The 144,179-nt window shown below is 42.9% G+C and overlaps 7 protein-coding genes across 9 annotated transcripts in view; 2 read left to right on the forward strand and 5 right to left on the reverse strand.

Moving 5' to 3' along the window:
• The first annotated feature begins 11,163 nt into the window (after positions 1-11,163).
• Positions 11,164-23,493, forward strand: smox (spermine oxidase). The gene is made up of 7 exons (XM_037472717.2): positions 11,164-11,319; positions 14,697-14,931; positions 16,165-16,391; positions 19,314-19,487; positions 20,532-21,276; positions 22,229-22,389; positions 22,976-23,493. Exons 2-7 carry the CDS (start codon positions 14,724-14,726, stop codon positions 23,126-23,128), a joined length of 1,668 nt encoding a protein of 555 aa, XP_037328614.2. The 5' UTR covers positions 11,164-11,319; positions 14,697-14,723; the 3' UTR covers positions 23,129-23,493.
• A 3,632-nt stretch (positions 23,494-27,125) lies between these two features.
• fbxo41 (F-box protein 41) lies at positions 27,126-87,767 on the reverse strand. Of its 3 annotated transcripts, none has more exons than XM_062564388.1 (15): positions 87,423-87,767; positions 59,013-59,096; positions 51,318-52,152; positions 50,675-50,904; positions 41,002-41,209; positions 38,054-38,127; positions 36,357-36,745; positions 33,890-34,125; positions 33,691-33,806; positions 33,087-33,239; positions 32,849-32,944; positions 32,639-32,757; positions 32,185-32,343; positions 31,953-32,068; positions 27,126-30,774 (listed from the first exon to the last, which is right to left on the reverse strand). In XM_062564388.1, exons 3-15 carry the CDS (start codon positions 51,870-51,872, stop codon positions 30,712-30,714), a joined length of 2,514 nt encoding a protein of 837 aa, XP_062420372.1. In that variant the 5' UTR covers positions 51,873-52,152; positions 59,013-59,096; positions 87,423-87,767; the 3' UTR covers positions 27,126-30,711. The 3 variants fall into 3 exon arrangements, with proteins under 3 accessions (XP_062420372.1, XP_037328271.2, XP_037328272.2); XM_037472374.2 differs by lacking the exon at positions 87,423-87,767 and adding an exon at positions 59,325-59,394; XM_037472375.2 differs by lacking the exon at positions 87,423-87,767 and having other exon boundaries at positions 32,849-32,941; positions 59,013-59,139.
• Positions 74,315-77,119, reverse strand: LOC119218588 (early growth response protein 1-B). The gene is made up of 2 exons (XM_037473125.2): positions 76,673-77,119; positions 74,315-76,411 (listed from the first exon to the last, which is right to left on the reverse strand). The coding sequence occupies exons 1-2, from the start codon at positions 76,827-76,829 to the stop codon at positions 75,078-75,080; spliced, it is 1,491 nt and encodes a 496-aa protein (XP_037329022.2). The 5' UTR covers positions 76,830-77,119; the 3' UTR covers positions 74,315-75,077.
• Positions 87,768-91,081: 3,314 nt separating the features above from the next.
• mogs (mannosyl-oligosaccharide glucosidase) lies at positions 91,082-95,672 on the reverse strand. Its single transcript, XM_037472745.2, has 5 exons — positions 95,542-95,672; positions 94,649-95,012; positions 94,040-94,263; positions 93,751-93,944; positions 91,082-93,161 (listed from the first exon to the last, which is right to left on the reverse strand). Exons 2-5 carry the CDS (start codon positions 94,995-94,997, stop codon positions 91,400-91,402), a joined length of 2,529 nt encoding a protein of 842 aa, XP_037328642.2. The 5' UTR covers positions 94,998-95,012; positions 95,542-95,672; the 3' UTR covers positions 91,082-91,399.
• Positions 95,673-96,363: 691 nt separating this feature from the next.
• On the reverse strand, positions 96,364-108,121 carry pdcd4a (programmed cell death 4a). The gene is made up of 11 exons (XM_037472488.2): positions 107,664-108,121; positions 102,971-103,273; positions 102,495-102,592; positions 100,936-101,049; positions 100,604-100,825; positions 100,413-100,510; positions 99,804-99,918; positions 98,731-98,838; positions 98,017-98,127; positions 97,744-97,883; positions 96,364-97,485 (listed from the first exon to the last, which is right to left on the reverse strand). Exons 1-11 carry the CDS (start codon positions 107,707-107,709, stop codon positions 97,434-97,436), a joined length of 1,407 nt encoding a protein of 468 aa, XP_037328385.1. The 5' UTR covers positions 107,710-108,121; the 3' UTR covers positions 96,364-97,433.
• A 1,083-nt stretch (positions 108,122-109,204) lies between these two features.
• On the reverse strand, positions 109,205-120,321 carry LOC119218317 (proline-, glutamic acid- and leucine-rich protein 1-like). Its single transcript, XM_037472663.2, has 6 exons — positions 119,900-120,321; positions 117,205-117,249; positions 116,776-116,820; positions 116,163-116,310; positions 115,044-115,205; positions 109,205-114,383 (listed from the first exon to the last, which is right to left on the reverse strand). The coding sequence occupies exons 1-6, from the start codon at positions 119,948-119,950 to the stop codon at positions 113,293-113,295; spliced, it is 1,542 nt and encodes a 513-aa protein (XP_037328560.2). The 5' UTR covers positions 119,951-120,321; the 3' UTR covers positions 109,205-113,292.
• A 16,419-nt stretch (positions 120,322-136,740) lies between these two features.
• Positions 136,741-144,179, forward strand: part of mxd4 (MAX dimerization protein 4) — a 16,820-nt gene continuing 9,381 nt past the window's right edge. The window contains exons 1-3 of the mRNA XM_037471046.2: positions 136,741-136,962; positions 137,632-137,731; positions 140,739-140,768. Of these exons, the coding sequence (XP_037326943.2) occupies positions 136,899-136,962; positions 137,632-137,731; positions 140,739-140,768 (194 nt within the window). The 5' untranslated portion in view covers positions 136,741-136,898. The remainder of the gene's footprint in view (positions 136,963-137,631; positions 137,732-140,738; positions 140,769-144,179) is intronic.

The raw sequence follows: 144,179 nt of genomic DNA on the forward strand, positions 1-144,179 counted from the left end.
TCCTAAAAATCTGATCATCTGATTAATATGTTTGTGGTGAGAGGGAAGTCTGGAACCAGGCCACAATATCTATAACTCATTCCTGATACATTTTCAAATCACTGATCAAATTATATTTTTTTGAGTTTTTCCACTGTAACATTAACTCTGTCATGCTTTACATTGCAAACTATGTGGTGTTAGCAAGACTATGTGTTTTTAACAACCCCAATCAAAGCATTTTGTCATGGTGATCTGTGAGTTTGGTGCGACCCATTTGCTGAAACTCACCAGCGATTCCCAACGAACACAATTCAGCACTTCCTCCCAAGAAATATGAACACCGTATCCAGGAAGCCACACTTTGGCCACCCAGCCCGGCACTTTGTCTCCTTTGAAAGTAGTGGAGGAGCACGACGATTCCCCACTGCCCATCACTATGAGCGCATGTCAATGAGGTGCCAGTGACAGGATTGCATTGTGAGATGGGCACAGAGTGGGAGTGCCATGTGACACTCCTGAATGGGCTGCCGGGGGTCGGCCGGGGGGGAAGGATGGCAGCAATCACAAAGGCCTATTGAGGGTTGCAGACTAGGTACAAGACTGGCACTGGTCCTCCTTCCCGTCGATGGGATGGCAGGAGGAGGCTGCTGCTGCTGCTTTGGTACTGACTGAATGGAGGGATTATTTCTGAAGAATTGGAGAGAGGAGGTTTATTATCACCATCCTACGCTTCCTTTAGTGTGTTGATGGCCATTATGTCCACTTCTGCAAGTGCACTATTGTCTTGTGTGATTTACCGCCGGGTCTTGTTCATACATTTTCCTTCAGTGAAGTCAGATAAGGTCTTTAAGAAAATGTGTGACAGTGACAACATGAACATGGAAAACGACTCATGCAATCAATCTCAAAAGCAGCAAGAATCTCTTCAGGATATTTCTGAAATACAAACTGTGAAATACAGTTTTAAACAGTTGTTTTTATGTTAATTCAAAATATATACAAACTGTAAAATTAAAGACATTATCTGTAAGTTACCAACCTAACTGTTCATTTAACTCTTATGCTAATGACAGTAATACAGTATTATTACTGTTTTCTTCAATTACATACAAATGTATGCAAAATAACAATAATTATCTCTAATAAAATATCTAGCACAGTATATAACGGTTTATGTCCCTACTGACAATTGAATAATTTGAAGATAAATGGTATTAGTTTTATTTTAATGTTTCCCTATGAATTCAAACAGTAATTGGGGATTTCAGTTCATCTAACTTTTTTCATTTCATCAAACACAACACAGTCTTTTTTTTAAAGAGCACAAATCTACACTGTTCTTGATGTGTAAACTTCCATGCATGCTGCGCCTCTGACTTCACCCAATCAGTGATGTCACAGTGAGTAAAACCACATTGATGCCATTGAATCTGACAAAATGAGTCAAGTCAAAGGCAGGAAAACAATGCATTGCAATACTCCAGGCAGAAAGTAGAAGCACAAATGATATATTAAGCCTTTTTAGAGAAATAGCACAGGGTGACCGTGGTGCGGTGAGCAGAGGGTGCTCTACAAAGTGCAGGGTTGGCAGCGATACGTCTCCCGTGTCGTAGTGTGCCTGAGCAAGACACCTAACCTCTGAATACTCATCGGATAAAAGTGTCAGCTATATGGTATGCAATGTAATGTAACACGCTTTAAAGTTCAACGCTGTAGAGAGCAGTGCAGAAACGTTTTGCCATGTGTAATACAAGTTAAATCTGTAAGATAACTTCATTTGAATTGAGATATTTTTCTTTGATATTACGGTTTGTGTTTGGCAGCCATTGCTGTTCGTCATTTGACTGTTGTATTTTACAGTGTAACAGGACCACAACACAATCAGCAAAGTGTGGTTAGTGTAATAATAAACAAATAAAGAGAGTTCAGTTTAACACGACTTTATAATACAGTGCCATCTTCATTAGTATTATGACTCAAGCTTTTGTACAAGCAGCTGTTGGTCTGACAGAACAAGCTGTCAAACCTAAAACTCCTTCACTCATTTCCAGAAGTAAAAGATACCCTCTAACCATGGTTATTGCGTGTTAGCATAATGCATGCACTGTTCCAGCTCAGGAGAGAAAAATAAAGTGACAGTTGGAAGTTTTATTTGCTTTTGCATTTGCAGACACATCATTTGACCATTTGCTACCCTCTAGTGAGGATATTTGCGTATTACATCCTGATCCGATTACTTCAAACTCAAAAGAAATGATGATTTGAAGATGCAGCATGAAACAAAGAAAACAGTTAATTGGAATTAACTTAATTCATTCAATTGTCTTCATCTCTGTCGCAGATGTGTGCTGAGTCCTGTGTGTTTAACAACACGTACAAGTTAACTATGTGTTATATTTCCAAACATACGTCACACAAAGAGTGTATTTGTACTTCAACAGGTTTTTCTTCCACTTTTTACTTTTCATTTGTATTATCTCGGGTATTTCTAAAGATAAGCAAGCAGGGGGGGGGGGGATGATTTGGATCTTTCCATGTAGGCTGAGGCCTGTAGGGGGCATTTTAGGCTTGTGTCGAGTCTGGTGAAAAGGATTTTGACTTCTTAGCATTTCGTGTCTTACAGATGTAATGATTATGTTTCAGGTACTGCATTGTTTATAGGACTCTCCAAAGACAGACACAATAAATCAGTCAGATTCCTGTTGTTAAAGTTGTTACCGGGACAATATAAAAGCTACACATGTGCTTTGGTTTATTTTCGTGTTTTTTTAAACATTCCCTCAATGTGATTTACTATTCTTTATTTTCGTCTAATTCATTGTGTTTCAAGGAATTACCTCCGCTTGGATAACAAAGCACTGCAGTTTCATCTGCATTACCTGGTCGGTTACGTTTCATCACAGCTTTACCTTCAGCGGCTTCTTTAATTTGACGCTGTACCTAATCCAAATTGTTGTTTTTTTAAAACCCTGTACAACCCAGAACTTACTGAATACGATGCTTCACGATATATATGCTTTTATTCCTGAACTACTTTGGATGTACACTCACCGGCCACTTTATTAGGTACACCTGTCCAACTGCTCGTTAACACTTAATTTCTAAGCAGCCAATCACATGGCGGCAACTCAGTGCATTTAGGCATGTAGACATTGTCAAGACAATCTCCTGCAGTTCAAACCGAGCATCAGTATGGGGAAGAAAGGTGATTTGAGTGACTTTGGACGTGGCATGATTGTTGGTGCCAGAAGGGCTGGTCTGAGTATTTCAGAAACTGCTAATCTACTGGGATTTTCACGCACAACCATCTCTAGGGTTTACAGAGAATGGTCCGAAAAAGAAAAAACATCCAGTGAGCGGCAGTTCTGTGGGCGGAAATGCCTTGTTGATGCCAGAGGTCAGAGGAGAATGGCCAGACTGGTTCGAGCTGATAGAAGGGCAACAGTGACTCAAATAACCACCCGTTACAACCAAGGTGGGCATAAGAGCATCTCTGAACGCACAGTACGTCCAACTTTGAGGCAGATGGGCTACAGCAGCAGAAGACCACACCGGGTGCCACTCCTTTCAGCTAAGAACAGGAAACTGAGGCTACAATTTGCACAAGCTCATCAAAATTGGACAATAGAAGATTGGAAAAACGTTGCCTGGTCTGATGAGTCTCGATTTCTGCTGCGACATTCGGATGGTAGGGTCAGAATTTGGAGTCTACAACATGAAAGCATGGATCCATCCTGCCTTGTATCAACGGTTCAGGCTGGTGGTGGTGGTGTCATGGTGTGGGGAATATTTTCTTGGCACTCTTTGGGCCCCTTGGTACCAATTGAGCATCGTTGCAACGCCACAGCCTACCTGAGTATTGTTGCTGACCATGTCCATCCCTTAATGACCACAATGTACCCAACTTCTGATGGCTACTTTCAGCAGGATAATGTGCCATGTCATAAAGCTGGAATCATCTCAGACTGGTTTTTTTGAAAATGGTAATGAGTTCGCTGTACTCAAATGGCCTCCACAATTACCAGATCTCAATCCAATAGAGCATCTTTGGGATGTGGTGGAACGGGAGATTTGCATCATGGATGTGCAGCCGACAAATCTGCGGCAACTGTGTGATGCCATCATGTCAATATGGACCAAACTCCCTGAGGAATGCTTCCAGCACCTTGTTGAATCTATGCCACGAAGAATTGAGGCAGTTCTGAAGGCAAAAGGGGGTCCAACCCGTTACTAGCATGGGGTACCTAATAAAGTGGCCGGTGAGTGTATTTTTCAATTCATGCATCCATGTCATTCAAGACTAACATGGTTTCTGACTAACCTGTTAGGAGTCAACATCCCCTTTCACAGATAATACAGAAAGACAATCAGCATCGCCTGCAGCCTGTGTGACATTTAGAATCGGCACGTTGTGCGACTGCAGTGTATGTCTTCTAAGAGGAGAGATCCACTGTCACATAACTCGCCCGGTTCTCCCAGGGACAGACACACATAGCGGTGACGAGGCGTCGTATCCTGTGACAAATACAGGCGAGCTGGTGTGTCTACTGACCCCTCATGGAGTAAAGTATGGAGAAGTGCTGCAGCCAGCCATATATTTCTGTATTATAACGATTGTTTGCAAAACAATGAACAAAATAACTAATCATGTATTCTTTAAATAGTACTGCTATTTTTTTACATGTTGTCATGGTAACTTTATTTGTAAAGGAGACTGAATTCTTTTACATTGTTCATTCTGTACACATGACATCCATTGCAGTCTTTCCATCCTGGGAGAGGGATCCCTCCTCTGACTCTGTTCTCCCTGAGGTTTTTTTCGGGACAGAGGATGTTGCATCTGTACGGACTGTAAAGCTCTCTGAGGCAAATTTGTAATTTGCGATTTTGGTATGGACAAAAAATAAATAATTGAATCAAAAGTCGATTCTTTTAGAAATATTTGTCATTTCTTGTCAGTTATAATAATATTAGTTTTTGTAAGATCCCCTGACAATTATTTGCACCTAGGCCTCAGGAATCAAATGACTGTGTTTTAAAAGTGATCAGATTGTTTTGGTTCCCTGTCTTCCATGTTGTTTTTGGTTGCAAAAGGTAAATGTTTTCAGCACAAAAACTTGTGCAAAACCTTCTCAACCCCAAACAGCAAAGACAGACATAAATGGTGACTGGTGACCAGTCACCATTTAGCAAATAAAGAGCCACATATAACCATAACATTGCAAACGGAGCAACATTGCACAACGACAAATGAATGGTCATGTTGATCTGGGTCTCCTGGATGAGTAAATCTGCAACTCTCTTAATACTGCCGTAGAATAGATAACTACATTTGATCAGTGTGTCATTGTTAACAAACAATGATTGAAAGAAGTACCCTTAGTTACAGGTCATAGAATGATTTAATTTAGGCGTGGTCTTTATTCCCGTTCCTGGACTTCTAAAATAACCTCCAAAGGTCAGGTCAGGGGTTATCACTCCCATTCATGTCCTCACTGCAGGACCACCGGATGAGACACAAGGCCCTGGACAATAATGTAACTATCATGCGTCATTTTTTTGTTCTTCAGGCCAAAGATAAGGCAGGAAGCTATTTTTATTTTCCTGCCTCTCCCTTTTCATGTCTATCTTTGTCTGCTTCTAATCTCTTAAGAACTCAACATTCACTTCATTGCCTATTTGTCTTTTGCTGAGAAGTGAGAGGAGACGTTCCTCAGTGAATTGAAGAAATCAAGATTTTCCAACAAGTGTGGGGGAGTAAAGTAGACTTAAATCAGTGAAAGTCACTTCAAGTTTTCAATATCAACAAAATAATAAATATCATATTCATGCATGTGGTAAACTGCTTATACTACATTCTTTACCGTAAAAATATTGACTTTTGTCATCCCGGTCATGTTGCCAGGCAACCAGTGGTAACTCCAGTCATTGCAACTGCAGCGGTAATTCACAGAATGCACATAATCCTGTCACATTATTTCATAACACATAACATGTCGCAGCCACACTCTTTATTTTGTAGGGAATAAACATGTTTCATGAAACTTCTCCTTTAAAACATATTCCTTTGAATCTTGCCTTAATCTCCTGTACTCTCCTCTTTTCGGCTCAGCTGTTGGTAATTAGCTCCTCACAGGCCATTCCAATAAGAGCTGAATAACTTGTGGTAGATACAGTATACTCTATATGTATTATTCTATGTATAACAATTACTGTTTATTTAGGAAAAGAAAGTTTGACGAGGAGACAGTAACCATCTCCGTTCTCATCCACATGGAGAATTTGAACAATAACATTTTGTCATTGAGTTGATTTAGTTGTGAAAATACCAAGTGGGATAAAAACATTTGGAAAGATGTAACAGGAAGTTCAAAAAGTCACCAATTTAGTTTACAGTGAAACCTTTTAAAGCCTAAATAAACAATACAAGAACAAACTGTAATAATGAAAAATACAAAAAAAAGAGATATAAAAAGGAGTGAGGAAATCTTCTACATAAATCGTTATGCACGTTCTTACCCTAATCCAGCCTAGAGATAAGCTTCTTTGTCCTTTGAACCATTCTGTGTGTAAGGCAGCTTACTATTTAACATGTGTGGTTGACAGAAACTTGAGGAGGAGCAGGAGGAGGAGGAGGAGGAGGAGGAGGGGGGGGCCTTCACACTCAGTGAGGGAGCAAGGATTTGGACGGAAACTCTTTGGGACAAGGCTCCTTGTTACACTACAACAACAGAAAACTCAGACCTCTGGCCAAGACCTGTTACGCAACCGGTGTTGTCATAGTGTACACAAGAAGAGGTTAAACCGAGTGAGGGGAAAAAGAGAAGAAAAAGTTGTAAATGGAAATTGCATGTTGCTCTATTTAACATTTTTAAATTCAATACTTGTGTTTGTCTCATCTTTTTTTTAAATCTTGTTTTCGCATTTTATTTTTTAAGTTTGAAGTCAATTGGCCGTAGAGATGAAGCCAAATCTGGCCAAAAGTTTCACACACACATCTCTGTGTGAAACTGAACTTCTTTTCCTTTCCCCCCACCAACGGCGGCCCGGGGAAGAAGTTCAGTCTTGTCAAGGTTCATTTTCAGGTGCAGTACAGAAAAGGCGGGATTAGTTGGGTGTCATCAGCATAGTTATGGTAGGATGACAGAGCAGAGATAGTTGGTGTACCCAGGACAGAGCCTTGGGGAACCCCAGCAGTGACATGAGCGATAGCTTAAAGCTGAAACCCATTCTCAACCACGTTGCCTTCAGGAAACGTAGGCCCCGCGGGAACTATGAATCAGCACTTTCTTTATTTATTACCGGGATAAAACAGGTCCTTTCACACAGGGATGTGTGTGAAGCTATGCACTTGGAGAATGTTTAATTTCACACAATCCCTGTTATTTTTCTGGGAATTTGTAGAATTTAGGGCACCTGAGAGTAGGGATTGAAAGCAATCTTCCCAGCGTAATTTAATTCACTCAGCAGAGGAGAGCCCCTTGAACTTCAGTAGAAAGACATTCACAAATGAAATAGAATGAAAATAAATTTGAATAATCTAAATGTTTTAGATCCTTCCTCTTTTGGTTTCTGCGTGGCACTGGTTTCGTTGTTAGTCCTCATTGTGCAAGTTAAAATCAGCCAGAGACTGCATCCACTCATGGAGTTAATGAATAAGTTTACTTTAATGTTCTGCAATGAACTAGAGTCCCTGAAGCTTCGTAGTTGATGTCCAACTCACAGAGGACATTAAACAAAAATCCTGCACTCCGATTGGTCCTTTGCACCCACTTCACTCCTTCATGGTGGTGGAGGTAATGAGTCACTCGGTAGCATTCATGCAGGATGCCTGTTGCCGGGGGAATGGTAGAAGATCACGAAAGGCAGTGGTGGTAACCAGCTGACTGACCCCTCTTCACCGAGTTCCGGTGCATGCTCCAACTGACCCATCAATGAAAAGCCACTTTCTTTCCCCTTTTCTGGTGCATGGCTGTGCAGGAGGGCGAAAGGGAGGTGGGAAAACGATGGACAATACCGTAACCCAACACTGCCCAGACTCACAATGTGAGGTCTCTGTGGCCCGCTGGACCAACAAACAGAGAGGCCTTTCTGCTGCTCCAATCCCACGCCAGCATTCCTCTGAGCTTTAATTATGCAGAAAACACATGTACATTCACGTGCTAATCACGTCAATTCTGCCGCGACAGCCTGCAAAGTAATGGAGATCGCAAGGGAGCAGAGATGAAAGTGTGCCGATGCATAGAAGGGACATTACTGTGATTTTTTTAAATCAATGCTGTAGGGACCCACATCCTTTCCTGCTGGGCACCTACTATTTTTGTTCAATGAGCACATTATGTCTCAAAATATAATCCTATCAATACAAATATACGATTGATATTTAAGACACTAATGTATAGAATTTCCAACTTACGGTTTTTATCAAATCACTTTTGGGGCAATATGTTTATATCTTTCAATACTCTGAAACTGTCCATTTTCTCATTTTATTTCAACCCGTTTTTTAACTTGTTAATTCACTTGTTCGTAAAGCCTTTTTTTCGTCGTTGTACCACCCAAATACATTAGCTTTGACTTAACAGCCTTAAGAATAACTCACAAATTAAGATAGGATACAATCCACAAACATGAGTGTGGAAATCTAATAGGATATATGTCATTGATACATGTACCCAAGTGGCTTTATTTATCTGTTTTCCACAGTTAGTTACCTCAATTAAGCTCTTTGCACAAGATTGAATAGTTTAAGTACTATGTGTGTCCTTAGTCTATGAGGATAAACCTACAGATAGGGCATTATTGTCTATTAGGGCCTGTTGGAACTGTGGTGTTCAGTGTCTCGCTCAAAGACACTCTGACATGCAAACAGTTGGAGGCGGTGATTAAACGAGATCTGTAGGGAGGCACTGCAGTCTGTAACAGCAGAGATTAGAGAACTGGATAATGTTGTCCAAAGCACAACAATAACATGTGGGGATAGTAGTAAGTGTGTCAACAACCTCATTGCAAAGAGTGAGATCTGTGCCAAAATCCCAAGCCATTTAAGCAATAAACATCCTTCTCCTATTAAAGAATGAACATTTAGAAGCATTAGAACCAGTTAGTGTGTTTCTATTAAATGGTAAATAGATTTATACAGCGCTTTTCTAGTCTTGTGACTACTCAAAGCGCTTTAACACTACATGACATCATTCACCCATTCACACCTATTCATACACTGATGAAAGGACCTACCATACACAGTGGCACCTGCCCATCCCATCCCGGTATCTAACATCTACAGGAGCAATGCTGGGCTTAAGTGTCTTGCCCAAGGACACATTGACATGCGGATTAGTCGGGCCTGGGATCAAAGTCTGGACAAAACATTTTTTCTAAAGAATGATTTAATTGGTTCCAACCGTTTTGTCTGTCACTTGACAGATATGTATGACATATTCTATCCAGCAGAAAAGTACAGAAGATTTTCAAAGCTCCTTGAAACCTGAGTGGTAGATTTTGTAATGTTAAAAAATGTGGCGCTTTAAATGATTTGAGTCCAAATATGTTTCCCTTTGCCCTAAATCGTTATAGTTTGTGTAAATTGTATGTCATAGGAGGCGCAGTAAATTATGATTTAGAGACTTCTCCAAACAGCCATGAACACATTCAAATTATATTTTAAATTACCAACTCCTCATTGTCGTCAATGGCTTTTACTGGTCATAGCGGCCAAAACTTTCATTTACAACAGCAGTAACAATACCAAATCTCAAAATACATTTGTATAATATAATGCTTTATTTTCAAATTGCAACATAATTATTTATGTCAAGAATTTATTTTCCCGCGTTTTGTTTATTATTCAAACAATTGTTTGCTAGGCTTCCGTCTTGTAACACAGCATTGAACAGGATGGGAGGCGACCTGCAAGATGAACCGGCAATTATACGGACAAGCGCTTATGACATCCGAGAGGTGAGTGCACCACTGAACCATCTTCCTGTTGATTTATGGGTTTGGACCTCTAGACAAAACAGCCGGAGGTGGGCTTTTGGAGAAGCTAAAGGGTCAACCCACCAAAGCAAACAGAGCTTGCTTCCTGAGGGATTTCCTGCTCCACAACATGAAACAAATCCTCCTCATGCAGCATCATCAATTTTAAATACTGGGTCATGTCAATGAGAAAACATCAAACACTTTTTTATTCCAACACCCATCTCAACAATCCTGATCATAATGCTGGCTGATTGACATTATCTTTATTCTTTTTCATCTTCATATGATTTGGCTATTTAATTAGTTATGCATTATAGGATTGACATGTGGTAGATTTGCCTTTAAATTACAGTTTACTGCACTGACTTCAGAAAATGGTAAAGACCATGCATGAACTTTTTAACATCTTAAGCATACAGTTTTTAGCCATGTGTTGTTTCAGGCCTTTTTATGAGCCGTTTATAAATGGATTGTTTTAACCTCAGAAATGTATTATCTTATAATCACTAAGGTAAAGTATGTTTACTTAAGTTACTTTACAGCGCAAAACATTTCGGAGGGAAATATTGTACATTTTATCCTACTGCTTGTATTTGGCATGCAGCTTTCATTACTCATTGCCACATCGTCACAATTTTAGGCCCAAATTATGATCATCCTATAATATATCATGTCTATCTATAGATTGAACATACAATTGCCATGCATAATCCTCAATTTGCAACATTAATATTTTATTCTCATCAGTAATAAAAATAATACAATTTGACCCTCTGAAATGGGCAATTTTTCTGCCTTATTTGTTATAGCTGAAAAACACATTGCTCCAAAACCGTCTGTACTCTCATTTATAAAACAAGTCGAAATGCAGGAATTTTTAAAATTGCATTAAACGCTAGTTTTATTTACACTTGAGCATAATGGAAATTGTGTTTCATATTGCAGGCTTTTGCCACATGACGTCTCATTTTGCACACGAGCCTGATAAAGAAAAACGCAAATAAACAAAACGGGCTTCCCTACTGACACAACTGTTATCATCATCATCATCATCATCTTCAGCGATGTTTTTTTTTTAAATCTAAGCCCGAGCCTTCGTTTCTTACTCGTCTGTGTCCTTGCGTGTGTGCGCGCGCGTGAGTGCGCGCGGCAGCAGGCTGCGGGTGGAGGGGCAGGCCCGTGTCTGTGTCGTCATCGCTGCTCATATTTATTTAACGAGAAGGCAGCGGCCAACGGGGCGAAACTGGCTGCTTCTGGTTTCCAGGCATAAATACAAAGCGGAGCCGGTCTCAGGGACAACGGGCACGAAAAGGGACGCGGAGCACTCCGAGGGTTTAAAGCTGAAGACCACGAGAGGTAAGAGACCAGCTGCTCCACGACTAACAAGACACACACACACACACACACACACACACACACACAAATGAGTCTGGACAAAGATGAGAGTGTGGGTAAACGTAGGCTACATGTCACCGGGGGTACCGGGAGTACCGGGAGGGGGGGGGGGGCTTATTTACCGGAACGGTAATGAGCGCGGAGTTGTGAGCGCGCACGTACGTTGTGTTAAATGTCACCAGGCTGACCGTTTTGTGTTGAGACAACAGAAGACACGGCGACACAAACACACGCAACCTTGTTCAAACAAAGTGACCACAGGCCACATGAATTATTCGCTACACTGATGTGCTGCATGACTCACTGCTCGCAATAACGTGCATTCGTGTGTTTTGCTCTACTTCACGCCGTGTTTAAGGCTCCATTTGGTGCACATCACACGGAGACTTTTCCCAGGGACGAAAACTGGGAGAAACTCTCTGAACTCGGTCGCTTTGTTTCTAACTGCTGCCACTTTGGCATCACAGCTGATACGTGGCAGCTCCGGCCAGGCAGCTACGGGTGACACCAAACTCTGCCGTTCTCACGCAACATCTGTTTGTCCGTTACAACGTGTTATTGTTCCTATTGTATTGCACTTTGGAACCAGTTTTAAATGAGCCAAATGTTATAAAGGGATTTTAAATTCAAACTAATGGTCAACAGTGTTCTAATTTGTTATATGGCAGCGTTAATACTAATACTAGATCAAGAAAGCTCAGGTTAGGTCAAAAGGAATGCGTGTTCCTTGCTCACTGTATATAAAGCCTTCACTTATAAAATGTCAATCAGTGAATAGGAATGCGCACATAAGTGAGTGGTCAAACCATACAAGCAGATTTTGTCCCCATTCACCCTTATCAATGACTCCCAGATTTATATTCGTTATAAATGCTGTATTAATTCCCAATAGCGCAGTTATTTACAATGTAGTACTATTCATACCATGGGGCCCACATCTTTTTTTCGTTTAAAATGTATTTATTAAATGGACAGAAGAACACTAAAATTGTTTGTTCAATTATGCCATCATCTCTCTTTTTGGAGATAATGTTTCTTTTATCATTGCGTGACATGGGGAACATACAAAGGGTGCACAGTAGCGCAGCAGTGGAGCGTGTGTGTGTGTGTGTGTGTGTGTGTGTGTGTGTGTGTGTGGTGCCATTAATACGTCATCCCAGCTTTGGAAAACCAGAACTGTGAGAGAAATATGAAACGTTAAGTGTATTTATGTAGAGACGGTCAAATGCTTGTTAAGCTGCTAATACTGATATATGACTGACAAAAGAAAATGCAGATGTGTGACACAGCTAGAGAGAGCAATGCACACAATTGCATGAAGAGAGGGGAGCAGTGGAGGTGGAAGATGGGAGTCATTATTTCAAGATACTCAAGGCTGCCGCTGCTCTTGAAAAGGCCACCAGCAGATGCGCTGTGGTACATTGCCATTTCTAGGTCAGCAGTAGCCCCCCCCTCCTTTTTCACTCCATCCCACCGCGAGCCACCTATCTACTCGGGGCCGGCCCACACATTAATCTCCAGTCGGGTGTAAAGTATTGAGGCGGCATGTGGCGAGAGTTTAAACCAGCCGTGGAATAATTAAGAGCAACGAGGGATGGATGTGCAATCTGTTACAGTGTAATGGGATGATTGTCAATTAATTAGACCTGTAATTCATTTAGAAACGTGGGTACTTATTTATTCTTAGAATAACGGAGGTTGTTTTTTTTTTTACTGAAATGGGCTTTATTTTATGGGTCGAGCGAAGCATCAACAGATTAAGAGTGAATACTAAATCTTTAAGCTGTAATATGGAGTTGTTGATGCAAATGTGGCAAAGCTTCAATGATGTCTTTCAGTATGACAGTCAGTCCTGAAGGGTTAAAGGCTAATCCTTAAAAACATCCATGAGGAAAAATGAGTCAAAAAATGGAAACATCTGTATGAAACATAAAACAACTGCCCTCTGACTTTGATAAAATTGATTAACAAATTGTTTGTGGACTACATAATTAGGTAAAAAAAAAATATATAAAATATAAATTTCATTGAATAACCAGTCAACCAAGACTCTGGTGGACTGTAAAACACAAAGTTATTGAGCTTCACAGAAATCCGTGTTTGTGTCGTCTTCAGTTTGACCTCACAATCTGCTTCTTACGACACGCCGCCCCCCCCCCCCCCCCCCCCTCTCAGCCCTGGCTTGTGGTTTTCTCTTTTTCTCCCTTTGTCAGCTCTTTTGGCTCCTCTTTCACAGTTGCCAAGATGGACAACATGCTTACAACACATTTTCAGTTAAATCAAGGTATCTGGGTCGGTACACACACACACAAAGGAAGATAGAAGACTCATCTGTCACACAAACATACGTTGAATGGAACAGTGGATTCTCTCCGCAGTGTGATCTCAACCTGTCAGTGTTGCTGTGGTAACAAAGCGAGGGCATTGCAAATGTATGTAAATGTGTGTGTGTATTGACTGGAAAAAAAGTGACCCATTTCGTATCAAACGCGCGACAGCTACAACGACGTACACCCGACATGACGGCCCGCTACTTCTTAATGTTTCTGGAAACAGTGTATTTGGCTGGGACTCGCACTGTGTTACTCTCACACACAGCTGTCCATACATTCACTCCAAACAACCTTGTGGGCTGGAAAAACAAGGTCGCTTGTGTCCTCACTCTGAATGTTTTCATCCTTGAGCAATTTCAGTAGAATTTGAGACACTAGGGTTGTTTCTCCATGTAAAAGGGACATTTTATTTAGCCTTATGCTCTTTTTTTTTACAGCAGGTAGACAGAATATTGTACACATTTTACAGAAAAATTCATTAAAACACACTACTTTTGTTAGCCACAAAGACAGGGCTCTATGATCTCAAGATCATTCAAAGATCAGTTCAGCTAAATGATGATAGTATCAGTAATGCAAAGTCTTTCTGCCTCCACCCTACTATCATTGAGGTAAGAGGAATTGAGTTTGTATTGCTATTAACAAATAGATATTGTTGGCACAAAACAATTGATTTAATGGACAAGGTGGATCTAACATCCTACTTGGTATAATTACATACACACAATTTGTGTGTATGTAGTAGTACATATGTACGTAGATTTTTTGTTTCAGTAATGAATGATCTTGACAAACTGCATCAAACCGAGCGAAGCAGTGATCAGTTGCTAAATATAACCACCAAGGTTATGACATGATGCGTGTATTGGAGGAGACATCCTGCAACACAGCATGTGCAAACCCCAAAAGACGCTTTGTTTCTTTGACACAATGATGAATCTGTGGTGCAACTAAATGTTACAATGATGCCATTTTTTAAACTGGCTCTCTTTCATTTGACCACAGACTCCATCGAAAAGGATCTTGGACGGCATGCAAAGTTGTGAAATTTCGTCAGACAGCACTGATGATCCTCTTAGTAGCGGCCTACGCACTCATCGGCAGCCTCGAATAGTAGTGATTGGTGCTGGCTTGGCCGGCCTTGCTGCGACTAAGATCCTCCTGAAAAACGGCTTCACAGATGTCACCGTCCTAGAGGCGTCAGACCACGTCGGCGGGAGAGTTCAGAGTGTTCAGCTCGGTGAGAGTCTCTGTCTAATTCTTGTTCACTTTGTATCTAAGGAAACTGTGCCCCATGCAGCTCATTCATTTAGTACCATGTACCTCAGGTTTTTATTTGTTATTTTAGTTCAGATGTCCCACAATTCATCAAGCAAATCCTGTTAAAAATAACCCATATATAACGGGATTACAATCCGAAGGAAAAGTTTTAAGTACCAGCTCGACATTTTGTATATTCTCATTTGCAGAGGGTTAGATGAGAGGATTTGAACCTTAGTGACCAAATAAAGCCAATGGATGGCTAGCCTAGCATAAAGACTGTAAGCATGATGAAATATTTTGTTACCTTTCCGATTAAGCCGGGCTACCTGTTTCCAGTCTTTAGGCTAAGGTGCATACACTGACAGTAATTTAGTGCACAAAGTCCATCAATCTGTGGAATTATAGTTGGAATGTACATATCACTGTAATGCCAAGAAGTGAACTGTCCAATAGCTTGCTTAGAAGAAAAACACATCTCTCCCAAGTAACAATTCTCTACTAGATCCCCACAAAAAAGAATTTGGGTTAGATGATATCACTGCATATAATTATTTCAAGTGTACTCTAATCAGCCAGCCATTTATCCATTGACTCTTTGTTCCCTTAAATAACCTGAAAGAATGCACTTATCGGATGCATGTCTAGTTGCAAAAGAAAAAAAGGGTGGTTTCAACTTCATCTGCTTGAGCGACGCTGGAACATTTTATCAACAAGTCAACTCAACCGCCGTGCTTACACAACAAGTTTCACAAGTCTTTCTACTGGAAAAAAGTAGGGAACAACATGTGCTCGCGGCACCAGATGATTGTATGCACATAAAAGGAATCAGACGCAAAGTAACATCCTGCACTCTTAAATATCAAGTCCAATTTGAGGCACACAGATAATTGCATCTGTTATGTATTAGCTTGGTTATGTACCGCAACTGTATGTTATTACAAAAGCATTCAGACATGAATGTCTTTCCCCATGGAGCGTTTTTTAACATATAAATGACTATAAACAACACAACGTGTGTGATGCCATCATCCTCAGGAAGAATATGTAATTAATGGTATTCCAGTGGGACAAAGCAACTGCCATACGTTAATTGAGTTTAACTCTTTCCTGATCTGTCCATTTATGTAAAACTCAGGTTGCGATTGTGGCGCGACAAAGTATATAGCGCAAAGAGATCTCATCCTTTTGTCTTTCCATTCTTTCTTTATAGGAAAAGCAACTTTGGAGCTTGGAGCCACCTGGATCCATGGAGCCAATGGCAACCCGGTGTACCACCTGGCAGAGGACAACGGGCTGCTGGAGCACACCACAGACGGGGAGAGGAGCGTGGGACGCATCAGCCTGTACACTAAAAACGGCGTGGCTCACTACCAGACCAACGTCGGGAAGAGGATCCCCAAAGACCTGGTGGAAGAGTTCAGTGACCAGTACAACGAAGTAAGAGGAAGCATGTGCACAGAGGCACGAATGAACCAGAGAATTCACTTATAAATGCACAAACGAATTCATGCATGCATGCATGGACAATAGCACAGGCAATCTCACTGTTCAGCCTGCTTGACATCAAAATACGTTTATGTAAGCCCCTATAAATACTTACTAATTACACTGAATATGAGGAAATGTTTAGCCAGAAAAACACAGATGCATATGATTAAAAAGACAATATGTAAAATACATAGTAGAGATTTCAATGGTTCATAAGAAACGTACGTCACGTGGCTAGCAGCAGCTGCTACCAAGGCTGTGAAATAAAAGTATAATATATATAAATCACAGTAAATGAACAGAATAACAATCAATATTTATTTTTCCAAGATAATTAGGCTGTCAATTTAACAATGTTAAAGGGAAATAAAAGCCACTGTTAACATCCTTCATTAACAGAAATATCTTCAGCCATCTTGAGGTTAAACAGTAAAACATCTACCTAGGCATGCTGAACAAAAAGTGGCCATTTGTGTTGGTCCAGTTCTCTGCTACTCTTACAGAACCATTATGGTACCTTAAGTAGGTCGCCTCTGGAGGAGCTGTTTGGGGGATTTTATCTTCATGAACCCGCGGTGGATCTTTTTTTCCTTTAGGACCTCAGGTGCAAAAATGAGCCACTCACTCTTTAACACTATTATGAATCTTCTTAATTGAAGGTCACACCTCAAACCCTAACACCTTTACAGACACATCAGCAGCATCTTTACGACAGTAGATACATATTTATGCCTCGTCTACATTTTACAGCCTTGCATATTCACCTTATCCACCTTCCTCTTTCTGAGTTTTTTTTGTTCTTAGAGTTAAAAAACTTGCTACTTTTGGATATACAGTATGCATAAACTCAACTTGACAAGGCATCAAGTCTCAGAGCCTTTCAGGATGCGTTTTCAATGGCTAGTGTAATGAAAAGAGACACAAACGAGACCATGGCTTCAGGTTCACCTCGGTTTTGTAACTCTTTGTGACGTCCCTTCAGCCCGACTGACATGCGTCAGAGTGATGAGGACCAGGGTTATGGTCAACATCACACATAGAAGAGTGAACCATCTCCTGACCTGATCACTCTGCCTGCTTGATAACTACAATTATTTTATTTTCTACTATAGATATATTTTATATTACTATATTCCCAGAGGTAAATCAAAATGTCATAGCAGCAACAATTTAGAACAAACACAGATTTAAATATATGTTACATATTAAGTCGGTCAAATGAACAATAAGTAATTCAACTGATTAGGACCCGGCAGGAACGATTTCCATCTCCTTTACACAACAGGGTTGAATTACTAATCCGTTGAAGTATTTGATTAATCCTTTGGTCTACAAAACATCAGATAACAGAATGTACCAGAAATTATGAGGGGCCGTTTAGGACTTAACTACTGAGACACTCTCACACACACTACTGAGACACTCTCACACACACTACTGAGACACTCTCACACACACTATTGAGACACTCTCATACACACTATTGAGACACTCTCACACACACTACTGAGACACTCTCATACACACTATTGAGACACTCAGACAGCATCTCACTATACAACATGAGAGCATCTCACGATACAATGTGAGAGAATCTCAGTATACAGTGTGAGAGCATCTCAGTATACAGTGTGAGAGAATCTCAGTATACAGTGTGAGAGAATCTCAGTACAGGCTGCTGTCTGCGGCGTGAGATGAGGCTGACCGCCCGGTGCTGGGGGCATCAGATGGTCCCGTTAACTACGCCTCACGTCTCCGACATCCTCCATGGAATTTTTTACGATGGCTGAATGCTAACAAACCGACCGCAGAAATGTTGCTTAAACACCTAATTTCTCGCCTGAAAACGTCCTAGAATGACATTCCGTCCCTTGAATATGGTAGTATTTATAAACTTGGACGGGCAAGCTCGGACTTCAAGGCATATGAAGGAAGGGCGTATGATTGGCGCATTGCGCTGTTCAAAATCAGCGCTCTTTGCTTCCGCCTTCCGGTGTAACTGAGATGCCTTCCGGTGTAACTGAGATTCTCTCACACTGTATACTGAGATGCTCTCACACTGTATACTGAGATGCTCTCACACTGTATACTGAGATGCTCTCACACTGTATACTGAGATGCTCTCACACTGTATACTGAGATTCTCTCACATTGTATAGTGAGATGCTCTCATGTTGTATAGTGAGATGCTGTCTGAGTGTCTCAATAGTGTGTATGAGAGTGTCTCAGTAGTGTGTGTGAGAGTGTCTCAATAGTGTGTATGAGAGTGTCTCAATAGTGTGTGTGAGAGTGTCTCAGTAGTGTGTGTGAGAGTGTCTCAATAGTGTGTGTGAGAGTGTCTCAGTAGTGTGTGTGAGAGTGTCTCAGTAGTGTGTGTGAGTGTGTCTCAGTAGTGTGTGTGAGTGTTGAGTGTCTCAGTAGAGTGTGTGAGAGTGTCTCAGTAGTGTGTGTGAGAGTGTCTCAGTAGTGTGTGTGAGAGTGTCTCAGTAGTTAAGTCCTAAACGGCCCCTCATAAAAAAATACCAGTCTGACTAACAACCCAAAAAAAAACGTTTACCAAACAATAAATTGAGCACTCACAGTACTTCTGAAGGATTTTTTTTTTATTTACCTAAAGGGAACAAGGACATTCACACTGTGAATGTTTGAATTTCACCAGGAAAGTCTCACTTTCCAGGAAATGGCAAATTATCCCCTGTGTGCAGCATCTCAGTGTGTCAGCGAGTCTCTTTTCCTACTTTCTTCTTTGTGTTTTTTCTCACACTGCTCCTGTAGCTGCTAGCATAACTTTAATTAATTAAATGTGCTGTGGGATTCCTTGCTTGACATGCTTTCTTGTTCTCTTCCTCCTAATTACTCTCCCTGCTCCAGGTGTACGAGCTGACTCAGGAGTTCTTCCAGAATGGGAAGCCCGTCTGCGCTGAGAGCCAGAACAGCGTCGGCATCTTCACGCGAGACGTGTTGCGCAAGAAGATTATGTTGGATGCCGATGATTCTGAGAGCACCAAGAAGCTCAAACTGTCCATGCTTCAACAATACCTCAAGGTGTGTGTGTGGTTTTTGCACGATATATTGCTGGCATACATTTGAGAAAATGAAACAAGCAAATGTTTATCTTTCTTTCTCTGACCATTTGGAGGGTCTGTAAGTGTTTTAACTATACTGTTTAGCATATATTCAGCTCGATTAGTACCTCAACAGGGGTGATAACAAAATAAATACCAGAAATAAGGTAATCAGCACAAACGTTGTCAATAGAAAATGTTAAGTAAAGCCGTCATCATGCAAAAGAAAAGTGGCATGTAGTTAAAATTTATTCATTTACTGTGGATCTGCTAATTTATTAATCATTCAATCATTTTGGCACTAAATGATGAAACTCACCCTCTGCATAGTGAAGAAAACTAAGTAATTGTGTGAAGCAGCCAAACACAATGTTTCCTTTCTCATTCAAGGTCTTATTTATCTTTTATAACAGATGTTATACAAACATCCAAGAACTAAACCTGCACCTCTCCAACGCTATTGTGTGCATGAAAACACCTTGAATTGAAATATTCACATGGGTGCTACGTCAGTGTTACACCTTTGAGTGCTCCTCCAGAAGCTTCTGCCCACACACAAAGACACAACAACCCGAGCACGTCGGGAACTGCAGCAGAGAAGAGGCAGATGTTTGCGTCTCACCGGACACCAGCTAACCGCTAGCACTATGAAAGGATCCATGTGTTTACTGAAGTGATTCAATTGTTGATGAATTCACTGAGAATGGAAATTTGTCACAAAAACAGCATGAAACCGACTTTAGACAGAATTATTAATAATTCAGCAGCTCGATGAAGGGTGCAGCTAACGATAGTTTCAAGAGGTTCATATTCAGATGGGAGGAGGATTTTTGTTCCATGACGTCCTGCTTGTTCACGCTCACTAGTCTTTCTTCCCCATTGGTGTTTTGTGCACACCTGCAAGTTGCATTGTTGCCAAACCATGGCGTAATTCTCTATCTAACGCCGTTTTCTACGATTGCCCGGTAGCACATCCGTATGATCTCGCTGCTCACTGCTCGCATTCTCTGTGTTGATATTTCAGGTGGAGAGTTGTGAAAGCAGCTCTCCCAGTATGGATGAGGTGTCTCTGAGTGAGTTTGGCGAGTGGACGGAGATCCCCGGTGCGCATTATGTCATTCCTGAAGGTTTCATGAAGGTCGTGGAGCTCCTGGCCCAGGACATCCCCTCTCGCACCGTCTGCCTTAGCAAACCGGTCCGCAGCCTCCACTGGAACTACTCGGCCAAGCATCAGGAGGTGATCCCCAACAGCAGCAACAGCCAGCGGGACAACAACCACAACGACAACAACCACGGCTGCAGACCTCGCGAGGACCCGGCGAGCCTCGGCCCCCCCATTTACGTGGAGTGCGAGGACGAGGAGTGGATCCCGGCCGACCACGTGATCGTCACAGCCTCTCTGGGCGTCCTGAAGCAGAACCACGAGGCCATGTTCTCCCCATCTCTGCCCAAGGACAAAGTGCTCGCCATCGAGAAGCTGGGCATCAGCACCACCGATAAGATATTCCTGGAGTTTGAAGAGCCCTTCTGGAGCCCCGAGTGCAACAGCATCCAGTTTGTGTGGGAGGATGAGGCTCAGCTCGAACAGCTGGCCTACCCCGAGGAGCTGTGGTACAAGAAGATCTGCAGCTTTGACGTCCTCTACCCGCCCGAGCGCTACGGCTACATGCTGAGCGGCTGGATCTGCGGGCAGGAGGCGCTGTACATGGAGCGCTGCGATGACGAAACAGTGGCCGAGACCTGCACTGAGCTGCTGAGGCGCTTCACAGGTCAGGACACGTGCACGCAAGGAAACAGAGCTGTGTATGGTGGGCCAATGTTAGACCAGATAAGCTTCTGTGGGAAGGCCTTCTGTAATGTAATCCTCATTTCACCGCTACATTATTCAAATATCCATTAGGAAAGAAAAGACAGCTTTTATGAAAGAAAAGCCTGTGGATTTCTATGTCAAAAAAAGGACGAGATCAACATGTGCTTTCAAACCGTCTTCCAGTTACTCTATCGCTAACAATCAATAGTGTACAGCTAACACAAAAGCCGGGGGGGAGGCTGACACTGAGCTCGGTGACTCAAAGGTTGGGTGTTTGCGTTTCCGGCTCAAAGGACATGACACTATCTGTGATGTCAGTAGCTTTCTTTATGACATAGGACGGTCAGAGAATACAGCTGGATGACTCACGTGCGGTGAGTCACTACGAACCAGTTGTTACAACTGCATGAGCAACACTGAGCTGAAGGGTTGATCGGGAAGTCTTTGCTCTCACTCAGTGTGTCGTTTGTCTTGTGACACAAATGTCACTGAACGTCACTGAACTTCCCTAATGTCGCGCCACAAGTTCCCTAAAAACGCAGCAGTGGAAAAGGTTGCAGCCCGCCAATGTACAGGTTTCTCAACACGAACGCAGGTTTACTCATTGTTTCCGAGTAGATTTGTAATAATGTTAATACTGTACGAACGAGTACGACTATTCCTCAGAACAGTGATTTCCTCAGAAATGGGTCACAGTGTGAAGTTGAAGGCAGTGACTGTGACTTCATGAAAAGAAGACGGTAAATCAACATGCACACATTCCTCGCTTAGGAATTCACGAGTTGATCAGTTGGCAGATTAAACATCCCACTGAGAGGCCTGGACTCACTGCCGCCACATTCTTAATCTGAAATGCTTTGGCTCTGTGATTCACCGGAATTCACAAAGTTCTTCCGTCCGTCTGTCCACAGGGAACCCTGACATTCCTAAGCCCTGGCGTGTCCTGCGCTCCTCCTGGGGCAGTAACCCCTTCATTCGAGGCTCCTACTCCTTCACCAGGGTGGGATCCAGCGGTGAGGACTGTGAAAGGCTGGCCACGCCGCTGCCTTATGCCAACAGCACCAAGGCTCCGGTAAGGCAAGAAGACAACCTCATGATGAAGTGTGCGTTAGACTGTCAGAAAGTGGCCGGACTCAATGCATGGATGTTGTTGGTTTGTAGTGTCGGTCTCTTTTAAAAATACTTTTACAAGTTGGCTGCATCAAAAGAACATTGCATTCTTACCACCCTTAATAAAGCAGTATTTTAAACTGGTGAACATATGGTCAATGTCATCAGTACCGTGCAGCACATGCAGAAAGTGCAGCTGGTATCAGGGGGGATGTGAAGGCGGTTTCCTGGCCAGCAGTCCAGGCCATGAAACCTGAGGGGTTCTGGGTTAGGGGGGGGGGGGGGGAAGGGGCCGGGGGCGCTGTGTGCTCACTTGACACTGTTGTAGGAATGTTAAAGGAACGGTATGAGCCCTCTGCTGAAGCCGTTTAACCCTGTCAAACTGTAAGGCCTTAAGGAGAGTTACTGAGGCCTCCTACTAGAGTGCAAGTGATGAAAATAGAAAATAGTGCTGGGAAAGAGGCCAAAAGAAATTTAACGGCTCTTGTTCTGAATCTGCTTCTCTCCTCTCAAATATTTGATGTCTTTCTCCCCTCCTCCTTCCTCAGCCTCTACAGGTCCTGTTTGCTGGAGAGGCCACCCACAGAAAATACTATTCCACCACACATGGTGCTTTGCTGTCGGGACAGAGGGAGGCCACTCGCCTAATAGAGATGTACCAGGACTTGCACAGAGCTGAAACCACAAAAAATGTAAAATAAAACACACCTCTGACTAGTGAAAAACATGACTTTTGAGTTCTACTTATCTTCACGATTAAGTTACACTTACAAACATAGCTTTGGCATTATTTCATTAATGAGTATTTTTTCTATTGTACTGTAGATTCTAATCATGCTACATTTTTATTTGACATGTGCTGTTCAAAAGGTTGCCAATGGTGCGGTCATTTCATGACTTTATTTTGTCAGTAAATTGTTTTTAATCATCAATTTCATGTTCATAATAACAGCATCCTTAATTTAACTCTGTTTTTTTAAGTGCCTTCTATACGTAATGTTATTTTAAAAATGATAAATTAAAAATGATAATGTTTTAACAAAATAAAAGTTCATCATCTAACAAGCCCAGTTGAGTCTTCTTAATTCATTAAGATATTAAACACACTAAGGGTCCACCTGAATATTTTCCAGGAAAGTACAACCACAGGAAAGAGCTTTTAAACTTCACGACTATGAGAACAAGGCAGAGTGACAGAGCGAGTGCACATGGAAAGAAAAGGCTGCAAAGCCAGAATTCTGTGCCAATGTGACAGCTGGCGTAATTCAACCAGTCCTCCTCAGTTTAAAATGAAATTATTTGAAATTTAACCGAGATCCACTCCAGTTAGCTCATGAAAACCATCAGCGGTGGAAGAAGCATTCAGATTCCTTACTCCATTACAAATAAAAGTCCTTTATGGTGTTGAATTAATGTCAGTATAATGACAGATTCCTTACTTGTTTTTAAGACATTTAGAACTCAGTAATAGGCTAAATGTTGCACTTTGCAAAATTACCTCAAACAATCAGATGATGTAGTAAAAAGTACAATATTTCATCCAACATGTTTCCAAGGGGCGGACAACTAACCCAAAATGCCGAAAATACTGAAAACAGTTTTGACTAATGACCAATTAGATTCAAAACCAAATAAGGGCCAAGAACACTGAGCTGATGCATTTGCTGGAACACCAAATTGATGCCAACTACAAACATCAAGTGGGATCAGATGGTGGAGGAGGAACAAAAAGCCCAAATAGAGAATGACATGCATCCAAAAACGGACCGTGCCAATTTTTAGAGACGTGCCAATAGCGTTTTTCAACTGATAGACAACCGGTGCTATAAAAACAGACTTTTATCTCTTGCTTCAAATGTTCAGGTCAAAAAGTTAAAGAAAAAAGAATTGTAAATAGCACCCACAGCTGTTTCCACTATTTGGCCTGATTAGAACTCTGTGCAGGTGTGTGCACAATGTGTTACAGTCTCCTGATGTGTTTTTTTGTTGTTGCAACTGTTATGCTATGCAGCTACATTACAGACACCAAACAAAAAGGGAAAAATGTACTCATGGTTGGCAAATGGTCACTTGCTGTATAAGTCTTCACTACATACTGACTTTAAGCAGGTTTTCAGTATGGAGTGTCTGACAGGTCACAAAATGAATTAACTCTAACCAGTGTTCATACTAAATAAGGCTTATTCTTAAGTGGGCTGGGAACAGCTTGTTAATTCCAATGAGTAAACAGCATATATAAATATATATATGTATGTATATATATAATTAACACGCAGCATGGCTCACCTTTATCAAGGTTGGTAGTTACGTTGTCACGTTGCTAAACTCTGTCCAGCTTCAATGTGAGCAGAGGGTCAAATCAACCACAAGTGAAAGCACCTGTGTGGACATGCAAGCGGATGTGAGAAGGACGAGGTTTTAAAATCAGTATTCTGCTTAAGTTGTTGATCAAATCAGTTAATTAGAATAATTAGAATTCTAGACCTTCGTACAACAACCTGAATGACTTTAGGTCTTCTTTATAAAGAAAGAAGCCATTGACACAGTGACACAGTTCAAAAGGCTAATAAAGGTGTCCCTGTTTTTAGGTGCTATATACACTCACCGGCCACTTTATTAGGTACACCTGTCCAACTGCTCGTTAACACTTAATTTCTAAGCAGCCAATCACATGGCGGCAACTCAGTGCATTTAGGCATGTAGACATTGTCAAGACAATCTCCTGCAGTTCAAACCGAGCATCAGTATGGGGAAGAAAGGTGATTTGAGTGACTTTGAACGTGGCATGATTGTTGGTGCCAGAAGGGCTGGTCTGAGTATTTCAGAAACTGCTAATCTACTGGGATTTTCACGCACAACCATCTCTAGGGTTTACAGAGAATGGTCCGAAAAAGAAAAAACATCCAGTGAGCGGCAGTTCTGTGGGCGGAAATGCCTCGTTGATGCCAGAGGTCAGAGGAGAATGGCCAGACTGGTTTGAGCTGATAGAAGGGCAACAGTGACTCAAATAACCACCCGTTACAACCAAGGTGGGCATAAGAGCATCTCTGAACGCACAGTACATCCAACTTTGAGGCAGATGGGCTACAGCAGCAGAAGACCACACCGGGTGCCACTCCTTTCAGCTAAGAACAGGAAACTGAGGCTACAATTTGCACAAGCTCATTGAAATTGAACAATAGAAGATTGGAAAAACGTTGCCTGGTCTGATGAGTCTCGATTTCTGCTGCGACATTCGGATGGTAGGGTCAGAATTTGGCGTCTACAACATGAAAGCATGGATCCATCCTGCCTTGTATCAACGGTTCAGGCTGGTGGTGGTGGTGTCATGGTGTGGGGAATATTTTCTTGGCACTCTTTGGGCCCCTTGGTACCAATTGAGCATCGTTGCAACGCCACAGCCTACCTGAGTATTGTTGCTGACCATGTCCATCCCTTTATGACCACAATGTACCCAACTTCTGATGGCTACTTTCAGCAGGATAAAGCGCCATGTCATAAAGCTGGAATCATCTCAGACTGGTTTCTTGAACATGACAATGAGTTCGCTGTACTCAAATGGCCTCCACAATCACCAGATCTCAATCCAATAGAGCATCTTTGGGATGTGGTGGAACGGGAGATTCGCATCATGGATGTGCAGCCGACAAATCTGCGGCAACTGTGTGATGCCATCATGTCAATATGGACCAAACTCCCTGAGGAATGCTTCCAGCACCTTGTTGAATCTATGCCACGAAGAATTGAGGCAGTTCTGAAGGCAAAAGGGGGTCCAACCCGTTACTAGCATGGGGTACCTAATAAAGTGGCCGGTGAGTGTATTTTAAATGTGCAAGATGTAACAGGAGCTGCATCTCTTTCTGACACCTTCAGGGCAGAGACGGCAACAAAATTTCCCCTGACAGCAAATCCCAGCTCATGTTACGTTTCCCGACAGATTAGCAAATATGCCAGGAAATGTCTTGTTTTCTTTTGGATAATACACTTGAAACCCCCTCCCTCGAGCTGATGTATAAAGTTCTAATGGGGAGCGTATTGAACAAAGAAGATCAAGTCCAACAGTTGCTCTTCAAAACCCTTTGCTAGAATGAATGATCAGTTTGTCTTTTTGAGCGGGTACGTGGCCAACTCATCTGTTGGCATTATCATTATTGGGGCATTACTGTAATGACAGCTGCAATAAAACTGATTAAAAAAAGAATAATTCCTGTGCTCAATAATTCCTAGAAGGCTTTCTAGGTCAAACCTAAGTGGACCCTCCTCCTTCATTCAGGCAGAAAATCTGACTTATCACTTTCATATAAGTACTTCTTTTGTGTAAACTAATTCCAATGGGAACTGTTAAGTCTGCGGATAACTCAATCATTGCAAGCAAACAAGAGAGTTTCTACTAAGAAATACTGCCAATATTCATTTTAATGTCAATGCTGTGAGCACCATAAAAACTCTCATATTCCGCCACATTGAAACATAGTAAATAGCACATAGTATTGACCATGTCTTCAAGGTGGATTGTATCAGAATGTCAGTTGAAAGATATAAGAAATTCAACAGAAAACACGTCTTTCAAGACACAATGTGATGGTTCTGGATTATACGAGTTATCAGTATTGGTGGTTAGTAATTCATTTGAATCTCTAATCGTCACCAACTCCTTTAAACATTATTGCAAAAAAAGTAAGCCAAAGTACAGAGCAATTACAATTTAAAGCAATTTTATTGATGGCAACAAATGAGTGTAAATGAGTAGTAAAACATTTCCCTCTATTGCAGTCATCGCAGAAGGCTGATCATCTTTTAGGAAAGTTCTTTTCAGCGATAGATTCCATTTTGTCACTGTAGCGACATGGATGAAGTTCATGGGTCGATGGCAGTTAGAAGGATAAAATAATTACAAAGACAAACTGCACACTTAATTGCCCAGATAAGTGTTGAGGTAATGTGTAAATTACTATTCAGATGGATGGGCAGAATACAATCATTCATTCATAAAATATGTACAGAAAGGTACATGAACACTCAGACACTGTTTTTCAATTGCACATTGGGATGCATAATACATAGAAGCACAAAACAGGAGGAATTGAAATTAATTTAAATAAAGATGAGGATGCGGAAGCACGTTGGTTTATTAGAGATGTTTCAGTTTGTAAATAAATCATTTACAAATGATTCTGCTTTATTTCTGGAGAGGTATAGGCCAGAATGTGATTGTGGCGTACCGGGCACCTCTAATCTGCAGTTTCAGACCACACAGGCTCTGTTACATCATCAGCAGGTCCATTTTCACAACAAAAAAAAGCTAAGCTCTACTGATGGTATGAGCATGAAATCTGCATTAAAATGCAAAACCAAAGCGGTGACAGCAACAAACACAAGGGCAGTGAGCGTAAGGTCGTACTGGCAACAAACCCAAAAAGCACGTGAATGTTGTTGAATGAGGTTCGCTCTTGACCACCTTGATGGATTAAGAGAAAAGAGGCTAAATGTTCATCTGAAAATCGCTGCATTTCCTAAATCTACCCCCCATTGAACCAGAGCATGTCCGTTTCATTCCCGCCGAGGGGAACCCGCTTCGGGCTCCACCAAAGGCCGACGGGTCGATTAAAGTGTTCAGGAAAAAAAGTGCATCAATTTTTTTCAAATATTGAGAAATAGCTGAACATTTAAAAACTTTTATAATAAACATCTGAAATTTCTTTTTTTTTTCTCACTAGTGCAACAACAGACTGGATCAACAAAAAAAGAAGCATTATTAACCTGCAGGCAATCAAAGCTGTTCAAACATCTAATAATTATCTTGTCACAGTAGCAGTTAACACTTAAGAAGGCAACTTAATGATTGATGCTCAAACACAAACATGCCAACATTATACACATCGCTCTTTTTATAGAAATAAATAGCTGAATAATACTTTATCCTCTTCTTAAATAATTTCCATCTCTATATGACTCTGATGCACATTTAATATAAAGTATCTAATACACAACTGCAAATTCAACACTACTGTAATACATAATATAATTCTCTATGTTTATCTTTCATTCAACTTTGGAGAGAAAATGCTTACAGCATGAAGACCGTAAATATTATATAACATCAAATGTTGGTCCTTTTTTTTTTTTTTTTTTTTACAAACAGTATGTACAGAGTAGCTGATAGCGAAGGCAGGATTGTCTAAAACTTCAAATCAACAAGTGCTTTGTTTTTTTCGCTATTGTGTATTACAACTTCCCTCCAATGACTCAGTACCAGTACGGGACAATAATATGCAGTACTGGAAGAACAAGAAGAAATGAACATCCAACAACTGTCCTCACACATTCACCCGGAACATCATCAGTACGATATGCAGCTACACAAGTCTCCATCAACACGTTGGGACAATGAAGCGGAGAACCCAAAACAGTTCAGGGCGCACCTCTGCTCGTCTGTGACCTGTCAGAAACGCCGGCTCGGGGAAAACGTTCGTTCTGAAGAGGTGGGTAAATATGTAGCGAGGTTGTGATGTTCTACGAGATGGAAGTTTCAAAACAGTGTGCATGTTATCTTGAAAGAAAACTGATTGTAAGTGTCTCATAGGAGCTCCAGTGATCTAGTATTGCACTTTTTATAATGTTCGGCGTCTCATGAGAGAATGAAAAAAAAAAAAAGAAAAGAAAAAAGGAAACCAATGCAGCAAAGGCAGAACAATCCTGACTGTTGGTCCCTAGTATGGGTCAAGCTTAAGAAATTCCCATTTATAGTATTTTCTATGGACCGTCAATCCATCTTTTCCCATTTCTTCAGACTACATACCTTCCAGCTTGTAATGCAGCTTGCTGTGCTATCAATTTGTAGTTTAAAAACCAAGAAGCGCCTGATAACATTCCAAGGATTATTTTCTCTGACTTGACAAAGCTCCTCCAGAGCCAGAAGACAGTGTTATTCCACATGAATAATAAACTGGTCTTGATGTGTTAAGCGCCCTGCAGCAGATAGGAGCGTACACTAAATGTCACCACAGTATTGCTACTCGTACTTCTTGAGAGTTACTGCGACACCAAATCAAATTCCTAATTTGAAGGTGATGCGGAGGAAGTGATCTGTTGGTTTTGAGTTCGGCAAAACAGTAAAAGGTGATCGCGTTCCCTGCTGCAAAGTGTCCAAAGTGTCAAATCACATGAACTGGCCGTTGGCTGTGTAAATGCTTGGAAAGACCAGCAGAGGGAGCCACATGGGGTCAGCTGAAAAACTATAAATAAGGAGGCCTCAGCAACAATGAGCATTGTGAATAGGGATGGCACCGTCACATGATATACAAACACTGCAACACCTGTTTACACCTGGAGGCCATGTTCATTAGGAAACATAACCAAGAGCTGCTTACTCACAATAATGTTAAGTTACATTGGATTTGAAGAGATTAACGTTCCGCACATGGCCCCTCTTCCCTCATTAATGGCACGATGGAGAAAACGCTGACTCGAATGAGGATAGACACGGTTACAAATGGCACCAGTCCTTTGAGAGAACCGAGGCCCGTATGGATCACCTTTGCAGTCTGGCTGATGAAAAGCATCAAAAACTGCATTCAGAGATACTAAAACTATCAAAACCACTTGAATGCAGGTTGTATAGGGAAGCAGGGGATGGCAGCGGTGGGTAAATGCATCTCTGCTGTGCACCTGGCTAAGTAGACTGTCAAGGTATGTGTGTTACAGTGTCTCTGCTCCCTCCACTCTGCCGAAAGCTGGTGCACAACGTGGAAAGTCGTCCAGTTTGAAAAGGATGGAATATATATATATATATATATATATATATGTCTCGTGTAAAGACTCCTAACCTTGAGTACTCAAAATGTCTTACTCCTGCCACAAGTAAGTACGGTGTTTGATGTGCTCCTGCCCGCCTGCCGTTGAAGTCGAGGGTAGTTTTGAAGAACATGTCAAGAATAAACACGGCGCCGTCACCCGGCTCCAGGCGTCTCAAGGAAGGGATCTGGCTCTGTGTGACAACACAATCCTTTTTTTTTTTTTTTAAAGAGGAATCTGACAGTTTTTGTCGTGTTATTTGAGTCTGTGAGCTCAGTGAAAGTCCAACAGGATCTTAGAGGGGTCGTTTATCAGTTATGGGAGCATTGAGCCTCGGTCCTGGTTCATCGTGGTGCTCTTCTGTTGTTTCTGTCTGTGTTGCAGACTTTTTCAACCCCCCTGTGGAGCGCGCTCAAAACAGCTGGGTCATTTTGATGAATCGAGCCAAGACGGCGCCTCTCCAAGACTTGAAGAATCTGCTCAAATGATGCTAGCAGAGACTGTCTGCTTTAACGTGGAGGATTTTGGAGAAGCCGGGTCTCTTTCTCAAAGCCTGAAAAAAAGGCGATGGAAAGGAATATAAGAATTCAATTTTATCAAAGACAACTGCATCATTCATTTGTTCCCTTTCATTGACAGAATTACAATTACAGGTTTTCCAAATGCTAAAACATAGGGATGCTGCAGGATAAGGAAGACAACTTCATCCTTTAAAAATAAAAAGAATGATTAAACACGAGAGATGAACTTTGCCGTCCTTCAGTAAAAGAGAAAGAGATAAAAAAAAGTAGCTTTTGTTGCTCTTACCTAACTGCTGTGAATAACTGTGCCACCTTGAGAGTGATATCCTAGAGGAACACACTGCAAACTGACTCATAAAAACAAAACATAAATAAAACCTGGGATTTCAGAGCTTTTTACATCTCTGTTTGTGTGTGGTCAGCTACATGCATGACCTCGAGCCTCTCGCAGTGAGCCTCTGCTCGAGTGAGGTAGCACCATCACATCTACAACCAATCATCACTGGGACTTCCAGTACTGAGTCATGGTTTAAACGGTGTGTAATGTGACCAGAAATAGATGCATCTTATCCTCTGCATTCAGTGCTGCAGAGCTACAGGGATATGATTGCTAAAAAAAACAATATAGCCTGAATTGAGAAGAATGTGCAGCAGAGGGTGCAGACCTCTAAGTCATCACTGCGCTCCATGGATGGCAGAGTGGTTACACGGTAAAAAAAAAAAAAAAAAACACTTTTTGGGAGCAAAAAACTTGCACACAAAATATATTCTGTTTATTTGCTCTTCAGGAGGAAACTAAAAGTTCAGCCAGATTGTGCAGAAGAATCACCACGGGTGTTAATTTCACTCATGGAAATGTGTGTGTGTGGAACAGCATGGACGCGCTGAGGCTGATGCTGAAGAAGAACACCTTCAAGCGCTTCGCGAGATACCCGTCTCCCTCACGTTGTATCAGAACGTCACCAATGTACAGAATCGAGCCGGGACAGGTCCGACAGGCCTAGGTGATGCGGGAACACAAGTCAAAGAACGGAACGTACCGACACGGAATTCAGATCTCAACATGATTAAGGATCCGTCGTCATTGGGAGGGGCCGCTTGCATGAAAGCATTGGGCGGCGCCGACAGGCAGGCGCGCGTGGAAGGGATCGGATGTTCCAAGCCCTCCCCAACCACCCTGTGTGTGTGTGAGCGGTGGGTGTGCCGTTACCTGAAGCTTGATGACCATCTCATCAAACAGTTTTCTAGCTTCGGGGCTGTTGGGGTCCTCAAAGTAGTCTTCTATACCAATCTGAACCACGACAGACTTCAGGTTGCGGCAAACACCTACGCGAGAGGAAGGATGATTTAGGCAGCGTTCATTATTTCCTGCTCAGGGTGAACGGTGTTTTATACAAGTTATTCATCTATTCCTAAATAACTGAAACAGTATTAAAACTCACTGTTGAAGTGGAGCAGCGCTTTGGGGGTGACTGGTGTGGAAGTTAGCACCAGCATCTCCAAACCCTTCAAGCCCTCTCTGCACACCTCTGCTGCCACCTCCTGGTTGATTTCACTCACGTGATCCAATTCAAGCACCTGGAGGCGCATGCAGTTCCTCGCTAGTGGGGGGCGTGGGAGGTTGGGAGAGATGGAGGAAAATGGTGGAGGGTTAAGATAAGAGTACAGTTGTGCATTAAGGCTATATGCAAATATGTGAAGATGTTTATGTGCAGATATGACAACAATGTTGTTTAATAATCTCTGCCCCCTTTCGGTTTCTGCACATGTGATCGAGGCCCCGTGACTTAACAAGCAATGCGAGACAATTTGAGCATGTTAGTAAGTGTCGAAGCTGAAGCGAGTGAATGGAATTAAACTACAAACTAAATGGTAGCTTTGTGAGCCACGCTTTACCAAGCGAGGCCAGCCCCTGAATGCCACATCCAGCTCCGCCGACGCCGAGGGCACGGAGGTGTGGCCAGCATCTTCCAATCGTCTGCAGGCATCGGTTGCTGAAACGCGCGGGTTGTTGACTAAAAGGGTAAAAAATAAAATCCACGCTCATTCATTTGGTGAGCACTGATATAGAATAGTATAGACAGAATAGACAGATAGAACCATTACCATGGATGTAGTGGCGCCACTTGCAGGGAGATGATGTCTCTACAACCTGCTCCGAGGGCCCAGATTACCTCCTGGCCAACTGGGTCTGTGGCACTTCTGGAACACAAAAAAAAGCATTACACAAAATACCGTGCTTCTATTACACACATGTCACACGTCACAAAAGTGATCATAGACTATTTCCCTCATTGAGGGTTGACCTGTAATACGCATGCAGGGATGGGGTCTACTGGTCTACCTGTAGGTTACAGCCTGCAGAGCTCGACAGTAGCAGCTGGCCAACCAAAGGGAGCGATCAGTCAGCAGGTTGGGGCAGTGGGAAATCTTCAGTATCAGAAGGTTGCTTCCTGTGGCCTTTAACAACGCCTCCAGGCCTTCCTCCAGACAGCCACTTAGATGGAAATGTGAGGGAAGGTCAACAGAAAAAGACAGACAAAGTAATTCTCCTGTCCTTCACAGCAGCACTTCCACCATATATCGCGTTCAAGAAAATGTTCCTCCAGTGTCTGCGGCCACACAGGAAGCAGCTTGTTTGTTTTTGTCGGAGTAGATTCAAGCTGCCGAGGTAGTCACCTTAACATCCCACAGTTAGAAACAAACATTTGAACTTTTTCCGCTCAAATTGAACGTCTTCCTTGAATTGAAAACTTATATTTCGCAGGGAGCTCAAATCCAAATCAAACATCAGCACGCTTTCATTTCGTCTTGTTGGCCTCCTCTGACCAATCACTGTTTGCAAAAGTTTGCAAAGCAGTTCACTTATCAAGGCAAAAGAAATCCACAATGTGATAATAAAAAAAAATCGGTGTGCAGTTGTAACCTCCTGTGTATGTGTGACTTACCGTGTGCTTTTAACATACTCGTCCTTGGTTTCCTTCTTGCCTCGCTGTCTTGGTTTGAGGTTTTGCAGGATGAGGGAGTGCGTCTGAGTGCACCACTGAGACAATGTGCTCAGGAACTAAAGCAGAAACACTGAAGATTTACACAATGCACAGCAGAGATGAGGCACAGCATGTTACCACAGATGTCCAACTTCTGCACCTTGGAGGAGATGCGAGCGTTCTCCAGCAGCACTCTGGTCCACACGGCTGGGTGACGAGCCACAAACTTCCAGTCGCGGCAGACCTCGGCAGCCCGCAGCAGGGTTTTAGTATCCAGGTAGGTGAAGATACAGAAGAGAGCCGCGCGCATCTTGAGGATCTCTGGACTGATCACCTCGTTGGATCTGGAGGGGCTCTTTTCATGGCGGCACGGCTTGTAGACCCCCTCAGAGCGACCTGTGGGAAGATAGCGGCTTTAACGCTACTGGGGGTCGTCCGTCCAAGATCCGACCATGGACGGCTTCGCTGGTAGAAAGTATGCATATTCACAAAATGAAAGACAAATCCAGTCTTCAGTTGGACCGCGTCGAAATATGTCAGTTCTATCAACCTCAGTCCCGTGTACCATGAAAGCAAAGCCATCCAACCATGTTATCTTAGGAATGTAGCTGCATCTCGTTCAGTTTGGCCAAATAATACACGGTTTTTACCTTTTGTACAACTGAAAGTCTTTCAACTGGAATTAAAATGAAGACCTTTTTCAGCTCTCACAGTCTGAAAACTAAGGAGAAAAAAGGTTTTGGCGATCAACCTGCAGCCAGCCTGGAACAAACAAACCTTTTATTTTTATTATTATAAATGGATGTAAATGTATATTAGAAAAAAAAGATACAAAACAAATAGAACTGCACGCTTGGAGAGATGTTCTCTAGTTTACATCCATTGCCGGAAAACCAATTTTCTAACAACCAAATAAACAATGTTTTAAAGCCATTCTGTCACATGGTGGCGCCAACATTCAACAAGAAACCCAATGAGATTACATAAGTTTTTCGTCTCTCTATTGCTACCTATTAGCTGATGCAATGTGTCCAATCGAAGTCCGTTTTTTCCTCCCAGCAAGTTGCTCCTAGATGACTCATTTCATCTTTGGCCTTGGAAGGCGTCTGCTCAAAAACCATCAGGGCTACGAACCAACACTTACACTTTCGCTCTCTTCTTCCTCTTTCCTTCCTTCTCTCTCCTTCTCTCTCTCTCCTTCTCTCTCTCTCCTTCTCTCCTTCTCTCTCTCTCTCTCTCTCTCTTTCTCTCTCTCTCACACACCGCCTACGCTCAAGGCTGCCAAATGCGCTAAAAAAGCTGATCTGTGTGCTACATGCTGAGAATAAGGCTGTGTGCTTGTAGATACGTACCATCTGATAAAAACCTGGCAGAGACCCTCCGAATCAAGAGAACGACGTCAGAGCAGTGGAACGCCAGCAACATGTTGAGTGTTACATGCGAAAAAAACAACCTTTGAATCCGGGGGGCAGTCATGGCAGTTCATACCGATTTGTCATGGGACTCTGGTGCTGGCCCAGTTTCGCTTCTTCCCAGACTGCACCAGTCCGCTTGATATTTAAGAAGAAACGCGACAGCAGGTGAAGGAAAACACGAGGGCAGCAGCAGCAGCAGCAGCAGCGAGTTTAAGGATTTTGGCAGCGCGGGATGTTAACAAAGAGCTGAACAATCTGTGGTGGAAATGGAGAAACGAGCGGGCGCGATTGGTGGTCTGACTTGCCGGTTCAAATGAAGTAAAGCTTAGTGTGAGAGGAAGAACTGAGATAATTCAACAGGCAAACATCGCTGTATCCAATACAAATATGTTCTTCAAAGCATTTGTGTAACTGCAGTGTATGCTGTATATTGGTTGTAAATTGAGTTGTTTCAATAAAATGTATTATGCCTTTCTCATTGGTAAGTATTCTTTTTATTCTTATTACACTGCTGGACGAATAAACTACGTTTTTTTAAATTTTCTAATTAATACGCATGCAGTTTGGACACATACAGTTTTCCGCAGTGAGCTCTCAAACAGCCTGGCTGGAGTCTAAGTTGTTGTCGTGCACCTACATGGCGTTTTGTCTGATTTCGTGAAGAATAATCATCACAATAAAATTATTTTTGTTTACTTACTGTATATATCGGTCATATAGAGGCATCTGCATTAGATTGAGACTTAAAAGTTTCTTGCAGTAGCTTTAAAAAGGCGACAACTGGCTTTGAAGCTAGTTAAGTTAATTAATTCAATAATTCATATGGGCCAAAATGCTGTAAATCACATTATGCTCTCTACCCTTAGACCTGAGCATTTTGATAAGAAAAAACACCCAAAATCTTTGTAAAAGTATTTGAGAAATTGTTTTTTTCATGAAATGTTTATATTGTTGTATCTACATACTAGATAATGAACCTCTTTCCTCAATGTTTTCATGCTGATGTCTGATCCACACCAACACAGAATGAGTTCTGGCCAGTGACCCAGCTCCAAAACCATCACAGCGGCTGCACGTGAGCCTGACCTAGATCCGCATAGTCACCGCTCGCTGGGGGACTCATTTTAAGGCCTTTAATTTTATGAATCCCGTCTTCCAAGTGTCTGGATGTATGATTGGAGAGAGAGAGAGAGAGAGAGAGAGTTTCGCTACCTGTGTTAGGCCGGTACCCCGTCCTGCCGTGGTGAGCGTAGGGAGGTGCAGATTGCTGGACTTCAGCCACAGCTCTCCTCTCCTGCTCCCACATCTCCACCTCCGACTCGGTGGTCCGGGAGCCCACGTCGGACACGTCTCCTTCCTCGCCTTCCGTGCTGTTCCTGTAAGGTCGCCGCTGCCAGTTCTGGATGGCCTGTTTGCGAAGACCCCAGCTCCTCGATCCTCCGCCGCCGCACCCCGGGGAGCGCTCGTAACCCGCCTCGCCCAGCCGGCACTGCATGTGGTAGTACTGAGACTCTAAACAGTCCTCCATGGGGTGCATCTCAACGCTGTCACTGTCGTAGCCGCCGGAGCCCTGTGAGACGGACTTGATCCGGCCCGATGCTCTGCAGGGAAAGAGCAGAAACTGTACATTGGATACTGGTCTTCTAAATATGGTTAATGGTTTAAAGAAATTGATGATCAATATGGAAATTTGGTTAAAAAAAAGACTCACATGAGAGAAGATGTATTTGCATTTGTATCTCAATTGCAATCTTCAACAATTTCTCAAGCTCAGGGTGCAACTAATCCCTTAAATGGCGAGCTATTTATAGAGAATATTGTGGTCATTGTGACATTGACTCTCTCTTCTGAGTCTCTTAATAATGGGAGGATGTATTTGGAGGTTGTTTTTTGTTAAATGCTTTAAGAAGCACCTCCGTACTCATGGGGGGTGAATGACAAAAAGGTTAATGAGATAGTTGTAAAGCAGTAACCTGATGAAAACTGCTTAGATGTTTTGTCAGCAATAAATCAGTAGCGAGATGTAATGAATTGATCCCAATTATGACAAGTTCAAGATTAGTAATTTCTAATTAAGGATATCAGAATGAAAATTAGAATCCAAGAGAAATTGTAAAAAGCCTCAATATTGATTGGAAAAAATTATATATGCCGTTTGAAATTGAATTAAAGCACAGAAGAAGTAAAAATACAAAAATATGTTGACATTTTAAAGAGGAAAATCCTCACACTTCTATCATAAATGCAACATACATTTAATTTATACAACTATATATACTGTATATGATTGTTGTCAATACATCACTAAAACTTATTATTATGAGATTATGAGATTATGAGCTTCATCACTGATTAATAGTCAGAAGACAGAAAGTCTTGTTGTTGTTTTTGTGCCACTGTATGTGTCGTGCTTTAAGGATTTAATGGGGAAGGCCTGACAGGTTCTCTGTGACGTCACGTTAGGAAACACATTCACATACCAACTGGCAATGACAGTTGTTGTTAGTCAGAGTACTATGGTGCAGCCATGTGTCTGAAATCTCCAGCTGGGAAACAGAAATACTTCAGTCACACCTCGTTCAGAGAGACATCTAACCTGTACCTCAGTCCTCCACTGAATGAGAGTCGTGCGAAAAACGGGATATACTATATCACAGTTCAATACTGCATAGGAAAATCTTAATTTATGGATGTGAACACATTGTATTTAGATAAGATTATATAGAACCAGCTAATGTTAAACTAAATAGATTAAAAACTCACTACATCAGCTTCCACGGGGTGAGAAAGAGGAGGCAACAAAATCTCCAGCGGGACAAGAGAACCTGCTCCCTACCAGAGCGCTTCCATCGATACAGACGGATCGATGGAGGTGTAAAATGTGCAATGGGAGCGGTGTGATGACTTACCCCGTGCTGGGGGACGAACGCCGGTCGGACACGTGGTACATGCCTCTTGTGCTCCCAGAGTTGCTGGAGTTTCTCTGGAAAGACACAGACACGCAGAAAGAAAAGCTATTAGTGATAATTACAAAACACCTGCAGGCTTCCTTAGACGTCCCCCTGGCTCACGTGTATTCCTTAGTCAGCGTCTGAAGGGCTAATGGCAGCGTTGTTACTGTGGCTGTAACATGGAGTGTGGGAATTACAATTTCCTCGTTGGCATTTTTCGGGAAATATAAATTCGAAATATATCGCGGCAGAAACAGCAATTATTTTAAAAGCAGTGGTCGCAGTTAGTGGGCTCTGCTTGAGGAAGACACGCATGCTGTTACCACGGAAAACTCCCTTTTAGAGCTCTGCTCGAACGAATGATCAAAACTGACATAAACAGGACATGTGATCCTTGAATTAAAGACATTTTCTGTGTGTTTTGTGGTTCAGTCTGATCTGACTTCAGTTTATAGATTTGTACATTGTAATGCCGAGGGACAGAATCAGGAACATCAACGAACAAACCCTTCTCCAACACAATAACAAGTTATGATGATGAATGACGATCAGACATAACAGCTGATCCTGACAGCTTGTTAAGATAATTGTGATCGTTTCCTCTCGAGGGGGCCACAAAAGAAAAGCTCTAGTAATGGAAAGGGTTCATTCTGTGTGGAGCATTAGTGCAACGAGTAAATGTCATCAAGTCATTATATTTTGACAATTCTCCTACTTGAAAATGAAAGTTTTGGAACTAAAGCACCACTTAACAGCCTTTTAGAAATGGGAAACAAACTATAGAATAGAAATATATTTGAAATAATGGAATAAATAATTAAAATATGTCATTACATCATTCATATAACATAGAGTTGACAATTTGTCTCTTAAAGCTGGGAGTACAGCCGAGGCTGTGGACTACTCCAAATTGTCGGATGGACGACAATATCTGGCTGTGGCATTTAAGGCAGGGCGGATCTTTTGTAAGTGCTTTTGATGGCGGGTGTTTAGCACGACTCTCTCCCCCCCCCCTCGCTTTGCCCGAGAGCGAAACCCTCCTCCCTCCTCCCTCCTGTGCTTGTGCACTGAAGTTCGTGGTACGTAGTGTTTTGTGCGTGAAGTACTGTCAGGTGGACCTGTGTGCGTACCAGACCGGCATCGCGCCACAGAGGGATAACGTGTTCAAACACAGGTCTCTGTCACTGCCTCCCTCCCTCCCTCTCCTTCTTTACTCTGCTTCTACTCACACGGCTTGTCTCTGGGTTGGAGCCAGGGAAAACGCACCAAGGAGGAAAGCGGCCAAACACCAATCCGGGGCTCTCGTTGCAGGGCTAGCATGCAATGAGAGCTCAACAGGAACAAATCTCCCCACGGAAGAATGGATCCCAACCACTTCAGCGGGGAATTACGTTTGTTCTTAAACTGGAGAAGTTCACCATTAATCGCAAAGTAAAATACTTTGATTGAATCCACCATCCGCTTCCTGTGACCGTTAAGATTGAGTAGAAACCCTGTCTCCTAGGAGATGAGGGCGACCTCGCTGATGTCGTGACATTGGTTGGGTGACATCTGCGGGCCTCCCTTCACAGTGTAGCAAGGTGCCGACGAGTCTGTGACTCCACACGTGTACTTGTCATCTTGATTATTCACAGTTCCACAGGAAACTGACTGATGTTCAAATCCAAAGAGATGACATCTAAATATAGATGGCAGTGTTGTGGGTCAATCGCAGGTCGAATGGTTCGGGGAGAAGAAAATCTCGAGAAGATATTTGCAACATTACATCTGATTCAAAATCATGATGGAAACAAGAGCAAGAACTGGTTTCCATGGCAGCGCACAGATCTGTGCGATGAAACAGGTCACCCTTTTTTCCAAGAGGTGTTGGATATTAACTTGAATAAATGACATAGTTAAGAGCGGCTTCCACACGTGTGTCCTCGTGCTGTGACACAAAAGAAGAAAGGGGAAATTCCACAGCTGGAGCTGTGCACAGCCTGAAGGCAAAGGGTTGATCTCAAGTTTCTGGACCATGAGGAAGGTTTCCATTAGAGTACACTATCTGGTTAGCATGTTGCCCGAGTGTCACATTGTGGCTTTGTGCCACGCTCCCTCATCCAACTTTGAGCGTTAATCAGAACAGAACCGGATTGAATCGAACAACAAATCCGCCTCGAATTTGCCAGGAAGAGAGCGATTTAATGCTAACTTCATGCAGCCACTGGGCAGCACAGCAAATCTGCAAATAAACAATCTTTGGTGAATGTGCAATCATTAAATAACCCATTGCGTCACCATGCCATGAAAACATCTTCGCAAGGCTAAATTTAGGTTGTTCTAGTTCTACTCAATAGGAAGGTAATGATTGATTCCTGGAACAGGAAGAAAAACAAATAAGACTTACTTAAAAGACCAAGCACACCAACATACTCTCTTCTTGTATATGTGTAGATGTAGAGGTGATTTAGATTACTGAATTTAACCTGCCGGTGTATGAAAACATGGTAAAGTGATGGATAGTTACTGGACTCGTTGTCTTGGCCATCTCAAGTCTGGTCATAAGCCTTTATGTGTCGACATGTGCTTCATTACGGGACATTACTCAATATTATCAATGCTTATGCACTATTCAACAAAATGTACCAAAGAGTTATATCTCTTTGAAAAGCACATTTGTATTAAAAAATATATATTTTTGTGCATTACAATGTGATCAATATCTTTTTGCAAATCAAATGTTTTATTATGCTTTGTTTCCCGGACAATCTGAAAACAGAAAATGACTTGAATGTCGACTTGAATTCCTTTAAGTATATTGTGAAAATGCACGAAACATAAACGATGTCACTGTGCATTTCGCAGTGTGTTCTGAGCCGTAATCAATGCAACAAAAGGGAGACATTGTCAACACATCATCTCCCCACCTGGCGTCCATTGCCCTTCGAGGCCTGCAGGCTGCAGCGTCCCAGGCTGCCGTTCGGCGTGGTGCCGCAGCTGCTGATGATCTGCAGCTGTTTCTCGGCGCGGTCGGCTCGGTCCAGCAGCTCCTCGATGAACTGCTGCAGCCGCACCTTGGCGTTGGCTTCACGCGCCGCCGTCTCCTGGAGGAACTGGTCGATCTGGGCGACTTCCCTACGAGGCAGAGACGGGGGAAAGGTGGCCACGTTGATGGGATTTTTATTTTGGTCAATGCTCTCTCAAAGTTTAGAGATCCGATGAGGGAAAAATGTGCATGTTTACCTTAAACGTCTGCGGCGTTCATAGAACATGCCGTAACGTGCTTTTTAGAGGGGCGACACACTACCAGGCTCGGTACCAGAGAAACATTCACAATACCATCACAAATAGAGTAGAGAGAGAGAGAGCAGCTGTATATTTATACCGCTGCGAGCGCAGCAGGGCTTAAGCTGCCGTCATTTTAAGGGGCCGTGTGTTGCTCAGATACAGAGGCAAACGCACCAGGAATTCAGACATCGTTAGTCGTCCGCGGCCTGGAGGCCCGCTGTATTCCTTGCAGGGATTTAGTTCAGTGTCGGCTGAAAAAAATGATCATGGTCTTTGTTCGGATTTGATTATTCCGACTATATTAACTCAATACATTCTAGAGGTTATGAATCATTATGAGCACTCCTTATTGATCAGTATGAGCAGTCTCTGCATACGTGGCGTGGACTAATATGTAATATTGTAAAAGGACCTTAATGACACCACGAACCAACCACTCTGTGCTCATACAGCTCTGTAAATTCGTTCAACCTGCAATGACTGAGTATTTGTTGCCACTTGGAGGCAGTAGAAACAACATGTGAAAACCACATTAGGATACGCGGCTCTTTGAAAGTCGCTTACTGTGGTTGCCTGAGATTTGGTGCTGAGAGGTTGGTGTACATTGTGTTTATCTGACAATTCAGAGTTTCTCTTGTACCCAAAGCAACAATTTTTGAATTAATCTTTTGTTTGATATAATCAAATAATATACTAAATGATAATCCATCAATAATCCAAATTGTTTGTGATTATTTGCTGTATATCTATTATTATTAATAATAATGGTTTCTGCAATGTACTATTTCTTAAATGCGGACAAAGGTTTTCCTGGAACACCACCTGACCCATTATCCCGCATCTGCCGTACAGGGCTTCTCCTCTCATGCCTTTCAATGTGAAACTGTGTCCATATGGGACTTTCTTTGAGTTTGTGTCCTTATAAGCAGTCTGAGTGTGTACTGCCCAAGCAATGCAGGAAGCAGAAGTCAACGAGACCTCTCAAAACGCTAAATGAATCATCAAAAAGTCCCAGACTGACTCGCTGCAGAGAGAAAACAGGGACAGACAGAATCTTTCTCCCTCCAATTTAAAATGATTGGAGCTCATGAAATAAGCCAGGCTGCTTATGAGGATGGATACTTTTAGATCAAACTGATGTCAAACATCCATTACTACTAACCATTATGCATCCAGGATCCATCCAAAAACAGTAATAGCCCACATTAACCTAAGGGCAATTTTTCTTGAAATGGGAGTATTCTCTGATCAAAATGGTTTGCCATCTGGCTCAGTTAACTTTTCCTATCCTCAGGCAAAGATGAAAAAATGTCCCTCCAAAATGAGTCAGGGCGTTAAACTCCATGGTAGAATGGAGGTAACATGTGATTTCAAATATGTGAGGGAACAATCAGTAAATCAGTCAAATATATGAAAATGAAGTGGCCATGGTTTCTCTTGATAAGAGCCCACAATGTGAGATAACATGATGTGTATCTACTTAGGGATCATTGGGCCCTATGCAACTGGCTGTGAAGCGATTACAAGACTCCTTCGGTATTACTGTACACTCCTTTGCTATGTGGACGTTTACAAAGAAAACACAAAGAATGTGTGTGTTTGTATGAGACGTAAACTGTCTCGGCTACAAGCTCGTCCAATTACCTCCAACTATAAACTCTCCCTTTCTGCTTCTGGAAAAGGAAATGGGGGATTTCAACAGGCAGACAGCACATTACAAAGAATGTATCATCTTGTAGGAGACACACTGAAGATACAGACTGTAGTTCTGGATTAAAACGCATAATGAGCCAGTGGAGCGTGGAAACGCCAATAAGTAGTAATTAACAAATGAATGATATTTAACCTCAAATAAAGGTTGCGTGGACACAAAGCCTCAAATAGGAACACCTGCACATCTCATGACAGTAGTTCATTGCAATCATGTCCTTTCCATAGTTTTTTGTGTTAGTTATTTTCAAAATGGTTACTACCAAGAAAATGCTATGAATTAGTGGTAATTAATTTAAGTTTAGCCTCAACTTTGGCACATATTTATATAACTCTCTGTGAGAGATGCAGTACCTACAGTACATACTAGATTATCATAATCATGAGTGCAGCTCATTCACTTTACACTTACTGTACATTTTTACCTGGTTTTCTGTATAAAACAGGTAGTTTACCAGCTAGATAGCTGAACTGATAAGATAATGATTGCTTTGTTCAAGATAAACATGGGATCAACATTCATTAATGATCAGATTAATGTGAAAAATGCGCTGACAACTTTAAATATCTCATTGTGGTCTACAACTAATGAGTCAAAGTATCATTATTCCAATCCAATGATTGGAGCTGTGCCTAACGTAGTGTGTGATTAAGCAGCCTGAAGCCTCAAGTTCTACTCTCTTTCATTCAAGCTAATAAACAGAAAGAAACAATGACAGAGCACTGCTTTTAGTTCGGCCTCCGGTGTAATGAAATATATCTCGTTATTGCTGCGGTGAAGTAAAACCCTGCAGAGGCTAAAAACAACCCGGGGCAAAACCGTAAAATCTGCAGTGGCGTGGAAGCAGCAAACGCAGGATGGTGGGTCACAGGAGGAGAGCCGAGTGGGACGCGGCTGCCCGCTGTTGTCGGACCTATTTGCGACGCCGGAGATTCAAAAGGGTGACACAAACCCAACACCTTACAGGTAAAGCCTCAAGGTGACAATAATGCGCGTCGTGTGTTTACCCACACGCCGGGGAAGCTTAAAAGGAAGACCGCCCCATCTTTTCTCGGGGCTCAAAATGCGGGTTGTTGGGCCGGAGCCGCGATTCACCGATGAGAAGATGGAAAAACACTCATATTTTGTTTGTAGTCATTATATTAATTTTGAATCTGATGCCTTCTTTTCCCTTCAAAAGCTCCAGTCTTGTTCATTTTAGCCCTGGCCCGCTTGCTAACAGTTACATTTACCTACACAACGTCATATATGCGGAGAAATAATGAATAGCTTAGCCTTCAGTGTTTCATTTTGCACGCACACAACACAACACTGGTTCAGGCTCCTTTCACAAATGTCATCTGTGAAAGGAGCCTGCGTGAGGAAGACGAGGCTGCTACATGAATACGAGCTTTTCTCCGCTCCAACAAAGGACAGCTGCTTCTGTCCCGTCGTGTTTTGACACCTGGATCAAACAGGGATTTCTTATTTTGGAAGGATTCAGTGGGCTCCATTGTGTTTTATCAGGTCACATACACTCACCGGCCACTTTATTAGGTACCCCATGCTAGTAACGGGTTGGACCCCCTTTTGCCTTCAGAACTGCCTCAAGTCTACTGCCTTTAGTCTGTGGCGTTGCAACGATGCTCAATTGGTACCAAGGGGCCCAAAGAGTGCCAAGAAAATATTCCCCACACCATGACACCACCACCACCAGCCTGAACCGTTGATACAAGGCAGGATGGATCCATGCTTTCATGTTGTAGACGCCAAATTCTGACCCTACCATCCGAATGTCGCAGCAGAAATCGAGACTCATCAGACCAGGCAACGTTTTTCCAATCTTCTATTGTCCAATTTCGATGAGCTTGTGCAAATTGTAGCCTCAGTTTCCTGTTCTTAGCTGAAAGGAGTGGCACCCGGTGTGGTCTTCTGCTGCTGTAGCCCATCTGCCTCAAAGTTGGACGTACTGTGCGTTCAGAGATGCTCTTATGCCCACCTTGGTTGTAACGGGTGGTTATTTGAGTCACTGTTGCCCTTCTATCAGCTCGAACCAGTCTGGCCATTCTCCTCTGACCTCTGGCATCAACAAGGCATTTCCGCCCACAGAACTGCCGCTCACTGGATGTTTTTTCTTTTTCGGACCATTCTCTGTAAACCCTAGAGATGGTTGTGCGTGAAAATCCCAGTAGATTAGCAGTTTCTGAAATACTCAGACCAGCCCTTCTGGCACCAACAATCATGCCACGTTCAAAGTCACTCAAATCACCTTTCTTCCCCATACTGATGCTCGGTTTGAACTGCAGGAGATTGTCTTGACAATGTCTAAATGCCTAAATGCACTGAGTTGCCGCCATGTGATTGGCTGCTTAGAAATTAAGTGTTAACGAGCAGTTGGACAGGTGTACCTAATAAAGTGGCCGGTGAGTGTATATACGCATGCGTCACACGAAAACACACAAAGAGACAACGCCGGACGGGGACGAGAGGGCGAGGGAAGGGACGGTGAAGATGATGCAGGCTGAAAGCGCCTCTCACAGAGTAAAAAGAAAAAAGAAAAGCATGAAAACCGCTGACCCGATCAATCACGGGAGAGTAAATATTTTACTGTTGCTTGAATCAGTTCTTTCAAACTGCAAAAAAAAAAAAGACCCTGTCACAAGTCCTCCACGGCTGTTTCACCCAGATGCAACAACAAGGAGATGATGAGGCCTATTGACAGAAATGATCAATATACCATTATGGGAAAAAAAGGCCTCACGAAATTGCTGTCAGACTCAGACTACAGAGAATAACCCAGCAAAAATAAACGTTGTGGTGCAACTGGGGAAGAAAATAATTAGTAGTAGCTCTCGAGATACTCGAGATGATTCAAGCAGACTGTTTTGCTACTGCAGCTCTCTGCTTGTCTTCAAAGGCACCCATTTGGTTTTATCATCTTTCTTTAGTCTAACTTTACTTTCTATATTTTGTCTTGCACCTTTACTACACTTGTGTTTTGGACTGCCACCTTCACACTGTTACCATTCAGTCTTCAATTTCAATTGTTGTATTTTTGAAATAAATATAATATCTTTAATTAAGTAGCCACAGAGTGTCTCTGTTGAAATGTTGTGGTCTAAGACACGGGCCATAACAACTGCAAATCATGACAAATGTCCCAGAACCCGTAAATCGTAAATCTAAGAGGCTGAAGAATACTATCTTCAGCTTGAAAAACATTCATCAGATGATATGCCATTAATTTCCTGAGCATCCGCTATCGGGTAAACATGTCGGCTTTAGTAAAGAATGTTCAATCACGCCGGCCCTTGCATTCACACACATAAGCAGCACTCATCCGGCAGCTTGACAGCTCAAAAAGGAGAGAGAAAATAATGACGGCGTTGTCTCAATATCAGCTTTGGACCTAAGAACCACACACACACACACACGTGACTACACATGACTAAACCCCAGTACACTCTTCCATGACCATCTGCTAACAGTGCACTGGCTACTCGAACCATTCATGTGGGATTTAACAAAAATGACCATTGAAACACTGGCTCCTCCATCCTTCCGGTTTGCCTTTTCCTTTGCTTTCAAAAACCTTTCATCCAGCCTCAAGGACACACGCATCGATTTCTTCCATCTAATGATGGACATGAACAGCCCTGCGCTCATAAATCCTGCTCGCTCTAAGGGCTAAAGTTCTGTGAATCATCAGAACCCTCTTTTATGTATATTCCACTTAATATTGCTGAATGTGGTTTCTATGTATGCACTTTGGTTTCCACAGAGCTCTACACTGTGCCTTATAGCCTTAATATATCTCTCTGTCGACAGCTAGTTCCAGTGAATGAGCTCTGTAAGTAATACGCATAGTATGTGTCAAGTATTAATCTTCGAAAATTTTACATGAAAAAACGATGTACAACAAACATTTCATTTTTTTAGTAGCGCAAAAGTGTTTGGCATCAATTTGGACAAATATTTCTATGCTTTGACATATTTTGAAATAAACTGTGCTTCAGCACATGAAAACACAGAGTCTTAATAGAGCTCAAACTCATTTTCAAGTCCACATTCTTAGATGTATTGCAGATTTATTTTCATGGGAGAGTCCGCAGAGGTCTCTCCATGCTGATGCCCGATGCTCCTCTCTCTCTTAATGAGGCGAGTTCTCTCTCTCTGCACTGTGACAGCTTCGCTTTGCATAGACTGCTGCTGCTCAAGCTTGTTTCGTCGAGGGAGCCACAGTGACTCCTCCGTGCTCTGTGAAGCCTTTAGCTTCCTTACACAGGGCACACTTCATTTATCACAGATGGTGATAGGAATGGGTCAAGCTTCAGGTTTGAGGACGGCTACAGCAACTGTCTGTGTGTGTGTCTGTGTGTGTGTGTGTGTGTAGAGCACACTCAGGCATATTTACAGTACATCGCTTAGTCAACGATTGGTTTGATCTGTAAAACGTGGGCCAGTGGTATTAATGAGTGTAGCATCAGCCTGCATATCTCATACAAACCTTTCAACTGGGAAGAGAAAAAATAAAAAATTAAAAGATCCAGCGTCTTGTGTATTGTGGCAGCATACACTATGATGTCCTCCTGCAGAAGCAGTGAGGTATTCAAGAGTGGAAAGGGGTCACAAACTGAAGATCCAAGTTAATTAGAAATAGCTCCTTTATATGATCTACCGGACCAACAGCTGACACATTAGAGATTACTGAATAAATGTTTTGTCTGTCATTAAACAACGAATGGCTAGAAAGATTATAACGGCATTCGACAGATTATTAAAAAAGACACAAAATGAGGTGTTCTTCCAGTTTTTGGTCTGTGGCGCATTGATGGAAATGAACGTAGCATTTTCAATATTTCTTCAGACTCCACTTTCTGCTAATTACAGATGCTCTCATTTATTCCAGCTGTTATCAAACCACTTAACATGCATGCTTGAGAGACTCTGTTATTAATTCAGCTTTGACTGCTACAATGTGGTTTAATGTTTATCATTATGTCCTTTCAGTGACTGCTACAGAATGAGTGTGTGTTTATCTGTATTGTTTGTTGGTGTTTGTTAATTATTAAGCAGTACTGCGCAACGATAATTGCCGATTATTGCCATGATTTTCTGTTGCAATTTATCAAGATTAATTGCAAAATGAATTATTTAATTAAAAGGTGATCTATTGCACACATTGAATTGAATACATTGAAAATATTTCTTTGAAATAAACCTAAAAATGAATTTAATCAAATAAAATATAAAACCACAGCCATTTGCCACTGCCGGGACATTAACGTTTGATCAAGTCTTAACAACTTATATTATTATAACAGGCCCGTTCCGCGCTACAGTTCACTTGGAAAACAGCATGGGCCGGGTTACCCAAGTAAGAAATAACACATGCAGAATGAAGACTGGGGAGTTATTTTTGAATGACTCATATTGGCTTTGAGAATAAATTTGGCTTTTTTTGTCCTGTCTTGTGTGTATTCAAAATGTGACATAGTGGTTACAAATGACGTTTTATCAACAAGTGTCTATAAGAGTTCATGTGAGCCGCTGCAGCAGTCTTAGTCCCACCACCAATGCTCTCATTGGTTGAGAGGCAGGATGAGGCCCCTCCCAAGCCAACACTGATCAAGATCGCACCCTGAATGTGACCCATGTCACCTCTCTATGTGTATTCGGAGCCAGTGGTCAACCGCTTTTAAAACTCATAATAGTTCAATAAATGAATGCGTTAACGAAATAATAATGCTACAAACTGTACATTATAATAAGAAACAAGCTGATTAGCATGAATGTACCTGAGGCGTTTTGTATGCTCTTCAAAAACATTCACAGCGTTTCTTAGGGCAGAATAAATGATTATGTTGTGTCATATATTCATGCATTGTGCTGCTCGCCAGCTCGTGGGAGTCTCCTCTGGTTGCATAGCAACTCTCGATGAGGTGTCTCGCATTTTTATCACTTGACACCACTAATGTGCATATCTCCTTGAAGGAGTTTCAAAGACTGCACAAAGTCACTGGCTGTCGCCCTGTGTTTTTCTTTTTGCCTCCTGCTTAGGCATCAACCCTGCTGAACATTCATCCACTCTGATGCTCTTTTTCCATCTCAGACCAACTGTATTTTAGAGTCTGAATGAGCTTACTGTTTGACTGCCAGCTGCTCCTGAGAGAGAACGCCACAGGAAAAGTGTGTGTGAGAGAGAGAGAGAGAGAGAGACTTGGTTGCTGGCATCGCTGAGAGGCCGTCATTCAGCCAAGGGTCTTTTAGGAGTAAGAACATCCCAGTCTGATGCCACCAGTTTTGGGAGACATGATCATAGCTACTTTACCCTTTACACCAGAGGGGCGGGACTGAATTTGAAGAAGAGCTTACTGTTAAAGCTAGGGTTGGCAATTTGTTCCAGAGGTATTTCTGATAAATTAGTTCATATTCTCTTTACCTCCCAGCAACCAATTTATCAAACAAAACAGAAATAAATCTCGTGTCTGTTTTAAATTGCTGTGTTCATTCACTTTTTGCTTGGTTAACGCAGTGCAGTTGGATGTTTTGAACTTGATGATAACCTTGAGGAAGCTGGAGACATTAGGCTGACTGTCCAGTCAGATAAAGACACAGTAAAGATACACCTGTCAACATCTGATGGGCAGCTAAGCAAAGACAATTAATGCAAAAAGGCAAAGAGCATGCCATCGTGATTGCAGCAGTGATCTGCTTTTTAAGCCTCAACTTCAAATGTACACCTGTCACATTCTTCTGTTTCCAAAGCGTTCTTATCCTATTTATTAACCCTGTTTAGACATGTCATTTATAATGAATTACTGTATGCAATACAATTGCACATAAATTGTGAGAGAGGGAAAAGGTAAACCATTTTGTGAAATCTATTTATTTATTATCTTATTAAGGTATTAAGATGGATTTAATAAGCATGATTTATTGTCTATGTATTGGCTCTAGCCTGTCAAACTAAAAATAGCCTCACTGTTTGGAGCACACAATAATTCAATCTGAGATTAATTAAAATAAAAGCTCTGAAAACCTGAAAAATGAAGCCTGGTCTCACTCACTCTTTGTACCAATGTGGGGACCAGCTCTAAATCACGTTTGTCACATTGAGAGCCAGCAGTAACTTTCATCACCACTCTGTGAATTATATCCAAGTGCTCCTTCTATTTAAAGCAGCCGTACTTTCCACTGGTTCGAGAAGCGGCTTTACGGACAGAGAGAGGCTGCTCCGTTCAGCAGGAGCCACTAGCCGGCCCTGCAAGGCGCTGGTGGTGGGTGGAGAGAGCAGCTGGACAGATGCAGACCACATCTGGCGGCTGGATGCTACAGAGAATAATACCATCAACAAACAGGTAGAGGTGAAGGGGAGGAGGGGAGTGTGTGTGTGTGTGAGAGTGGTTGCATGCCCATGTGTTCAATGAAAGGAAGAGCCCACATACAACAGACATGGTGGGCTGTAACTATGGATTAGTTTGATATCACAGCGGATAAAACCAGATATTCACATTTTTAGAAGCTGCAACCTTTGAACCAGATAATCACTACATTATCGAGAGTAAACCCCTAATGGAAATATATATTCTGAGGTCTTGAGGAGCGGGCATGTCACTTACTGTTGTTTGTGGTTGAGCTCCTGCTCCTTGTTCACCAGGTCCTGTTTGAGGTTGGCCAGCATTTCCACAGAGACGTCCACCTGTCGAGAGAGCTCGGAGGCCTTGTCCTCCAGGTCTTGTTTCTCCTGGCTGAGCCGCTCGCTCTCCAGCTTGGCCCGCTCCAGCTCCGAGCTCTTCCGCTCCAGCTCGGACTGAAGACGACCTACGCGGGCCGCTATTTTCTGCTCCACCTGCAACGACAAGAGGCACCCGAGTCGCTTCGTGTCCCGCCGGGATCACCGCATTGTGAGGGGTACATGACTGGTTTTGCAAATTGGGCCATTGACAAAGTGAATCGTATCTATGTGTAGCGTACACATCTTACAGCTCCGTTATCCTAATGAACTCTGAAACAAGTGAACATATTAAATCTCTAGATCGTCTACTATCAGTAACTAGAAAACATCATGGTAATACTTTCTGAAAAACATCTGCGAACCAACCGTATCTGAAATTGTTACAGTTGTCTTGACCTGAACTATAAAGTTTATCGAATGTTTTAAAAAGTCCTCTGAGACTAAAACCCTTTCTTTCTGTATCATGTGACTATGTATTGTATTGACTGCTCCGGAGAGAGTCAAACCACCAAAATGCTCATATGGACCTCTTCAGACAGCTTCTCAAGCCGCTCGTCCAGCTCCAGTCGCTCGAAGGCCCGAGCCTTGAGCCTGGCCAGGCCCTCCTCGTAGGCCGCCTCCACAGCGCTGGCCGCCACATTGGCTGCCACTGCTACAGCTGTGCTGGGGTTGCCATGGGAACCGGGGTCTGCGGATGTCATGGCTTTCTTCATGAAAATCTCCCCCAGGGGGAACTCCACGTTGGGGATGTAGCGAGCTGCGGTGTTGGAGTTGGCGGCCGGGGTCAGACTCAAGTCATCCGCGCAGGGAAGCTCGCCGCGGCAGGGGAAGCGCCGCTCCTTCAGGGCCGAAGGTCGCAGCGGCTCAAACGGGTCGTTGTTGTTGGCGGGCGCGAGGAGGGCCCCCTCGGCCACCAGCGGCAGCAGAGCGGCGGCGTCGCACACGCTGTTGGACTTGGAGAGGACGTAGAGGGTCTCGTACGTGTGGTTGTACTCCAGGTGGGCGCGCAAGGACGACAGGCTCCGGAAGCGCTTGTGCTCCCCGCAGCGAGGACAGCGGTACGGCAGGTCCAGAGAGGCCATTCCGTGCAGCGACTGCCCGGAAGAGGGGGGGGGGGGGGGGGGGGCGGCGCTGCTCACGCTGCACGACAGCGGCGCCAGTTACGGGGGCACAGAGGTGGAGCGCCTGACAGATCCTCTCATGGCGAACAACTGGGCGACAAGGCGGCGACGGCAAGTCAGAGGGGGGAAGTGTTTCCCATGTGCTCGTGGAGGAGGCCCGGCGGAGTCACATGACCACACATAGTGGGAACGTTCAACTGGGCTTTTCACTTCATTTGTCATGGTTCCTCGGTCTGAGGTCCTAGAATGAGAGGGAGAAAGTCCATGTTAAGATTAAGGTTTTTTCTTACTGTGAGTTTTGGTACAACATCTAATCTTAGGAAATGTTTTTGAACAACTGGAACTTAATCAAGTTATATATATATAAATATATAACAATGTTAATGTTATTAGCATTCTGAGGCATCTTTGTAAAATGTGATTACACATGCATACATTATTGTAACTGTTTGTATGGATTGATTAGCAATAGAATAAGAAGGCGCTCTTTACTATAACAGTCCATCTCTCAGTATACACCACTCCTGTAGCATGTCTCAACTCTGTAATAACATTCATCTTTGGGTTTAGTGGTTGAGAAACATGAAACCTTTTATGAAGGGTTAAAAAGCAGACCCCTGCACTTTGTACTCTAGAATACTCCGAGGAAGACGGGAGGAGAGGAGTCGGGTAAAGGAGGTAGCTCCATTAGTGAAAGTGCTTGTTAGCAGCAACATCATTTCTTAATCTCAAGCCTATGGGGGTCACATTGACAAAATTGTAAGTTCTTTAAAAGGGGATGTGTTAGGGTCCTCTTAGAATAATATATCATAATAATAATACCCCACCAGAAAGGATGAGAGAACTAAGAGCACAACCAAAAACTAAAGACTACTTATTGATGAAAATCATAATATGTTGAAGGAAAAATAAATCGTGCCGGACTAAATGAAACAAAGATCCTGATCGTGACGTATTGCTGGACATTGAACATGCGCCAAATTACAACACATTACTGTTATTTCTCTTTTCTCTTTGCTTTGATTTCAACAGCGGCCGTTAACGAGAGAATCAGCGGGCACAGACATCGCCGCTGTTATCACAAGTCACAAACACTTCTCAGAGGGCCCAAACGCAGGGGGGGGGGGGGGGGGGGGGGGGGCGGAAGTCACCAAGACTGTTATTAGAAGTCTGGTGAGGCTGGAACAGGGAGTGTGCTGGCACGCCATGCCCAGTTATTAACGGAGGAGAGTTTCACAGAGCCAGTCACCACACCGCAGATAGCAGGGATTCCCATCTGCTTAAAACTAAAAAGTGAGGTAGTAACCCGGGCAGGAAATGGAAGGAAAGGAAGCAGCTTGGAAGCCACATGTCACATCTTGCCAATGGAGCTTAGCTGAGGAATCACAAAAGACTTCCTTTTTAATGTGTTATTTTGATAGGAGAATAGTGGACGTTATTCCCTCATTTCTACCCTGCACCAGAGAAAGCCAGGAGATTTCATTTCAGACGTGTGAAAACACTAAGCTCAGACACTAAGAGGGGACAGCGTCTTTCTGTAAAAGGAGATTATTTGCAGTGAAACCAGTTGTTGCTGTGGTAAATAAAGGATGCATCAGCAGCAGACAAATTGCATTTATTCTAAAATCTCAATCTCATAAAGTCTTGGGAGGGAGGAAGCTACCAAGCAAATATTTTGACTCAATGGATTCAATTATCATGCAAACTTCATCTCTGCGAATGTTTGTTGGCCCGAGGGAAGCTGCCTTTCGGAGAGTAAAACTCTGTGAACCAATAAAAAAGGAAAACGAGGAGCCTCTTCCTCTCTCTTCCCCTAAATAAACATGCCAAACACTAAAGAGCTCAATCACATTTATATACTGTACATGTATTGACGAGATGAGAGAAACGCTGATCACTGATTGCTGCGTGGGGCTTGGCCAGATGTTTGCATGGCAGTTGTGCGTAGGTGAATGAGAGGCTTATTTTAAACACACAAAAAATCACTTCATAAGCGCGGTCCATTTACCATTGATTACATCCATCACTCAGTCCTAATCAAAAACGAACAAGCCCACAGTAATAATTGCATAAGGCTTCTGTATACTTAACAGTATTACAAATGTACTCAATATGATTTTGATATTTAGGGCCTGCATCAGCCTTCAGAGGCAGAGACCTGTTGTGACACAGCTGGAAACATGTCGAGGTAACAACTCTCAAGCGCAATTGGATGCTTTTAAAAACTATATAAGATATCATTACAGAGACACATTTATACTTATTTCAGTCCCTCCCTATACGACAGTTTCTATCAGCTTGCGTACACAGCTGTGTTTAAGCTGTTTTATATGGGAGGAATGGGACTCATCTATATACAAATGCCCTGATTTAGCTGTACTACTCAGTCCAGCATGGACATGGTCCAATCTGACAGTGGCGAAGTTTAAACCGTCTCCGTGGGTGATTCCTTTCTGTCTCTCCTACTAAAAGGTCTCGCTCCCTCTTTTGAAGTCTATTTTACTCATGCGTCAATCTTAAAAACAAACAGCCGCAGTAATGCGCTATGAATACTAATCATTGGACATTTTATGATGGTCCTAATTTATTGGATCTAAGCAGGGTTATGTTTGTGAGCAAATTAACATTGATTAGGGTGCTTTCTAAACTCTTAGCAATAAAAAGAAATGGATATATAATTTCATTTTAAATGTCCGTTTCTCAAATTATTGTAAATACAAATGGTTCAGCCACAGACCGCTCGTTAAGAAGGAGATGCACAGGGAATGTTCCAGATTATTTTAGCAGTACTTTGCTTAACCCATCCCTGTCCCTTATGTAAGAGACCAGAGGAACATGACTACGAGGAGGCATCGTGTTTCTTGCGGTTCGAGCAAAGCACAGCAGTTTTGCCCGGGATAGCTGCTCCAACCTCCTCCCTGTGTTTGACTAAACTGAGATTAAATGTCTATTCATGTGTTTATTAGGAGGGAAGCAGTTCTCCCAGAAGAATCCTCGTAGCTCTTTTGGACAGCTGAGCTTTTTTTGCAAATCTAATTGTGTAACTATGGTCAATTCCATGATGCGGGGTATCTGACTAAATTGGGGTTACATTTGACTAAAAGGGTTTAAAAACATCCTCGTAAATGGACATTACCATCGGGGTAGATGCACAACAACCCTTGTACCAATAATGCATTGGTATAATATTTTATTCAATCTCTTTTGCACTAAATATGTTAAGATACTGCGGGCTACGATGCAGTTATTGCATCTGAACGCATCCGCTGGCCCTCAGGCTACACCGATGACGTGACGTCCCGAAAGTTCAGCTCAAAAAGCCAACTGAATTTATTCATAAATTATCAAATTCACCAGTTTAAAGCAAACCAAATGGCACTCTGCCTCTCGGGCTCTCTCTCACATGTGTTTTGCTCGGAGGTGTAGGAAGCGGAGTGAGTCAAGGTGTATCACAGCATTCATGTCACTCCTCTGCCAAGCCTCAACCAGAGATGCTGCAGTGCTGAACTCGAACAAGCAGTAAGCTACAGCTCACAACACTGGAGGCCTTTATGAGACTTTATGAGAGGCGTGAAACGAGCATGGACCTACACTCCAACAATGGAACTGGTATTTCTGATGTGTCTCGTATGCTGATTCCAATCCCACATCAATATTTCACAGTGAAAGCCATGAAAAAGCCTTGTATTATTATTCTTATTATTATTCTTACGGGGCATCAATGTAAAATGTGCACCAAGGATGGCAACCATTTTGAAAATAGCCAAAACTGTCCAAAGCTGGGAGATGCTCCGTGGACAGGCTGCATTGCAATATACAGACTCCTTTGGACACTGAATGAGAGGTTTAGTAAAAGCTCCAGATGCCTTCTAGATTCCTACTTGAGCCTGTCAGAGTATGTTAGTGTGGCAAAAAGCCATAGGACTCCCATGACAGGACAATCTCACAGGAATAGAATGAAAATAAGCAATAACTTTCCATCAACAACCTTGTTTTCTATCAATTAAAAGATGTGTGTCCGTCCTCATGCTTCAGGGCTAAGGCTAAAGGAGTCTCTTTCTTGGCAACATGGCAGTACTGAAAATTATCTTTACATAGTTGGGAGACAAACTCAACGTAGAAAGAAATAGGTCAAAAACGTAATTTTCATAATAACAACGTATCAAATGACGACATGAAAACAATGGCACAGCGTGAAAGGTGAATTGGCAACTGAATCCGCAGCGTGTTATAGAGCTAAAAGAGAGCTAAAAGAGAGCAAGGTGGATTCATCGGTCCATTCAGTATCTGGAACGCTCATCCTGTCCAGGGCCGTGGGGGCTTGAGCGGATCCCCAGCGCCCATCGGGGGACGGGTTCACCCTGGACGGGTCACTAGACAATGATGATGCAGATTTATATTCATCAGGAGGACCAGGTGTGTAATAAAACCATTTGAACTGTTAATGAAAGTGATTGATGTCCTATGTTTAGGCGCTATCTGCCACTGAGCCCTTACTTTATCAACAAAAAGAGAGGAAGATTGAAGGAGTACAAACATTCAGTTGACAGGTGAGACTGAACACAAAAGTTTAGCTGAAGGCGCACAGCTCGATTGAGCCTCGTTACGGGAGCTCAGATCGGCACGAGGCTCTGACGAGGTGGACTGACTCGTTCCCCCGGGCTCACCGCCGTCTCCTATTGATCCAAGCAGACACCATTATCCTCCGGTGTACATGCCTCCACCATGCATGCCAGGATGGAGCTCCTGAGAGCAGGGGGTTCCTTGTGTGATCACTGTGTCAGCCCGGCATTCTATTATATGCATAAATATACATTCAACCGGCCTATTTCCACAGACAAGGATTGAGATTACAAGTTAATGAAGGAAAATAAAAAAAGATGAATCTTGCATTTTTGTCAACAGGTAATTAGAGCCAATAATCAGTCATGCTGGGCATTTATGAGCCTGAATCACAACAACTGCTGCCTATGCATTTGGCCCTCTACTATATTCCTGCACGTTTGTCACGTCCATCGAGGAACGCTACAATATCTTCTTCAGTCAGAGCTGGACAGGATTATTTTTCAAGAGCACGAGCAAGCCTCTTGCGTACGTTAGGCAGCGTGTGCTAGCCAAAAGGAGACGTAGCTTCTGAGGACATGTGTGGAAAAGGACAGAGAAAACGGCCTCTGTGGCGTGTGACTGCATTTCGTCTGTCCTCATACACAATAATCCCGAGCCTGTGTTGGCATGATAGTCAAGTTGCTGGCAGAGGAGTGTGAGTGCCAATGCAGATTAAATATTTCCTATTTCAACCGGGCCTCCTGATAGCGCTTCAGCTAACAAGGACGGGACTTCAAATGAGGTTGTGTGTCATTATTGAAAGGTTTTAAACCACTAAAATAATAACAGAGTCACTAAATATTGCATGAGGGCAGTTTACACATTCACGTCAGTATTTCTTTCCGCATTTAGTCTTCCGCATTGAAAGTTTCAATGCCGTGTGGCCAGAACCATGAGCCTGATCCTTGATCTCTCAGTGATGGTCGGACAAACAGCTTTTTACACGCAGCTGCAACAATAACAGAGCGACCCGTGAATGCCTGAGCCAGCTGTACATGGGCACACACACACACGGTCTTGTGTTATAGTTGAGAGTGAGACAGTTAAACGAGTTAAATGTAATGATTAGCTACAGGGACATTGTGAGGGTTGCTAGCTTAAACTGGCTGAATACATCCACACAGGTAGCTCCAATGATGCGAACCTCACATCCACAGATGTTCAAAGAGATGGATAGATAGATAAATGAAAAATCGCTCAATGATTAGTACAAATGTACACAATTCTCCCTGCTGTCCTTAGAGCAGCACAAATACAATATTGTTAAGACAAGTTTGTAATCTAACAATTTGGGATTTCAATCTGCTGCAGGATTGTGGGTAATGAATGTGGGGTTCAGTGGTTTTAAGTTAATATGGGCCGCTCAGATATGCATACTGAATGAAAAAACACATACACAAAGTAACGTAACCACAAAAACTCAATGAATATTGCTGCTAAGTACCGCACAATACGTGTAAAAAGGATCTGCACACACACTTGCACGGCTGCTGCAAACTGCAGGTTCGCCATCACAAAGTCAGTCATGTAGATGTAGATGCCATGTCATCATGGACATGTAGATCTCACCCAACATGTTTATTCTCTGCATTCACTCCTGTAGCCACACAATGACTGCTCCCACTTCCACAGTGAACTGTGGGCCACGGCCTTGGTCACATGACAGCTTTCCCAAAGCTTTCGGCACGTGTTGTGTGTGTGTGCGGGTGTGTGCTGCACACGAGAGTTGGAGGCACGTCATGGGAATATTACTACTGTGCTCAGATGAATATTAAGAGCCCCAAACGTGCTTCAACGTGGCAGCAAGAAGCTAACACCTTAGTTTGTTTGTTTTCGTGCTCACGTGGTTTCTGCAAATGATGCCGCATCCAAAAAAAACCCCGAAACGAACAGGTTGGAGCCGCGCGCGCACCGTGCATGGCAGATGTTGCATGTTCTTTAATTAACGTTATCTATCGCCGAGTAACCCTCGCACATCCGGGGCCAAACACGCCGGCCGAAGTCCCCCCCCCCCCGTCGAGTCAGGCTCCCGATTGACCGACGTGACATTTCAACACCTAAAGCAAATCACACGAGATCCACCCCACTGGCGCTGTGGATGCGCGCTGCACATGGATCAATCACACGCGGCCATGTGGGTGTGGACGAGCGCCATCGCCGCCGCGGTGACTTGACGCGCACGCACGGGGCCTGGAGTCGGGCTGATGGGAGCAGCGGTGCTCTCTCGGGAGGAAAAGGGAGGGGGGGGGGTCAACTGCGCGGCATGAACCCGATTTCCTCCCGTTTTCACAGAGGCACTGGCCAGATCGCTGCACTGGACTCGTTGAGTAAATGTGTTGCACGGGAGCAGCGGAGTCAATGAAGCTATCATTGCTAACACGCACACACACACACACGCGCGCGCGCGCCGGCACACAAACTCCAAACGCCGACGCATTTTCGATAAGAAGCAAGGGGTTACGAAATGACAGAAACGTGCATTTTCTTTTCACTCACCTCGCAATCTTCTCCCCATTTTTTTTTTCCTCCGCTTCAACCGGGGAACCGCTCCAGCCTCCACTGACGTCACGCAGCCCGTCTCTGCAGCAGAGAGCAGCAGGCCCGCAGAGGACGACCAGGGAGGAGAGGTAGAGAGAGGAGGGAGGAAAGAGAGAGAGAGAGAGAGAGAGAGAGAGAGAGAGAGAGAGAGAGAGAGAGAGAGAGAGAGAGAGAGAGAGAGAGAGAGAATGCATGAACCGATGAATCATAGAAAAAGAAGAAAAAGACACATCCCTCCTGTCCTCGGATTAAGGAGAGGATGCTGTTTACCTGTGGGGTCGTGCATACAGATGACAGACAGACAAACGTCTTCTATCTAAACTGTTGAAACAATTTGGTCCAAGCCAGCTGCGGCTTTGTGAATCAATCGACAACGAGTAGCAGCAGGGGGGGTTAAACGACATTCATGTGTGGCGGCTTTTACTGCACCATCTCTCATTCTCAGCTAGTCTTGACACAAAGGGAGACACGAGGAGTCGTGCAATCTATGTTTCTCAGCACAATGGGAGGTGGTCAAGAAGATGCATCTCATTCCTGGGCCTGTTTGATTCACCTCTTGCTTTGGAAGGAACAGCGATTGCACACTTTGAAACAACACTATAAAACTGTGCCTACTGTGATCAGGGACAACGTGTCTATATTTAACTACAACATTACAGACCACGTAAGGTTCAGATAAGGTCTGCATTGGGAACTGGAACTCATTTCCAGAAATGCTGGCCCTTGAGTTTCTTTGGTTGATGGTGGTGTTAAAATGGATCGATTGCTCGACCTATGAATGAATATATTATTGTAATATTGGAAGAAAAGAAAATCAGTCAAACTCTTCTGCGTTGTGTCTCTTTTTAGAAAATGAATTACTCTTAAAATAAAAGTGTGGGAAGTCTAACCCACAAACCGATTTAAAGGGGCAGTGTGGAGGATATGGTGACGTCTCGCTGTAACGTCACAAATAGCAACCGACTGAAACTTCTACTTTATGCCCAATATCCTGTGTGCATTAATGTCATGATATCAAAACTACATTTTTAAGAGATCATAGTTAAAAAGTCAACTTATAATGTGATGACATAAAAGAGAAGATAACCTTAATACTTGGTAAATGGAGACGCCCCGAACAGTCATTTTTAACCATTTAAATTGGTCAGAATCAATCAACAAGATTTTGATATAATGAAAAAACATACTTTAAAAAGAATGAAACCCATATTTCTGAGGCTCTTTTGTCACTATTGGGTTCCATCAAGTTTGATTTAATTGTGGTTTAAAGGATAATTCAGATAAAGAGACCTAGAGAGTAGCGGTACTCCAAGAAATCCCGTTTAGGAGCTCAAGCACCACTTACTGGTCAAATACCAGAAGTACAGCATGTGTTGATTGCCGTTTGAAAATCCTGTGATTGTAAAGCAGAATTGAACAAATGTGATATAAAGGTTAAAAAAGAATTGTAATTTTGCGATACACAACACCATCTAAATTGGGGAAATCCGATTTATTTCAAATGAAATATTGGCTTTTAAACACAACTGTTTGGTAAAAAGCTAATTATTTAGATTCAGTTTGTTAACAGACGTTAAGCTTTCTGTAATGGACCAAAAAATCATGACAAAGAGCAAAAAAATATAATTATAATAATCACCTGCATTATTGTAAAATAGTTCAGAGTTACAGTTTCAACATAAAGTGACAGAAATACAATGGAGTACCTGAAACAGACAAGTACTGTTTCATTGTGTTCGACATCAAGATGCCAAATTAACTGATAAAAGAGCTTTTCCACCTTATTCCACAGAGATGTCTAAAGTGTAGAAACTCTCCCTTAATGTACAAAATAGCAATTAAAAAGTCCAAACCTTTTTGTCTTCAGACAACATTAAGGTGTCAAATGGTCCGTGGTTCATCTTACTCCTGCACCTGACTAATTATTCAAGCCAAATGTCAACATTTTCCTCACTACTTTCCTCTGTATAAGATCAAGTGTGTTCCTTATGGCCAATAAGTTTTCATTTAAGAGCTTCGCTAACTTTGGTAAACACTGTTCTAAAGTGATTCTTTTTTATATGTCAACGTCAACAGGAAACAATGTGAAGTTGTTTCGTTGTAGCAGTTCAGTAAGATTTAGATGTATAGTGCAGAAAATATTGTATATTTATTAATGTGAATAACAAAATTTGTGAATCATTTATGGTCTTCTTAACGACTGTCAGCTTAATCTTTATTTTTATGTGCAAGGTCCATCCTGCACATAATAATACGTCTAATAGAACTTCAATCATGATTCAATCATGAGGTTTATTAAACTGCTCGTTTTTTTACTACACCCGCTGATATTAAAACAATATCTGATAACCGCATGGAACCACTCAGCTGAGCTTTGTAATCATTTTTGAGAAGCCAAGAGGGATTTATTCAACCTCAAGTTGGGCCTAAAACAGTTTGTAAGCTGTATAAAACCACATCTATCACACATCTATCTCCATGACTAAATAAGTGTTAATTGATAATTATAGTTTCTGATGACAGAATTACCTTTTATATACAGTGGTTAGAAATGTAAATATAGAACGCTGGTTATGATCAAGCCTGCTTTGACATTAAGAGCACTCTCCATAGATGCTAAGTGACGAACATGCAGCAGTTTAAGTGGAGCTTTTCATATTTCACATTAATATTCAAATCAACTTGAGAATAACCAATCGGCGGTGTATCTTTCTGTTTTCAAACCGCGGTACCTTCTGTCTCTTTGCCATTTTCCTGCATATCTCAGTTAACAGCTGTTAGCAAAAAATATATAGCCCTTGATTCAAAAAAAAAGAAGAAATGTAAAAATCCCAACCTGTTACATCAATCTCTACCCCTCTCCGCCCTCTACATGCTGCTCTCATCCAGTCATGACAGCGAGAGACTGACACACAAAAGCTTAAAAACTCTTTCCCTCGGGAGATTTTGATAGGATGAATATGATGCTAGGCCGTTTTCTCGTTCTCACGTCAAAAACCGTGGCAAATTTAGACCAAACACCTTTATCCATCCCTCCTCATTCATATTTATGAGAAGTGACTGACAAACTCATTGTGTGGTAATTACAGTGTGGTGAACCTTCATTGTTTTAGATTGGTGGAGACTGAGACACGCTGTGCTTTGGCTTGCTGCACTAATGCAAACCTCTTCCATCTAGATATTATTAGTCGCTGTTTGCTTAGCAACCACAACACATGTCTGACTTTTTTTTTTTTTTTAGAAAGAAAAGGTTTTGCACAGAGTTTATTTTATTTTGGCTGCAGTGTTGCTGTTTCTTAAGGATGAAAAGGAAAAGGAGAAGAAAAAGGAGACCAAGAACAAAATGATCTTCTTATTGTTGTGTATGACTCAACAGTAGTTATTTAACACTTGTGTTTTTAAGTGATGTCAGATGTAGAATCAATGGAGGGAACAGACCTCTAAAAAATATCTCTAAAAGCCACCTCACGTGATCCCAATCCCACAAAAACATGTCAAAGAACCACCTTCAATGTTGTGACAATTCTTACATCCACCCAAAGTAGTCATTTTATAATTTATCAATATTAGAAGAAATGTCTGTCCAACCTTAAAATCGATTTAACCTGATAGGTCACGTTGGAGCAAATAAGCCACCCATAAACATATCAATAACCTATGATCTTTATGATCTACAACCTGTATGATGTAGCAACAAATGTATTTTTAAAAACCCCAGAGAGAAAGTATCTAAGAATTTGAACAGCAGGGGGCACTAGTCATATGCAAGGATTAAACATTACAGCAAGAACTGAAAGAAACAGTCACAACAAGAGCAAATCAAAAGATTTGTCTGGAATTGTTTTTGTAGGAATTGTGTCTTTTTCGTCAATGCCATTTTGTCTTGTTTCCTCAAAATCAGACATGCACAGTGCAACAAAAAAAAAGATTAGTTGAATAGTGTAATATGTGTGTTGCATCTGACTGCCATTAAATTGTCTGAAAACATTAAAGAGAAATTTCCCAAAGCCGATCAAGGACCTCACACGATGGGAAAATGACGGCCAGTCTTGGCTTCTTCACAGGATGAGGAATCCTTGCAACATAACTAAGTCAAATGGGCTTTTGCCGTCTGTCAACGCAGAGTAACACAATAGAACAACATTAATGCCTATGGGAGTTCAGCCAATATCAATATATCACCTCAGGTGCCAATTACACACATTAAAGGTCTAAAATGTGATGAAACTGCAGGCTAACAGCTTGGAAATCATTATCGCACTCTCTGCAAAGCAATGCATCTCAACTGTAAGTGTGCGGTTTATCATCAGGCAGTCCAAATATCAAGATGAATGTGTGCAGTCACACAGGAAAGGCCAAAAAAATAAATATAAAACATTTCAAAATCTGTGAAAAAGAAAAGTAAACTGTGCTGTTATTAGTTGGCGCTCTAAATGCTGAATGATACAAACATAAAGATATTTTTATAGCGGTTCAGTCCAACAGGCATTCAATTATTTTTTTTGTGTTTCCAACAGTGCAATAAAAATAAATTAACAATAGAAAAAAAGAGTAAAATGCACAACAAAATATGAGCAAATTTGTAAGTTTTGCAGTTATTTGTACAACGTAGACAGAAAATCTATTCTTATACACCTGAACAAATGCTCCATTTAAAAGGTATGTGCATCCAAATCAAATGAAGGAACTATACTCGTCATTTGAATAGTTTGGAATAATACAATCTATTCAGAATATCTGGCAGATGTTTAATGTATATCAGAATACATGTTAAGTTATTCTTTATTTGTGTAAATTGCTACAATAATTTGTATAATCTGCAACTCGTGTCTGAACAGGAAGGAGTATATTGATCTTAAAAAAAGCGATATAATGACGGACAGAGGCGTTTGTGCTGCAGGCAGTTCAGTGTAAATATTTAGTTGAAGAGATTTCTGAATGGAAACTGATTATGCTGACTGCAAACGCATTAATGCCCCACTATAGTAATACACCGGTCTCACAGCAAAGCCCCATGTTTCACAATGACAACGATTATCCAGATCTCTGCATTCTTTGCTTGAGCCATGGACGTTGCCATAGTAACACAAGTATGTCTTATCAAGTACGGCCCTTGTGATTTTTCACTGCAACTTATTTAGGCTGTTCACTGTAGGTATGACAACAGGCTATTGAGTTGTTGCATTCATTTCCATGTTAATATAGTTAACAGCCAGTGAGTGTTATCCCAACCTTTGATCTTGCTTTGTCACATTGTTGTCAGTAAATATTAAATTAGGCTGGTAATATTATTTTTTTTCATGGAAATTTTGACAAATGCTTTAAACCTCTAAACAGGCCCAATTGAGCTAAGAGGTTATTTAATGGTCTCTGGGATATCAGAACATTTCTGCTGTGCTTTAATGATCAGATTTGGGGAAAGTCCTTTATGACAGAGGATATTCAAACGTGCTGAATGATAATTCCTTTCATCCTTTGGGGGATTTATGCATAAGGCTGATTCCTGATTTAACATGAATTCCATCAGTACCTATACGAATAGAAGTGAGACCATTGACATGAAGCCCCGACTCCCATTTGAGTCTCTGCAGCCTTTTTGCCGTCGTAGCATAAGCACAAAGCGCAGATTCTATTTGAACCCGGTAGTCACTTTGTAGCTCCAACTCGCCACACATTTACAATTCCACCCTTGATGAAAATAATGAGGCCGTTTGATGTGAGACCCCTACGGGCCGTGATGAGTGGAGTAGACTGTTCAGGACACAGGAAAGCTCTTCAGTCCATTTGGACCCTAAGCGGCCATTACGAGGGCCGGGGGGCCCGGGACAGCCTAGAGGTCCGCTGACTCCGCAGAGGGGAAATGTTGTCGGTGTTGCGTTAAACAGACAGAGGGACCGACAACATTCAAGGGCATTGTGAACACGAGCAGAGGAACGGTCACATTAGAGAGGACCATCTACAGCTCAGGTGCCGTGTGAGATCACCAATGAAGAGAATCCGCTACATAAATTAAAGCCCTTGATTGTACCAGCTCTGCGAATGTTAAAGTGATTGTTCAACTTCAATCATACTTCTGTATTCGTTCATAATGATAATTTATTTGAGGGTTATTCTTTGCTAGGAAAAATACACTTTTCACCACCAGCAAAATGACGAGTCCATAAATTATCTTTTTTTTTTTTCTCGGCCAAGGGCAGGAAGCAGCACATCTACCTCTCATCATATCAATCTCTCCCTCCTTCACAAGACGCCGCTGTCAGTGGTGCCAGAAGAGACACAAACACAGAGAGTGGATGAGTAGGAGGAGGGAGAAGCTGATGGTGATGGAAGGATCAACATCTCCTCATTTATCTGCAGAATGGGAGAGGAAGAGCCCCAGCTGAGATGGGGTTAATATTTCTCCAGGCTAAGTTCTGGGGGGACATTGTGATTTGTCACCTCAGTAGTAAGTCAGAGTCACAAGAGTCTAGTTAATGGTTAGACACAGCATCCTGCCACCGGGCACCATTTTGGCTCCATAACAAAGGAAGGCCTGCCTCAGCCACCGAGTACTGAGGAGGACCGGGGGCCCTGTTGCTATCTGTCTCCCCAAAGATGGCAGTTCCTGATTAGTTAATAGTTAACGGTCATGTAGATGCATCCATCCTGGGGAGTGACAAGGGGTATACATGCACAAATACACAGAGGGTGGGAGCTCAATGCTGATGCTGTAAACATATCTTGTTAACAGGAAGCAGACCCTATGCCGCCACAGCATTGAGTGACAGGATCACTGATGACTAACAGCAACACAGCCGACTCCTTTTTCCTCTCGTCTTTTTCCTCACTAAAAATGTGGGCTGCTAATTTTTTCCAACTTAAATATAGCATAGATCACTATTATTCTTGTTGGAGAGGATTTGCCGGGAACCACCAATAAAGGATTTGCACCTGTACCTAAAGATGTGCATTGATGCCAAAATGCAAGAGAATGGAGGATTGTGAAATGATAAGAATATGTAACATCATGCATGTGTGTTATGCATTTTAACATTGTGTATCCTCATATGGTGTGATGAATCACACATGTCAAGTCTCTCAGTTTCTCCATTTTTGACTAGCATAACTCTCCACAAAAGCAGTTAAAAAAAACTACAACCTAAATCCCAGTGTTATTTCACCTTGGGATTGCTACAAGACAAGAGACTTTAGGGTCCGCAGTGAGCAGAGAGTGTTTTCATTTTTAAATGTGAGCTGCTGATCTGACTCATACATATGAAAGCCACCATTTAAAGCACAAATAATCACAGGAGGGGGACAAAACAGGTCTCTTCAGGTTTCCAACACTCTACAGGTTTGAGATCAGAGACAGCTCCTGTCTGATACACGGCCAGGGCTTTTAGGCTTAGAAACGTACTGTAGCCTCCTGCATACGCCTGTGTGTGACCCCAGCATGCTTCCTATACTCTCAGACGGGGAGAGACCACACTCTCTGTGCACTCCACCCCCCCTGGGAAAGTGACAGTCCATCAACAGCTAAAAGCCACTGGGGGGCAGAGCTTGCCATTATGCACCACTGAGGGGGGACCAGGCGGAATAAGGAGGGGAGGGGACGGGGTCATGGCTTTTCTATGCTGAGCGGAGGGGGGTAAAGCAGCAGGTACACGCAGGCAGTGGTGGACAAGTATTCAGACCCTATACTTAAGTTTACCTATACTAAGTAGTCATGCGTGTCAAAATACTACATTAGACGGAAGATTCCTGCATTACAAATGCAAGTAGGTGTATGAGTTTTTGAGTTTTTGAGTTACATTCTTATATTTAGCTGCCCATATGTCCATAATGGTCGTTAACAGATCACTTCCCAATATTTGTTCAGCATGTGACAAATGGTCTTCAGTGCAAAAAATATATTCAAAAGTAAAACATTTGAGCAGATATGATATATTTTGGTATTGCCACATATAATTAGACTTTTCCAGTCATTGGTTGGGAATAACAGCTGTTGAACCTTTACAGTTACAGAATATATCAGACTCTTTTCAATATCATTGTACAGCCATGAAGTAGCTGAATTAAAAAAATAAAAATAAAAAAGACTGGACCGGGAAGATGGACAACCAAAACTTTACGTTTGTTTTGACTTGTTGATTGAAGCTCATAGAACCGAATATAACAAGAACAAGACGGAAAGACGACAGAACAGAAGGTAAAATAGAACATAACATAACACAACATAATAGAACAGAAACAAATCAAACAGAATTAAACAAAATAGAAAATAACTTGTAACTGTATTTTCTTGCGATTAATCAAAAGTGGTGTACTGCGCATTTTTATTAATGCAAGCACTTTTTAACGGCAGTATTCACTTTACACAGTAACATTTAACATGTTTCTTGTAAATCTCAACCTAAAAATTGATTGAATCAGATGAAAAATAAAACCGAAGCGTTCTGCCAGAGCCAGGACATTAAACGTTATATTTAGTCTGTAGCAAAAAAACATATTATTACAGGCACCTTTTGTGCAAACAGTTCTCCTGAGGGCAGAACGGCTGCTTGCCCAAGTAAAGAGTTACAATAAGGAGCAGTTTGTTCTCCCTTCTTGGGTGCATTTAAAACACAACAGTTATTAATCAATTTGATTCCATCAATTCTGCCGTCTGGAAGAGATTTAAAATGAAAAGAGAGCGCTACCTTTCTCCATTTCTCCGCCAGTTCTTTTCTGTGAGTGCCACGGTGTGTCTGTTTATGTATTCACAGCCAGTCAGCAAATGGATTCCATAATTATAACTATGTTTTAAAAAAATGCGTTAACAGGCTGTAAAACAATAGTCGTCGTTAGTGAATGATGATATTGCGTTAATGTAATTCAATGAAAATACCATAAAAAAAACATAATAGAACAATGACAGAAGAATCCAGACCTGAGTACAACAGAACAGAGGAGTAGCACATATGATCTAAAACCTTTACAAGACCCAATGTCTGATCACATTTAGGTCATTGATGAAGCAGACTAGGAAATAATCATCTTATTCTTTACCAAAGGCTCCAATTCAGAAACTATCAGAATTCAGTGGCCACTAAAACAACAGTCACGGCAGAGAAAGTGAAGCGCTAATGCTGAAGTAGCTATATTTTGCATACATTTCACGGGGCTCCATAGAGCGATGCTTGATTTTGATGGTTAATTTGGATGCGGAATGCACACTGCGGTTGGCGTCCAGGCTGGCGTGCGCATGCAAATCGCCGCCCTGCTTGACGGTAGGGTGCACCGTATGAGCCGAGCATGTTCAGCCCACTCGTTTTCATACTACTAGTCTTTATGTCCCAGCCCAGCCTCCTCTCACAGTCTCTGATTCCATCTTGGCAATGACAGACATGCATGAACACAAACACACACACACACACACACACACACACACACACACACACACATACTAATACACTCCACAAACACTCTCTCAATCGGCCTCACTTCTTTCTCTCAGTGAAAACACACATGCGCAGTGTCCTCAGACTTCGACACATTCTCTCTGCTTCTCGATGGGTGAGCCATCATTATCTAGAGAGAGTGCCAGTGTTTGGCCACAGTATGCCTCCTTCGCAGCGCTGAACTGAGCAGCCGAGACATAGGCTGCCGGTAGTGACACAGCTGTCACAGACATGCCTCATTACTGCTGTTGCAAATGTCAAAGCACTAAAGTAATCACTCAGGGCTCCACTGGACACATGGTCATACGGTAATTTACTTTATGGGAAGAGGGGTTAACAGTTGTGTGTATACGGTGGGGTTTTTCGACTGGATTTTACACCATTTTTTGTTTATTGAAGACACTTTGCGAGATGTATGCTAATGTGACAGCATATCTCTCGATATTTGAAACAAGTAATAGTTTTTTTTACCCACAAGCACAAACTTCCTTCAGAGTCATTGCTGTCAATCCAGGATATACAGTACATGCATCTGCAGGAAACATCGATGCATTTGTGCTGGTCATTTCCTAGTTGACCAGTCAACTGTTCTATCAAAACTATGAAAACATCGGATGCTATAATACGTACCGTTCATGACTAAATGTAATGTCAAAATGGGCACTTGTTGCGACAAAATGATGACTGATTAGAGTGTGTCGTCTCCTGCCACCAGCTGATTGGTGTAACGGTTAACATTTCATCCCATTGTCACGACCAGCTGCTGTCACAGTCGTCCAAACCACCCTGAGCCACAGTTGTATTATACATGTACCTCCACGTAGCCTCAGTGATATTAAAATCCCTGCTATTTGAAAATGACAAAGAAAACGATCAGACCAGCTACCGAGGCAGACCAAAACAGAGAGCTTCCTGTGTTATTACATAGCACACTTACCATGCCAAGCAATATGTCAGAGCTCAGACATCTATTTGTGCTCGGTTGAGATCTGGCATTCTGCCTTCGGCTGTTAAGACTGCAAGTTTCCATTCAGTCCCAGAGGAGGATGGGAAGTGTCACCTGTGTTATTTGAATGAAGGGAAATGCATTTTCTATTTTACTGCAGCCAAAGGGATTTTGGAAATTTATCCTGAAATTTTTTGTTTTGATGAGGGACAAATGTAGATTACGGTTCGATATCGTGAGTTTTTATTTTGCACAACGTGTTTGAAGCATGTATACAGTGTCTTTCTCTTTGTTCTGTCTTGCCCCTGAGGGTAATGTAAGTAGCCAGCCCATGTTGGCTGGGCCCCTTTAGGTGTATGACACTTGAACACAAGATATTCATTCCTTCGTTACGGAAGGAGGGGAACAAAAGCTAATCAGGTCTGTTTTGTTGTAAGAACATGAGCAGGTGGTCTTGATTGAAAATGTGTGATTGCAATTTTCCTTTTTCCCTTTGATAAAGCATTTAAAAAAACATTTGTCTCAAGAATTAAGTTTTTGCTGCTTTTGGTGTTGAATATACATTATCACCTCATCAAGGTGATATAGCAAACTTTTTTGTAAATATTTGCTTATTTGTACTTCCAGCAGCAGAAGGAGAAACAGCCTCGATTTGACCGGTGTTTCTTAAAACAGTTTTCAAAGATTTTCCAATAACTTCTTTTAGCTCTGTTTTTGGTCTCCCCCAACAATTAACATAAAAGCTAAATTCAGAGCAGTGTAAAAGCAAGTATTACGATTCCGTTGAATGCTTCCCTATGGTCACCAGCTGGTTGCTATCTTTGCCTACCTGCAGTCTGAGCAGCGGCGTACAATGGGCTTTTTAGAAATGTTCTGCCTGCTGCTACCAAAACCTAAGGAGAAACGTCTGTGGGTTTGTCGCAACAAGTGCCCATTTTGACATTACATTTAGTCATGAACGGTACGTATTATAGCATCTGAAAACGATATGTTATGTTACAAAATACCAAAGGCCGCCCTGTTCCTTTACTAACCCGAAGCAAGAAGCATCTGACACACTCTGCTTTCAGGGTTGAAAAGAAATTAACCTAAGGGTAGAAAGCTGTTTGTATGGACTGAACGATGAATGGATCCAGGTTGCTGGAGGCCGTATACACTCAGGTACACCACAGTGCTGCTGCAGTATTGTAATGGCTCAGACCGGGGTAGTTCCAAGGGCAGCTGCTATGAAGTCATTAATCCAGCTAGGGTATGCTCACCGCCTTCCATTCACTTTAGATGCAGCCTATACTAAAAGTCCCTTGAGCTAGTTACCATAGAGATGACGTGCCCAGGACAAAAGTGGTAGACTGGACTCCTTGACCCTAGCGTTGACGTGTAGTTCATCAGCAAAGCAAAACTTCTTCTCTTCAGACGCTTAGCTTGATCAGTAATACAAATGAAGAATTTGGGAGCTAGAACATTGGAATGAATAAGGCACTTTAAAATGTTTGCATAACGAGCTCCTTCTCACCGCGATGGTTCTCTTGTTTTTAATCACCTGCACTCTCCAGACCACCTACACCCTTCTTCATGATCAGATACAGGTCCAACGGGCTGATGTATGATCCAAGGAATTAATCTGCTAAGCCTGATTGCCATTACCGCCATGCGATTATGCACCTTGATTACCGAGCCCACCCCAAGGACCATGACGTGCCCCGGTGAACGTTTTAAAGGTGCGCATAAAATTATGTGGTGATTACCCCACAATAGATCAATCCACGGCCAAATGAGACTGTGTGGCCATATAGACCGTCTCAAGTAGAACTGTGATTATTAATAGGTACTTCAGTTGACCTGATACCTGAATCTTGAACCACTGGAGCTGCTTGTTATCCTTCATATAAGCAAATACATTCCTTTTCATACCTTCTGAAAGTCATTATTGGATTATTGTTGTAGAGGTAGTATTGTTTGGAGTTCAAGCATGGATAAAAGGGATGTTGGGCTCTTCAGAGACGACTGGGGCCGCACTTGTCCCTCTTAAGACGGACTTCAGATATTCAATGGCAGCGCAGATGTGGATGGGCTTGACTCCAAGGAGGACATGCTCCAGTCAGAACCCTATATAATATAGATATACTGGAGGTTAGTTTTTGCATGTGTATCATTCCAAATATTATAATATATAAAAAAGTAGATTATGCAGAAAAAACAAACCTTTGTGTGCCAATCAAATGATAAAAGAAAGCTTACAAGTGATGTATGTAAGTACATATCATTCTGCAATGACACAAATCCTCAGAATTTGGGCCCATCTAATCCTTCATTGTCATTTTTTTTAAGGATATTTTTTATTTAATCCTGGGCCAAACTATTATTACTAGCTACTATTGTAAATTTGGTACAGCAGATAAATAGTCCCATTGATTTATGCAGAAGCAATCCTACATTAAGCGATTAATTAAAAGAGACATTGAGTAATTGAAATCACATGTGATCATGGTTTTCTCGCTGCAATTTGTTAGTCACAGAGAGACACTTTCCTTGGATGGCCCCCCTCCCCCCACACACCCAGACCCCCGCTGTGCAACACTACTAATGTTAATATGTTTGCCTTAGTAACATCCTGGCAAGTATTTAATGGACTTGATGTGCTACCATTCACAGCAGAGGTGCGCGTTGTGAGAAATCATAGTTCTCAGTGGCGGTCATATGCCCTCTCTGCACAATTACTTAATGGTTTCCGCAATTACGCATATCTGCTGGAGTAAAAAAAAAAATCATATATGCTAGTGGGGAAAAAAACTGATGTAAGCCTTTAGTCCTCATCGAAGAATGAGTTGGAAGGGTTTCTGACATGGTTAACATATTTGATGAAGACAACGCAGCTGAAACTGCACGCACACGTTGTAGATATATCAAGCACCATTTACAGTATGCAAATGTGAATTTGAGCTTTCAAATGCACAAATGCAGAAATTCCATCACTGGCCAGAGTTCAATAACTCTTCAGCCTTGAAGTGTCTGGATAATGGTCACTGTGACTGCACATCACTGCAATTCAAAACCTCAAACATCCATCACTGGACCACGTTTGCCACTAAAGCAACATGGATAAGGGAGTGTGTGTTGTTGCTGGTTGGGGGGGCCCTATGGTAAGTGATGATGAGTGATGGACAGGAGCGGATGGATACATGCTATTCAAAGTGCGCCATGTGGCAGCTCGTCTTTTCGCACTGGTGCAGTATGTTTGTCAGCTACAGACAACGCAGGCGCTTACGCACCGCCGTGGGCAAGCGAAGTAGCGTTCCGCCAGCCGGCTGCGTCATGGGCACACGCATGTCCTACGTACCACACCGGACTCCCTGGTAATAGATGCCCGCATGGTTTACAATGACAGGCTGGACCATCTTGGCCACCTACAAAGATGCACAGAGCCCCAAGCATCATGAAAATTCAATTTTAGACACAACCGCTTTTTTTTTTGCATAAGTCACATTTTCCTACCTCAAACAGTACTTGTCCTGTGTTCAAGGTGTTTTTGCCAGTTCAGCGGCATTTGGATGTGTTCATTGTTGTGGGGTGCAGCCTGTGTTGCTCTGAAAAGAGGCCCTCACAATCAGAAAGCTGAAGCAATGGCTTGCACCACTTTTTTATTCTAGAAATGAGAATGTTAACGGCATTTTTTACAAGAGAAGACTGCAGTAGCACTATTGTGTGAGAGAGGGAAAAAAACATGATAATAGACCATAATCGCCATCAGCAACTCAGTGGAATTTAATATCCTTTTATTGCAAAAATGGATGAGTGAATGAACAAAGCAATGAATGAACTGAGAGCATCGGATCATCTCATTGACATGGCAAGAAAATGTCGTGTTTAACAAGATTACCACGGCGCCCATGGTGTTCGTCTCGACACTTAGAACATGAGAAAAAGGGATCTTTGAAGTCGAGGGGATTCAGAATCACAGCACTGAGTAATAGTGTAGTCTCTTTAAAGTGTTTGAGTCAAACGCCTTGTGATTCACAGAGCAGAGTTGTGATGTCTAATGTTAGGGATACAGTGTGGTGCCACAGGTGGACTGTTATAATGTATATTTTTGGAAAGGGACACAGTCATCCGAATGCTTCGATGGGGGGTCCAGATGCTCTCTGGAACAGATCGGACAAAGGGAGAAAAAGAAGACACTCGTTTGATCCTTCTAAACCATGCACAAGAAACTTGCTGGTTCCAGAAAATGTTTATTTTGTTCATAAACCTTTCATAAAAATAACAACATCAATATTGATTTGAAGTATTGTAGAAACTGTGTATGTACAAAATCTTTACTTGAACAGTTAATATAACTTAAGGCAAGTTAAATTATTTTTTTGCAATACCTTGTTGGTGACAATTTCACCAAACTCTCAACATTGTTCTTTTTTTTGTTTGCTAAAGTGAACATTTCAGCATACATTATCTCCAGCTAAATATACCAGGAGTTAAAACCCTTTCATGGGAAAGTCCAAGGTAAAGTCCACAGAAACGCAGCAATGTGTGCTACCTGATTACTCAAAAGCAATGTTCGTATGATTTTGCCAGTCGTTTCTAGCAGGATTAAACATAGTTCTCTGTACATATTGTAAAATCCTTTTTGTTGAAAAGCCGTACTACAACTATCGTTCATACTGATCCCTTTTAAATCTAGATCAGCAGTTCAATTAAATAACTTGTATCATACCAACAATGTGATGAATTGCGAAAATGTTTCTGATATCAAATTGTAACATTTAAAATATTGTGTTACTAAACAATAGCCCTCAAAAACCAAGACATTATTAATGATTTAGAATACATTTCACCTTGATAAATGACGCTCAAATGTGATAAATGTAAAATATACAGTTAGCTATAAAAATACAAAGAAGTACAGTAATACAAATATATTTATTTCCCATTTATGATATATCTTTCACAATTGTTATAATCCAAACAAGTGTAATACAACACAAAGACCAATGACAAAAACACCGACAGTCAAATGATAAGAAGTTAAACAAACACTAAATTTGTTCAAAGATGGACAGCATTATGGTCAAACCATAAATAAGTTTGCCTACATTCATGTCAAAACCCATCAGCGAAGGAGTATACCTTGACAGTGGTTGATATTCCGCTTAAAGAAAAAAGAAAAAGAAAAAAACACCGACATAAACATGCGTTTTAAGAAACATTGTCCAAACCATTGCTCTAAGAATGCTAAAAGCAGAAAATAAGAATCTTAAATGGAAATATTAATAATCTGTAAGTGCAATCCATCTCGGCTCTGAGGCGATGGAGGTTGGAGCTGTCCAGGTCAAGAGGTGCTGAACAGCAGTCATGCAGTGCCGCAGCAGAGAGGTTTGGGCTCTACTGACAAAAACAGCAACAAGTCACTGTTGATCCGTTTACCGACTTTTCAACCTATGCATCTTTGCATAAAGTCAGACGCGTCAGCAGCAAGCAATAAGGCCGAAGCAGACCTCTCTCCCCTTCTGCTCCTGAAAGAAAACTGCAATATTTGCAAAAACCTCTTGTGCCAGGCATGGGCTCGCCAGTCGAACGAACTCAGACATCAACTCGTGGTCAGCTGGCTTATCTTCCAAGACGGAGAGATTCTAATACTGTACATGTGGAACCACCGCATTGGCTTCAAATTCCCTCGGGAAGAGTGAAAGTCCACGCGCTGGTGGTCACTTGTGGCTTTATTTCCATTTTCTCCTTCTGTTTCAGGTGTACGCGTCCGTGCCGCTTCCTCTCGTCGCTGCGAGCGAACCGTTTGCCGCAGACGTCGCAGGAAAACGGCTTCTCCCCGGTGTGAGTCCTGGTGTGGGTGGTGAGGTGATCGCTACGGCTGAAGCTGCGCAAACAGATGCGGCACTGGAACGGTTTGTGGCCCGTGTGGATGCGGATGTGCCGGTTGAGCTCATCCGAGCGAGAGAAGCGCCGGTCGCAGCTCTCCATGGGGCAGGTGAAGGGTTTCTCTTTGGCCGGGCCGTGAGAGGCGGCGGGGCTCTTCCTGGCCCTGGGGGGCTTCGTCGCACGGGTGGTGTAACTTTGGGCGAACGAATCTGGCAGCAAAGAAGAATAGAGGATGGAGTCTATGGTGCTCGGTAAAGCTGGTGACGTGTACAGGGAATCGCACTGATTAGATGGCTGCGGGGGGTCGGTGAAGGATTTCAGGTTGGAGGAGAGGCCCATCGGAGGTGGTGGGAGGTAATTATTGTACAGGGGGCTTGAGTAGCTCTGAGAACAGGTGTCAGAGAAACACGGTTCCTGTTTGATTCCCCCCTCCACTTTAAACTCCATCTCTGGGTTGGGACAGATTGGGGGGAATGTGTCTAAAAGTTCCTTGACATCCATCTGCTGGTCGGGGGGGAAATCGCTGGACATCGGGAAGGTTTCTGTCTGGAAACTCGTCTCCAAACAGCCAGACTTACTGAATGCCCCCCACTCGTAGCAGCTGCTTTCAAACTCATTCTTGACAACGACGGGGAAAGAAGCGGCCTCTGACTTCGGTTCATCCTTCTTCTGGTTAGGAGCTCGGGAGGAACCGAAGCTCAGCTGGGAAGTGGACGGGTCTAGAGCCTGGCTTCCATTCTGATCTTCAGCGTACCCCGGGCACGTCTGGTCCGGGGAGTACAGGGGGGGAGTAGGTCCCGAGCAGGTGTAGGGTTGCCTCTTGACGCCGGGGTCTCCAAAATTGCCGCCGCTGCTGCTGTCCATCGGCGCGGGCGACGGATAAGTTCCCCGACTGTTGCCGCCGTGTGTCATTTCTGAAAGTGGCAGTGTGGATATTCCCACAATCTCAGTGATCATATTGAGAAGTGTTTCGGTGCTGCACGGCGCTCCCTGAGATGCCTCAACATAGAAACTGCCAGAGTAGGCGAGCGAGGAGGGGGTGTAGGTGTCTTTTGGGCACTCGCAGGGGTTAAACGCAAATTCCGAGTTGGAGGCTTCGGTTTTGAGGGTTGCAGGGGTTCCTTCTGTTGAATCAGCAAGAGAGAAAACTTTGTCATCGCGAGTGTTTTTTTTAATTTGAGAATCAGTGCAAAAATGACCGAGGATGACAAATCAGCGTTACGTAAACATTCGTGTGGTATTTTGGCTCAGGAATGGCTTGATAAAATGCCTTCATATACACGACTGCGCGGAAAGACGACTCTATTTGCGGACGCACTTAGATTCGACACATTCAAATTCTCATGCATGCACATTTTACCGACCGTGCAAAGATGCGAACTCACCGTGGCCAAACTGGGCAGGTACCCCCCGCTCTGCATCGACATACACCTCCTGGTTGTCTTTCCGCGCGCTGTTTTCCATTCCCACGGAAGAACTGTTGCAATTCTCAAACTGAGGGTAAAAAGAATCTTTCGCATTCAAATCCATATTGTTCAACATACTGATGCACTTAGAGGTCCGTCTCTCCCAGGGAGAAAAAGAGAAAAGGGGGAAAATGTAAAACAAATTATGCGGACGAATGTGTTCTTTCAACCCCTCTTTTGATGCGGTTCAACAAATGATCCAAAGCGGTCTGTGTCAAAAGGTTTAAAAAGCAATTAAAGGTATTCCTGTTCGTCTCCGCTCCTCGGTGGGTATTTGCTCGCTGTGGATTTCACATCAGCGACTTCCCCTCTCTCTCCTTTTATACACTTTGGCAGCTCCTTCGGCCCTCCTCCCCATTCATCAGCTCCAGTGAGAGGATTCCCCGCTGCGTGTAAACTTCATGCCCATATATGGAAACAGGATGTGACGGAGTCTTCCCCCCCCCCCCCTCCAATCCTCCCTCCTCCCATACTGGAGTCTGACGTTGCAACAAGTGGCGATCAGTGTTCGGTGGTAAAATGTTGTAATGATTCGAGTTATTTCCACTGAAACGATTTATAATTTTGATTAAAATGTTATCACACTAAAGACGGCGCCTCTTCTTTTGGTATCACCATTCAGACCTCCGAACTGAAGGTGAAATGTCTCAAACCGCGGAGGTATACCCCCATCCGCCGGTTTAGTTCTGATAGTCCTCTCCCGGTAAGAGATGTACGACCTGGTGGAAAAGTGGGACTCCAGCGCTGTTTGACGGACTTGAGCGATCACAGGAGGAACATTCCAGTATTTTGGAGGTAAGAAGGCATCCAAACGCCAGTTTAAGGGACGAAATGACGGGCAGTGTGACAATACAGAAAGTATACTGTTGGTACATGAATAACCAAATCAGAAAATAAAACATGTTATCATGTGATGCACCCCGTGATGTATGTATTGGGCAAATACACCTTTTTGGCAACAAGTTTGTTCAACAATAAAACTTATAGCTTCTAATCTTTAACTATGCAAGTTATAAAAATGTATATTACACATTATAGTGACAGCAAAATACTCAAGGGAAATATTGAGATCCATAAGTTAGTTGTTATGGCAAATTGCACGCTGCATGCTGTAAACAGAGTATACCCTAAGTTATGATATGAACCAACAGGAATATCAAGATGCTGTAATAAAAATAGGCTTATATGTGCAAGGTCAGAGTGAAATTATTACCTGTTGCTGTTTCTTGAAGGTCTGAGTTTAGGAATAATACCAGCAGCTGATGTTCAGGTATAAAGTTCAAAAGCAAGGACTTAAGCTAAATTGCAAATTAACAAAATTTAATAAAATCAGACAGTACGAAAAAGAAAATCAACATGTAAGGACTATTAGTCAAGCAATTGAGGGCAGAACTGCAAAGAGGTAATAAGGTATTCTCCAAAATCATAGTCTGTCGGTTTTGACTTTGGAGTAAACACTAATGGCTTCGTTTAGGTGACAGAAGCACAAGACCAAACTGCAGGTACTAATCTCCCCCATGACCCTTCCTTCTCTGTCTGGGCTGGACTGAATGGCCTACATGTTTCCAGTTAAACTGAGCAACTCTTCCTGGCAGTCCACCGCTTTGATTTTCTTTCACAAATTCAATCGCTCTCTTGTTGTCGCTGGAAATTGTGGTCGCTTACAGCATCAGGGTGAATAACTGCAAAGCCCAGTCCAAACGAACCCTTGGCCTTTAAAAGCATTGAAGGGAGTCGATAACACCCCTGAGGTGTTCAGTGGTTGAACCCAACTGTTCACATGACATTTCAACCCCCAAAGCATTTTTTTTCTGTTTCGCAGCTGTTGCCGGGTGCACTCCGTGGTCACACTTCCTATTACAAAAAGTCGATACTCTTTTATAGGAAGTTGTGGTCCGCGGCAGACCTCTGCCTTCCACCGGTTACAGGTTCAGGACCATGGATAGCGACGCCGCTGCCGCATTCAGCCTTCAAATCCCACAAGAAACACACATTTTTTAAGATGCTCCCAACAGTTCCCCTAGAAGAAGAAAAAACAAGAGTATTTGACTATGCCTGTATAATAAGCTAAGTATATGGATTTTTAAAACCCAGAAATGCTGTGGAAATTATCTCCATTTTGACCAACTGCACCCATATAGCACCGTTTACAATGAATGAAATATCATGATTTCATATCAGAAAATTGCCTGGAGCCAATTTTAGGAAAAAATATCTGAATACATGATTGTATATTGTTGCAGTAAGACATTGCACGTACACAGGCCAGAATATATTGATTAGATTGAAGCCTCTACATCACAACAGACAGAAAGTTACCAATAATTGTTCTTTTTAACTGTACTGAAAGGACTCCTGCGAGCTTGGGCCATTTGAATAGTAACAGGATTTGTTTTAGAGAATAGAAATGCTTGTGAATAAATTATATTGTGACTATAGCACAAAGACAAAGACACTATTAGGCATAATACAGAACCCGCTTATATTAGACTACTCAGATTTAATGTAATCTCCATACTCAAGGAGCAGTCGAAGATGTATGAAAGGATCTTTCAGTCGCTGCCCTGTCATCTTTTTAAGGTAGTGTATGATAATAGCCTATAAAATCTTTCATTGCAGCCGTGACATTCTCCCGGACAAATCGTTTTCACCTCAGATGTGCACTCTAATTCTAGCCCCAGAGATGTTTAGCTTTGAGGAACTGCCTCCGAGTAATCCAGAGTCTATTAAAACCAATCTGATCACATGGGGTTCAGATCACGAGATGCTGTTATGATAACTGCAGTGTGGCTGACCTCTCCCCTCCATAAAATGCCACAGCAAAGGGACTAAGTAATGGATTTATGTAATGTTAGCACTTACTGACATTATAGCGCAGGGGTAACTCCATACCTGTGAAAGTTAAATGAAAGCCTTTTGTTTTATTCCTTTGCATCTGAGCAATGTGAAACAAAATGCTTTTGTTACTCGGGAATGAATAGGGACCAATAGGAAGTTTATTCCATTTTTTATAAAAGGACATCTACATCAAAAGAGGTTCAAAGTACTGACAGGACAGAGGATAAAACATTTTTTTTAATAAAAGGGTATTTTGGCACTTATACTGAATAGATTACTTCAGCCAGCACAAATTGAATGCTTTAATTTGTACCTGACCTAAATAGGCTCCCTTTTCAGCGTGTCTTTTTTTAAAAATCTAGTCATCAATTGGACTAAATAAATTTAAAAAGTAAATCAATACGTTTAGCCATAACCTACTCATGCATATACGGCACCAGCATGGATGCATTTTAATCAATGCTTCATTTCATGCAAATTCAACACGGCCAACCTTTTACAGCCATGCTAATTGTTTGGATATTACAGTTTATTCTGCAGCGGCTTGAATGTGGGTGGCAAATTTTGTGGCAATCCATCCAACAGTTGTTACGGCGTTTGATTTGAAACAACAACTGTCAACCTCATGGAGGTGTTTGGAAAAAGTCAAGGAATCCATCATTTGGGATTTAACAACGTCTCCATACAAGTTTGTGCTTACATCTCCTGCCGATGTTGCATTATTACACAGGATAAGCGTAAAGCTGCTGATGACACCACAGGAACAGTCTAAGAATCCAGTATGCTTCATCTTTTGAGTCATGGATGAAGTGTCTATCAAATAGCTGTTGAAAAGTATCAAGCTGGACAGAAAGCCATGACTGAAGCCAGGTAGCATGTCTAGAAATGCTCACAGCTCCCTTGACACATAACAACGCCTGTGTTTCCACGTACAGTTCATTCTCATTCTCTGACTTGCATTTAAAGTGTCAAACAAAACACTTCAGTTTTTGTTGAATTCATTACTACAGCTGATGGTCTTGTGTGCTGGATGCCCAATGGTACTTTCATAACAGCAGTGCATGTTTGGTGCCTCGGGGAGAGGTAAATACTTTTCTTTACACTGCATATGTAACCCCATGGCCGTGTTATTTTCAGGTTCACTCCTGGACAGGGTGTGGGAGTTTTGCTTGCAGGTGGGTGCCTGATAGAGTTGGAGAGGCAGTGAGGACTGACTGCCCTCTGAGATCACCGCCTGCAAGATGCAGGATAGAGAGCACGGCCGTGTCTGTTGGGTGTTTTTTGTGTTTTTACGTTTGATATTATTTTTTGTTCAAAACACTAATGAACAGTGGTTCATTAGTGTTTTAATAGCAGTCGAGCTAATGACGAAAATACAACAAAAACGCATCAATGGATCTGATTACATGTCATTTGGGTTCTGTCTATGTTAGAGTTTAGACTTTAAGCTCCTCATGATAATTAAAAGCACATTATAATTCTGGGTTAGAGCCAGTTTCTGTTCATTTATGGGTTTGCAATTAGAATTCTAAATTCCGTGTAGAATACGGCTTACACTGTTTTCTATTTCCCGAGACCTATTAAACCTACACTAGATTTTGTCTGAGGACCGCAAGAATCAAAGTATCATCGGATTCTGGCATCGCTACTCGGCTGCATGGGAAAAAAAATACTCGTCACGATAATTCTTATTTGAAAATGAATACATCAAACTTGCACATTAGCTTCTCAAAGTCTCAATGCCTTGGCCTTTTGTCAACCAACTATGCGGCCCACACTGTTTGGGAGTAAATAATAAAAGAACTTTATCCAAACCAGGAAATCCACTGAGATGCAGAGGCTGCCATTTGCTGTTTGAAATAAAAAAGCATTTCAAACATGATCTGGAGAGGTTGTGCAGAAAATTCTGTGATGGTTCTCCAAAACAAAAAAATAATTAAGGTAGGCTAAAGCTCTTCCTGTAGCCATGTAGTAATTAAATGCATTTGGAACACGTTACGTGCATTTACAGCCTCAAGTGCTCGGTTTTACCACTAATGCCAAAAGTTTGTGGATGCAAAGCTGATTTTTTTTCTTCTTTTTTTTTTTCGAGCAATCCTTAGAAAGCCAAGGTTGCACAAGAGCTGGAGAAATCCATCTGCCTCCCCCAAATCACATTCTGACATGTCTCACAGTCAAATCTCCCCCCAAGGCGCTAGATGAGGGAACATCTTCAATCTAAACCTGGATACAATAGGGCCTGTAAGACACCGCAGAAATGGATTGGGAGTGCTAAAACCACAGAAACCTCTGCCGGAAACACGACTTTCTATAAATACAAGATATTCGCCTTAGCTGCCAAGTTCGTTATTTCCTCTCTCCCTCTCTCTCTCTCTCTCTCTCTCTCTCCCTCTGTCATGTTGGGCTCTGCATAGTTATATATACTGCATCATCGTTCAAACGCTGGGCAATTGAAAGCGAAATAGCCCAAATCAGAAAAATAAAAGCGGCGGAAGCGTGGTTCTTCTTTTGAAGGAACATCTCTCTCCTGCTCTTCCTCTGAGAGTGGGAGTGGGTTAGGGAAGCCCGGTACAAGGCCCCGATGCTGCTGCTGTTGCTGCTGGTGGTGTGGCAGGTTTCCCGTGTGATCCAAAAATACTTTCGCACTCGCCCACTTTGGTCCCCAGCCGCCCGTACTGTTTGGTTCTACAACAGGGATGGCTGAGGATCGTATTCAGCTCTCCAATCGTGATTGTGGAATGCCCCAGCATTTCTCTAACCATGCCCCCAGACTCCTCCACACACACAGCGCTTGCATGGCCCCCACCTTGCCCTCTTCTCTGCCGGATCCATGCTTGCAGCACTTTGAGAGTCAAATTCTTGGGCCTGATCCAGCTGCTGCACCTGCTGTTACCTAACTGCTCGGGCGATATTTAGACAAATCAATGAAACGGGACAGTTTATTTTCATATTTTTTTTATCATTTTGGATATTCAAACTAAAGAATACCTCCACTGCCAGAGAACTGATGGAATGTTATTACAGTGGATAATGTGTTTAAATGAAAATATCTAGGTTATGTGCAGACAATGCAACACCATCCCTTTGGAGTGAAGCTCAATAACATCCACTACACAAAATCGTTATCACTCTAACTAATTGTATATACTTCTGACATATTCAAGTCCCTGACTCATCTGCGCCCACACCTATGTATTTGTTGCCCCCCCCTCCCTCTATCCATTGACACCACAATATTTATGAAAAAGATAGGATTGTTAATAATCAGAAAGCAGTGCTTCCCTCGCGTCTTTATCGATGCACACACAGTCACTAAGGGGACACGCCGTGCAAACAGATTATAAAAATTGCTAACAGCAGACATGTGAGGAAACAGATGAAGAATGTTAAGGGCTCGCAGCTAACAAAAGTAACTATGGAAACGGCCATCTCTACATTGCACTAGCTTCCACAGCTCTCTCCAGAAATAAAAACTGTTGGGCTAAGAGCGAATCAGGTAAAGACAAAAGATCCCGGGTGAACCTATTTATAGGGGGCCTTACATAACATACATAGACCTATGTTCGCTGAGGCAAGTTTGGTGCTTAACAGCGAGCTTCTGGTGCGGGGGGGGGGGGGGGGGGGGGCAAAGGCAGGGTACGTAGAGCCGGAGATGCTGGATAGAAAGACGCAAAGTATAAACAGCAATTAGGCCAGTGTGGATGATGATGCTGATGGCAACCGAATTAAAAAAAGAAATGACGGCTTTCTGTTTTGATGTCAGAGAGACAGAACAAATACTGTTACCCGGTGCTGGGAGGGCAGTGATGTCAACGGCGGAGTTCTACAAACAATATGAACATGCAGTTGGTAAATTAAAATTGACGCGTTAAGCAATTCATAGCCACGAGGCGTGAGGGATGCACAAGCCCAGAAAATGGATAAAGGCATACGTCACAAGGAGCAGATGATCAGAGCCCGTTTGTTCAAAGGTCTTCCTTATTTGTATGGGAGGCAAAAAAGTTGTGTCAGAGAGCACACACACACATACACACACACACACTCAAACATCATACTATGGCCTCAGGACAAAACATCTGAACATAAGCCCACATGCGCACAGGAAACCTATGTGAGCCACTCTAATGTAGCAGCAGTGATCATGGAGAAATATAGCCTGCCACCATATCTTAAATCCAAATTGGACCATTTGCATAATTATCCACTTACACTGCTTTAATTCCAAGTAGCTCTCCATTGTAAGTAAAATGATAGCTAAGCTGTATTCAAAAAGCCTATTTTCCACTCATAAATGCCTTATTAATTAGCTCCCTCTAGCACAAGTTCCCAGTAATTACATTCAATACAGTAGTCATTGCTACAAGGGGGGTATTTCAGCAGCTATTGGACAACTGTATAAAAACTCTGAGATGTATAATGTTTTTTAAACTATACTTCAAAACTGAGCAGCAGCCATTTGGACACTGCATTGTTTCCATGATCGCTGCATTCTCAAGCAATTTCTTTGGTGGTCGGTATTTCACTACAAATTCACTATATTGAATCTCTGATAAGGTTGGGATGATATGTAAATGAATACTCCCTGACTCATCTGTTTATTATGCAGTCACATTAGTTAGCTCTGATGCTGTTTGGCTATTATCCCATCTCACTGTGAAAAAAGGGTCTTGGGTGAGGGGGATGGATTGCGCAGAGTGCTTTAGTCACACAGATTGTCCGCACTCTTCAAAGAAATAAATGCTTTTTCGACTATAGTTGCATTGAGGGGATGCGGAATCCATTTCCTATGAGAGAGAAACAGAGAAAGGCAGAGGATATGGCTCATCTGTGTCCGAATCCCTTGATACCTTGCTTGTGTTGACAGGTCAAAGGGTCAAACGATGAGCTTGTGTCTCCCACGACTGACGATCTATAAATCATACAACAGTTTTTTTTAACATCTAGACCCAAAAATTTGAGCCACAGGAACTTATCACAATGTTGAAGAATGCTAAAAGACGGATCTGCAACCTTCTCCCAGACGGGTGCAGTGAATATTTGCGTTGCTCTTAAGAGTATCCATCATGAATCGTGAACAGAAATACTGCAGCTTCTAACACATGTAGTGAAGCTGCTGAGCTTTGGCTTCACAGCGTATGTGCTGCTCTGCTAACTGATAGAGGGACTATTTTTATCCGGGAAACCTTAATGCACCATGCTAAGCCATCAACTATACAGCTGCACATCGAGTCCATTCAAAAGGATTTATAAAAGTGTAGAGGTTGGAACTCAGCAGTCCTGTGCATAGACAGAGAGAACCTGTATCAGTGCTCCGAGTCGCTACGTTTTATATTTGGTGTCAAAGTATTAATCAGAACATTGCGACCGAATGCCCTGGAGTGCGAATCAATGCCAGCGCATGTCAAGGAGTAAAAAGAATTTGCCATCTATGTACACTCTATGCCGTTTGATTTTAGCTAATTAGGCACAAGGACCTCACAGCAACTGGCTCCATGGAAACCATGTCAAAAAAAAAAAAAAGGAGATGGACGTCAGCTAGAAGCCTTCCAATGTGCCATCTGACAAAAGGAAGGAGGACAGGGCTGCTGCACTTAAGGTCACAGCTTTGACTGACAGGAAGGAGGACATCCCTGCTGAACAGGTGAGGAATAAAATGACCTGAAATGTACAAAACAGGGGGAGTTTATATATATATAAATAGCTGGAACTGGAGGAAGGTAAACATTGTTATTTAGTAGATCGAGATCAAGTTTTAAAGAAAAAAATAAATACATTTTTGGTCCTTTGCATTTCAAGCCAAAAGCTTGGATTCAATCAGTTGTTTACACGCCAAAATTACCAAAAGAAAGTGCAGTAAGACAAAGGAAATTAAAGCTGCAAGCAGCGATGAACGGGCCTTCGCCCCCTTGCACGTCGGGGGGGGGGCGGCGGTCGGCCGGGCGCGCGGGTCAAAAAGAGACTAAGGAGACAAAATAAATCACTCTCGGGGCTGGCATTCAAACCTGACTCTGTGGTCTCATGAACGGAATCCACCAAGACAAGGCTACTGCCGAGCTGCAAAAGGCCTGCAAAAAGTTGACAAGTCACATCAGGAGTCTTAATAAATAGGTTGAGGCGATGTACAAAGTGCAAAACCGAAATAGAGGTGAAAAAAAAAATCTTCCGCACCTGGAATCGAACCCGCATCTCCAGCGCCAGGGGCCGAGTGCTCTGCAGATGATCTATCTGCTCTGATACAATTTTGTTCTTCGAAACGTTCCTCAAATAGGATTGGTGACTCTCTTGCAAAACTACAGGGAATATTCACACTAATAGAGTTATAACTGACTTCCTGTTTGTTTTAGAGCATAGTCGTCAGAGACTTTTGCTTCAGTGAGCAGAGCAGAGACAGTTTATGGAGATCGCAGAGTAAACGTGTTTGCATCTCCACCAGTATGTGGCAGAATACGAGTATTTAAACCATAGATGTAATTATATTAAAGTGTCTGTTAGCTGCCCCGCTACCACAAGCGCCCCACGTCAGCTGTTCGCATTAACTCAGCATGTACCGAACCATATTCTCATGTAAAAAAACTAAACATGACAAATTAAATCACTGCTCCTGCATACTGAACAAATATTACATCCTGGATTCAATAAATACATTTTAAGTCACATCAGGAGTCTTATTAAATAAGTTGTGGCGATGTACAAAGTGCAAAACCGAAATAGAGGTGAAAATAAAAAGATCTGCTGTGCTGGGAATCGAACCCACATCTCCAGCGCTGGGGGCCAGGTGCTCTGCAGATGAGCTATGTGCTCTGATACAACTTATAATTCGAAACGTCCCTCAAATAGGATTGGTGACTCTCTTGCAAAACTACAGGGAATGTTCACACTAAAGAAATTATAACTGACTTCTTGTTTGTTTTAGAGCATAGTCGTCAGTGACTTTTGCTTCAGTGAGCAGAGCAAAGACAGTTTATGGAGATCGCAGAGTAAACGTGTTCGCATCTCCACCAGTATGTGGCAGAATACGTGTATTTAAACCATAGCTGCCCCGCTACCACAAGCGCCCTCCGTCAGCTGTTGTCACGGACATTGCACTTTAGAATGTATATTCATTAACTGAGCATGTACCATATTCTCATGTAAAATAACAAAATATGTTAAGCATGACAAATTAAATCACTGCCCCTGCATACTGAACAAATATTACATCCTGGATTCATTAAACAAATTTTAAGTCACACCAGGAGTCCAATTAAATAAGTTGAGGCCATGTACAAAGTGCAAAACCTGAATAGAGGTTACTTTGAACAGAAATACATTAAGTTAAAGCTGGCGAACTCTCGTGATAACAAGTAAGTTATATTCAATGTAGGATTCAATTGGAGTTTAGAACAATTGTTTCACACTGAAACGTTTCCCCATCTTTATGACCAAGATTCAACAGGGGCACACCGGTCCTACTCAATAGGAGATATTCTCACTGAAGGGGGCTCATTAACCAGAACACAACAGATAAATCCCCTGTAACAACACACAAGCACCTCCAATGCGTTTTAATGTCATTAGCAACAAATAGCCATAGATGCGGTAAACGACAGGCCAAGCTTAACACTGTTGCTCTTAACTGAATGCAGGAAAACATGCATTCACATCATTCAAGACTACCCATAACGAAGAGGTCCGTGCATACAATAAAGTTCAATGTTATTCACACTGCGTCCTCAGTATTATGTCCACCCGCAGTTCACAGTTCTACCCGTTCAGTTAAAAAAAAGCTACAATCCGCTGCCCACATTGCTGTTCGTGGACAAAGTGGAGTAACATGTGGCAGGGTACTTACTCACAAACGTCTGTTAGTGGCGTGGGAGAGAGAGGGGGAGAAAGCCGGTGAGCTGCGGTCACATCACGGGCTGTCGAGGCGAGGCGGCTGGCCGTCGTTGTTTGCTGGCGCGGTGAAGCCTGCGGCGTTGGTGAGGAGCTAATAAAGTTGCTAAAGTTAGCTAAACACTTCACTAGCTAGCGAGGAGACCCCACATAGCACTACACGAGCTATATTTTGCTAACCGCGGCGCCGGATGATCTTCAACGCCGGAGGTGACGCGGACCCTGAACTTAACTTGAAGCTAAACTTGCAGTTGCCAGACGTATCCTACCGTCCCGTGATTGTGAACGCGGTCCCCGCCATTCTTCCTCCTCCTCGCTCTTTGTCTGTCCCGCGTCCCGCCCCTCTGCTCGCCTGGGCCATAGACATGTATAGAAAGGCTAGATGGCTTACCGGCGCTGAGAGCCAATGGGACCCGACGACGTCACACGGCGGCCATCTTAGGACAGGACCGCTCGTCCAGTTATAACATTAAAGTCTACTGTGCATGTAGTGCTGAAATAACTATATTTTGCTCAATTTTCAACCGATTTTCAAACGGCTTGGTGTGTCATAAACGTCAGGGATGCGGCTATTTGACTGCATACTAATACTACATACTGCATACTACATACTTTAAACATCGCCATGAGCAGAGCAGGCAGTTTATGGAGATCGCAGAGTAAACGTGTTTGCATCTCCACCAGTATGTGGCAGAATACGAGTATTTAAACCATAGATGTAATTATATTAAAGTGTCTGTTAGCTGCCCCGCTACCACAAGCGCCCCACGTCAGCTGTTCGAATTAACTCAGCATGTACCGAACCATATTCTCATGTAAAAAAACTAAACATGACAAATTAAATCACTGCTCCTGCATACTGAACAAATATTACATCCTGGATTCATTAAATACATTTTAAGTCACATCAGGAGTCTTATTAAATAAGTTGTGGCGATGTACAAAGTGCAAAACCGAAATAGAGGTGAAAATAAAAAGATCTGCCGTGCTGGGAATCGAACCCACATCTCCAGCGCTGGGGGCCGAGCGCTCTGCAGATGAGCTATCTGCTCTGATACAATTTAGTGGTTTGAAACGTCCTTCAAATAGGATTGGTGACTCTCTTGCAATACTACAGGGAATATTCACACTAATATGGTTATAACTGACTTCCTGTTTGTTTTAGAGCATAGTCGTCAGAGACTTTATTTGAAGTCTCCCTTTAATACAATTGTTAAAAAAATCACCACAATTGTAGGTCAAACATGGTGCCGGCGCCGCTTCGTCGAAAACTTCCAGGGGGCGCAATGGAGGGATTTCTTAGCATTTGATCCAAAACTCTACATCAGGTCTGTAAAGGTCATCACCTAGGACACTCAATGAGCTTTCCAAGAGTTTTGGAGTTTGCCAAGGCTCAGAAGATGTGCTTGAACTTTCATGCGAAGATGACGTCGTCACAGCAACAAAGTTGGTCCAAAACTCCCAATTCTCACTGTGAGCCATCGTCACAGTCTTACGTATTATATTCCCAGATTTGAAGTTGATCAGATTAAAGGGCTAGGAAATGGACATGTAAATGTAGAAACTTTGCATTGACGTAAGCCAATAGGTGGCGCTATACTTTTTCGAAAATCACTGCATGGCATTACTTAAAGGCCTACACAAGCATCATGAATATACATTTCTAGCCAGAAATATCAATGTTCCTTGGAGTTATACCATTTTACATTTTTGAGAAAAATCGTCAAAAATCGTCCAAACTGCACGCAAGCTCACGGCCAGGTAGTTTTATGAAAACTCTTGATTTTAATAACTTTTGACCCCAAGGGGGTCAGGATCAACTTGCCCGATTTTGAAATCGATCGGATTTAAACTCTCGGAGGAGTTCGTTCGTTTGTAAAACCAAAATACGGTGGAAATTGCGAAAAAAAGGCCAAAATACAGTAAATCACCATAGCGCCCCCTAATGTTCGATTTTTTTTTAATTCTCAGGGGAAGTTCTAGGACCCAATGTGAACATGTCCTAAAGATTTGGTGGCGACAGGCCTTTTACTTTTTAAGTTATTGGTCTTTCCTTTTTAGGCCACACCCCCGACAAATTGATTGGTCCATCAATTAAAAACTAAATGAGATATCAACAAGCTTTTGATAACTTTTGATGGCATTGAGCCACTGATCATTTTGGTGAAGATTTCGTCAAAATCGGACCAAGCGTCTGGGAGGAGTTCGCAAAAACGTGTTTTTCACAAAATTCAAAATGGCGGCCATAAAACGGTAGGCGCATTTGCATACCATGATTGACTTTTTTGTAGAGCACATCCAAGAGCACCTGTGTGCAAAATTTCAAGTCAATCCGTAAAAGTGGACAAAAATGTCCCCAGAGGCAGCACTTTAGGGGGCGCTAGAGAGCACTTTTTTTCATCGCCAAATTGCGCGACCCCAAGAATATATAAATTTTTCGCACTTCTGAAGCGCACGCAAAAATTCAAGAGTTTTTGAACATGGCAAAGGCCCCAAAAGTGCGATTGAAGTGGTGAAATAATAAGAATAATAATAATAATAATAAGAAGAATTCTTGCAATTTCAATAGGGCTTTCGCCCGACTTTCAGTCGGCTCAGGCCCTAATTATTTTAACCGTTTATTGTTTTTAACAAACAGTCACAGTCAATGTTGTATTCCCTGTCGGTCAAACCACAGGCTGCGTGTACAAAATATGGCTGCTTTCATAAGCGATCATTTAAGAAAACACTGTAAAGAACCTTTTTTTTTTCCAAAGACTATACAAACAATTAAATATCAAAATTACCAATCATTAAGACGGAGATGGGAACATTTATTTAAGCGAATAATGACCCTCATTCATTTGCCCAGTTAGAGACTTGTGAGAAATCTAATAATTGTTCATTTACAGCATCACACATACAGTGTGTAAGCATGAACCCTCCCTCAGAGAGGTGGACCTGTGGTTTCTTATGTATTAAAGAGCAGTTTTGCTTTTCCATAATAAAAAGTTGCCTTGAGAAGCAATGAAGTTGCATGAAAGATATGACCTCATTAAGAAATGAAAATTCACCAGTTTCAGACTCTCGCTCTTTGTCTTAAAATTAGATCTTATATATATATATATATATATATATATAATATACACTAATATATATTAGTGCAGTTGTCACACCATGTCTCATTGCAGTTACTATGCATGAAAGTTTCTCTCCTCAGTCAGACAGAAGTGTGCTGGAGAGCGTCTTAAGAAATGAACGGTAGAAGCAGTGAGCGCCGCCCACGAGCCGCTCGGACAGGCGGCAACGCAGAAGATGCTGTGTGGGAAAACCAGCTCTAAGAATTAAGGATTTATTTTGACCAGATATACAGTTACTGATTGAGGGACAGCGCAGAGAACAGCCGAGACGTTTTTGGAGAGTTTTATTTTGTTTCTATATAATGTTTAAAGAGTTTTGTCACAAGGAGTTTAAGTATGGGCAATTAAGCCCATCTTCATTAAGCAAAAATGAAACTTAAAATCAGATGGAAGTATAAGTTGGTTTAGGCATTATGATATTTACTGACTTTATAGTCTCTTAATTAATCTGTCGTAGAGAAAACTGGGAAACACATTTGTTTCAGTGGACTGCATACTTTCAACATCCACATAATGAGGTGGCAAGTGTTTCTTTAATGCATCTTGAGTATAGAACTCAAGCACCAAGCAGTGATTGGCGTCACACAAAGTAAAGGCCGCTGCACCGAAGACTTTGCCGTTCAGATGATATCTGTGTGAAGCGTTCTCTTCCATCTTATGCTTCATTGAGTGGAAATGTATGATCCTAAATGCTTCATTTTTTTCAAATGGAAGATATAATTACAAAACCAATGATATTTACACCCGAGCATGATCACATCCAGATAAACGAAAGCCAATACCTTAGAAAACACGACTTGAAGCCTGCCGCTCATCAGTACTGTTCGGCCATCATTAATACAGTCAGGGCTGACCAGCCGGTGAAGGGGTGGCTTCCTTGGCCCCGACCGGTGCCGTCGTTGTACTGTTCCCAGACGTACCCCGTTTCAGCATACTGTCTGTGAACATTATTGATGAGGTTAGTCCTGAGCTCCTGGTACAGAGCGGCTGCCTTCTCGCGGTGTGGCCCGTCTGTGTTGCCGTAGTGGTGCAGGGCTCTGACGGCCAAGTAGTTGACGTTAATCCATATCGGCCCCCTCCAGTAGGGGGCGTCGTGTTCTGTGTTTCGCTTCATGTACAGCGGATCGGCTTTAGAGAGCGAACGCAGGCCGTAGGGCGTCCACAGCTTGTTTGAGTCTCTCATGTCACGGAAGATGTGCTCTAGTTTGGGGGAATCCGGGGTAAGAATGTGCAACAAGAAAGGAAACAAGCTAACGTAACCCAACGCATTGACGTACTGGAGCTTGGGCGCCCGGCGGACCGAGCGCACAAGACGTGCCACGGGGAACTGGTGGCGAGGTTGCCCGGGAGGCACGTACACCTTATCCTGCTGCAAGGACACAGCCTGGGTGTGGTTGCCGAAGTCGCTGAAAGCGCCGAGTTGCTCTGACCAGTGGAGGTCATTCAGCAGGTCGTTGTCACTGAGCACCTGGTGGGCGAGTTCGAAGTCGCGGTGAGACTCGCCTAGGAGCCGAGCTATACTCGCCATGATGCCCGAGGACAGGGCCATCCAGCAGCGCAGATCCACATGGCGCTCATCTGCCGACGGGTGCGAGGCCCGAGGGTAGTCGTCCAGCCCCGAAGTCAAGGTCTTGGGATTGAGGAAAAGATTGGTGTCCCTGTCGCGTCCGCGCCAGCGGTAGGAGTTTGGCAGAGACCCCGTCTGTGTGGTGTTGTACCATTCAAACCACGTTTTCAGTCGGGGGAAGAGCCGTCGAAGGAAAGACAAGGTCGGTCGAGACGCCGGCTCTTCCGAATGTGACGAGAGCTGCTCGATGAGTTGCTGAAGAGCCAGGAAAAGGGTAGGTGGGTTGGCGTTCTCGTTTCGCTGAACGACAAACTCGGCGGGGACTTTGCTGCGAGCCTCGTCTCCCAGGATCTGCTCCCGCGGGATCCAGCCCTCCATGTTCATCAGGTCTATCCAGTGGGCAATAGCCTCCCTCGTCACTTGGGGATCCCACTTGCTCAGCAAAAGCTGGTGAAAGCCCTCGTCCCAAAGGAACCCTCTCGGAAAGAAAGAGCGCGATGGCACGGCGGTAAATAAAGCTCCTTCAGGGTAGAGGAGCGGGTATTCATTGTAGACCGACTGTACCACGGACTCGCCGTAGAAGTAGCCCATTCCACCCAACATGTTGCTGAGCGCTGCCTTGCCAAACTTAACCTGCGACTGGCTGAAACCTTTGCTTTCGAGGCCAAAAGTCTTCTCGAACTTTGAGTCGAACTCGGCTTTCCTCCTCTCCAGCTCCTGAGTCATGACTGAGCCCACAAGCTGGTTGGGACGTCTGTGGAAGCTCCCCGACTCAAACAGAACTTCGATCTGGAACGGCATCTGGACGGTCACCTGGTGGACCACAAAGTCACTCTCCTTCCGTGTATCAGCAGGGTTCGGTTGGTGGGGGGGCTGGTAGGTGTCCACGGCTATGTAATGCCTTTTCTCACCAGAAGGAGGGCTGTAGATAAACCTACGGTTCAGACTTTGCTTCACAATGTCAGTCAGCTTCTCCAAGCCAGGAGAGACAGTCTGAAGATAGTTGTAGCTGGAAATAAAATGTTTAAAAAAACTCATGAAATCACAGGTGCTGGTGTGGATGAGTGAACATTGCCTCACAAACACTTCAACACACATCTTTCATGAATCATAATTCAATCAATCAGTGCATACAGAAAATTTGTATTTGCTATACCAGTCCTCAAGAAGAGAAGCTGCTTGTCTTCAGACCAAATATTTCATTTGTATCCGTTATAATGTATATTAGTATGTTCAAAAACAATAAAGAAAACCAAATTCCTCTAGTGTGTTGGGGATTAACAAATGTATGAAACGAAGCTGAAAATTATGCTTTTGCTGCCATCTCATGGTGAGATACATTATTTTGTAAAGAATGTAGCTATGCAGGTTTACACATTGGGACATTACCACCGAAGGACGGATTCGGGGAACCAGGGAGATCCAAATGATTTGCAGATTTTTTGGGTCACTCACATTGTATTTTTCTGCATAAAATAAGTTGACTAATCTCACACTTTAAATCATTGCATGCATTTTGTATGCATCTGTTCCTGCCTAATTCATGATCCCCCTGAAACTGTTGTCGTAACCAAACACTTCTGTATTGATGCACTTACGTTGCATATTTGGCACTGGATAATTCCCCAGTAACTGGCTTTCGGAAAGTGATCTTAAAGTTTCCAAGTTCTTCGGAGAAACCGGTGACGGACGCCAGGCGGTTTCCGTCCTCAAGGTGAGCCTCCAGTGAGCCCTGGGTGTCTGTTGCTGTGTAAAACATTAGGGAGAGGACTGGCGCTTGAGGGGCCGAGCTCTGGTGGGTAAAGACAAAAATCATACAATTATTAAAACTTTCAATGGGAACGTCTGCTCATGGGGCTAAATAAAATTTAAAAAGTGAGCACTCACATGCTGTTTGGCAGTGACCCTCCATGTCCAGTCTCCCCCGTGATCCCCTCCCATCCTCTTGACGAACTCTGTCGTTAATGTGAAATCGTTGTCACGGATTTCCTGGACGCCAAAGGTGAGGCCGTCATGCATCAACCAGCCGTAGCCCTGCAAGCGGTCCCCTTGCTCACAGGTGTGCCTCAGGTTTACATCCATGTCAGCAAACTGACGCATCCACATCATACCTGGGGAAAAACAAGGAAAGTCAAGTTATTTGGTTCTTTTGAAAAACAATTTTATTTGCAAAACATTAGTCAACAGTTTCAGGTAAAAAGGGTGGGTCATAAACTCACTGGATGCATGGAGCATGTTATCGACCAACTGGGTTTTAAGAATGGCGGTGCTTAATTAACTGTTGCACCTCAATATTGTCAAATGTAGTACACTATGCTAATATCTAATAAACAACATTTGTCGTCCAAATTGACTGACAGGGTAAACTGTGTCAACCGCCTGGGATTGTTTGCCACCATTTATCCGATCTAGTGCAATTAAAACAGTCAAGATTTGAATAGTGCCACAAAGCAAATATTTTGTCAAAGCAAACTATTTACAAACGCGTCCGCCCACCTGTCACAATCGACCTGGAACTCCTGGTTTTCATGCCAAAATACACCTGAGGCCTGTATGAGCCCCAGAACCTCTCTGCGGAGACCGGGGCACTGCTGCTGTTGGCGTCCAGGACACGAGGTGACGGGTGCAGGGTCACCACGCGCTTTGCCAGGCTCGAGCGCATGTGCAGGGCGTAAAAGAACCAGGCCAGACTGAATATGCAAAGGCCAATGGAGATGTTAATGAATACTTTGCCAATATCCACTTTCTTCTTCTTCTCTTTTCGGTGAAATGCAGGGGGCTTGTCGTCTTTCCGCAGTAGGGGAACAGCTTCACCCGTCACCACCCTCTTCCTCTGCCTGCCCATCCTGCCTTTCTCAAGCTGGAAAAGAGAGGGAGGAAGATATCTTGACGTAACGCAACGGTCTAATATCAGTATATCGCCTACAGTTCAATTAGACACTCCACTCTGATGGTCTACATTAACCAGTGCTTTCTTTTACACTTATTAAGCGTCCAATTTCTCTTTATATAATGAATATGCCCGTTAATAATAATACATACATTAAAATACTGTATAGGTAAGAGTAAGGCTAACGGATGATATTACAGCATCCACGGTTTTGTAATTAGACTTTACTTTGCATAGTGTCTTCAAACTAATTATCGTAAAGTCCTAATCACCAACACCTGTTTGAACCAGAGCCGTTTGTACTGAGGTAACTCGCCACTAAACACAGCCGTTACGTTGACAGCAGGTTGCACGCTACTCCTCAGCAATGCTAACGTTCGTTTTTACTCAAACCGATCGGTTGGCGCAACACAACGTGACTTTAATTGGTAATGAAATAGAAATCACGGAGCAAGTAGAAAGTTTTAGCTTAAAGTAAACCCAGTGAAAGCATACTAACCTGTGAAGGTACCAGAGTCTCAGCACCTCATTCTACGATGCTAGCTTGCTAGCCACTTCCTGGTTAACCTTTTTTTTCTAAAACGATGTCACGACCCTCCCTTCCTTTCCTCTGATTGGCTAATTCTCGGTGACTTCGTAGGCCTGACAGTTGGGTTGGTTAGGTTTGTTGCAAGAGGCGTCAGATTGGTTTAAATAAGGAGGATAAGCCAACCGGAGGCAGAGTAGGGCGGGCCATACCCTCACTATTCTAGAAAAAACAGAAATCTGTATTTCACTGACGTGTACTAGTATTGCATACTAACTAACACAGTAACTCACTTGGCACTGGATAATTCCCCAGCGTTTTCTTGAGTTTTTAAAAACCCCATATTCTCCCATAATGATCCATAAAGATGTGAAATCCTGTAATTAGGAGAGTAACTATTTGATGACTCCATAACCTTTAAGTATTGAAGTATCTTCTTCCACTACACACAATGTACCACTAATAAGTAATCCAGTGTATTTGCAGGTTATGTTATCAACTAGTTGTCCTGTGAAGTGCATGTTTCTAGAAACCATTTATTATCACTATAAGCATATAGTTGCCACAAATAGAAAAGAAAAACAATCCAAGCTAAACTGCTACAATGGGTCATTTAGATTTTTAAATTTGAAGCTTAGAAGATACTAGTGCATAACACTGTTGTAATATACATTAAGGATCACAACTAATGGATTAGCAGGAGGTAATTAATGTATTTAATTAATGTATCTTCCCAAATCACTTACTCCTGGTTACTCAATACTGCTGGTTTAATCACAAAAGAAATGCAGAAACTTAAGTTTGTTGCTTTTTAATGAATGAAATATATTTCTTAGCCACATTTACTTTCGTCAACATGAGAAACTGTTACAAACAGTGCCAGAACATAATGTGCATAAATGAATATGCGTTAACATACAGTCTTCCAAGATAAGCAGAGATCGCCGTTTCACAGACATATCAGACAGGTCAAATAATTTAAAGACAATTCCCAGATGTTCTGCTCTCTAGGTTTGGCTTTATATCATAAGGTCACCTATCCGGAATCCATTTCTGACCAAGTGAGCTGTAGATCTATTTAATGCAAGCAACGTCAGAATGCTCAAAATAGTGCTTGTTCAAGCTTTTGTTCAAACTCACGTTAACCCCAAATTATTATTAATTTAATATTTATTTTTAAGAGAAAAGAGCCTTCAAAGTATATTTGCCCTGATGCAATTTTTAAATAACCGCCCGAACATGTCTTGCTTGATAAAAATTGACATTTGGTCTCGAGGACCGAAAAGGCAAAAGAAAAATATACTGTTTCATGAAGACTTCATAGAACCAGAAGGTACAAAGCTCAATGTCCTTGAAAAAAGAGAAAAGAAAACTACCAAGTGCTCACTGACTGTACAGTAGCAGTTGTCTCTCAAGTGCTTTTTTAATTTCTAACACTTGACATGGAAAGACATAGAAACATGGCAACAGCTGAAGCAAAGCCCGAACACCAACATTCTTCTCTCCGTCTTCCTGCAGCTCTCACGCACACTACTCTTGTTAAACGGGTACGACGAATGAGGAAATCGTCAAAATAAAGAAATTTCTTCGATTTTTTTGTTGTTGTTGACAAAAACGTTGATTAACAAGATGACTGGAACTGAACACCTTCAGTCTATTGGGTCTACTTTCAGTAAACGTCAATGCTGGTTTGTGTAATGAGAACATTATCTGGAGACGAACAAGGAATCTTAAGACTGCCAGGATGCCTGGTTTCAAAAGGCAAACATGCTGGAGCAAAATCTGGGTGCAACAACCTGAAGACACCACCACCCCCACCACCACCACCACCACCACCAACCCCCTGCCCCTCCTCCTCTTGTGGATTAGTTCTTGATCGCGCCTCCATCCCCCTCACTCACGAAGCGCTTACGTCCTCTGGTGGAGGAAAGAGTTAGAGAAACATGTTACTGACAGATAACCAAAATTGAGTTGATCTTCAGAACCATTATCTCTATGTTGTCAAAGCTTAATATTGGTTATTTCTCTGTAGCATTGATGTCCAAAAAGAAGGGAAAAAAATGATCAAATGAATGAGCCAAACTATTTACACTTTCTTCAATTCACAATATTTGTTGAAAATAAACATAAAACCATAATAAAAAGTTTTGAAGCAGCGATAGATAGACAACTCACCTGGCGGGACATGCATCCCTGAGCTGTTTGGTGATGACGGCCTCCTTATAGCAAAGGTCCACAAAGGTCTCCATGATGGAGTGGGCATGTGGCACGTCAAGGTTAATTTCCGGGAGCTCATCATAGACGCGCTGGAAACCCTATAGGCGGGTAAAACGGATTGTATGAGTACAAGTGTGTGTTTTCATCCGATATGCCGAGCATGTCTTTCATACAGAAAATTGTTGTTTAATTGTAGTGTTTATTAAAAAAAGGGAAACGCGAGGCACCGACCCGGTTCATCTGATCCACAGTGATGAGGCCCGTTTTCCAAAAGGACTGCAGCAGCTTTATCATCATGTGACTGGCAGTTTCTCCTGTTGACTCCAGCACCATCACTACCACCTAAAAAAAATACAATAAGTGAGTGAGTAAGACAAATGTGCACTGCTCTGCTATCATCTAATGTCTAACAATCTAACAAAAAAGGTAAATTAGTATAGATGTGCAACATGCACATTTCACCACGTGGTGACAGTGTTTACCATTTTATTATTGTTCACAATAGAGAGAAGGTGGAGTATTATAACTTATGACAACTCATTCAATTTGTATGGAGGAATGACAGTTCTGTTTTATGTGCCTCCATTTTGGATTGATCAATTTAGGCGGATCTCTTTTAATACATGGACAAAGAAATGAGACTTTGCCCTTTGTAAATGTTATCTTATCACCATGATATGGAGGAGAACATGGAAAAAGCCAACATAGTGAAGTTTGACATTATGCCTGCAAATAAGATTCATCATTGACCCTTTAATGTAATACTGCCACGCTTCGGTTTCATGCTCGACCCTTTGTTTATAATGTTTACCGTTTGATTTTCTGGCTTTTATTTGTTTAAGAATTTTAATTCTTGGTGAATGTTTTGAAAAGTGTGCAATACGTAGGTGGTTTCATGGCAGAATAAAAACTTAAAGAGAGACAACAGCCTGGAGTCTTTGATACCTCGTAGACCAGCTCGTGGTGGAAGTGTGGGACTTCCAGGTCCCGCAGACAGTGCTCTGCCTCAGCCACGTCTCCTGATATCAGGTACTCCTTCAGCAGGAGGTTCATCTGAAGCAAAGACACAAAAAATGCACATGCAATCAAACTTTGGTCATTGAAATGGATTGTTTCGCTTGAAAAGCCTGCTCATTGCAACACATCTGGGGGCGATGGTGGCGCATGGAGTAGTGTGATGTGCTGGGAGCCGCAAGGTTGGCAGTTCAAATCCCGGCTGCCCCATGTGGGCCATGTCAACGTGTCCCTGAGCAAGCCAGCTAACCCCTAATTGCTCCCCAGGCAAAATGTAGCGCATGGGTTACAATGCAATGTAAGTCGCTTTGGATAAAAGAATCAGCTAAATCAAATGTAATGTAATCTCCTTTGGATTTCATTATGAGGAGATTACTAGAATCTGTTAAGAGAGAAATTACATCTACATTGTGATGATGATGCATGAATATTGATGTTTTATCTTAACTAGAATGCTAATTATGCTAAATCAGGTTCATGGCCTTTCATCAAGGGGAAATCTGTATTTGTACGACTGAACACACCGGCAGACCACTCGCACATTTCTAAACATGCAAAAAAACAAAAAACCTTTTAAATGTTGCGTAACGTACAATTTACAAGATTTGCACTTGAAACTCCCACACTGCCCAGACCCACGTAGAAGAATAATTGTAAACATTGAAACAAAGACAGGGTATGAACAGAGCGTGTGCACATGTGAAATCTGCAGTTTTAGGCCACTATGTGGATCCGTGTCAGCCCCTCCTGTGCCCTTGTTTTTGCAATTCCCTTTTTCAGGGGGAGAAAAGGATTCTGCTGACACAGCAGCATAGTAGAGCCCGTGGCTCCCTAACCAGCATGCACTCTGCCTTCTGTTTACCTTACTATTACGTAATGTGAATGAAGAAGCAGAGCTTGTCAATACTAAAACATTGACCTCAGCGCTATGGGTCATTAAAGGAAAATCATTTTTAATATGGACACAAGGAGAGTATTGCATTTTTTAAATAGTATTTGCGTACCTCTTTGACGAGATGTTTCACAGGTCTCAGGCCTCCACCCACACCCCACACATTATCCAGACGAACCATCTCCCTCTTCATGGTCAGCAGCACTTCGGCACGGTCTAAAGCCACTCTGAAAATATATATATTAAAAAGTTGCCCATATATATATATATACACATGTAAGCTATTATTGCACTAGTGTTCCGGTGTACTTTTATTGTGAAGGTGGAGATGGAAGTAGAGGAAGGGTTCAACGGTGGTTTAAAAAAAGTAATACAGTTGCGGCCGGCGTGGCGCAGAACCGGAGCCGTGTTGTTGTTTTGTTAATTAACCAAAGTATGGGCGTACCATAAACCCTCGGCTACATACATATTATACATTAATAATGCCATGAGGCTCCTAAATAGCCAAGAAAACCCCAATGTTTTGTTCCATTTAAAAAGGATTTCTTAACCACACTGTACTACATGTGGAGTTTATCAGATTTTCCAGAGTGAGAGGAAGATTTCCCTCACATCTGCATCAATCTTTTTAGCTCATATTACTGTAAAATGAAATGTTGCATCGCTTGCAAACAAGGAGTTTTTGAAGAAGCCACTCTGTATGCATTCAAACTGCGCTCACCTGGCATGCTCACAGTCCACTTTGCCCTTGTAACAGTCCAGGAAAGACATGGGGAGGATGTGGTCTGCTATGGCTCGGGCTACAAACTGGCCCAACATCTGTGAGACATCAAAATCATTTATTATTATATATTTTTTTATTATTTTATTACAGCATGTGTAGCAATATGTGACAAAATGCACATGTTGTACCTGCGGAGCCTCCGGTGTGTCCAGTATCAGGTCCGGCAGCTCTTTGAGGATCTTGTCGAAGGCACGGGCCATTTCACTTTGAGACAGCATCTTGCCCGACAGGTCGGACAGCAGGCGGGAGGTCAGCTCTCTGTGGCTGGCCTTGCCTTCGAGGGACAGTGACACGGCCAGGGAGGAGAACTCAAACTTATGCGTGCCCAGGTTGAGCCCCTTCAGCAACATCTGACAGGAGGGAGGACAAATAAGACTATTTGAGACGAAACTCCATTAGCAGCACCGTTATGTGCCCGCCATCACTTTCTTCATCCATCCATCCTTCCTTGAGCATTTACCTGGACCTCTTTGGTGTCTCCATGTTCAAAGTACTCCTGTACTATTGGCTTGACCATTTTTTCCAGTTCCTTCTCATCTACCTCAGGCACAACAGTTGCATAAACTGTGTCCCCCTGTGGGAGAACAAACACGTCGTCACTCCATTTATACACACAAACTGACAAGTGTATCTGGAAATGTGCACGATCAAGGTTTTAAATTCAAAAGTTATAAAATGGCTTAATCATTTTGGATGGTAGATTTTGTCTTCTTTTCCTCGGTAATAACACAACAAAAAGCTCCCTTTTGTCTCGAGGTTGAGCAAATGCCAAGAATGTGAGTCAGAACCAAATTTACAGGTGATGTTTTGATCAACTGGAGAACAATGGAATAATTTATGAAATGATAATCTTGGCAAAGATTGAATGAGTTTAACGGGGAATATAGAATGTAAATAAAATGCATAAAAACTTGAATAGGAGATTAACTGCTTTTGGTTTATAAGAGAAAGAAATCTGCCCATGTTTCTGTGATGACTGACTTTAGGAGGCAATAGGAAAGCTACTTTAACCGTGCATGGCTCAAAAAGGGGAGCTAATGGATGACCTTCAGAAACCCGCCGTCACCTGAACATGTCCGGTGTGCTTTTCCGTCCCAGTTCCCATTTAACATTTACCATTCAGAGTACGACATTCAGGGCCAAATCGCATCGGCTTCTCTGAGCGGCTCCCAAGGCCGATGTCAACCGATTGAGCAACAGAAGCTCCGTTCCCACTCTTCATTTAGTCCGGCAGAACATGACAGGAGACAAACAAACTCGACCTGCAGCCGTGTCACGCAGACCATTTGCTCGATAAAAAAGGTTAAAGATTGGAAATACTGTTTATTGAGCCAAGACCGGTGCCACCTGGATGAAACATGTTTTTTCAAATAAGCCTCGGCCAAATCATTAGATTTTTAGATTAAAACAGCGTTTTTGGCAAACGATTATGTTGCAATGCATTTTATCTCATGTCCTTGAAGTTATTAAAAGCTATCAAAGTGAGTGAAGCATTGTGCAATTTATTTTGATTGTAGAGTTTAATCTCTTAAAGGGCTTTTCTCCATTACGGTTTGACACAAGGAATAGAAAAGGGTGTAAGCTTGGATCAAAGGGAACAAAATGCTCATCCACACAACATATCAGATCAAACAACCGTGATAAACTAAACTCTGCTGGTGATGCTCTCATCAGGAAAACACACAGTTTAGAATGGGTGTGCATAGACAGTCAGGTGATGAAAACATTTAGAAGATAGAGGATCAACTTCCAAAACGCATGGATAAAAAGGTCAAATATCTGAGGCCAAAATCTGTGGCTGGGACAAAAGCCATTTGATGAAGGCAATATATTTGGGAAATTCCCAATTTCAAGGCATTTTACATTCCACCTAACTTAAATCGACAGAATTAGGGACAGTTAGTCTGTTTTGGAAGATAATAGTTAGTCTAAGGAAAGCAAACACAAGGTTTTTGAGTACGAACTCTTCCAAAGAAATATGCACATAATGAACAGTACATGCCGGCTGTACCCGCTCACCTGAGCAGACTCATCGTAGTTGGGGTCCCGCATATCAGGCTCCTCATCTTCATAAACCATCCCAGCGGCCCCCCAAACTCCTTTACCACCTGCTCCACCTGCATTCAAACCATAAAGGCGTGCTCACCATTGGGGTCCAGCTAAACATAAAACTTTTTTTTTTTTTAAAGAAGCCAGGGCCACAAACACAACTGGTGCAGCTATTGAAAAGCAGCTTCTGCAGCAGATTTCAAATTAAACTTATTGCTACTGTCAACAACAACCACAATCATTACACGTGCACAAACTGTAACAACTTCAGGAGCAGAGTGTAGAAATCTTTTTTTTTACACCAAAAACTGTGCGTTTTTGTAGCTCAGACAAAAGTCACTTGATGGACATCAGGCTGCTTGCTCTCTCCGACTGACGCAGCTTCCAACAAAAATAAATAAAAAAAATTCAAAACAGAAAGCTGCATGCGAGTCGCTCCAACGCACCTTTCTTTGGCAGGCCTCTGCCCTTTCCCGTCCTGGATTTGCGGTCACTGGTGTTGACTTTCCCCTTGGGACTGTGCGGGTCGCCCCCCGGCACGTCTCCCGACTCGGAGAAGGACTCGCTGGTGGAGTTGCGCGATGAGGACTTGCGCAGGCGGCGCTTGGCTTTGGCTTTGAGTCGGGCCTCGTGGAGGGCCTTCTCCTGAGGGGTCCAGTTACCGTTCACCTCCGCCTCGTTCAGCAAGTCGTCGTCGACGCTGTACGGCTGGTTGGCCTCCGCCAGGTTCTCGTCGAAGGAGAACACCCCTGTGGTCGGGGGAGGACGAGCAAATTGCATTGATTAGGGCATTTGGGTTTTCGCGGGACAGTGCAAAAATACTGCCATTACGACCACAATCAACAGCAGAATGCATCAAGTTCATCTGGGACATTGTGTCAATTGACTTCAAATACTATTCCATAGTGGGTGTGATGAAAAGAATGTGTAATTTAATAAAGCGTCTACATAGCATGCTTCTTGTTGTTGTGGTGGTGGTCTCCACACACCACAACAACAACAACAAAAACATGTGGGACTGGAGTGTTCCGCAGGCTTGGAAGGAGGGGCTGAGCAAAGTGACCCACATGCCGGGGAAATGCTGACACCACTCCTTTTTTTTGTGTCCGTCCGCAGCAGCCAGGGCTTGACTACATATGGCATGGTTGGGTCAATGACTGGTCACATGACCCAGCAGTGGGAGAGAAAAGAGGAGGAGGAATGTCTGAGAGTGTAATGAATACCTACAGTGCTTATGCTTGTGCACCAAATGGCAGCAAACATGAGTTATGGGGCTGTAGATAACAGGACATGTGGAACCAGAGAGGGGGAGTGTGTGTGTGTGTGTGTGTGTGTGTGTGTGTGTGTACACCACAGAAAACTAACAATCTTTAGACCAAGCTGCAGCCTGTGTCCTACAAAAGTACCAAATGGTTCATATATTTAAAAAAATGATTTAAAAAAACAAGTCAACCGGTCTCAAATGCTTGACTTGGATTGCGAATAACAAGCGAGGAAGGAAGCGCCGTGGCACGAAGCCGCCCACCTCACTGAATTAACCTGTTAAAAACAGCGCCACACCCTTGGCCTTCGAAAATGTGTAAACAGCCGAACATGTGTCACCTCCTCCTACGCCTCCTGCGTATCCTTGCCTCATGTTGGCCACGAGGCCTGCCAGCGCAGGGGAAAAAAATGGCCAATGGCAGCGCGCCATATACATGACCGGCCAATTGGAGGCAAGCAGAAAAATGAGATGGCAGTAAAAAAAAAAAAAAAGAAAGTTGCCGTTGTGCACTGAGGAGAGAGTTGCAAAAACAAGCTGCTCAAAAACGAAGCCCTGCCCGTTTGTTCAACTTCTTTTGTGAAAAGTTCTCCTTACAAAAGCCGTGGTTGGTCTCATAAAAGCTACAGCAACAAAAACTAAACCAAAAGACCAAAGCCCACGACGCACCGGTTAACCACGGCCAGGACCTCTGCCCTGCATGCGGCGTCCATGCGTTAGGCCCCTATGCTGTCGCAGGGTTTATCAACCACGGGGTCAGAGGAGCGCATTCCTCCTCAGGGACCGTCCTATACTTCACGACTACGGATTACTTTTTTTAAGAAGGAGGGGGGGGGGGGGGGGGGATCTGTTGCATACAGCGGCGTATTCAAAGTGTCCCTCTACTTCCAAGAGTGGTTGCACACGTCTGTGTTCTTTGTGTTCGCCTTAATCCCGAGTTGGAGTCGTGTACTTATGAGCAGGATATTGAACAGCTGTGTGCAGAGGGCAAACTTTAACGATAGCAATGTTTGTATGTTCATTCAGTCTGGAAAATAAAAAAAAATAAGGATCCTTTTTACAGGTGTTAACTTGGTTATCTTTTTATGAAAACATATCAGACACAAATATTGATTTAGAGTGTATTAACATCTGCTGATGCAAGCATTTCTTTAAAGATGTTTTTGAATCTAGATTATAGAGCATCTCCGCTGTCAAAATCAAAAGTCAAAAAAGTGTTTTTACATTCAGTCAAAACAACCTAACTGGTTAAATATAGTATATTTTTTCCCTGTCTATCAACGCAGTGAAACAAAACTCAAAATGTGTGATGTCCTAAAAGCATTTGTTAACATGTAGGAGACAGCAGACACTCCGCTGCATGAGGTCTAGTGGTGATTATCTACTGGAGGAGGACCGGGCGGGGACGTCCTGGGGTTTAACTGCCATTTAATTTAAGGAAACCATGACAGCGTCATTTAAAAACGCGTTAAAGACACGCCGCCTAAAGTTCTGCGCCCAACGCCTAGGTGACATTGTATGCTGGGAACCGGCCAAACATCTTCAACAAATAAAAGAGCACTGGTTGCAACTTGTTTTATTAATGCACAATGTACGCGTATGCTGACTGTGCTTCTGGAGTCATCCCATGTACCAGACAAACACAGATAAAGTACACAGGGAGGTGCATACAGAAGATTGGAGCGACTATAAAACGGTTAAGAGGCTGATAACATGCTGTTGTTGCATTTTTACAACAATCAGACAGCCAATCATTTTCACGTATCTGCGGTAAAGCAGTTTGCTCGAGGTCCAAACTAAGGATCTTGATGCCAGCGGACAGTGTGCGCAAATAGGATTTTTTTTTTTTTTTTTTTTAAATGTTGTGCTCCGCAGGCACAAGATATGGCTCGACATCTGTGGCAGTGGGTTTCTGCGAAGATGCTCATAGGTGGGCTCTGCAGAATTTAAATCTGTAGCTTTAAAAAGGCTGTTACCAACAGCGCCGATCTGTAAACAGGTTATTGGTAGCAGGAAGTCGTAGCGTAAGTCATTGATATAAAGTCAATTGGGTCCAATTGTCAGATGTAATTTCTGACTTAAGTTTATTCATTCATTCAGCAAAACAGGGCAACAACGATATTGATTTGAATAACCAACTAAACCATCAGTTTCCTGCCCATAGCTGCAGCATGGCCAAACTTCATAATCCCAACATCTCAAATATTCATGGAGAGCTGGTGACTAGTTGCACAGACTGCAGGGACACCCAACTCAAATTCCCATAGTAAGGTTAGACGTTTACTTATTTACTTAACTATGGTCCATTTGAAATGGTCGACTGGCAACACACGGCACCCAAATGGGGCTGAAACGGCCGTAACCTCAGTGCACCTCGGCTACTGTGACCAACAACTATTTGGCTTTCTGCTATTTTGTAAGTTAGTCTGTGAAACTACTCAAGAAAGTTTCACAACATATCTGATTTAAAAAATATATATATATCAGGCTTTTTACAGATATGTAATATTTTAAATTGAAGTACTTGGGGGTTTTCAATGGCTGGGAGGAGATTATAAAGACAATGCTGTATGCTCTGGTCACTTAATAATAAACGGCAATCAAATGACACAAAGGCAGCCTGTTGATTGGGGGATGATCCATGTGTGCTATACAATGTAGGATTTACATATGCATCATATACTCGTGAACCACCATGGGTAGAGTTGTTGTTGTTTTGCCTAAGCACTGACAATAGAGTATCTGACAGTGTGTGTGTGTGTGTGTGTGTGTGTGTGTGTGTGTCCACCTCATTAACAGAAAAAGACGAGACAAGTTCACCCAGCAAAGCCCATCTGTGCACCACAAGCACGCGCACACACGGCCGCGCGCACGTTTAACAAACCACGTGGTGTATCGAGGCACCATTGTTTTGAATCTAAACGCCACTCGCACCAGTGAAATATCACTTCAATCACAATATATTGCGGTGCTAACAACACATTCCTGTACTTATGTAACTGTTAACCGACCACACGCAGCCAGGGAGGGATTACGTAAGGCTTTATGGTCAGATATGCATGTCGACGTCATCGACGCGCTGCGGGAGGAAAGCGATCCAAAGAAAGCTCCCGTCTAATTATTAGAATAGAAACAGTCTTCAGGCCACATGCACGTTTGATCGAGCCATGCATTTTAAAACTGGCCGTGAATCGCTCGATCTAAAATCGAGATCGCTTCCGGTTTGTGTCAATGACGGAATCGGGCCACCGCCGTGTTATTGAAGCATAAGCATACAAAGAAAGACGGAACTTCATACGGAAAAGGGGCGTGTGTCATTACACTGACTGCCTCGAAATAACCGTTAAATTACAGGGAGTTGAGGGCGCACTCACATCTGGCATATGTGCACGATCGCGGACAGCACGGCCGTACTGGTGCACGCTCTCGTTTCACATTGCGCACGAAGTGCAAAGAGACGTGTCCGTGTATAGAAATGCACTCGGCGGTCTGCGCCAGTGGTGTGCACAACAACGACGAGCCACGGCGGAAGTGAGCAGCGTGGGCTCGTCCAATCACGCACGTGAAAGGGTTAACCATAACAACAAAACACCGCAACAAAGCCTAAAAGAACAAAGAGAAAGACACGCAACAAAATGCGTTCGGGTCTTATTTTGCACACCGCTGATTAATGCGCAGCGAGCGTTGCGTCAATGCTCGGTGCGATGCGTGTGTTTTTTTTTTAGAACAGAGCACATGGTGGAGCATGGCGTTGCAGCCCATCCCATGCGGGGACAATAGACCCAAGGACAGCACTCCAGCCAGGCCCTCCGGCTGTCCGGGGAGGGAGGGGGGGTCACCGTGCACATAGAGCGGGGGTTGACTCAAGATTAACTCACCGTCGACTTTGGCAGCGGAGGACCACGTATCCACTTCGGTCGCCATGGCGCTCTCCAAATGCTCGATTAAAATAAAAAAAAATAAAAAAAGAAGAAGAAATCCTCACGGGGAGCTTCTCCTGCCGAGGTTCAGCTGCAACAAATCGCTCCCTCTGCCCCAAAAGCAGCAGACGACCGTCTCCACAACGAGATGTTCGGTGGAAATCGCGAGTCCAGAACCCTTTTGCTTTTTGTCGTGCAGCGCGGTATCAGTGGCAGAAAACACAATTAATTTAATAGGATAACAAAGCGAGTCGCTGCTACAGAACCGAGGAGTGATACAACGGGGTTTCGACCTCAGCTTGAAGCCGAGGAAACGGAACAGTTGGACGTGGAGCGGAAAGTAGGTTAACTAGTCGCAGAGCATTTCAGCAAACAACCTGCAAGATAAACAAAGTCTGTTTTTAACTTTGCAGGAGCGAACGGGGTGAAGTCACGTGAACAAAACGCGGCCGGTGAGTGGTCCGTAGAAGGGGTGGGAGCTGGTCGGTTCTGACCAATCAGAGAGCACTACAGGATCGACACGTCTCTTCTCCTTTAAATAGTTAACAACGTGTGTATATACTTTTTGTTTAATGCAATACACAGTTAGCCTAAGGTTTAAGATATTCCTAATTTGCAGCTGGTTCCCAGCTCATCAATGCCTCATAATTACAAGCAGGGCACGGAAATACATTAAAAGGAAATAAATAATAAAGTCGTACAAGCTTATACCACCAGATGGAGCTGAAAAACCTGTGCAGCTAAATCAGATAATAGCCAACAAGTATTTAGGTGCCCTTGGTATTGAGCAGCAAACTGTCTTTTTCTAACGAAGTAAATGTGGGGCACAATCAATGTCTATGACAGTTAACACACAAAATCATACCAGGCTCATAACACCCATTGCGTACAAATAGTCATATCAGCCAATATTAATTCCTTGATTCTTTCACTGTCATTTTGAAACAGGGATCCCTCTGCAAGGTAGACTTCAAGTTTATGTAGAATACATTTAATTCTGGAGCCCACCTACGATAACGAAGGCCAGCGGCAGTGGCCTGTTTGGAAATCCAGCCCTGATATTAATAATATGAATAATATGAATAATAATAATAATAATAATAGGATAATAATTCTAGCAGGACAGTACATTTGTGAGTGAGAGGAACTGTGCCAACGTATGCCTCGCCTTCTGGTTGGTAAATTGCTCGACAACAAAAGACTGCCAATATTCCTCTACTGCAAGTTGTATTTGTATCACACATTTCAAACAATTTTCTGTTTTGCTTTTTTACTTGCGAAAAGGGGAATCTTTCCCTGTGAGCTTTGCTTGATGACTCATCATGAGTCACAGTGGCATCTACTAATGAGTGGGTGTTTTTTGCTCATTCCTTGCTTAGATAATTCAGTGTATTGGCTGTTTTTTTTTCAAAGCAGAATACCTTTTGCTGCCATGGAGATATAAGAGCTTCAACCAGAACTGTGTATAATATTCACAAAAGTACACACATGTATTTGGTAACACTTGTTAGCATTTATTTTGACACAAAATCCACAGTTTTTGTTGAATAAAGTAGAACAGTTATCAATGGCAGTATGGTAGATTCCTAATGAATATCAATGAAAAATCTCAAAATTGAGGAAACCTAAATACAACGCAACATTCTGGAGTGTGTGAAACCAAACAAATATATATAAAAATGTAAGAGCATCTCAAGGATTTTACATCAACGTATGCATCACACATCTCTATTTTACACACCAAGGTACAAAATTAACACGATAGTCATGATGAAATAAAAATGTTTGGATTTTTATATTGACAAATATCAACAACAATCAACTTTGGCCTCATAATAAGCAACAATTATTCAACACCACAACAACAGGGCCGACAATAACTCTCTCACTCATGCGTACAACACACTGAAGGGCTGCAGGTAGAATTGCACTAGGATACCCTCAAAGAACACCACGATCTGTAGCAGTAATAATCTGAACTATGTCACATACGATCACATAAAGATACTTCTATAAATCCTGCGGTCTCATAGCTGCAGGAGGAATAGGAACAACAAATATATTCCCTAAACAGGTGAAGTTACTTTTCCTGGCAAAACGATTTCAGCCGTTCCAAGATGGGCCCGTTTTTCTTTTTTATTCTTTAATTCTTGGCTTTACAAAATGAAAGTCAATAGAAATATAGAGTAGTTACTATCTTGATAAGGAGTAGTAAACAGTCCTTTGCAGTCAAAACTCAGCGAGGTAACAGTCTTAAATCAGGCCTTGGCCTTCTGTGGCAATGAGTGTTGAGTTGGGCGTTTAGTCTGTACTGTAAAGAATATCAGAGCACATCGATCAGTTTGGCTTCAATGTAAAATCATTGCCAGGGTAAATCTAGACTGTTTGTGCCACATGTGTTAGGATTACATTCAAGTCAAACCTCGATATTTTCAAAATCCATAAGGTCATTTAACAACACATTCAGAATCCAAAGAAAACTATCCTTTGGATAAAACTATAGTCATTGCAATGATGTTGCACAATATATATTAATCTCTTTAGAAGCTATTCATGATTATGTTTATTATTGTAGAATGACACTTTGTATTATGTCCAACTTTATACTACAAATTCATGAAGACTAGATCCAGTTGCTGTAAAAAAAAGGCCCCAAAAAATAAATAAGTAATCTTTACAATTACACTTTGAAGACCTTCATTTCTGCAGTTAAATTGTTGTTAAAAGTCACTGACAAAACACGTACAACATAAAAGTGGATAACTCTTCCATTCGTAATAGATGTTCTAAACGTGAACTGAAATTGTTACTAAAAAATCATCATAGTGCGTATGATGTATAAGAAAAGGGAACTCGCTTTATATTTTCCCCAAATCCAGCTGCCAAACATATTGTTTCCCTCCTGTATATTGTTGAATCGGCAACACATTTGTCCTCAATATGAACAAGAAGATATCTTTTAAGACCAAAGAGATGCATTTGCAAGAAGGTATAAAGCAGAAAAAGAAAGGAAGATCAATGTAGCAAAAAGAACACATTAAAAAAGTGCATGACTCGTGTCATAAAAAGGACAAATGTTTTCCCAACACAATTTCCTTGTAGAATAAGAAACAGAGTTGCAATTGGAAAATTGGCGTCAAACTCTAATATCAAACTCTTAACAGAGGTGTTCAGATGGAAATAGCTCCAGAATATCTCTTTACCTCTGTGAGCCAAGTGTAATGACAATAAATAAAGGACACAAACCGGGGCAAAGTAAAACCGATCATCAGAGTTTGCACTTGGGAGAAACCTCAAAACAAAGGCATCGAAAATGAAGCGATATGTACAATCGAGGGTCTTCGCCCAGCACAGCTCACGGATCAATGCTAAAGAGGTAAATGTCTTCTCACAACAGTTTGTTTCCTATCAACTAGCATGAACTAGAGTAAGGAAAAAAGTGTGAACACTATTGCTAAATACTATTTTTGCGAGTCTCACATGTACTTACGCACTGTGTATATTTTATAAAGAGACTGCTAAGCACTGTTATAAAATGTTTCCCCTTTTGACGTACGACTTTACACAATTTACAGAAAACACACACGCACACACACACACACACACTCGCATAGCAGCAGTGAACTATAGAATGCCAGAAAGTCTATTTCCATCTAGGCACCATACACTTTGATAAACATATAGTAGCTAGAACTAGTGAGGAAAATAACTGTGCAATCTTTAGCCAAGAAATGTACAGTAGCCGAAAAGGTTTTATGTTGATATGTTCAGCGAGTGAACTATCTCCCTTCAGGGCGTCAACCAGCTGTGGGTCGGAGGGATGTCTAAATGATCTTCATCGCCAACCGAAACCTGCTCACGCTCCCTAAACACCCGATATTTGTTAGTGACAAACAAAGGTATTAAACCGAGGCATCGCTTTCTGTCCACGTTACCATAGAGACAATTACATTGGCTTTGCACGTAGCCAAGGACACTAAGGTGGCCTCAATTTACTACAGAGACACTTGTCTCACAACAGCTACAGTGAGACAAACATGTGCAAAAATGGGAGTGGACACGTTCTCATTATCGAAATCTTCTTCTATGCTTCAGAGTAAATTACGAGACATGTGTGCGATTCCCACTGCGGAAAAACAGGATCAGCTGACATATTATTTCACGTACAAAGTCAGGATAAACCCGGGATACATTTAGAGAAAAGCATCAAACTCTCAGAAGTGACCACCTCTCAAGCCACCGCTGTATCTATTGCTCTGACTCAAAACCACAACCTCGTACATTTTACGTTTTCCCCTTTGATATTTCAATAGCAAAACGCGACAGACAGACATTCCATTGGGAACTTCATTTAACAGTGTCTTCTTAAAAGCCACAGCCGGCAGATTGTGTTGCCTCGCCGCGGCGCTTCTCCAGAGGTCCTCCGTCGAGCTATAAAAATGATCCGTAAACAATTGAAGTGTACAAATTTTGATGCATAACCTTTTACATTCATAATCAGCGATTAGGCTTTGTGTTTCTGCAACAGTCCATCCGCGGAGGAATCCGATTTAAGTTGCCTTGCGAAAAAAAAAAAACTGGCAACGACCACCCAGAAACTTGTTCAAACACATCAAACCCAAAGTCAAACAGTCATTTCATTGAACGGCATAAGCACGTAACAGTCTCAAACAACGACGTATAATCATAGGACCATTGTAAAGCTTTGCCACCCACACATTTCAATTCATGTTTGCACCCCCCTTTTCTTCCAGGGAGCAACATAAGACACAATGCAGACAACAAACACCTCTTGGATCCGTTTGAATCGTTTCCTTCTCATTTCCTCTAAAACAGAGAGAAGTAGGCTGGTGAATGCAAAACTTCCACCCCCACGACAACAAAAAGGTCACAGGCTGACCAAAGTCCCGTTCAATGGTTGTGAACCTCTTCCAAGAGATGGAACAAAGTGAATCAGGATAATGCAACATGGTCCAGACGCGGTGAGTCGGAGCTGCACATTTGAAAAAGGAATTGCTCTGTGATTATTTTCCTATTTGTATCGATAAACAAAAGTAAGTCTAATAAACAGTCTCGTTCGATGCTGCTGATTTATGTGACTTGGTTTTTCTCAACTTTTACGTTATGAGACCCTTTAAAATAAAAATGTTGTGACTCCAATACATATTGTATGGGGCAAAACACCCTCTGATTAATTTAGTGACCCACAGGTTGGGATCCCAAGTAGCTAAAATTGTAGAGGGACGGCTGGACGTTGCCACGGAGCCACGGGTCGAACCGAATTTGCTATGCATGTGGCAAAATGGAAACAGAGAAGAAGCCATTTATTAGCATCTCATTCCTTAAGAGAAAAGATATTCCTCTGCCCAAAAACCATGAATAGATTAACCACCACCCACAAAGTTAAACTTTCAGGTGTCGCCTGCACTTGGAGTTTCTCACTTGAACACAGAAACAACGAGAATCCATTAAACCTCCCGTCCCCCGAACCATTTCAAGTAAGACCTGCAAGCTCTTTCACCTACGAGTCTCCTGAAAAACACTTCACTTTTTCCTCCTTTGGGACTTCATCTCAAAGGCTGCGAGCCTACGAGGTGTCGGCGGCGCTGGCGGCCCCACCTGCCTTCCGGCCGATGCTCGGGAGAGAGGGAGAGACGCGGGCGCGAGGCGGTGACGCGGCGGAGGCCTTTGCTCTGAGGGAACAGTCGGCGCTGTCGTGCAGCGTGTCCGCGCCCTCCTCTTCCTTCACGGCCTCGTTTCCTCCTCTCCCCAAAGGCTCCTTCTGGGGTTCCTCACTCTCTTGTTCCTCTCTCTTCACGTGGCAGCGACACACTTCGATGCCCGAATCCCCCGTTAGCCGCCGATGGCGAAAATGATCCTCCTCCTCGTCCTCTTCTTCTTCCTCCTCCTCCTCCTCCTCCTCTTCTTTGTTGCTGCAATGTGTGAAAACCGCCACATTTGATGAGAAAAGGGCCTGTTTTGGGGGAGACGTAGTGGACCTGGGAGCTGGACCACACAGTGGAGCCTCTTCTTCTCTCTCTCTGTGAATGGCTACGGCTCCGAGCGGGTCTGAGAGGACCAGAGGGTGGACCTGACCGGAAGGAATGGAAGATAACAGAATGAGGGGAGAGAGCGGGAGGAGAGAAGGGCGAGGGTGGAAAGGAAGAGAGAGAGCTGGAGCCGGAGACGGCACTCCTTCGGCGCCGCCAGAGGCCCGTCTCTGCGCCGCTACAACATCTGGAGCGGCTCCGGGAACAGCATCAGGTGCGACCTGTGGTGGAGGTGCTGGGGTGGAGGTGGTCGCGAAGTTGGACCCGAGCCTCGACATGAGCGCACCGTCGACCCCGGCCTCACTGGGTGTGGAGATGTGGCTACTGTCATACGTCTCGTCAGTGACCTGGACGGAGAAGGAGGTGCTGCAGGGGGAGGTGAGGGAGCAGGACTCGCAGGAGCAGCTGGTGTAGGTGTCGGAGCTCTGGGAGGAAGTTGGGCCGCTGGGACCCGGGCCCAGGTATGGAGGGCAGGGGTGACGGTGGTGGTGATGGTGGGGGTAAGGGGAGCTGGGGCCCCCCATGGCAACTCCCTGCAGGGCGAAGACAGACCTGTAAGGCGGAGGAGGGGTGCTGGGCTGCGCCGCCACCTCCTCGTAGGAGGGCAACTTGAAGGAAGCCAGAAAACCTGCGACAAAAGCAATATCATAAGCAAATCAGCTCAGGAGTGCAGGAAGCTACTTGATTCATTAAAAGAAAAAACTAGAGATACAACGATCCATTCTTAATATTCTTAATATACAACCAATGCAACTGTACTTTTAGTTTGAGGGATGTTTGCTAGAAATGACAGTGCCCCGCTGTCCAGGGGAAATTACTGACTTGACTGCAGTCGGTTGAAAGGTTTATGGCCAAAATACACGGCTCTGACCTGCCTCGACCCCTCGGGTCGTCTGGGACGGGTCGTCTTTCTGCTCGCAGTCAGAACCGAACATGGAGAAGCAGCGTTCACTTCTAAGGCTTCAAACATCTGGAGCAATAGCTGCAGTTCTGCTGAGACTTCCAGCGTCTTTAAATCAAAACCGTTTGCCTCTATTTGAACCAGATTCATGAGTGAGGTAAATACTTTTTAATGTATATTTTCATTAATTAATACATATTCCTTTCCTTTCTTTCGAGTTGTCTCTGTATATGGATGTTAAAATCAATCAAATATAATGTTCTGACCCCATTTAATACACAATCATGACTTTAAAAATCCTCAGGCGCCGTGGTTCCCCTGATAGTAGACCTATACAATGAGAAATAGAATAAAATATGTGAGATGAAACAGCGTAAATGAACCTACTGAGGTCCAGCATGGAGGAAGGGTAGTTACAGGCTCCGTTATAGGCGATCAGATTGATCTCCCTCTGTCTCTGCTGCTGTTGGATCCTCAGCTTTGCCCGGCGGTGCCGGTAAGCACAGAAACAGCTGAAGAGGATCAGCATCGTCCACAGCAGCCAGAACCCTGCAGAGAACAGGAAATAAAACCCAATATAATGATTTTTCAAAAATTAAAAGTGTTGACTGTTCAATCAAAGCTGGTTTTGGTGATTATGTTTTCCTTAATACTGTCTATTTTACCTTATGTAGTGTTTAAAATGAATTTGTCAGTCATTATAATTTCCCCACGATAAAACATTTCTGGCAACATATTGAAACATATTGAAACAATAATAATAATTTTTTGCTTTTATTTGTTCTGTTGGTCTGAATACTTTGAAAAGTCAAAAGTAGTTAGTAGTTGAGGTTGGAGCCCACAAGGACATTGTAAGTCAGCTAAATGACATGTAATGTAATGTAAAAGGATAACTAACAAGCGCAGTTCTTATTTTAGTGACACACACTAGGGCAAAGGATAAATCCTCTGATGTCATAGTAATTATTTACTTAACTCTATAAGTAAATGTTCAATGTTGCTGTGATCTGACCGAGAAAAACAAACAGTTTCAGATGTCCTACCCAGGTGACTATTAAGATCTAACAATCAGATTTCAATAGTTAGGATTCTAATAAACTGTTGTCCGTTGCATCAATGTGTAAAAGCAAATTAAACTGGTATAAAAACTATGTGAGGGAGTCCCAGGGTTGAGTTAAGTCAATTACAAAAATGTTATAATGTGATATTTTTTAAAAACATATTCTGATGGATATCATTGACATGCAATCTCTGCAAGGGAGATGTTTGCGATCTTGTGACAAATGGTGATTTCCTCAATGAGACATACAGTTCCTGGTGAGATGATGTCATGTCTGGATATGCTGTTTGGCATTAATAACCTTCTCTTCATATGTAATAAGAATGTAGTACAAGTACAATTCTGTGTCCCGATATTGCGCTTCACGCTCAACGAAGGAGGCAATGCGGCCTCAGGAAGCCATTTCACTGAAACACAACGGAGAAGAAGTCCTCCAGTTGACTCACACCACAGTTCATAATAGTAGGTGCAGCAGCCCGTCTCTCCGCAGCAGTGGCCCGTTTCACACAGGTACCCTGGACTGTTGTTCACCCCGGGACAGTACTTGGGACTGAGCACAGGCAGGCTACCAGAAGCCCCGCGCTGCTTCACCACCTGGTGAGCACAACACAGCGTTACACATGAATAAAAGGTAGAGTGCTAATGTTCGGTATCTCTCCGGTATGGACATTATCCCCTTTGATAGGTCCACAGCATGAGCCTCAGAATAAACATGTCCCCTCACAAAAAGATTGCACGTTGATTAGATTCAAATCAACTTCATAGCATTTTTTTTCACATACAGCTGGCTTATTGTTTTCTGTTCCTGCATGTAAAGCACTTTGAGTTTCCATGTAATGACGAGCTATAGAAATAGATCTGCCATTTCCTCCTGGGGGCCCAACATCAGGCTCCAGCTGTTACATGCTCCACTACGTTCGCTCCGTCTGCTGCTTAGTGCACAGCCGTGTAGGAGCCGCCGTCTTAAGATGTTGATTCGTCTTTAGCTTTAATATTATTTTGTGGGATAGCGTGCTTGACGGCAGTTGTGCATCAATGTCAATCAAAGAAATCTCACACCTTATTGACTGTGCGCATGTCAACCTCCTTCTGAGACACAGCCACCTATAATGAGAAATTGAAAGACCTGTGTGAATCTTACAGCTGCATCCGAATCATCAGCAAGTCAGTGCGAGGGAGGGAACTAATGACAGATATCAGCATCATGAAAAGCCGTCACGTTTCAAAGCTTGGGGGGGAAAAGAAATTAAGACGACCTCAGACACTTGAGCAAAACCATGAACCACAACAAAAATGCAACAAGAAGAGGATTCTGTTACAAACGTAGTAACCTCACATGTGACAGAGAACTACTAAAAAATATGTATGCATTGCCATAGCAACCCCATGTGGTTATGCTCAGGGGTTGTTGTTTTTTACTGTGGATAATGTTTTCTACTATGCAGTGTTGTGAAATGTGTAGTGGTGGTTGAAGGTCGAGCTCCCTACCGTAGCAGCCTCCGTTCCATCCAGCCCCTGCAGTGATATGGTCATCTAGTGAAAGACAGAGTCGGGAAACGGTTAAACAGTGGCAGCAGAAATCATGTATCGTTAATAGAAAAAGAAACTACATGATTTTAAAAAAATGACTCGGGCACAGTCAAAGAAACAAATGATACCGCGGTGTCATTCCAGTGATCAAGAGTGACAATAAGGGCCACTAAACACGTTTCCCCGGAGTGAGGACGCCGGTTACCCGACACTGCTGCTCTTCAAGGAACCGGGAAGGTCAATGGCTTTTTGACTAAACCTGTTTCTGCTCGGTGGCTCGAGATCTCACACACGTGCACAAACGCACACACGCGCACACCTCTCTAAAACTGGGATTAACAATGACCATTCATTCTTATGTCTATAAAATAAAAGGATCCAAAAAGACAACCCTAAAGATCATTATTCATCGTTATTTTGCAATTACTCAGAAGTGAGAAAGAGAACAATTACATGAATAACTTGAGCAGTCCCGTATATATATATATATATATATACAAAAATCTGGTTATTTTAACAGAATATCAGATGTCCTCCTACCAATGAGGATGACTGCAAGCAAATACGCACCATTTAGTGAATGTAATGTGGAGACAAAATAAAAATGTAATTCTGTAATAGTCCAGATTTGAAAACTCTGTGTCGCTCTGTATATGTCATTCAGACACAGTGTGAGGAAAAGTCAAATATGCCTGTGTGTGTGCTGCTGGATGTGGGGCCTCTTTGAAAAACAATGTGAAGGTACACGGGGCTGTGGCCGTATAAACGAGACCTCTTTTGTTAACAGCTGGCTGCTGGTTACGTGTGTAGTCAGCGTATGGGACAATGTCGGCAGCAGTGTGTGTGTGTGTGTGTGTGTGTGTGTGTGTGTGTGGGTGTGTGTACATGCATACATGCCAGTGCACTCCCAGCTATTTAACTGGTTCAGGTCATTAAAAAAAACAAAAGCTAATGAGCTAAAAAGTGTGATAAGAAGCTGTAAGTCCACACACTGCGTTGAGATGGGTTAGGTGTCATCTTTGCTATTTGTCAGCTACATTGCAATGGTTAAATAAAAATTAATAAGACATTTTTCAAAAATTCTTTTGTTTCCGCCTCAAGGGAAACCCAACGGAAAAAGTAATGCGGCAGATTCAGCCGTCAAGTACATCCTCGGCGGTTTCATAAGTGAGCTTTTTATATTGTTATGTAGTTTTCAAGAGAGAGCTGAGTTCCTGTGGTGAGCCCACCACAAGGCAGAGAACACGCACACGGCTGTGAGGTGATCATTCAGACTTCCCCCAGAGACCACAGACTAACCGAAAATGATTTCCCCCCCCCCCCCTGGGAGTCGCTAACTCCATCCTACACCACGTGGAACCTGTGAAGAACAGGCCAGTTTGAGTGTGTGAGACTTTGAGACGGCCACACAGACCTAAAAATGACGAGCGAGGGACACGTGGAGTGGACCCAGACTGTGAACGGCTGTAAAAGTGTGACTATTTAATCCTGTTGGATTTAAGTTAAAGTTCAATTAAAAACAGGCATGAAGATCAGATGAGTTGAAGGTGAGGTGAGAACTACTTTGACTGTGAAGCAGACTGTGGGCACATAAAGCCGTCCATTGCATCTTTATGTGAGGACTGTACCGCAATAAATCATTTCTTTACTAGAATACAAAATCAGTGCCAAGAACCTCACACAATCTTAGACCAAAAAAGATTTATTGAGGAAAAAGATCATTTTCTAACTGTTTATTTCTTGATGAAACGTTAGAATTTGGAAATACTATAATAATTATGATGATGCAAATACAGCAAATACAAACTTGAGAATTTGATTTGAAAACACTATTTCTTCTCCTTACAAGACTGTGTTGAATGTTATTTTACACGGCACAATGACTTGTACATAGATGTCTCTTCTGAATAATTTCAAATAGAATCAAGCGATTGTATCTTTAAGTGTGCTTTTATAAATACATGCGTATCAGCCTCATTATTATCCGGCAAAAACAACAGGCTGGAAAGAAACATCATCCTCAGATTGATCAGGGTTAGGGTCTGGCAGTGAAATCTCTTTTATTCCAGCTTGCATAAATTAAAGTTAAATCTTTGGTGCACTACGACAGTAAGCTACTTTGCATCTAACTGCTAATCCATAATTGCAGTATAAGCCACACAAGTCAACAAGTTGCAAACTAGGTATGATGTCAATACTATCTAACTTAAAAGATTCCGTAAGCACTGACGGGACCTTCTGTGGAATCCTCTTCGATTTGGAGTTTGGTGACCTTGCAGTGCATTTTTAAATATTTGTAAAAAAAAAAAAAATCCTTCTATGAGCATTAGAGGGCCCATGTTTCTATCAGCTGTTCGCATCACAAACAGAAATTCCATTGACCGAAAACAATTACAATCCAAACCCAGACATCCACTACGGGATGCAGTAAAGTAACGATGCAACAAATGCGCCCTTTCTCCTCGAGACAGAAACATGCACAACCACTCAAAATGAAGGAATGGAAAGACAGATGTGCACCCAACAGGCCGAGCGCCAGCTGTTTGTCAACAACTACGCATACCGAGGGGAGCATGTTGCTCTGCAGAATGACTGAAGCCCAGCTGTTGGCAGCAATGTTTACGTCAAAGGAAAACGCCGTGCGGCGCATTACCTCCTCAGCCTTCAGCCCGAGGCAGAATGTCAACGTTTTCTCTGGATCCATGGCGAGGGCTCCGTACCAAGCTAAACAGAGGAAATGCACGTGCACAGGAGGGATGTTAGTCTGCTAAGCCCCCATCGCCGCTGTCCCACTCCGCAAGACACGGCGGCCTCTCCATCCGCCATTGCCCGGACGGACAGACGGACCTACGCACGGATGGACGCACGCACGGATGGACGCACGCACAGACGTACGCACGGATGGACGCACGCACGGACGCACGCACGGACGGACGGAAAGCGCCTCCCCGACTCCGCAGAAACACTCCGGCGTCCCAGGCCCTTGGTTTCTGGGGTAATTTTGCGGACGGGGTGTATTCTGTCGTGGACTGCAGTCTGCTGCCGGGGTCGGAGATGTGCATGATGTCATGCTTCTCCAGCCCCTGTAGTGCTCGTATGGGAGCGCCGCGGCGTTGATTGGCCGGAGCTCCCAGCAACAGCCGCGCGCAGGCTGCTTTAACGCGGTGCTTTTCGCGCACGGTTCGACTGTTGCCTTATTCATGACTCAAGACAATAATACATGCTATTTTTCTTGTAGTTTTTTTTTTGCAATTGTAGGAAAACAGATCTATGATGTTTAAAATATGTATTTGCAAAACAAATGAAAGAAGTTAACGCAAAGTTGGAAGTACTAAAGTTACTTAAAGTTAAGGTGAAAATAAGCAATACCACACTCAACTGCAAGTAAAAGATTAGTGAATATGAAGAGAAGTGAGAAATGTAAAGAACGTAGCATTTTATCAAAAATAGTGGCTCTAGTTTAATTATTAAACTGTACCATTGCCTATGGTTAACGGTAAGGTTTGATTTATAAAATGCATGAATTCCTCCACTAGTTGTTTGTATGTAACGTTGGACACATGTACAACAGGGTACTCTGCACCACCAGCTGTCAGAAGAGATAACACCCTCCATCACTGACCTCCAACCTTCTTTCCACTATCCCCTCTCCCCTCCTCGTTTCCTCTTCCTTAGACCCTTCCATTACTTACCCTACATGCCCTCACCCCTCCCCCTGCAACACACGTCCCTTCATCCCCCCTTCATCCCTTGAACCCTCACTCCATACCTCACGTCCTTTGATCTCTCCACCTGTACCCCACCTCCAATCCTCCCTCCACCTGAATCCAACATCCCTTCATCCCTTCACCCTCAAAGACCTCCTCAGCTTCCAATGTCCAACCTTCTAATCCATTAAACCTCTTCAAACCCGTCTCTTGTTATTGGCATGGTCCTTGTGAGTGAAGTTTGAAGCTTAGCAAAGCGTTAGAAAAATTCTCACTCGACACTCTGGAAAAAGGAGACGATAATTTTTGTCCCCACAAGATTATAAACGCCGACACAAACATCTTGATTATCAGATGACCCAGAACACAATGTACCTTTCTATCGTTCTAGGGTGGAACATTATTGCAGTTTTTCCAACAATACGTTACTTCATGTCTTTTCTGGTCTATTTGTCATGTTGCCCCTGTCGGACTCCTCCCCCGCCAGCTCTGCTCCACTCTTCCCACCAGCTGCAGTCAATCACCCTCGTCACCTCACCTCCTCTTAAGGAGCTGCAAAACCCTGTGCCATCGTCAGTTCGTTGCCATTCAACGTCGACTCGCCAGGCCCCAGCCAAGCTTTGTCTTGTCCTGCCTTGCCTTTTCTATTTAAACTAACCATTGTTCTCGTGCCTCAGGAAACTGCTTCAGGAGCACGCCAGGGGGGACCTCCAGCCAAGCGGTATCACCCATCCTCGAGCCCGGACCTCGTCCAAGCCAAGTCCCTGTCTGCCGCACCGACACAATAAACCTGTACACTCTCCCACGACTTACCTGTCTTTTCTCTGGGTTCCAGCACCTGGGTTCGCCCCGTCAGGGTACCATGACACTATTCTTGTTGTCATCTTAATGAAAACTAGGAGCTACCAAATTGAACAGTGAGTTACATTTAACAGAGCTCTGACTCTAGCTGTTAGCTTTGCACCAAGCGTCTACTCACTATGAGCTAATCACAGTGGCTCAGCTAATGTGGCCTCGAGTCACACCTGAAGACTTTGGGATTACTGTCACTATTCTTCACCTGAATAGTCGCTCTGCTTTTACTTCATCAACGTCCCGACTATAAATATGAACCTCTTCCCCTCTTTCTTGTTGTTTGCCCACAATATTTTGGGGTTTTTTCACAGGTATTTTCACAAAGATTTTGTTGGTCATTGCTTACGACCTCTCCCATACTTTGGTATCATCGATGTTCAATTCTCATTAGTCTCAGTAGTCTATCTCATTATAAATTACCTGAAATTACTTTTGACTAGACTGACTTTTCACTATATCTATATACCCAATATCACTATATTTGTTGAATAATGCAGTGAAAATGTGAATGATAAAATCAATAAATGTACAAATAAGGAACTTTATTTTTCATATCATTGTAGACTCTCGTTTGTCTTGATCCACTTCGTGGCCAAACCCTGCAGGTAGTCAGGGACGGGTTCTGTCTGTCAGCCTGTCACTAGAGGGCAGCAGACTAAAGGCTTTTGCCTTTTGGAAATTCCAGTTTGCCTCTGAGGTCTGTAGAATAACCTGTTGTACAAAAATAAGACTGCAGCTGAGTTGAGCAGCAGTTTCAGTTGTTAAGAGAAAAATGTTTCACGTTGGCTCCTCTCCCTTCACACAAAGAAGGATACAGCCCCCGCCCCACCTTGTATTCACTATATGTCATACCCGGGGTTGAACGTCGTCACCGTGAAATACCAGTTTGAGCCCTTCCTCACCAGTATTGGTTGTACTTTGGAGGATAAACCTATTGTACCATCTGGATTAATGTTAAAGGTAGCAGTAATTAACAGGGTGTGTTCAAGGAATTATGTTAAAACAGCTACGGTTGCTAATTAGTTGGTAACCACAACAATTTACACACTATGTCAAGGACACACTTGACAGGAATTTATAAAAAATCATCATTTTAAGCTGATGGTTCCTCTACACTAAAATAATAAAGGACTCAAATGGGAGAAAGAGCAAAAAAGCGTAAAGAGAGGAAAGTTTGTAAAACGAGAGCTAAAAAATTAAGTTTGTTGTGTAAATTTTTGTACTAATAAAACTAAGTAGATCAGTCTTATTCCTTTCATGTGATAAATGGCCAAAGGCGGAAAACTGAACTTCTCCAAACGTTCCCACATGAGTTAACTGCACACTACTGATTTATTGTATGTATTGTATTGTATGGTCACCACATAGTGTCACAGAAAACTCTTCCCTTGACTCATTGTGCACTTGCATGTGACCTCCTACGCACTGGTACACAAAAAAAAAAATGGATGCAAATGGGTGGGTGAAGTTATGTTTTAACTATAGTGAAAATAAATACATCAAGGCAACTTAATGTGGTACATAGATTAAATAACAGTGTGTCTAACATCTTCTAAATTAAGAACTATTTTAATTAGTTAGAGGTATATTACGCAAGGCTTGTCAACATCTCACAAACATTTGTGAGAAACAGGAACTCTTGGGAGTGCAAGAGAAGAGCAAACAAATTAAATCGTTTACAGTAAAGTCAAAATGAAACTGGGTTTTGTTTTTATGGTTAGGTTAATCAGGTGATTTACTCGTGCTAATTACTTTATGATTATTGTTTATGGGAACAGGTTGATTTATTTTTATCTTCCTCTCTGCAATAAAAGGACTTTCAACAGCTGAAATGAATTTGTATACATAAATGAATTTGTATACATATTTAGGTGTACAATACAACGCACATTAGTTTGTTCTGACAAAATTGCAATTGCACAATCAACATTGTAGGTTCTCGTGGAGAAATGTGCCCTGTCTAATGTACAGCTTTCACAACCCACACAATGGATGCTTTATGACAGCATGGCGGATAAAACAGGTTGTTTTTGTGACAGATTGTATGCAGGCCGGTTCCAAAACCAGGATATCACATGAGAGACTTTGAGACAGTTGTCAAGAATAATGCCCCTATAAGAAGGTGAGGAATGTTTTCTTGTGGCTCTGTGGTTGCTTTGTTGTTTTCAAACCTGCCCGTCAAACAGTAACTGATTTGTTTGTACAGTGACGTTTCTCTAGAATGTTGACAGGGAAAAGAAGAAGTAATGCAACTTAAAACTTTCTTTTTCATTCAAAATGCCCAACAGAAAGTCTGCGAAATATCCACGAAGCATAAAATGAGCTAATGCTGGAAACGCAAAGTGGTCGTGTGCTGCAAAAAAAAAATCGTGCATCTGCTTGCACTTACCACATTGTCAAGTCACATCCTGTCCCTCGTGGACATGTGACATTTAAAAATGCCACTATAAATGACAGCACGGTGCGCGGCAACGGGCCCCTGATGGTGAAGGGAAAATTCCACGTATTTGAGGAGCACCAAGCTTATTGTTTTCCTGTATATTGAATTAACCCATTTATTTACATAATATTCCCTGTGTATCTGAGATAAAATGTTCATGTCATAAACCTCAACATTTAGATATTGTGCAAGCAACTAAGTTCCCACTCTCGTTATGTTATTCTCCCTGGGCCCTTTCAGAGGCCCTAATTTGCACTGTATTTGACTTGATACATGCAAAGCCACACGTTCTTTTTTTTTACTGAGAAGGCCGACCAGAGATCTACAAATGAAGGTCAGTCAGTGCTAAAACAATTACAGTTCAACATCCCCTTCTCTTGTTCTACACAATATGCCAAAAAATGCAGTTTTAGAAACATTCTATAAATACAAACAATATATTCCACCTAACTCTAAACAGCTCTGGTCTTCACATGAGATTTAGTTTTTTCTCATTTGCATGTCATCGTCTTACTGATTTTATGTGTAGTGAACCAAAATGATGTCATCAATTTCTATGCGCCAATCAGAATGTAACAATATATAAGACTATTCTCACGTTGACATCTCCACATCCATTTAGTTTTTAATGGGTCCCGAGCCAAAATAGCAATCCTATATAGTCACATAAAATCCTAAATAATAGACGCTTGAAACGGGGTGAGCAGTAAATAGAAATTTCATTATTTCGACATGATACAGAAAACAGAACTTGACCATTTTGTTTAGGTTTGTTGCTTATGTTGCCACGGAGATGCTGCCGTCAATGAAATAACCACACCCACCCAGTCATGATGTAGCAGACTGGCCGATCCTTTGACTCCCTAACTCATATTAATCTATATCTTGCTCATATAGTATAGTATATATGTAAAATGCTCATTGATTCAAATATGTGATGCGATGAGGAAATCAGCCACATTTAAAACCAAGTTTTCAGGGCCTTTAAAACTTGTCCATCCGAGCGGCACTCAGACACCTTGTCATCCCATGTCCCATCGATCGAGTATCTGCCTGCCAGTGATACCTGACAACCGGCACGAGACCTTCATTTGGCCCCTAAGAGATCCTCCACCAGCTGTCACTGCTTAAGTCAGATTGGCCCCTTTGTTTAAAGTATGACTGCAGAGTGTTATCCACAGCATTGTAAATCAGCTGTACTACCGCTGTCAAACTGAACTACAGGGAGGATGATACACAAAACTCTGTCTCTGTTGTTTGTTTGAGGGATCACCGAAATAATCCCGCTGCAAATATTTGTCATGATGTGCTGAAGCACAGCCTTACACCAACCACACACAAACCGAACACCCCTAAAAACAAACACTATAGTATATATGCCTTTATGTTAATACACAGACAGAGCAGGCCTTTACCGCCTACACGATATTCTACTTTACCATCCGTCCTCATCTTTCCTCATGTGAGGAGACAACTTTTGGTTTTGCAGAGGTGTGTCCTATCTCTGAGCTGTATTTGGTTCCACGTAGGCACAGCAATTGCACCAATATGAGTCACTATTTATTGGAAAGAGAGCACACCCTGGCAGCTAAACAATGAGCTGGCAGTAATGCTCTGCTGTCACAAACACCTCCGACTTCATTTCAGTACCCTATTTCGTTTTCTTTTCTTTTTTTGGTTGCATGAAAGAACTCATGTGAAAGCGGCTGATGCAAACTTAATGTATTGAGACAAACATGGTTTTAATGGACAGCAGTCATGACTGAAAGCCTGTTTTGCACCCCTGCTTTCCTGTTCCTCTCTTTGACAGCCGATTAAACTGACAGACCTCGCCCCCCTCAGCACACACACACACACACACACACACACACTCACAGACTCACACACACACACACACACACACAGACTCACAGTGTGGAACCACAGGCCAAAGAGAGGTTCAGGACAAGTCCGGGCAAGTCATCCGTAGTTAACTTAATGAGGGTAGTGGAGACCTTGTCTCACACACACACACACACACACACAAGAATAACCATAACTCGATTATTATGCTGTTGAGTGAAACATTCAAAACATCGTATGAGACGACTTACATCACGCTGCATCCTGACATCTAAAGCTGCACGTCAGAGTTTCACGGCCAAAGAGCGCAAACAAAATGTTGTATATTTCAATCCGAAAACAGGTTGAGATATTTTTGTTTACTTGAAGGTTTGAAAGGATTAAATGTAGAGGCATTTACAGCTAAGTCAGCTCGTGTTATTTCTCTCATGTACTATGGGACACAGATGTAAGATGTACTAAAAGATTTAAAAATGTATTCAAGAGAAATCAATAACCACCAAGAGTGAAGAGTAATGACAGAGGAAACGTTGTGCTACTGGTTTGTTTGGGAGCAGCGTGCTTAAGAGAAGAGCAATGATGTTTGTGGCTCCTTACTGTAATACATCTGCACATGTGATATATGCTGCTTTTGGACACCACGCCTTCAGTCTATTTCTGATGCAAGTGCTTGAATATGCACACAGCAGTGACACAAACAACAGGGGCTTACAAAGCTGAACACTGGAAAAACCCAACATGTCAAAGAGAAATGAGCCAAATCCCACGACTGAGATCACATTTAAAGCATCTACCCCTCAAGGAATTATCCTTTGTGAACTGAGACTCAAAGAATAACTAAAGCATTGAACTTGGTTGTGAAGAGGGGTAAAAATGGGGGGAGGGGGTTGAAAGATGTGCACATAAAAAAAAGAGACTAAAAATTGTGAACACACTGCTAAGTTAACAATCGGCCTCCATCTCAGTGCGGTTCGTCCCTTGAGCCAAGTGTTGATTCCCTTCACAGGACCTTCACGTCTTTTTTGAGTGCGCCTCTGCTGCTGACACAAGGCTTTCATTTCAGCCTGTCAGAAAAACAAGAGAAACCCGGAGGAGCATCAGAGCCCAGAGAGGAACAGAGAAGCACGAGCAAGCAGGACAGCAAGTGCACCAGACTGAGTTGCACCACAGACTGCTGCCAGCCAGTCAGCAGAGGAAACTCCAGCTCAAGTTGAAAAGTTGGTTCCCGGTGCATGAGAGCAGTGTGCTTGTTTCCCCCAGCTGCATGTCTTCCTGCTGCAGCCATATTCTGATAGATATGCAGCACTCAAATATAAAAAAAAGAAAGTAAAAGCATGCCTGTTTTGATTATTGTTTATGACGTCTGGTGAGAAGCTGTCAATATGGTATTTGCAAAAACGGACTGACTGATATTGAAACATGCCCAATTTGTGCAAAATTTCAAAATGATTGTAAGGCTTGCACTTTTCTGTGTCATACCTGCTGTTGGTCACACAAGATGAAAACGTTCCTGTGGGCAGAAACACTTTTGCAAACCCCAATATTATTTTATTCTCATTCTGACTCACTGATCTTGTGTCTGAGCCTGGTCATATGTTTCTGAACTTTTCAATCCAGTAGATCACTGGCTGAATCCCCTGACAGTTTTCCCTGACGTGGTCTGGTGCTCTTTATTTTTGTTTCTTTTTTTTTTGAGACACAGTGACCCACTTCCAGTTCCTTCCTCTCTTCGAAGCGGAGAGTGTCTGAATGTTTTAGCTTTACGTTCTTTGGTTTTTGCAGCATTTTTGCTCCAAGTGACCCCCTCCCCTCTCTCTTTTGCTCTTCCTACCAAACAACACTCCGCCCCCCCCCCCCCCCCCCCCCCCCCCCACTCACTCACTCTCTCTGCATGGCCGAGGGAAGCGTCCTGTTTGCTAGTGGGAGTGAATAGGGATCTTTGCCATGAGTCATTACCAGGGCACCCCTGGCACTCGGCTGTACCCCTCCTCTGCATGCAAGGAATGCTAGCGAGATGCACTCCAGCCTCAATGAAAGAGGCCAGTCATTCAGAGGCAGACAGCAGAACTTTATAAATGCTTGATAGACAGCAGGGTGGTGACAAAGAAAAGACATTTTGAGAAAAAAACATTTCATGTGTAACAAGTCCATCCAGAGCACCAGAAAATTAACGGTCAGGATGTTTTTATGAGTTTCCCCCCCCCCTTTTTTTTCTTTTTTAGGTGTGCACAGCTGTACTTTGGTCCTGAGGAAACATTTTCCGGCACGCACATGGCTCCGGCCCTCTGACATACTCTTTCATTAACCACGAATGCACCTCATGCAACCTGCGTTGTACCTATACCTGCACAATTACCTTAAAAAAGCAAAGCTAAAGTTGTTTTTTCTTCTTTTTTTTTATACCGTGTCTTGACTCCAGTCTCCCCTGCCTCTTGTTTTTCTCTCTCGTCCCCTCTACCTTCCCCCATGGCTCAGTTTGCCAGGGCCACGGGTTCAAAGACGCGCAAGCACCAGAATGTAGGTCAGCCATTGGTGCTGAGTTACCGATTAGAAACAGCTGTGCGTTTGTGGGCCATTCTCCCTCGTCTGCAGAGGCTAGCGGCCATCACAAAGCCGCACTCACTCATACGTTCATTGTCCGTAGGCCAGCCGGCTCCACTTTAACGATGGCAGGAGCACTCCTTAGAGGTCACCTCTTTGGAACCCTGAATGCAACCAATGTTGCAAAGCCTGCTCATCGCTGCCGCCCTGCTGACCTCTGTGGACGCAGAAACGGGGAAAACTGTGTTATCATGTTTCCTGTCTTGTTGCTTTTTTCGGTTCCCCCTTAATAACACCCTTTTGCCACCCTCACAAAGCCTCGAAAAACATTCGCGCATGTCCGCGGTTATGCCTATTGTTGAATATTGAAAACCTTGCAAAATACGTTTCCCTCCTGCTGCTCTTGACAATAGCTGTTGTGCAACACGAATTAACCAGCGAGTGGCAGAGCTGCCGCTGGTCCTGAAGGTGACACTAGAACTAGCGTGTCTGGGTTAGCCCTCCATACCCTCGCAGCCCCTCCCCTGATTACCAGTGCTGGTTCACATACACATCTATACGCACACGGCACCTGGGGGTAATTACCTGTCACGGCCCGTGGGGATGCCACCTGTTGGGGGGCCTCAGCGTGTGCACGGAGAAAAGAAAGATGGCTTACTTTGGTGGAGAGGAGGAGGCCTGGCATATAAATCTTCACATTCAGCTGCACACCATCGCCTGACACAGACGCCTCCCCCGAAAAACCACAGAAGCAAAGAAACACACAACACACAAGTTTTGTGTGAAAAACGTCAAGCAGTGGAAGAGTACAGCAGGAAGAGGGCTGTCGATGACTCCTGTCAGTCCGGAGCCTTTAACTGCCCTCCCTCCGCTGCCAGCTCAGCAGCAAATATGTGCCAAACACTACGTTGCATCTGTGGGCCCAAAATGCCAGATTGGCATAATAATGCACGCGCACTCCCAAAACACAACAGATACAGCACGTATACCACACTCACAAGGAAAGTGTGCGTGCAAGGGTTCAGATGCAATTCAATCTCCAAAACAAACTCTATGACCCAGCTGAGATGGTTGTAATTACAGTGGCCTGTTGTCTCTGACATTTGTCCCTGACACGCCCTTTGAGCACGTGAAGCTTAAGCCAGACATTTCAGCAATGCAGGTGTTCCCTCACGCATGCGACTAATTATCGGTAGGGCACGTGTGCATGTTTTTAACAAAAGCTCATAGAAACCCAGTGATACATCCAACCAAAGAATGCTTCTTTGGGTGTGATGACTGCTTTGTAAAGTTTTACATTTTTTATGTATTGCTCATCTAATATATTTAACCATGGTTTGGCAGGAAGGATTGATTGAGACTCTGAGGGTGGATTACGCTGCAGAAGTGGCTCAAGAGTTTGTTAAGGTTCAACAGCTGATATTTTGGCTTTATTGCTGACAACTATAGATAAGAAGAGAGACCCGTTTCACGTGGGACTTGTATTGATCGTCTTATCAAACTCATTGCAAGAAAGTAAATTAGTTTTCCTAAAATCTCAAACTATTAATTTGTGTTTTTCCTCCTCTATCAGTTTGAATAAAAAAATGTACTACAAACTACAAAGCTTTACAGCCATATTTTAAGCGTACGTGGGTCTTTTGGGTGGAGTATCACTTCCAGTAAACGAGGCACAAAGGTCAGAGATAAAATCCAAGCATCATGACAAGGATTCCTCAGGGGTCATATCAGACTCAAGTATGAAACCGGTCCTTAAGTTCAGCTTCTTGTTACATCTGGAGGCTGCTTTCATTGTAGAATATTCATCCATTATCAGAATAAAATTACATCCTTTGGTGGGTGGTCTGTCACCACCATTCCCTGCTGCCCACCCACAACTGGTTAGCATATTTATATGAAGGATGTTTGTTGTCAGAGACCCGCTGTTTGAGTGTATGAATTCGCTCAAGTCCGCCAGTTGCCATGGTCACGGATATGGTTGTTTTATTTGAGCCCATTCAACCTCCCATACAAACATCCCTGCCCCCTTTTCCTTGAGTTTAAGTGGCTGTACGGCTTTTTTTATTAGGGTTGGTGTCTGGGTTTCAACCTCGTAGGACTCACTAGTTAATCAGCACTATCGTGTTTTTGTCACTTCATTTTTTCTTGACAAATTCGCCAAGATTCTCAACCACATGCATAAAGGCAGCAGTCTTATGCTCACCCATACTTTAGCATCACATGAGCTCCTGGTCCTGTAGAGGACATATGCCACAACAACTTGTTTTTTTGTCATGCGTAATCCAGCACAAGAGAGGGAGGACCGAGCGACGGTTCCACCCCGACGCTCATGCCAGTAAGGCGGAGGAAGTAGTGCTGAAAACAGAAAACAGTCCAGTGTTTCCACTCATGCCGCAAAAAAGATTTTTGCATAGGTAGGACCAAAAGTTCTACTGGAGCATCAAACAAAAGGTGACAGGGAGGAGACCCTGAACTCAGTCCTGCTGGGATTGACAAGTAAATGACTAAATGCTGAGTGCAAAATACGCTATAAGCAAATTTGGAGAGCAAACCATACGGCCAAAGAAAAATGTGACTGCGTGTTGAGAGCCAAGTGCAAAAGAAAAGATGCTTTGAATTCTGCATTGAGCACCTTTAAAAGATTAAAAGATCAAGAAGCAAGCACCATCTGTCAACATTCTTTTTTCTATTGTTATTTGTCCTTCAAAACAACATCTGAGAATATCTACTATCTCATGCTCGTCACAATGCTGTTGTAGATTAGAAATGACTCATGCACACGTGGCAGAACGTAGAAACTGGTTTGTAAAGCGGAAAGGGTTATCTTTAAAATCCTAAATGAAAAAAGCCAATGGCCTTCTCAAGCCACCAGACAGACCCTCCCCAAACATTTCTTAATGTTGCTCCAAAACATAAACACAAAGATTGAGAATGATGATTATGGAAGGAAAATGTCTCAACTGGATGCACAAATGTGTCTGTGCTTGCGTGGGAAGAATGCCTCATATGTGAGACATATTCTGGCTAAATGAAAGAAACATAAGCCCGGACTGAGGTTTGAAGCCTGACAACATCAAAGGTTTCAAGCAGGGTTGAGATGAGCCTTACAGAGGTTTCGCTGTGTTCGTTGTGCGATCGCCGTGCCTTCATAATGACATGATGCAATATAGAGACCGGAAAATATACAGCACTGTTTTTGTGCAGAAAAACCATTGTTTTTTTAACAGTATTTACTTGAACACTTCAAGGCCGATAAGTTACCAAAACTCAAAGTGTAAAGACTCAACCCCTGTTGTGTCCACGCCCCACCTCGCCCTTCAGTAACATTTCCAGACAGTTAACTCTTTGTTATTTCTGGTGAAGACACGTCACTCTCTATGACACACACACATGATGCTGCTGAAAACGCTTGCGTGTGTGATCAGACCTGTGATTATTCCGTGTGTGGGAGTCTACCACGCCAACCGCGTGGTCCACTGAATCAAGCTACGGTGGAAGGGAAAATTGTGGATTGCAGGTGAGAAGTCCCGCAAGACGGAGCACCTATTAGTCACGGGAATCAATTAGTCCGGCGAACTAAGCATTCCGCTTAAAGCCAATCAGAGCGTTGTGAAGCTAATGCAACGTGACCTTTGTTCTGCATGGGCATGAACAGTGTTTTTCTGATCTAAGCCTTGTAATAGGCTTTAACTCCATCAGCTAAGGGTTTCAACATCTATTTAAACACATACAGGACCTGTGGGGCTAGAATTGTTTTTTCAAAAGCTTTTAACCCCTTAACAATAATCTGACCGTGGGCCTTTGACAGGAAGGTCAAAGTGTGTCCATGGACACAACGTCTAGTTACTGTTAGAAAGCATACTAAAGTTACTGCTTGCATATGGGAGGATTTTTAGTTTGCAATCATTTAGTGTTACCAAGATGAACAACTACCCAGGTCTGCAATCTCTCTTACCTCTTCTCAATTAGCTTTCAAACAATAGTTAACCTTGCAATATTCACGTTGTTATAAAATGTAGTGTCTTTAAAGAATAAACGGCTTCATATTGTACAGATTATTTAATGTATGCTCAGGAAGCAAAAAAAACGAATGCTAATGATGTTTTTTTGTTCCTCTGTCACGCCTAAATATGGAGATGGAATTAGGCAGTTGAAACCTTACACTTTATTTCAGGAAGTGGATTCTTGTTAATGGAGGATGCTTTTTGTGGCTGAACTGCATATTGAAGAATATACTTTTCTTCTACGGAAATTCATTAACAGCCTCAGCTTCTAATAAGATGCAGCACGGGCCTTAGCAGGATGTCTATTAATTCAAATGGTAAAGTTCCTAAAAATAGCAAATGTTATTATGCTCACAATTAAGCAAGGCAGTAATGTAGTGCGATATGAGTCATTCATAGTTATTTAAAACTCAACAATAAATGCAAAACCTCAATATTAAAATCATTATCAAAAGCCTCTTTTCGTGTTACTTAATGCTTGGATTTGGTCGGCCGGTTACCGGTGGGGGAGACAGGATGGAGGTGTTTGGCTGAAGATGGAGCGAAGAGTGAAGAGAGTCGTCATTTGGCTGACAGGCCTGAGGCATTGAGCAATGCAAGGCCTGAGCCACTATGATCAAGGAGCATGCAGATGATAAGTCTATAAATAGAAACATGCAGCAGAAGGGACAAAGGCTGTTTCCTTTCATACGATGCAAATGGCTGGTTGAATTTCTTTACTGTTACGAGCACTTCAGAACCACAATTTTTTACCACATTGAAATGAGATATCACATGGTTAGATTGCTAAACACAGAGCACAAACTAGGTTCACGAGATTATAATCTATTATAATCTTTAAAACAACATCCACGTATATTGAACGTGGGAATGAGAATAACGATTTTTTTCTACACATGATACAAGCTGAAATCCCAAATGTTCAAGTAGATTAACATGAATTGGTTTAATAGGTTATTTTCTTCCGAGGTGGTTTAATCAGCCTTCATAAACCACACATGTCATTATTTTTATAAAGATTCTTAACCAAAGCTGTTGCTTTGGAAATGTGAATATTGTCCAACTCTGTAGTTGAATAATTGATTCAATACAATTCAATAAAATGCAGAAAACAGCCTTCATCTTTAAAAAAAAAACGTCCTGCTCAGTAAGCGAGAAAACAAGACACAATTTGTGCAGGGTGAATAAATCCCAAAACCGCTGAAATAATAACAGGCAGCAGATGATGAATGCTTGCTTACATAAAAGGGTCAAGGTCAAGTTTCCCTTCGGCACTCGGGCAATTGCATTGACCCCAAGTGAGGTCAAACAAATGCTGCAACAACAAAACCTGAAGAGATAAACACCCCATGCGTCTTCATAAACTCTTGACCTCCTACAATCGGAGACGAGCCACAGCCCAAAGTTCAGTGCCGCAGTGAACCAACGTCACTGCATGTGTGGCCATTTGATAAGAGGTGTGCAGGTTGCATAACGTGTCTTTACGTGCCCCCCAAAATTAGTCATCACATTTAGGCATCAGGCTTAATCAGGTCATATGTTATGACTGGACACCACCGTTTCAAAAAAGGATGTAGTGAGGCTAATTTGGTCTATTCACCAAGTCTGCATATGAGGAACGTACAGGCAGACAGGATAGCAAACAATGACATCCCGTGAAAAGCTACCAAACTTCCTTTTAAATAAATCATTATATGAAGCTCAGTGACACAAAAATGAAAGAGGATACAACCTCTCCGATTCTGATCTGTGCATTGAAAGGAGGAGAGACCACTGACCCTTTCAGTGGCATGCGTCCTCGGCTCGTAAGTGGGTATTATTGGATAGACAAAAGATAGCTAACACAACACAGGAACCATCAACTCGATCCTCGTCTGCATCACGGCAACAATGCAGGCAATGAGAAACTACATGAAAAGAGTCATATCGCACCAAATGTGAGTTACTACTTCATTCAGGGGGGAAGAAAAAAGAAGCTGCGCACAGCGAAGGAAGGCCAGTTACAGGAAATAAAACCTTGTGATATACATATGGACGGTTTCATTTGAAACTCAATGTGGTTTCTGTGTGGTTGGATGGATCACATATAATCCAATTTTCTTTAAATGTTTAATTGTCCACAATCAACTGCATCCTGAATGTCTTGTATACATGTTTAACATTTACACTCAGTAGGAAGTTGAACAGACCTGCAATAAATCTTACCTTTATGACAGTTATGTCAGTTGTGTTCTGTTTTGAGAGGTATATTTATATATATACAAAATGAAGTCGTCATATACAGTATATGTATAAAGAAGAAATGCAAATAAGATTTAAACAGTGGGAGGTGTTTGTTATATTCAAGACAACAAAAAGACCTGAAGGCCCATTCACTTTAGCTTTATTTAATTAGTGGCAAAAGAGGGAACATCATTCAGTTTGTTCACACATTTAATAAGAATCCTTTGTAGCAGCACCAACATAGTTTACATTTGTGTTTGTGCGGCTGCAAATGGCCACAGAGCTTCACATATTTTAGGATTTAAAAAATGTGTTGGATAAAAGCTGGCAGCAACATATTTAACCAGCCATTTATGTCAATAGCGATCTATAACAAACTGTCAAAGGCTCGCAAGGATCTTGCGTGACATTTGTTACCAGAACACTACAACAAAAACTCTGATCCTCTGGGGATTTACTTGTGTTACTTTTCTTATCATTAGGCTTTTGTGATTTCTTCGAAATGTACTCAAATGATATGAGGCACAAACATCTGGCTGCAAGCAACTTAAGCTGTCTGCCGTGCAGAGCAACCCACTTTTTTTACTCGGCAGGAACTCCTGCTGAGACATTCATAACTCTTCTACCCACAATTCAGCGGCAAGAATATTACAATGTTAGGCTTCTTTTTGTCGGTATCTACTGCTTAAAATGAAACACTGGTATTCGATCTCTGGAGCAAAAAGTATAAATCATGAATCTGAATACATTTTTCTTGATTCTACCAAATCCAATTTTGATCACCAATGCATATGGTGATGAATAAAATCATTGTTTGGCTTATAACTAATAAAAAAATAATGACATTTAAGGCATGATTTTCTGGTTTTCAATTCAAATTGTTTTCTTGAACCAACTGTAAGGATATTTATAGGCTAGAGCCACAACATGTCTGAAATTCATATTTTAAAGTTTACACAAATAATCAATGAATTACTAAAACTGTGCAAGACTACATTTCTGTCAGTGTTTCTGTCAGATTGTGTTACAGAAACAACATGCAAGGTTTAGCTGTAAGAGGCAGCGATTACTCATGCAGATGCACTCTGTTTGAGACTGAACATGGCCTTACATTTGGTGATGAACTATAAAAAAACAAAGGGCTTAAAACCACATTTTTGTGACTTGCATAACATTGACTTTGTCCCATCTCTGGCTGTCATTGCAATAAGTTTTCATTTTTAGTTCTATGTCCATGCTGCTACCTCTATTCAAACTATAAAAATATCTATACTAAAGTGTATTTAACTTTGCATATTTAATGTATTCCCTCGAAAACTGCATGCAGTTTACACTGCAATGCTCACTTTATTTCTTCAGAAGTCATAAACGATTTGTTTCTGCATCATCATACAGGGCTTTCATAATGACTCTGACAGGAAATGAATACCGAACCCCTTTGAGTCATTTTTCCATGTAACACACTCTTAAGGGAAATTGATGATATCTATAACACAGCTATAGTAACTGGATAATTCTTGAATGCAGTGTACTTTACGGTCTAAATCCAAACGCATACTTTAGGGAAGTTATTAAACTTGGGAACTAAATCAGCAGCGCAAGTTCAACTCTGACAGACGCCCAGAATTCATCCCAGCCAATCCGAGGCCACCTGTCTTTGCTTCGAACCAATCACCTTTGGAGGGGGCGGACAACCCTGGCTGTTGCTAAGGTATGTCCCTGGTGACTTCTGCCCTTAAGCCAATCAAATAGCACCTCACCCGTGTGCAGCCTGCTCGCGGACTGGAACATCCCTCGAGATCCCTCCCTTCGGCTTTTCTCATTGGACGCGAGCGCAATCACTCACTTCCCCGAGTTTTAGTTAGGCGCTGTTGATACTGTAGTTTGGAGACTACAGGACTCAATATAGCTGCGCTCGTACATCGTCCTGAAACAGTTTTTTAAAATTCCAGTCCCGTTGATTCATGACTTCAACATCTGTGTAAAAAGATCATTTGTATTTTTTTGTATTATTATTATTTTTTATAACAAGACAACGAGATGGAACTTAATTCTCTCTTAATTCTGCTGGAGGCTGCAGAATACTTGGAAAGAAGAGACAGAGGTATTTTAAGCCAAAGTGACAAATTGACAGTATTCTCGAGGCTCGTGTTTATTTCGTGAGTGGAGCATGTGGACGGCTGCTAGCTTAACGCTTCCATCTTATACGTAAAGTTTGATAGCCTTGCCATAGTGCAGGTATGATGTCACTCCACAACAACGACAATGGGACGCTGGGCGAAAACTGGACCTAGTAGCCCATCTGCGAGGAAAGGAGTAGCTGTATATTACTATCACTATTATTTTGTACTTAAAGTGGGTCGTGTGTTTATGAACTGTCTACGTGTCTAATACAGCTCACGTGTTGTGTGTACTCGGAGGGAAGGGTGCTCTCGTGTTATTATTCGCTCTTTGGAAACGAGTAAACAGGAGTGACATTGAGAATGCAAAGCGGTGTATATATCGTACATATATAATGTATACATCGTGACAGATACACACATTAACGACTGTGCAACAAACACCTTGCTGCAGGCTACGCGGCGCCGTATCGATCCGTTGGAAGCGATTGAATTGGTGATCGGTCACGTGTTTTCCCCCCTTATGGCATCTATAGCTATTTCATGTTTCCCCTCCGAACGGGTCAATGACAGCTTTGTTTTTGTTTTTTTGTTCTTCCTTCTGGTGTCACACCACAGTGACATTGACATGTGTTGTTTCGTTGGCTCCGTAGAGGCAGAACACGGTTACGCGTCTGTGTTACCGTACAGGAGCGACTTTTCCAGCAAGAAGACGAAAGCCTCGGCAATATCCAGGAAACCTTTGAACAATCGGTAAATATATACGTCTTTCCTTTTCTGTGTGTGTGTGTGTTTGTTTGTTTATTTGTTTGTTTGCAAGTCCCGGCGTGTAGAAACGCGCACTTGCAGGGGGTGGTGGTGGGATGGGGGGGGGGGGGGGGGTTGCTGTTTTTCACGCACCCTGCCTTCGCTGGGCTGGGCTCTCTGTTTTGGTCTCTCCGATAAACACTGCCACGCGTACACTGTCAACTCTGCTGCTCCCACTCTTTCTCTTTTACGCACGCACGCACGCGGACGCACGTACGCACGCACGTACACGCACACAACCTCCACGTTCGCTTCTGCACGACTTGTCACGCGTTTTTCATGTGGTTGGTTTGTTATGCGTGTGGGTGTGTCTGATGTTACATTAAAGTCTTTTAACCCCATGTAGTATAGTACACCCCCCCCCCTCCCATTCCAATCCCATTCGTCTGCGACTACTTAAAATCGCACAGAATAATAATGCATTTAGGTTTCAGTTTCGGTTCTATGCCGCTTTGTTGCTCTTTCTGGACCGGTCATGCAGCTGGTTAAAGGTCATGCCGACCTCAGCGAGTTAAAATGTAATTCATTTCTAAAGGGACTGTTCAACAGGGAGGCCTCTAATCCAATGCTGCGTCTGCAATCCGCATATTATTTCTTAATTGCTGATGTTGTTATTCAACAGCTTTGCGATTAAAATGTCATTTGAAGAGGGGACAAATGGGATCTTGAAATCCCTTGTTTTTTTTTCCCCCAGCGATCAACCCAAAACTCAAAGATCTTCGGTTAACTATCATATATAATTTAATTCATGATCAAAATAGTTAACGCTTCATTTTCTTATTATCAATTCATCCTATTGGCACCAGAGGATAACATAATCTGTGTTGATTTACATCCCAGGTCATATACCGTCCTTTGTAGTTCCCACGTTTCAGGGTATACTCTCTGGAAACATTTGCATGACGTTTTATTCCCAGGAACGCCTGAACAGAAGAAAAAAAAACCTTTCCTGTCGGCTAATATTAGTTCAGGGAAGCGTAGTTTCCTCACTAGTGAGATACATCATTATACGAACTGAATATTAACCTTTGGTAACGCAATTCTAACTTTACGCCTTTTTAGGGCGTATGGCTTTGTGAATTTACAAGTCATATTTCTATGCAGTCCTCATCCCCATTCCGTTGACCCATTGCCAGACACAGGAAGACAATTGTTTAGGTGTACGTGGCTGTGTATGTGGCAGGTGGGTGTGGTAGCTCCAACAGACACCTACACACTGTGACAAACCCCAGCGCACAAAGCTTCATGCACCAGGCCGGCTTTTCCCTCCTTTTCTTGTAACTGCACTGTGGGCCAATTCCCCGTTTCCCTTTACACTCTCTTACTGCTTCTTTTTTTTTTTTCAAGTATCAACAGGATGCAGGGGGTGGTGAAAATAAAGTTTAAGTGAAAACAGGGGTTGGCTGTTTGTTAAAAGCGTTGCTTGGTAGAACCATGAACGGTTTGTTATAAGGTTTGAAATCATTTACGAATCGGCAACTGAAAAACCACATGTCACATGTTTTGAAATGATGCAATATTTGGGGATGTGAAGAAAAAAAAAACGTTGGGAGTCTATTTCTGAACACGGAAAGAAAAAACCCAGGTGGAGTTTCCTTGTTTCATTCATAGACTTTTCAAAAAAAATAAAAACGTCAGAATTTTTTTTTGAAAAAACATCAGGAATATTTCCTGCTTAACCTGTCCGTCGCGCTAATCGACTTAACTATATATTTATATATAGTGACTGATTTCCTGTGAACATATGACGACATACACATCCCATTTAAAAAAAAAAAACCTCATTTGCGTGTACTATTTTGTGTACCATTGATCGTCAGGGCCAAGTTTATAGCATGCGACCCGTCCTTTGCATGCCACACCATCCATTATTTTACATAACATGTAAAGGTGTGTGCATTACATGTCTGCGTGCATCCCCTTCCTCTGAAAGATTATTTCCTGGTCATGCCCTGTGCTTTGTCTGGGACATTTCCCCCAATATGTGCAAGGCTCAATAGCACAACTTCCTCCACGGTGTCGGCCTTTTGAATCGGTTTATTAGCGGCAGTGAAACATCCTGTCCTCCTTACGGGAGGATTTTGGGGCCGGCGCCACAGCATCGCACTTGCACGCTCAACCGTAACCCCCACTCTTTTTCTGGTGCAGCAGGCGGCCTGCCCCCCCCTGCAGCTGTGTGAGCCGCTGCTTCACGAGCACAGGGGGGGCTCTCGAACGGCGGAAAAAAAAACAACAACTGAAAAGGCTTGTTGTCAGTCCGGCCTTTTGTCGTCTCTGTTGTTGTTTTGTTTTTACTGCCGTGGTATCCATGGCGGCCTCGTGAACAGAGGGCCCCCGTTTCAGATGGACGGCACATCGCGACAGGGGGGGGGGGGGGGCCCTGCTGCACTCTCGCTGACAAACAGCGTCTCGGGCCCTCCAGTGTGTTTTTTCAATTTTTTTTTTTATCCCCGCTGCTTCTCAGCCAGAGTGCAGCAACAACAACAGTGCGTGCACGCTGTGTGTATGCGTGTGAGAGAGCGGGGGGTGGGGGGTGGGGGGTGGGGGAGTCTCTCTCTCAGGGTCAATTCCGCGCTCAGCTGCGCCCTCTCTGACAGACGTCACACAGACGTGGAAAAAATGATCTACTACATTTTTGCACATTTGTCATGGATGTCTATTGACACGCTGCGTTGCTCGAGGCCTGTTTTGGAGTATTTATATTATATCAATAATAGTTTCAAAGCAACCTAAGTAGGCAAAAAAAGGCAGAAAGAAATCAATTCCACCATTGGACATTTTTCCTTTTGCTGTTACTCTGCATGTCAGTCATGTTGCTTTAATGTGTCTTACATCAAGAGTCAATTTTGGATTGTCATTACAGTCTCTGGGCCTGTGATTTGAGTGTGTGTAGTTTTTTGACTGTATTTTGGCACCGCTTTGACACTCATCTCCCTATTTTTCGTCCTCACAGATCGTCGCACAACGAGCTGGAGAAACACAGGTAAGACCCCATCAGAGACCTTTGGCTTACCGCCGTGGCGTTTGAATGATTTGCATGTGCATGTTTGTTTTTTTTGTTTTTTTTTTGAGCAGCCTTGAGTTGCAGACATCCTGAGCGAAGAGACGCAGGTAAACGTCCAAAGCACAGGATCGGATCAGAGGTCATCTGCAGTGATATTTAATCAAGTAATTCCTCATGTCTGAAAAAGGGGGATTAAAAACCTCATTTCAAAGGGCAGCTTGGTGTTGATTAGATCTGTGTCCACTTCGTGGATGAGACCCGTTACCTTGTATGGAGAGGGAATCCTGTCAGTAATGTGATAATCCTGAACAGCCTGATACTGTGAACGGAGGCGGAGTAAATCTAGATCTCGCCTGTCATTTCTCCAAATTAAGAGGCCCACAGACACACACACACACACACACGCGCGCTTATTCCGCTCTGCTGCCCCCAGCATGCATCTCACTCCACCTTGTTCCCCCCCTTCGGCGTACAGCGCTGTGCTTGCGGTGATGTGATATCAGCTCGCATTAAAGTCACAGGCGTCTGTTTTTTGGCTCTGTTTTGACTTCACAGATCCAATGGGGTTTCTTGTCAGGAAGCAAAACTTCTCTTTGATACAAAGCCTAGAGCCACTTGAGGGAAGGTGGTTGGTGGAAGAAGCGAAACTTTTTTGACTTTGATTATTTTTTAACAGCCACATCAAGGTCACCCCGAGCTGATTTTTACCAACAACCAAAAAAAAAAAGTCAGCCAAAAACAGCTGATGGTACCATCAGCATGCGCGGCTGAGGCTGAGATGGGTGTGTTAGGCTGCACGTGCGTGGGCTACACTGTCACCCCCAGTCACATGTCTGGGAGTGAGTAATGGGTGCGCAGCGCTGACGAGAGAAACCAGGAACGAGTTGAGGCGTATTCCTCCCTGACCCGAGAGACGGAGACGGGCCCCGGCTGATGTGCAGGTGTTGAGACACCGCGGTTACCTCACGTCCGGCGCCAGGGGTGCGGTCGGTTACCAACCAAGTGACCGTCCAACTGACAAATGCAAGTGCCGGTTAAAGTGTTCCAATAATCGGTTTACTCACTTCCCTTCACGTCACTGCGGCCGCGGGTTTCTAAAAAAGACGTTGATTTTGTACGTCATTGACTGTGATGCCACTGAATGTGAGTTCCGTCAGTCATTGCGCAACACCTGGGCCCCTCAATGACAGAGGGTGCGTTTATTTCGCGTTGGAAACTACTTTCCTCCTGGAATAAGTATGTTTATTTCCGTCCCTGCCTGTTTGTGCGAAAAAAGAAGTTCCACCCACTTATTTGAAATGACGCCCCCCCCCCCTGCGGTGACCGGGTATCATTGTGATCCTTTGCAACGTGACGCATCGTCAAATTGCACAGTCATTACTCCCGACATGCAGGTGTTAAAGGTGGAAGCTGGAACGTCGAGCATAAGCACAATAATTCACAGTAAATGCTGTGAACAGAAGCAGAAATGAAATGAACGTTTTGCCGCTTGTGTACGTTTTGCCATTGAGTAAAATGTGCTGGTTTCAGCTGCTGAGGTTCAAAGATTTTTCGGATCTTCTTTTATTTTGGCATCACAAATATGAAATACCTGTTGGGTCGGGTATTCCTACCAAGTCTTCTTACTACAAAGCGATCAGTTGTCTCAACAAAAGGATCGCGTGTGGAACCGAAAGCCAAGATGACACGTACCAGCCCTGCTGGTATGCCATTCAAAGGAACCGGACCTGTTTTCATCTTCAACAATCCTCGAAAAAAGAAAAGCTGCTGGTCGAGCCCTGACTCACCGTCTTTGTTTGATCGCGCGAGTGTCCTTGTACTGTGTGTCCTCGTGAGCGATTTAAACGCACACCGCCGCTATTGACTATATTGTCAGTCAGTCATCTGCTCTCAGAGTCGCCAACCATTGTGTCGCCACGTCAAATATTGAGGTTATTAGAGGTTGGCTACTCGGGCCCTTCTTTGGGGTCACTCGTCCCTTTGGTGCCACTGTCGAGGGGTCCAGAGCGGCAACTTCTAAATCAAGACTTCAGAACGGCGTCCAGGCCTCACTGGACCGCCGCTCGGTGGTCCCCTGCATGCCAGGTGTCTCTCACGGAACTTGTCGAGAGGCACCCTGCATATATTTGTGTCCACCTATCAGAGCGAGACGTCTGGGCGGGAGCCGGGCCCGCGTCCCGCGGGGGTCTCGCCTCTCCCGACAGCCTGCTTATCTGCCGCAGCCGGAGTGCAGCCGCGACAGCTCTGGATAGAGCGTCTCGACGGGTGACTCTGCTGCTTGTCTCTCTCCCTCTCCCCCCTCCCCCCCTCCCTCTCTTTCTCTCTTTCGTCATTGCCTTTGCACCCGAGCTGCAGAGCACACAGGCCTCGACATTTCGGCGAAACCGAATACCGCCGTGCGGTCGGTCTCCGCTGGCATTGCTTCCTTCCCATTTCTGAATTCCACCCGCTCTGCGTCACGCCTTCGACAATCTCGTCAGTGCCACAAGTTTCCTTTTACTAGAGAAAAGGCTGTTTTGCTTTCTCGCACGGCACCCGTTTACAGGAAACCCAGCCATGTAACGCCGGTGTGTGGTTGCGCTGCTCCACTCAATTGGGAAGAAGAAAAGATTGATATCTCTATTTTAGCATTAGCAGAGAAAGACAGTCTGTGGCTGTCGGGGGCGCTCTGGTTTCTGGGGGATTGATTTCAATGCATTGGACCCCTGAGCTGATGTACAGCCACCGTGCGACACCTATTAGACGTGGCTCTAAATGAACATGCGCCCCATGCACACAGGAGCCGGCCCTCACTTTGTCACGGTTTAATCTTCTCTCTAATTAAATTCACTCCCCCGGTGTGTCTTCTACTCCCAGCTGTGATGAATGACTTATTTGGCTTTGAGGAACTCTTCCCCTTGGAGTGAGGCTCCTGTGTGTGTGTGTGTGTGTGTGTGTGTGGGGGACTCATTGAGTTACAGCGGTGTCTCGATGGGAAGGAGAGCCGTCCCACAGCCCTGTTACTTCACCTCCTTGCCCTTCTACTCTGTGTCTCCTTCTTTCTTCCTCCGCATCTGGTTCATCCGTTGGGGTTTTTTTTTTTCTTCCTCCTCATTCTGGCTCTGCTTTTTTTTAACTTTGCAAAGTGTTTGAGTCAGCAGAAACCTGAGGCAGTGAGGGGCGAGAAAGGCAGAGCTCCCTTCTCACAGAGGGCCTTTATCACCCTTTACTGGCCCTCCTGCCAAAACTTATCAGTGCCCGTCCCTCCTTTTTAGAGGCATAACTCTTCTTTTATGATAGTGAATTTATGTGGAAGATAGCAGGCCTTTGTCAGGCCTGTTAATCTGTATTTAAACATGGACTGCAGAATACACAGCTTGTGTGAATACAGTTGAGGTTGAGTTCATAACA

This window comes from Pungitius pungitius, chromosome 9, assembly GCF_949316345.1.
Source record: "Pungitius pungitius chromosome 9, fPunPun2.1, whole genome shotgun sequence".
Classification (NCBI taxonomy): Eukaryota; Metazoa; Chordata; class Actinopteri; order Perciformes; family Gasterosteidae; genus Pungitius; species Pungitius pungitius.

Coding starts and splice junctions, on each gene's coding strand:
- smox (XM_037472717.2), top strand. CDS start 14,724: ATGCAAAGTTGTGAAATTTCGTCAGACAGCACTGATGATCCTCTTAGT. Junction 19,488..20,531: donor TGCTTCAACAATACCTCAAG/GTGTGTGTGTGG, acceptor TTGATATTTCAG/GTGGAGAGTTGTGAAAGCAG. Junction 22,390..22,975: donor CCAACAGCACCAAGGCTCCG/GTAAGGCAAGAA, acceptor CTCCTTCCTCAG/CCTCTACAGGTCCTGTTTGC.
- fbxo41 (XM_062564388.1), bottom strand. CDS start 51,872: ATGGCCTCTCTGGACCTGCCGTACCGCTGTCCTCGCTGCGGGGAGCAC. Junction 41,210..50,674: donor GAGCTCAACCACAAACAACA/GTAAGTGACATG, acceptor TCTGCCTCGTAG/GGAAGTCGCCCAGATCGACC. Junction 30,775..31,952: donor AGATGGTCATCAAGCTTCAG/GTAACGGCACAC, acceptor CCTTTTTTTCAG/GCTTTGAGAAAGAGACCCGG.
- pdcd4a (XM_037472488.2), bottom strand. CDS start 107,709: ATGGCGACCGAAGTGGATACGTGGTCCTCCGCTGCCAAAGTCGACG. Junction 100,511..100,603: donor ACACACCGGAGGCTCCGCAG/GTACAACATGTG, acceptor GATGTCTCACAG/ATGTTGGGCCAGTTTGTAGC. Junction 98,839..99,803: donor TGAAACATCTCGTCAAAGAG/GTACGCAAATAC, acceptor TCTTTGCTTCAG/ATGAACCTCCTGCTGAAGGA.
- LOC119218317 (XM_037472663.2), bottom strand. CDS start 119,950: ATGGATCCAGAGAAAACGTTGACATTCTGCCTCGGGCTGAAGGCTGAG. Junction 117,250..119,899: donor TCGGGCTGAAGGCTGAGGAG/GTAATGCGCCGC, acceptor GTCTTTCACTAG/ATGACCATATCACTGCAGGG. Junction 115,206..116,162: donor CTACTATTATGAACTGTGGT/GTGAGTCAACTG, acceptor TGTTCTCTGCAG/GGTTCTGGCTGCTGTGGACG.
- mogs (XM_037472745.2), bottom strand. CDS start 94,997: ATGGGCAGGCAGAGGAAGAGGGTGGTGACGGGTGAAGCTGTTCCCCTA. Junction 93,945..94,039: donor GGGTCACTGCCAAACAGCAT/GTGAGTGCTCAC, acceptor TTTACCCACCAG/AGCTCGGCCCCTCAAGCGCC. Junction 93,162..93,750: donor TCCAGTGCCAAATATGCAAC/GTAAGTGCATCA, acceptor TTTTATTTCCAG/CTACAACTATCTTCAGACTG.
- LOC119218588 (XM_037473125.2), bottom strand. CDS start 76,829: ATGTTGAACAATATGGATTTGAATGCGAAAGATTCTTTTTACCCTCAG. Junction 76,412..76,672: donor ACCTGCCCAGTTTGGCCACG/GTGAGTTCGCAT, acceptor CTGATTCAACAG/AAGGAACCCCTGCAACCCTC.